At 40.4% G+C, this 144179-nt stretch overlaps 1 protein-coding gene and 1 pseudogene across 1 annotated transcript; both read left to right on the forward strand.

Annotated features, from left to right (window-relative positions):
* The first annotated feature begins 17789 nt into the window (after positions 1-17789).
* On the forward strand, positions 17790-79003 carry PTCHD1 (patched domain containing 1). The gene is made up of 3 exons (XM_003819570.4): positions 17790-18231; positions 61605-62265; positions 74522-79003. The coding sequence occupies exons 1-3, from the start codon at positions 17881-17883 to the stop codon at positions 76174-76176; spliced, it is 2667 nt and encodes an 888-aa protein (XP_003819618.1). The 5' UTR covers positions 17790-17880; the 3' UTR covers positions 76177-79003.
* Positions 18763-34379, forward strand: LOC112438330 (protein Hikeshi-like; annotated as a pseudogene).
* Positions 79004-144179: the final 65176 nt, after the last annotated feature.

The raw sequence follows: 144179 nt of genomic DNA on the forward strand, positions 1-144179 counted from the left end.
AAGAGTGTAATTGGATTGTTGGCAACTCAATGGATAAATGCATGAGGGGATGGATACCCCGTTTTTCATGATGTGCTTATTTCACATAGCGTGCCTGTATCAAAACATCTCCTGTACTCCATAAATATATATACCTACTATGTACCCACAAATTTTTCTTTTAATTTTTAAAAAACCACTAAGTAGGGCAAAGTATTTCTTTATGTTAAATCCCCACATGTCAACTTCACCAGAAATTTCGATTCCCCAATCTCACTAGCAACTGTGGCTGAGAATCACTTCTGAATGAATCACTTTTTTTTTTTTTGAGATGGAGTTTCACTCTTGTTACCAGGTTGGAGTGCAATGGCGCGATCTCAGCTCACCGCAAACTCTGCCTCCTGGGTTCAAGTGATTCTCCTGCTTCAGCCTCCCGAGTAGCTGGGATTACAGACATGCGCCACCACGCCCGGCTAATTTTGTATTCTTAGTAGAGACGGGGTTTCTCAATGTTGATCAGGCTGGTCTCGAACTCCCGACCTCAGGTGATCCCACCCGCCTCAGCCTCCGAAAGTGCTGGGATTACAGGCATGAGCCACCGCGCCCGGCCTGAATGAATCACTTCTAAATGAATTCTACTGAGAGGACAGTAGAAACCACTCGTGTTCTTGGTTACCTCCTAGGTATTTACCTGACTAACTGTTCCATTCCTACCAGTATCCCAGGCTAGGATGGGTTGACTTCTATTCCTAGACTGAGATGTAAGGATGAGGGTCTAGATTGGCATGGGGTGGGCAATTTCCCTTTCTCTTTTAGTTCTGAGATAACAAGCATGGCGTTTCTGGAAAACAAGTCTACCAAGACACTAAAGGGAAAGGCAGAAACCATGTAGAAAATACAGAAGTCTGAAATCAAGCTTGTCTTCAGAGAACAGATTTCTTATCCCAGGGTGACTCCAGTCTGGCTTAACACTGGCCTGGCACTCATAACTGGGCACTCAAGCACCTGTTATTTTCTTCCTCTCTAACTGGCATGTGAGACTTGGCAACTCTAAACCCTATCCAGAGGGAGTTCACGGTTGGCACAGCTGCTAGGCCTGGCAGGAATCTCAGGCCCTTCCAATGTCAGCTTCCTGAATTCTCTCCAGGTGTGGGCAGGGTGAGAAGAAAAGAGGCCAATGGTAAAATCCGAGAAAAAGCTAACATATGAGAGGCAGGGAGAGGATATGGATCCATGGAAGGGATAGAGAAAGAATGATAGTGGAGAAGAGCTACCCCAAAGAATCATGAAATGAGCACCGTGTGTGGGCCCAGCTGAGTGGCCTTCTCTTTGGCTCCCCCTTGAGGGCAGCTCCTGGTACTGCACCTAGCCCCGGACTCCCAGCCTAGGCCACAAGTAACCCTGGCACCCCTACGAGACAAACATACACAAACACACATACGCGCACACACATTCCTGCCTGGTCCTCCAAACACTCATTTCCAACCTCCTTCTCCCTTCTCTGAGAAGCTGAAAAAGCTAATCTTCTCCCAATGTCTCTTGAGTGTAGGAGTGGCCATGTGCTACCAGTCTGACCACTCAGATATAAAAGGAAATTTACTGGAGTGGTACTGGAGAAAATATTACGTTTCCTTATTAAAGGAATAGACACAACTTTCCCCTTCCCTCATGTCTTAAATACAGACCTGATGTGTCTAGAACTGTAACAGTTATATTTTGAACAGAGGCAATGATCGTGGTGGGAAGGCCACAGGGATGGCAGGGATGCCAGCCCTGACATTTTTGAGCCATTGAACCAATACCACCAGACATTGGGCTATGCAGGAAAAAGCAATCCTTTTTTGTTAAAGCAATTCTTAGTTAGGTTTCATTACTTGCAGACAAAATCATTCCTAACTCATATACCAGAATAGTCCTTTCATACCAATATCTCTTCATCAACTCAAAGTAGCCAACTACCCGCTTCCCATACCCATCTTCTATGAGATACCTCTCCATAGCAACCCCTTAACACACACATATACTGCTGACTCAGGTGACACCATTTAGACAGCAATACTAACTATCAGATTCAATGTCAAGCCCTTCTCTTCTGGCTAATTATATCTTGCTCTGACCATACTAGACCCCAAGCTTGTCTCATAACCAGAACTCCCTACAGAGAGTATCCACAATGCACAGGCACCACGCAGCAAGGTCTGTGAAGTTTCTGACATCAACTTTCACAGTGTATCTCAAGTCCCACTCCTCCATGAAGTCCCCCTTCATCACCCCGACATGAGGTGACCTCCCCCATCTTTGAATGCCACTTATGCCTGCACCCCTCTGTCAGAGATGAACACTTATGGCACTGGCATACATTGGTCTTAGTTATCTTCCACCTCTAGGCAGCCTCCATGTTCCCTCTCAGTCTGAGTTACATACCCCTAATACCAACTCTTATAATGCCCTGTGCTTCCCTCTACTAAAGTCTTTACCAAACTTTTGTCACCTTCTGTCAACTTCTCTACATCCTCCAGTAAACTATAACCTTCTTGAGATAAGGATGGATGATGGCTTACTTAGCATGTATATCAGTCCTGAAGTTGGGCCTGGAACGTATTAGTTGCTTTAAAAATATATTTGTTAAATGAATGAAGAATATTAACTCCCCACCAAGATATCAAGCTCCTTGAGAACAGGAATCTGGACTTGTGCCTCCTTGCATCCCCTAAGTGATGCACACAGTGGGCTTATAATAAATATTTAGTCAGTGATTTGTATAAAGAGGAAACCATGTTTTACTTCAATAACTTTCACTCGACACCTAAGGAACATGATTTTGTTTGTATATACCATATAAAAACATCTAATCATTAAATATGTATTTATAAACATATACAACACGTAGTCAAGAGTGTCAAATGGAAGCTTGGCCTGACAATTTTCTCCCACCAAATTGCTCGATGGTTTGACTTGACCCTACAATTGGTCCTGCATCACACAGACATAGCCTCTATTATTTTCTTATTAGATCGTTGCAACAAAAATCAGCAGTAATTAAAAGGAGTCACTTCTGAAGAAGCTGTTAAATAAAGGAGAGCAAGATGGAGGTGGTCATTACCACAGGTAAGAGCAAGGTGCCTTTTGAGGATAGCGTAATACTGATATATATATCCTGTGACATTACTCGCAAAAAGTCTACAGTCTACCAGGACACTGCTGGTGATTTTCTCAAGAAAGAGAGAGCCTTGCAAAGTGCAATCCATCACTTACAGCAAAGGCTGATCACTCAGACATGATGATGCTAACTAACCTAGGTGTTTAGGATACTTAAAAGGATGACTTGGGTCTCCTTTTTTCCAGGTGGGAAACAATAGCCAAGTGATTCTCCCAAATCCAGATACAAAGTCACGTTAGGGTAAGGATGGGATGGAGATGGCCATAGTGCTGGTGGGGCAAAAGGATGTGGCAGTTAAGCTGGGAAACTAGGGCACAGTTTTCAAATAAAGGAGAAGGGAAGATTCTGAGAGGGCATCTGTTAAGTTAAGAAAATGAAAATTCTTGCGAGGTGGGGAAAATACCTCCTGTAGCACAGAGCAGTTTTATACAAAGCAAAAGAAAATACCTGTGGGTCTTCTGGCACAAAACTTCAAGTTGGACTGGAAAATACGTGAACACCCGAAGTACGAATATTATCATATTATAATCTTCAAGCCTAGAAGAGACCTAAAGCACCCTCAAAAAACTGTGACAGTTTTGCCAAAGTTTGAGTTTCTCTCAGACCCCAAATATTAAAGCAACTTTTAGTCCCATTCCTCTGAAATGTGGAGAAGAGGTATCAGAGGGCATTAATTAAAAAAATAGAATTATATGTTCCTGGCATACACTTGACAGCAGATTTATACAAAACTGATTAGTCTTTCTACTTTGCCCTTATCTCCACCCCAAAACATCCAATCAAAAGTGACTTTTGCCAGAGATCACGGAGACTGCTGGGCCTCTGTGAAGGTGTTATTGATCTCTTACCCGATGTTATGGGTTGAATTACATTAAAAATTTATATTTATAAATTTATGTCCCCCCCAAAAATTTCTATATTGAACTCCTTACCCCCAGTACCTCAGAATATGACTTTATTTGGAAATATGACCTTATTTGGTTCATCACAGATGTAATTAGTTAACATGAGGTCATACTGCAGTAGGGTGGGCCCCTAATCCAATATGACTGGTGTCCTCAAAAAAAAAAGGGTAAATTTGGACATAGACAGGCACACAGGGAGAACCTCATGTGAACATCAAGGCAGAGATCAGGATAATGAATCTACAAGCCAGGGAAAGCCAAAGCTCGCCAACAAACCACAAGAAGATAAGCAAGTAGCATGGAACAGATTCTTCCTCTCAGTCCTCAGAAAGAACCAACCCTACCCACACCTTGATCTCGGACTTCCAGCCTCCAGTACTGTGAGATGATCAATTTCCTTTTTTTTTTTTTTAAGCCACCTAGTTTTTGTTATTTTGTTATGGCAGTCCTAGGAAACTAGCACAACAGATTAACAACCAAGATCTCCAGTGTTTGTATTGCCACGGGCTCTCTACCACAGGTAATTTTACCACCGCTGAAGAATTACCACTGCCCTGGTTTCCAGAGTTATCTTCTTTAAGTTACCTTCTCATAACATCATGTTGGAAATTTCAAGTATGTATAATCAAATTTATTTTAACAAAAGCTGCTTTTTGCTTATAGCCCCTTCTTATGTATGTACTTCTGTTCCATGGTTGGGAAAATCTGTGTTTACTAATTTCTAAGATGAGATTGATACGAAGCCATCTGTTAAATGGGAAATATTCCTGTATGTATGAGATAGTCAACAAATATGGTTCCAATTAATGATTTTTAATTAGTATTTAAATATTTACTTGGACTGTGCCCATATGATGTCAAAATAACTGATTTGCATGTGAATATTCCATTCAAATAGCTGTTTGTCTACATAACACTAAATAATGTGGCTGATTGTTGTTCTATTAAAAGACTGACTGGATTGACCAGTGGTTTTTGGCATCATAAAGCATAGCCTAGATTCCATTATGAATACCAGGAGACCAAGCCAGAGAAATAAAAAGGTTTTTCTTTTCTTGAAACTCCCAAGGACTATTAATAATGAAATATTACAGTGGAGGAGATGTTTCACTTAGGAAGTATCACTTAATAATATTAGTTAATAGTCCTTCCTGTGGGATTTTGTCACTACCTTATTTCATCTTTATTGTTCCATAGGGAAGTTCATTTCCGTGGCTTAGGTGATACTAACTGCTTTATAGAGACGAAAGTGTTATCTCTCCAGATAAGGCAAACTAAACAGTATGCCTACCAGACTGATAATAAATAGGGAGGCAAAGAGGTAGGGAAAGGGTCATGAACACGTTTGTTCTCATTTTCCTCTTTTTCCCACTCCCTACTTTTTCTCATCATGCACTGCCCACAGTGATGGGGACTGGATGGATAGATGTAGGGTGAAACCAAAAGAAGTAAATTTGGAAGAGTAGTTGGAACTGCAGAAAGAGGATGACATGAATTGGACAAGCTTCCAAGGGGGTCCAAACCAGACCCATGATTGTAACTCAGACATTGGCCTTCTGCCTACATCAAAGCCATAACAGTGGGCGTGTTATGTCTTTGTGGTCTTCTCACAACTTTCTCTGAGTCTTCCACTTCCTTTTTGCCTCCACCTCCTTTCTTTCCCCTTCTGACTATGAGTGGTCCCTAGAATCCAACTTTACTCCTTCATTAGAGATTCTATAGATGTGAGGTGCCACAGCAAGATGTGGACACGTGAATCTGAAATTCAGGATCCCTAAACAAATAGCTTCTCATATCTATCTAAGTAATACACTGGTCTAATCCAATACATTTTCTAGACAATCTCACTAATTCTTATTAGGATAGTATGGGGATTTTCAAGTAACATTTTAAGATATTTTTAAATGTTTTTTACAAGAAAGAGAATTTAAAGATATATCAAGAATGAGATTGCAAAGGTTTGTGAAATTAACATCTAGTAATAAGTAGAGAAAAATTTAGAATATATAATGATATAACAGCAAAAACATAACTAGTGGGAATGTATGATGGTTCAGGTACTTTTGAAAACAGTTTGGCAGTTTCTTAAGATGTTAAGCATGGAGTTATGAAATGACCCAGCAATTCCACTCCTAGGTATATATCCAAAAGAAATGTGGACTTATGTCCACATAAAATGTTATTCACAAATGTTCATACCAGCATCATTTCTAATAGGACGAAAAATACGTCATTAAAATGGTCTCATATTTATAGTGCCCTGGCAAGGGGGCAATGAAACAATGAGTGTCTAATACTATAAAATGTTGGTCCTATTTTCTTCAATGTGATTGCTAACTGTGTAAATTAAAGCAAGCAAGCGTGTGTATGTGTGTGTGTGTGTGTGTGTGTGTGTGTGTGTGTGTGTTTCCTAACAGAAGTATAAGCTGCCATCAGGTAATAATAGGGGCCTTGTGTATGGAGTGCATGGTGTTTGGTCACCTTCAGGGATGGATTCTAGCAGGTCATCAGAATGAAAATCCCCAATCCCCAGCTCAGCATTATAAAGATAAAAAGAATTGAGATGAACCAAAGACAAGAGGTTTTCCAGAGACTCTCACCCACGAAAGCCAATCATTTCCTCCCCCTCCTCCTTCTTCTTCTTCCAGATTTACCTCCTTTCCTTCTTCAGATGAAGTTGTCTCACGCAAGCAACTGGTCCTAAAATCTAACTCAATTCTTTGAGAAGGAAGGACATTAATTAACCCACATGAATCTCTACACTGTGGATTTGATCTAATGGATTGTAGCCCTCTACCTTGTGGACTCTCCAGACCATTTTCCAGGATGCTGGTCCCCATTGTCCAGCTCTCATTCCCAAAATATCATAATCACCCTCTATTCGTCATAGTCTAGAGCTTAACACAGTCCACCTTTTTTCTTTCCTCACTCTGATAAGAAATTCTGTTCTTCAGTGGAATTTGGTAAAAATAAAAAATAAACTAATACTTCTGGGGTTGGATATGGTTTGGCATGGCTATTTGGAATGACATTATGTCATCAGAAATCACGATGCAGTATCTTAGCTCCATTCTTCAATAATCCAAGTCCTGCCAATTCTATCTCCCTAAAAACATATCAACTCTTCCCTTTCTCTCCATCCCACTGGCCTCTACCTTGCTTCAGGCCCTAATCCTTTCTTGTCATAGCTATTATCATGACCTCCTAATTGGTCTCTTAGCCTCTAGTCTTGTTTTCCCTTATCCACCTCCTATGTGGCCACCAGATTTGTAAAACATAAACAAACATAAACCCGGCCATAAACACTCTTTAAAGCCCTGAAATGGCTCCCTGTCATCTCCAGAATAAAAACCCAGCTCTTTATTTGAACTTATAAGTTCCTTTTTAACCTAGTTCCTGTATACTTTTCCAAACTATTGCCTATCCATCCTAAGCTATTCATATTTCTGAAAACAAGCTAAGCCCTTTATCCCATCCTTATAATTTCGAATGTTATTCCCGCTGCCTGGAATATTCCTTCTCTCCATAGGTGGGTTAGCTAACTCTTTTACTTAACAGCTTTACTGAAATATAGTTTACATACCAGCACATTTATTAGGCTTAACTAACTGCTAACCTTTGAGACTCCATTTGGATGTCATCTCCTGTGTTTGGTTGGGTTCCACTAAAGACAGATCCTGAAATAAATATGTGGAAGCAAGAGGTTTATTTCAGAGAAGATTCCCAGAAAGCAGAGTAACGGAATGGAGAAAGGAGACAGAGAAGAGAGAAAAGTTTATAAAGGGTGTGTTAATGAGCATGAGTGTGTTATTGCTGTGGACAATGAGGGCTCCACTCCACTGGAATTCTTGGAGAGCCTGTGAGAAACACATCTCTGAGTTGTCCCACTGCAAGGCAAAGAAGCCTGGGTATTTATCCTATCCCTCATTAATTTAAGGTCATTTCTAGAGGTGTTAGCTCTCTGGCATTTCTAGTGTGTCTCATGGCCAGGAAACAGTTCAGACAGAGAGAGGCAGGAAGACTTCGGTGTAAATGGAAACTACCTAGAATGAACTTTTGGGGGTGGGGGGAGGGGATAAGGATGGAGCACCAGATGGCATCTGTGCACATCTTCTTTAAAACTTTTCCAACCCCGCCGCCCCACCCTGCCCGACTCTGCTTTTCAGGCTAGGTTAGAGGAACCTTCTCACTGATCGCATAGCACGACAAAGTCCTTGCCACACTACACAACTTTCTTGTTTCACTTGTTGGCCACACTCCACTGCACTGTGGACACCTTGAAGGCAAGGTCTTTACATCTCTTCATGCTCCGCATTTAGCAAAGCGTCCTGGACCTAGAAGGCCCAATAATGTATGTGTTTGTTTCAAAGCATTTTACATTTATCATCAACTTTTGCATCTGAAACCCTGCTTAGGAGGGAGATAGCATAATCATCATCTTCATTATTCTCATTTTAAGGATAGCAATCTTAACTGCAGTGATGTAACAGAGCAGATGAAGGACCTTATCTGTTGATGACTAGGCCAGTACCCAAACTACTTTAGTTCCTGTTGCTTAGCACACTGCAGGAGGTAATGGCATTCACCTGAGGCTAAACCTTTCAATCCATGGCAGAACAGAGCTTTCCATGTCCAGAATAATCCCCTTTACAATATTCAGAAGATGCCTGAAGGTGGAAGCAGGGCAGCCCTAGAAATGCCAAGTTCTGTGCTTTGTCTAAAAATGGAAGCTTTGATTTTTTTTTTTGGTCTTCCCTCACTTAGCCTCTCCTTGGAGCTGCCTCCTGATTTAACTTTTCTACAATTCTAATATTTGTGAATATGTAAATCAGATTTTACTATTAATTAATTCACCAACATAATGCCATTTATGAGAAGGAAGTGATCAGCCACGGGGAACAGAATGCCTTGTAGCTCTGTCATTTTTAAAAGTCAAAGCAAGAAGTACACAGTTCTAATAACAGAAAGGATGAAGTGCTTTGTTCTTAGGTTATGCTCTGGAGTACGAGTTTTAAAAGGATTAAATATATAAACATCAAAGAAAGACTGCCCCGAAGCTAAGAGTTGTATGAGGAAACCCCCTGCTTTCCTATGTCCCCTATGTTCAAACGTAAGACAATGGATCTGGTGATTAGAATGGTCTCTGTTCACTTTACACAGTAAAGGAAGAGAATTAAAGAAGCTTTCCCTTAGCAATATCACGACTACTGGTGAACAACTAAAAAATGGAAACATTTTAACATGCATAAGGTCAGAGTCTATTCAGTTCCTTTTTCTGTTATGTATTTTGGAACCACTTGACAGTTTTCCGTTTTAACATTTTGAGGGATTTTTCTTGGTAGAATTCAGACAAGGACTGCAGAAGTTTTGCCATCTGCAAAAAGAGTGGGTTGAATTAGATTAGCAAACACTTTGGGTTCCATACAATATTTTTGTTGGTCCACAAAACTCCTCTGAAGAATACCAACATTAGAAATGAATCCAAACACTGAAAACCCGATTAATGGATAGGCCACAATATTGCCATTTTACAGTACTATTAAATGAATAGCAAATGCAGAAATAACATTAAATTGTTTATAATATTCATGGCATATTATGTTTTCTGATTAGAACGATTTTAAATCTAGTCAAGGCATTTTAGAAATGGAATCAAGTAATTTTTTCCTTAACAGCAGAATGAGTGAATGGAAAAACATGGATTTTGATATCAGATAGTCCTGCACTCTATTTATACTTCCATTATGGTGTAACCCTGCACAAGACATTTAATCTCCTTAATCCTCAATTTCCTCTCTTTAAAATGGGTTTGACAATGCTTAATAGCCCACAGAGTGATTTTGCAAATTATATAGGCTAGATACTTGAAAGTGCCTAGGGCTAACCTTGGCACATGAAATGCATAAAAATATTCTTTTCCCATTTTCTATCATTCCTGTAAATTTTCAGCATGATTACTCCTTAACTGCAAGAGATTATATTTTAGAGTCATTTCTAACATTTCTCTTTAAATGTCTCCCTCCTCATACAAACATCACAAGGGTATAAAAGTAATGGACACAATTTGAAATATGATCATATTGGATTAGTGGCCCACCAATTTAAATTTATTTTCATCTTAATTGGCCTGGCTTAGAAAAAGATGATCAACTCCTGTATTATATTACTTTATAGAATCTCTTTAGCTCTAAAATGTTTCTAAAACCAATTTACAAGTGATGGAAGTTGGAAAGGGTAGGGGTAGCTAGGTTATATCAGATCTGTCCCTGGTGCTGAAAGTGAGCAATGTACCTAAACTCTCCTCATATAGATGCAGTAGAGGGGAAACTAACGCGACTTAATGAAAATCCTGAATTGTGCCTTGTTTGCTATTAAGAAAGTGACATTACTCAGACATCTCCAGAATACAGTGATCATCCTCTTTGACCAAGTTAAAACTTTAGGACCACCCCAAGGGAAGAAAGAGAAAGTAGACACCAGCCCAGCCCACTGATGGATGCAGGCTGATGCATGCTGAAACACAATTACGTGCCCATCCACTTGAGTTATAGATTAGTCTTTAAATGCATATACACTTTGCTGCTTTCAATGTCCCAAGCGCCTCTAAGTGTTCCTTGTAAAATGTGTCTGAACCAGTATCCCATTCAGCACAGTTTAGCAAAAAGATACTCATTTATAGTTAGCAACATTCCTTTGCATATTAAAATATGCACATCCAATTTAAAGGGTTTCTCTTAAATAAGCACTCCCCATCCATCTTATTTACAGCTCGAATTTCTCATGTGGACTAACAAATATTTCACTATGTGAAATCAGAATTGTGAACTACTTTTTAAAAAATAACTGATCATTGGTTCTAACAAAATGATTTTAAAAATCATTTGTCTGAATGTGGCAGCATCCTTATCTTCCTTGAGTGATTTGTGTATTTTACTCTAATAAGCCACTAACATGCATTTACTCAAGCCTGCTCTGTGCTCAATCCTAGCACCAAAGTTCTGAAGGTGAAATCAAAAGGTAAGGTTCTTGGCCTGTAGGAAATTAAAACATTGCTAAGAGAATAGGAAAAATATATAATATATATAGATATATATATGAAACATCAGACAACAAAGAAGCTCAAAACAGCAAGCAAGATGCTAACTCTAGGGCTAAAGGTATTCTAAGACCAGGGACCAGCCAGATATCATTTATGATTTCTATGAATCCCACACACTGATGGGACAGGACTTCTCTGAAATTTACCTTATATAAGTTCATATTTTAATCCTCTGTACTTTCATTCAACCATATTAGACTACAGATTTCTTGAGAGCAGGGAATTCTTTGCTCAATTTCTCCTAGTTGCCAACCACAGTAGGAACTTGCTCACTGAAATAATTCAAATAAAATTGCTCAGAGTTAATAGAGTTAAATTAATCAATGTTAGTTGTGGCAATCAGAGGTTTATTGGATGCGTGAGCTGGGATTTTGAGAGAACCTTGAAGGAAGGGAGGATTTTGAAAGGTAGAGAGAAGGTATGGCCATGCTTCCTGTTAGGAGAAAAAAGCAAAGCAAAGGTTTAGAGCTGGCCATCTCAACTCACCAGTGGCATTGTGAGCACAGACATCCAGAGAGTGTGTGCCAAAGTGTTTTCCCCTAAATCAGAACATGAAATACCTCTCTTTTGGCCCTGAGTCCTGTGTTTATTCAGGAAGATAATTTTGCATGACTTTTTTCCTTACATCATCACGGATCATTCTTCTAAAAGACTCATGATGCTTTTAAGAGCCTGCTGAGTTGGCAGAACATCCTGGAAGACATAACAATTAGCCCACTTTTCAGCAGGGATCATCTACACACAGCAGTGTGTCTCTTTATCTTAAGCAAACAATTAAGGCTTGCCACACGTTTTCTCTTTTCGATTTCAAGTTTAAACTATCTTTAGAAATCTCTTTGGGTACCATTTCAAGGAGTACAGTGTTGCTGTGTGTAAAACAGCTTCTTGGTCAAAACATGGCTGAGACCCAGTAGATACTTGATGGAGACATCCCTACTCAAGGGAGCTCTGATGTTTGCCAGAGGAGCTTCCCTGCTTTGAAAGGACAATTCTTGTTATACTTTTACCTTCTCTGCATGCGATTCCATTCTCCAAGAAATCTTACGTAGATCTTTTAGGATAGCAGAAACACCCACCACTTGGCAATATGTCAGAACTATTGAGATTGGGATGGTATAAAATAATAAGCACACTACACTAAGTGCCAGCTTCAATTGCAGCCTCCCAAATATCCTTTGTATTATATCACTTGCTATGCATAGTGATTTCATGATTGACATAGAACTGTTTAGATTTAAGATATATGCATGAAAATATTTTGTTGTTTCTCAGGCAGAAAATGGTGATGTGATTAAAAGCTAATGCTTGAAACATTTGCTAGACAAGAGCAGGCCTTTTTTTTTTATAACCTTATCAAACCAAATAATCTTTTCTTTGGAATCCCTACTCCCCATTATGATCAATCTCTCTGGCATATCTGAGCAGGACTGAGCCAAGAAAATGATTCCAAATGTAGCAAAGGATAGAAATCCCTGTAAAGTAGGACTAAGTCAGTATTTCATCAAAGAATTTAATCCCTGTGAAGGAATGCCCTTGTCCCTTCCAATTTAAAAATTATTAGAAAGGCATTTGTTAGGAGCTGTCTACTTAACATGTAGTGGCAGATATTTGATCCTAAGAAAATAGAGATACAGCCAGAGATTTATGTACAGGATGTTCATCTCAGTGTTACTTATAGTAGTAAAATTTCTAAAAACTAAATGACCAACAACATGGCATAAGTTAAATTAAGGTTCAGCCGTATGATGGAATTCTATGCAGCCATAAAATCTTTTATAGCAATAATAATTGAAATGAGAAACTGTTCATGGGAAATATTTAATGGGAAAAAATGGTTATCAAACAGAATTTTTACTATGATCCTCAATTTTAGAAAATAAAGTAAACATTGTATATACATTGTCAGTGTCCTCTTGCCAAACACCACCAGGACCACACCAAGTAGTTGGCCAAACTGGGTTTCCTTCGTGTTGCAGTGAGGAACACACACCATGGAGAACTAAGAGGTGTCTCAAGAAGGGGGTGTTAGAAAGCACTTATAGGATTTGGGCTTGTGTTAAGTAATTTGGGGGAAGGTTGTGGGTTGTGTATATGGGGGGCTTACACCAGATTGGGTGCCATTAGGAAGCAGGGGTAGTTTTATGTCTGAGTGTCTTAATCTTTTTTCTAGAGGGAGAAAAGACTAGAATGAGGCTAAAGGCTAAAGCTGTAATTTTTTTTTTTTTTTTGAGACAGAATTTTGCTGTTGTTGCCCAGGCTGGAGTGCGGTGGCGCAATCTCGGCTCACTGCAACCTCTGCCTTCTGGTTTCAAGCGATTCTCCTGCCTCAGCCTCGCGAGTAGCTGGGATTATAGGCACTGGCCACCATGCCTGGCTAATTTTTGTATTTTTAGTAGAAACGGGGTTTCACCGTGTTGGCCAGGTTGTTCTCGAACTCCTGACCTCATGACCCGCCTGCCTCAGCCTCCCAAAGTGCTGGGATTACAGGCATGAGCCACCGCGCCCAGCCGTAATTCGTTTTTAAAAGACCACAACTGTCCTCATATTAGCCAGGATAACATGCTTCGTCATTTTTTGTGGTTTGGACAGGGTTCATGTTTTGTCTGTTTTCACATATGATTATGGAGTGGTCCTAATTTTATCTTAAACCATCACAGTTACAGAATGCTCTTATCTGACATTAGTGTTTCAGGAAATGGTTTATGTTCGGTGGGAGAACACCAAACTTAGTTGTGAGTGCCAGGCTAGCTTCTGAATACCAGGGAATGCTTTTCTTTTCACACTTATGTATAGAATAAGATTATAACAAATATCATTTATTATATGTCTGTGATATTTCAGGCACTGTTTTAAGTGTGTTAATCTATTTAATCCTCATAGCAATTCTATGGGGTTGGTACTATTGTTATTCCCATTTTCCAGAAGAGAAAAATTGTGCCATAAAGAAGTAAAGTTACCCACTGCATTTTAGCTAATAAATAGTGGAGCAAGGATTCAACTCAGTGGCTACAGAACCAAAAGCCTCAACTTCTACATTATATTGCCTATGTGTACAATAAATGATCGACAAAGATTGAAAGGTAGTGTGAGTACACCGATACAGGTGTTTTTGTTTCCTTCTTTTTCTTGTTCCTACTTTCCAAATTGTCTAAAATTAATATGTATTAATTTTAAATCAGAAAAGGTAATAATTTGTTAACGTACTGGTGAAAGCTCTGATCACAAAGTCATTGGCCCAAATGCAAACCCAGGTCGTTGGTGGAGGCAATGCTCCCCAGAACTTCTACAAAAAGAGAAGAAAAATCGGGGGGAGGCAACACCCTTCCTGCACTCTTCCGTGTGGGCTCTCTTTCTCTCTCTCTCGCCCCTCTCTCTCTCCCCTCTCTCCCCTCTCTCTCTCCCCTCTCTTTCGCCTCTCTCTTCCCCCTCTCTCTCCTCTCTCTTTCCTCTCTCCTCACTCTCACTCTCTCTGCTGCTCCAATTCAATTTAGACAACACTAACGGGATTGCCTGCAGTAAAAGGTGGCCCAAGGTCCACACTTAGTTGGTTCTGTCTCCAAATTGAAACATACAGGTTAGAAGCTCCTCCAAATATACATAAGGACAGTTAGGAATACAGTTGGGAGGACTAGAAACAAATGCCTTGGTCCCAAAGGAAAGGCCTTTTCTGTGTGGGAGGACAACACTCTCGCCCTGGCCAGCTGAGCAATGCAGTTTCTCCCGCTCTAAGATTCAGCCCAGGCACTGAGGGAGGGCACTCTGTTCTTCAGCCCTTGTGAGGGCTGACATTAAAAGGCCGGAAATTCTAGGGACGAGGGCGAACCGAGGTTGGAAGGGAGCCAATCGGAGGGTCAAAGACTTCAGAATGAAAACAGCTTCGCCAAAATGTTAAAGGCGCCTAAGCAGACCTGTCGGCTGGTTTTCCTTCTCTTACTTTTATCCCTGCGCTGGCATCGGGGCACATGAAACAGCTCTGTTCATTCCCTGTGCAGCGACCGATTTTAGGCCTCCTGAGAAGTGCCCACCCACTAGCTGCCGCTGGCTCAGTCGCAAAGAGCTGGGTTCGCAGTATTTCCCACCGCCACCCCCCCTCCCCGCCCTTCCATCTTTCCGTCTGCCCGGGCTGAGAGCCACGCAGGGCATCCACCCTGTCATTTAGCACCTCGGCTACGCAATGGTGGGTGGTTTCCCAAAGCGCGTGCCCTCGCAGCCACTCGCGCTCGCCTCGCCGCTTGCAGGGGCACAAGTCAATGAGGCTTTTCCCTCCGCGATCATGGTGAATCAGCAAAGCGCTGCAGAGCAGCGGCACCTCCACGAGCAGAAATTAAGATGCTGGGGGAATGGCACGAGTGGAGTGTGGCAGGGGAATTTCTAGCCCCTTCCAATGTGTCCCTCCCAGGGACGGCGGTACTGGGGGAGGGGAGTCAGCTGGAAGCTGCTGGACTTAGGCGTCGCGGGGAGCCTCTGGAAACAGAGCAGTGTAGGGAATAACGAAGATGAGCACAGAAAGTGGACGAGAAATGGGTGGAAGGATCTAGGGAGCACAAGCAGAGCAGGGCAGGTGCGCCCCCGGGGTGGGCAGCGCAGCAGGAGCAGGTGTTGCTGAGGAAAGGTAGGAAGGAAGTCCGGTATGGGGGAAGGGAGGAGATCATCAAATAAGGAGGATTTCCCAAACCGCGACTTGCTGTTTCCAACGTGCAAGTTCCCAAGTTGAGTTTGAGAAGTGAAGGGCCACTAGGTGTAGGGGAGTCTGGAATGGGAACGTTAGGGAAATGCCTCCCCGAGGCGCATTCTCCTACCCATTCTCCTCTTTCTTCCCCCACCACTCCCCTTCCTCCTCCTGTCCCTATTCGTCTTCCTTCAGCTTTGATTAATATGCATGTCTATGCTCCGTAGTGCGGGCCACCGCCTCCCGTTCGACCCCTGGCACTGGGAGGCTGAGCTGTAGCGACCAAAGGCTTGGGATGGGGAGGCTGAGCGCTCAGAGCGCGCAGCCTGAGGACCCCTCGCCGCGCCCTGTATCCCACCCCCCTGGCTGGAGAGAGCGCCTCAGTGACCCAGACTCCGAGATCCCGCTCGGTCTGCGTTGCAGTGGACAGACCCAGGAGCTTGGAGCGCGAAATGAAACGCGCTAAATTGTACCTGTGCGTGGCCGTTCCCGCCGCCGCCGCAGGTCTATCCCGGGGCCGAAGCCGGCGCCCGCCTTCTCGGGGAATTCTCCGGAGGGGGAGTGCGAGGGGAACCACGGTGACTGCCTGCTAGCTCACGGCTGGCGCGCACACGCACACGCCCAACTTTGCCAAGCCGTCGGCGCCCCGCGGGCTCCCCCGCGCCCCCTGCGGCTCAACACGCTCGGAGACCTGTATCTCTCCTGCTCTGAGATAAGGTTCCCTCCACTCTCACACCTTCGCATGTAGGGGAGGAGAGGGCGGAGTGAGGCAGAGAAGGGGGTTAATGCTACTGACTCCCTGGCCAGCCTTTCTCAAACACTCTACGCCCGCAGGGGCGCCCGCGCCAGCCACGCCGCACCAGGTCCCCCAGACCTGCTGGTGACGACAGAGAGAGGAGGAGGAAGAGAAGGCAGGGCGAAGAACCGGGAGCCGGGGAGCCCCGGAGCTCGGGAGCCCGGGAGCCCAGGCGACGGACAGTTCCATCGACTGACCGTCATTATCAGCACTTTTATTACTAAAGGACTGGGTGGGAGGTTGGGGGGTGTGCAACAGAGCTGGCCAGCCCCAATCCACTCTGGAGCGACCCTAAATTAGAGCCAGAGAGAAAGATTCTCCACGGATACCTTTTGAGTGGACGTGCTCCAGACACACACCCGGACCCCGTGGTCCCGCCGAAGCTGCAGTGTTGGGGGTATTTTAAACGGTTCTTATTTGGAAGGAGGCGTGATTTCCACGTTCGAGCGTCTTCGCTCCCCACCCCCTCTCGGCACCAGCCAGTGCGCGCCACCACCTGAGCCTGGCGAGAGCCGGGACGCACGCAGTCTTCAGCCTGCTCCTTTCAGCCTCTGGAGAGACTCGGCTCTGAGCGGGTCCGCCCGACACCCGCCCCCTCCCCCCCTCCTGAGAACTCTTTACTTTTTGTTTGGAAAATCGGGGCCATTTCTTTATTTATCTCTGGGTCTTCCCGGAGGAGGGCAGAGAAGGGGAGAGCGAGCTCGGCGGGCCGGACCGGGGGAGGGGAGCGAAGGGAGGGGAGGGGACTGGGTGTAGCCTGGAATTCTCCGTCCTCGTGTTCCTGGGCGGGCGCGCAGAGTCTCCTGGCGATAGCGCCGTCGCCGCTCCCCGCGCCACCCCGTCGTTGGCCTTGGGGGTCGGGTGAGTGGGGTCATGACGAGCCGCGGGGGCTGCCCCGGGCCCCGCCCGCGCTGAGAGGGGACGCGGCCGCGCGGCGCGGAGCCCCCCGGGCGGGGAGGCCGCGGGGGGTGGGGAGGGCGCACGCGGTAGGGCGGAGTGGGGGCGGCGCAGAGGCCGCCAAGCTGGGGGGCTCTCCGGGAGGGCGCGGCCGCGGGCAGGAGGGCGTGTCTCCGGCTCGAGGGGACCCTCCCGAGGCGCGGCGCGGGACTCCCCGATGGTGGTGCCGCGGCTCCGGGAGAGCTCAGGGTCTCGCCGCCGCCGCCGCCGTCGCCGCCGCAGCGGGCGCCGCTGCCGCCGCCGCCGCCGCCGCCGCCGCCCGAACCCGCGCCGAGCGTGCGCCTCGCCCTCCTCCCGCGCCCGCTCTGCTCTAGGATGCTGCGGCAGGTTCTGCACAGGGGCTTGAGGACGTGTTTCTCCCGGCTCGGCCACTTCATTGCCAGTCACCCTGTCTTCTTCGCCTCGGCGCCGGTGCTCATCTCCATCCTGCTCGGCGCCAGCTTCAGCCGCTACCAGGTCGAGGAGAGCGTGGAGCACCTGCTGGCGCCCCAGCACAGCCTGGCCAAGATCGAGCGCAACCTGGTTAACAGCCTCTTCCCGGTCAACCGCTCCAAGCACCGTCTCTACTCGGACCTGCAGACCCCCGGGCGCTACGGCCGGGTCATCGTCACCTCCTTCCAGAAAGCCAACATGCTGGACCAGCATCACACCGACCTGATCTTAAAGGTGAGAGGGGACGGGTGCGGGCAGACTCCGCCAGCGCCGCGGCCGCGGTCGGGCTGGCTCTGCGCTGGGGTCCCGGCTGAGAGCGCCACCTCTCCTAGCCCAGGCAGCTGCCGCAGGGACTCTCCTGCACCGCGCGCCCCAGGGCGGCCGACTGGAGCCTCCCAGCCTCCTGAACAAGGAGCGTCGGGGTCCGGGTCCGGCCCTGCCCACGTCGCCTCTACCGCCACCCCGCAGCTGCTGCAACAGTTGGGGCGGCGGCGGCCACAGTGCTGTGGTCGGTGCGCTTGTTTTGGTCGCAGTGGGCTTGGGGGTGGGGAGGCTTTGGGGTAACTGGGCCAGGAAGAAGCAGAACGAGAGAAGACATTCTGGAAAGTCCTAGTACTTGAGAACAAAATACTGTGCTTGGAGGGGATTCCGAGATACCCCTCCCTGTCCTCAGTTTTGTTTCTCCCTTTTTCTGGCCCCCCGCAGTGTTTGGGGAACGGTTGTTGGTGTGGGATGTTGGGAAAGGACAAAAGAATGTGAGGCGGGATGGTGATGAAGATGCCTCCCACCCACCCAGAAAGAAGTGTGGTCTCTGGCGAGGACAGGGGGCTGCCCTGCTGCTCTCTTCTCCGGAGCGAGGTAGCCATCTCTATCTTCTAGGGTATGAAATTATGTTTGTAATTCGCAGTTACTTCGTCTTTCACAGTAGCTCCTCAAGAAACGCCAAAACTTTGGGAAAAGAGGGAACCGATCAATCCACTTTTATTTGGGTGCATCTGAGCATGGGGGTGAGGGGCAGAGCCCGAAGGGTGAGAACAGAAGCCAGGCTGTGTGGCCCCGAGAAGAGCACAGGAAACCGAGCAGCTGGTTAGAGGGTGACACTCGCAGAAACCGGTTGTGCCATCAGCTTGAGGTGGGAATTTGATGTGGAAAGTGAGGTTAATGGTGGTAACTTTCAGGAACTTCCTAAGAGAAGCAGAGGAGTGAGGACTAGAGATGGAAAAGTGGAGCCCTCAGGAGAGAAAAGTAAAAATAGGTGAGAATGTTCCATCTGAATCCCTGATGGGGACTGTGGGGCTTGTTTACTTAAGGTTCTCCTTTGGGGAGGGCAGACAAGAACCAGTCCCAGCTGGGACTCTGGTGCAGAGGGATGGAAGGTGATGGTTTTGTGTGAGTATCTAGTCCAGATCTGGTACTAGAGGCTGGTTAGATTTCTAGTCTACTTATCCCAAGGGGAGTCTGCCGGGAAACCTGGGGAACTCTTTCCTCTTCTTTTCCTCTACAGGTAACAGTTTATCCCTAGAGACAAGCTAATTTTCATTATTTTCCTATGTCCGTTTGTTGACATGTTATCAATTAGCAATTAGTAATGAGGGGAATCTGACTAGGGGCTCAATGGAATTAGGATCTTCCCACATGGAGTGGCTCATGATATTTTTAATGGCACACAAATCACACATTTACTCATCAAAGAACCTTAATAACATTAATCCCGAGATGTTTGTTTTTCTCATGATTAGACTTCCAGCATCAAAGTGGTTTTCTTTTTTCTCTCAATACTTTAGTGACTATATTTTGGGACACAGATAAATACTGCTCCAAAAGCTTTCCCAAGAAAACACGTAGTAGATTCATCATGGGCATAAGGAAACTGTAATTTAACCCGTTCTGACAGTTGGAAATGCCCCGTCTTTTGATTGATGATCTACTAAATGATATTTCTCTTTTTGTGTTTTTTCAAGGTGACGTTTCCATTGCCTTTTCCCCCCCCTCACAAACCATCACACCACTGTGACAGGGAGTCACCAGTTACAGTCACTGTCAAGGTTAATGAGACATCAACAAGCATTATCAGATCTCTTTTCAACTGGATTACTTCTTCCCTATTTGATTTTGATCAGTTCAGGACAGAAAACAGTGCTATAGGAGAAGGTTGAGACTGCAGAGACGGAGGCCTGGTTTGCCTCCATATCTAAAGGGCAACTTTAAAGGACAATGGTCAAATCAGTGGATTGTTTTAAGAACAGGGATGGTTTTTCATCTTCTAGGTGTCTGAGTAAAATCAAAACCAAGCCTAACAGTGGTCCGAACTTATTTCTAGCTGATGACTCTCTGGTCAAATGAGTTCATACAGCTTATAAAAATCCGGACTTACGGAACCAAGGAATTAACTGTCTTCAATTTTAAATTATATGTTTAATTTTTTCTTTCTGCATCCAGCCCCTACTTTTGGTAGATATGGAGCCAGGGGACAGGAAGATGGACCTTCATTAGTCATGGTAATGTAAAGTGTGGGAGTGAGGACTTTTTTTTTTTTTTTTTTCATTTAGAGACATGACCACTTGTCCTTTAGGAAAGGTGTCAGGAGTGAAAGAATCACTGTTATTGTTGTTACTAGTGTTATTCTGATACTTCGTTACTGGCATCAAGGATAGCATTGACAGTTAACACTACACAACACCGAACAGTCCCTGCCGGTTTTATGGCGTCACATTTGAAATGAAGTGAAGTGGACAGAGCATAAGCAGGTCTGAGGCTTTTTCAGACCCCAGTACAGAACTGAGGAGGTGACTTGTAGGGCTGTGTAAGGTGTTGCTTCAAGCATGAAGAGTAGACCCATTCTCTCCTCTTAATGTTTTGGGATTGTACCTGTGCAGTGAAGGAGATCCTTCTTGGGATATTGGTCCCACTATTTGCTGACAAAAAAAAATAGACTGGGAGGGAGTGATGACAGAAAACGAAAAGCCAGGTTGACGTTTTTAAATGTAATTGAGAGTATTACAGAAAAATATCTGTAATTCAAAAATCCAGCTGATCTGGTTTGGAGGAGCTTTCTCGAATATGCGCAAGTGATATGATTACCATACTCTGAACACTGTAGCGTAGAAGTTGACCCCACACTGTGAGGCATGACTCCCCCCAGCGTTGGTTTCCCCTGAAGGCTACAGGGCAACGATGCATTATTAGGCAAAAGTGGGTAGGACCTGGTGGTGCTGATAAGGGCTCATGCAGTAATTTCTGAACCTCTTTAAATAAATGCTGCTCTTCAAACATCTTCCTTTTCCTAGAAAATTAAATTTAGCTGATTGTATCTTTTAACTGAAGATCCATGATGTTCATCTCAAAGCAAATTTCAAAGGAGGGCCTCACAAGCTTTTATAGATACGTTTCGTTGCGATCACCTAAAATGAAGTGTAAGTAGGTCCCTTTGATGATTGATCCAGGCTGTTAACAAAACAATTCTTGATTTATTCCGGGATCATCTATTTAAAGTGAAGAATCAGTACAGCCCAGTACTTATGATAATGACATCATCTTTATAGGACTTTATAGGTTATAAATATACAGTATGTTTAAATACAGTAAATTGCGAAAAATGCTATATCCCATTTTACATATGAGAAAACTACTTCTTAGAAGTTAACTGACTTGTCCATGGGAAAAAATACAAGGCTAGAACCAGGACTGGACTGGACCCAGGGTTTTGGACTCCAAGCCCAGTGTGCTTTTCATTGTAATTTACTTTCATATGATACGCTACTGGAATGATTTAAAATGTACATTTTTGTTATCCAAATGAAGTACAGTTGACCAAAGTTTTATATCCCATCCCATCCAGTTGTTCTAATAGTGGTAATTGGATCATAAGAATATTTTTCTTGACTGATTCTGTCTAGTGTCAATTAAAATCCACATACAGAAACTCCAAATACCCAAAGTAAAGCATAAGATATTTATAATTAACAATATACAAGGATAGAAAGAAGATTTTTTTGGAAAAAAAAATCTCTGGATGATTGAATGTAGCTGCTTCCTGATTGAGTGCTGCTCACTGGCAGGGTCCAGGTTGACTGAACTTTAGTGCCTTACACAGTCCCTGGCACATAATAGCTACTCAATAAATACTTGTTGAATAGACCCTCCCTAGTCTACTCAGACATTTATGTGATGAGTTAAAGAAAATTCCATAAAAACGAATTTGAAATGTATTTACATAGTGAAATTTTTATTTTTACAACTTTACAGACAGTTACTAGGATTCTTTGTTTGCAAGATATCATTCTTCCCTCCTTGATAACCCCCGTAGTCATATCAAAGCGTATTTCAGTTTCAAAATTGGGTAGGGGAATTGCCTTTGTACAAAGTCCTCTTCTTCAGGGGAAACTCAGAATGTTTTATTCCAAACCACGGGACGGACGCATCCTCACATAGCAAACATTCTTCCATTTACTAGGAGATCTCATTTCGGTCAAATATCAAGTTTCTGTTTTACTTAAAGCTTTTATGTTTAAATACATTAAATAGAATTAAGTTGCAAACAAGGTTAATAAAATCTAACCTTAAGTTATTTACTTCAGGCTTTCCAAGAAGGGCAGCATAACTGCTAGCTCAGGGTCACAAAGACTGGGTAGCTAGATCAAGATCATAGTTTTTCCAAATGCTGTCTCAACACTTTCAATCACTATGGGAATCACCATCATTTCTTCCTCTACAATCTAAGGATCAGCAAATTTCAGCCTAGTTTTTAACGTAGACTGAGTTTTTACAGTTTTAAAAGATTATAAACACAACAAAACAAAAACCAAGAAAGCTATATAGCAGAAATTGTGGCTCGCGAAGCCCGAGAGATTTGCTCTCTGTACTTTCAAAGTTCCTATGTTGTATTCTAAAATGTCATTACTAGAGCACTTTCAAGAAGTTAATAGTGTTAATCTGTAAGGCAGTAGTTCTCAACCGGGGCTGACTGTGCACCCACCCAGGGGACATCTGGCAATGGCTGGAGACATTTTTGGTTGTCACAACTTGGGGAAGAGGCATGTGCTACTGGCATCTAGTGGGTAGAGGCACAGCGTAGCCCACACAACAACAAAATTACCCAGCCCCAAATGTTAACAGTGCCAAGGTAGAGAAACTCTCTGCTTTGCATGTTTCTTTTGTTTTTTAAAGATTCTTTTTTTGCTACTTTGATTATGTAAAATGAAAAACTGCCAAAGAGAAGTTCATAGAACTCTGGGGACAAATATTATGACCTCCGAGGTGATGCTCTCTTGGGCAGTTGAGCAGAGACCAGATTTTCCAGTGTAATCGTCCCCAAAATGCAGTTATCTTGCTCTCTTCGATGGCTCTGTCCCTTCAGGTCTAAATCCCACCTGCTGTAGAGGAGCCCAAGAAACTGAATGCAGTATAACTGCTTGAATGACGAAGGGGCTAAGTTGACACTGGCCTTTGAGACTTGACCATTACTAGAGTGCCCATTATTGGCATGCCTTAAGCATCAGTCAGCAGCAGTCGCCCACTTAGGTCGGGCTTCTTCTGACAGTGTGTAAGACCCCACTGTGAGCAGCGGCCTGAGGAGGCAGGAGGCAGTGCTTTGTTGCCTATTCCAGCCTCTCTGCTTTTCCAAGTATAAAATGACAAGAGAAGAGCTTGTATCAAAGAAACACGGAATCAAAGAACCTTCGGTTTAGAAGGCACCTTAAAGGTCATCTCCACAGAGGCTGATGCTAGAATCTTCTCTTAGCATCTCAGGGTGCTTTGTTTGGTGACAGGTGCTATGAAGCCTTGGGCAGTCCAGTCTCTTCTGGTGAGTTATCCAAGTGGCAGATACTCTTAGAAAAGATTGAGCCTGGGCCTGAAAGGGCAGCATTTGTGTATTTGCTGGGTCAGTCAATTGACTTTTACTCTTTATTTTTGTACTAGGGGAAAATTAAGGAGAGACTGAGATCGGTTTTCATTCTCCTTTCATTTCGTAGGTAGTGTATCCGAATAATCTAAGCACAGTCTCAATCCTAGGGTTGTCTGACTTTTAAGTACATTTGATTTGTGCGATTAGTATGTCAAATGCCCACTTGTCTCATTTAGATTTGGGGAGCAGTCTTTTAATTCTCCATTTAGGTACACATTTGAGACAAACTTTGATTAAACTGAAACTTAGATATAAAGCCTTAGTGGGAGAGGAAGCCCACCTTTGTAATGACTCATGGCATCTTGATAGATGCCATATTAGAGTTAGGAAAGGATGATTCTATTTTAAATGACCACAAAAACTGAGCCTCTCAGGATTCACCAGACCTATAAAGCTCTGAACTGATGACTCCTTAAAAATACGAGAAGGAGAAGTAAGCTAACAGAAGTTATTTGTTTTCTACCTGAGTGTTTCCAGTCCCTTGGCACAAAAGCCAGGGAAATGTGAGATGCTGGTGAGCTGATCAACTTTGACTTTGTGGGATGTGCCATCTGGTACCTGATTTCGGGGCTCAGTGTGAGCCCCAAGTGATACTTGAGATAGGCTTAAAGCAGACCTTTGAAGTCACCTGCTTGATAGCACATCACAGCAAGCAGGCCTGTCTGCAGCACTGCCTGTGTCTCCGCCACATACCCGGAAGGCCACAGAACTACCGAGGAATCCTGCCAGACTGATTTAATGACCAGCAGGGGAGGTGAGTAATCGCTAACCTTTAAAAGACAAGAAAAGGAAAAAAAGGAAATCAACACCAGTTGTTATTTCTTACGGGAAGCCCTGAATAATATGTTCTGCTTACAACTTCTGAATTCATATTTTGAACAAAAGGAGGCAGTGAGGAAATAGAAAAAGCTATTTTTATCTTCTTGCTCTCTAAGAAATCCTCTTGAGAATATTGTTTCTGCTATTTTGAAAGATCCCCATTGTTAGGTCTTCCACTTTGGGTTTAATTCGTAGGCTTCAAGTACAGTTAAGATGATTTATGTAAGTGCAGTCGGTTATCTTGGGAGGTGATATCAGAAAAGGCTGATAGGGGAGTGGGGAAGTAAAACAGTGAGTAGCAGGAAGCCAATCAAGAGAGTATTATTAAGCAAGTGTCTACTGTGGGCAACTGGGGCTCAGTCTCACTAGGGAACTCTGGGAGACACTGTAGAATGTGTTGGAGAAATCTCAGTTGTGGATAAAGAAGCTGAATATTTTCTCCCCAACTCCAGCCATCATCAGTTGATTCAACTACATTTAGAAGCATGAAATTTCCGGCATTTTCATATGCTGTGTTTCTCCATATATATATATATATATTTTTTTTTTTTTTTAAAGAATTGGGTACAGAGCTACAGGTGTTTGTGGCAAGCAACCTTAGCATGGAGAGGTTAGTGTGAGCTGAGACTATATGGGTGGGACCCTGAGAGCATCTGCCCTAAGGGTCTTACATTCATCTAGAGTTATACATCGAGAGATTTAGTGCCCCGTTTCTAGGGAATGGATATTCATCCCTTTACTCAACAAGCTGGCTATGACCCTGTCTCCATGAAGCTTACAGTTAAGAATCATCCAGCATACCTATTTAGTTATTCTCAAGTTTGACAAGTGCCAGTGGATGCTGGTAAAGATGACTCCAAACAGGGCCTAGACACCAACAGGATGTGTGGTTTTAGATGCCAAACCTCTACATTTGAGAGGCACATATTCATTCCCACCTTTATGAATACAGAAGTCTGCAGGCCCCCATCTTCACACATCTACTTTTGTTGTTCTCCCTAAAAGTGCCCTCCCTCCTCTCTTTAAGGACCAGTTCACATGCCTTCTACTTTATGAGGCTTTCTCAGATTCATGGCTTCTTCTCTCCCTTAAATCTATTGGGCTTTCATTCTTATACACATTCTTTAATGCAGACCTGTAGACTTTTATGTAATTTGCTATATTGTCATGTGATCGTTTCTCTTAAGAGAGATAATGAACTCTTCAGGGGCAGGAACAATGTCTGACACTGCCAAATCTCTCCTAGAGCCTAGCATAATGTGGAGTTTGCAGCAGGTGCTTAATAAATTGTTACTGGTTTATAGCTTGTAAGATGGAAAATGTGCTCTGCCTCCCTATTGATTTATTTTGGTCAAATATAATTTTGCCTGGTAGCATGACCATGTGATTTCTTGTGCTCTGTATTCATTTTTCATCCTTGACAAATCTTGGTTTCAAACTTGTTGATAAGCAATAAGCATCCATTCTGTTTCCAGATCTGCTGCCATTTATATGAGGAGAAATTCTTGGAAAACCAAATATCTGATGACCTTCTCTGGTCCAAGTACAGTTTGGGAGGGTATAAACTTGACCTCAGTCCCCATTCAGTGGTGCATTTCCATGTGGGAGGGTGGATCCCTGTGCAGTTCCCAGTGAGCACCCTGGAAACCAGGTCCGCACACTACACATTCCCTTATTTACTTAATGAAAAGTCTCAAAACATTGGCCACACCCATATTCAAATGTAAATAGGAAACACACTTGAAAGAAAACATCAAGGACAAGTGGTTTTCCTGACCATAGCACCAGTGTTCAGGAGATCACCATTCTGATGTTGCTTAGTCCCACTCTTCTTAAAAGTTAGCCCAGAGTAACAGAAAGTATTGTTCTAAAAGGCAAACTTAAAAGAAAATGATACTGGTACAAAATCAGCATATTTCTGTGGGTTTAATGGAAACACTAAAACTGCTAATTTTTCAGCGTGGAAGATAAAGATTCCTTGACCCATTCCTCCATGAGGCTCTCCTGCTGTCACTAATACCATGGCTTTGTCAATTCTTTCTAATTGTCTCAAGAAAAAATAATGCATCTCTGCTATAGAGCTGTCATTATAAATGCTCAAGAACATTTTGTGATATTTATACCTTAATTGTATGAGGTTTGAGTTGTTGGATTTTGTTTTTGTTCTTGTGGTATAGGCAAGTAGTCCTACTGAGTAAAGATTGTTTGATTGCTCTCAGACTTTCTAACATGCACACACGTCACCTAGGCATCTTGCTAAAATACAGACTGATTCAAAGGGTCTGGGGTGGGACCTGCAAGTCTGCATCTCTAACAAGATCTGAGGTGATGCTGATGCTACAGATCAGCAGAACACACTTGGAGTACCAAGGCTCAAATTTAACTGTTGTAAACAGAAAACTGGATTTAGAATCAGGAAAGCCAAGTTCAAGTTCCAGTTCTCCTAACTATGTATCTTTGGGCAAGTCACCTAACCTCCCTGAGAAACACGCTCCTTATTTGCACTGGGTGTAATAGCATCTCTTTCACCCACTTAAGGTAAAGATAGAATGAGATAAAGTATGTGAAGGCACTGTGTAACCATAGCCTTCTGTAAAGTGTGTTATCATTATTACTATTTACTTTGAAAATGACTGCTATTTCCTCACATGTGCCAGCTCTTTCAAAGCCATTATTGCCTGTTGAGTAATACACATGTAGCCACTTTTTTCTTTGATCCAACAGGCAATAATGGGTGCACAATCTACATTCAATACTCATATTGCCAATTTGTTGGTCTTTAATGACTCCATCTGAGTCATTACAGACAATTGGATTCAACCTACTGCTGAGCATGCAGCTCCTCTTCCTGCACAAAGTTCTTAGGCAGGCAGAGCTGCGGATGGGGATGGGTGCATTGCATTCCAGCACACCAACGTGGTTCCTCTGGGCTCAGAACCTACTCTTCACGCCTGATGGGGCTTTGCACACAAAAAAAGCCTTCACTTCCTGCCCGGGGAAGTGCCTTTTGAATTAAAGGTTCTGAGAGGCTGCGGGCTCTGGTTTCAGGGCTCTCCTCACCACATCTCACAGCACAGCATGCCAAAGAGGGATTCTCCAGTGATTTAGGTGAGAACGTTAATCATTCTCTTCTCTTACTGAATTTACATGACTACAGTGTTTCCCTGGGAAATCTCGTCCACATAAGTAGATCTGCAAGCACTTCAGAGGGAAGAGTGTCATCAGAATTGCCAGAGATCAGGAGCACCAGGCAAAGTGATAATTGTAAAGTCCTTTGAAACTGGAATGTTGTGAAATTTTGCAGACTGTGAATTTTGATCATTTAGTTCAGTGTGCTTCCCCACCTACCCCTTTAGAAAATTGCTTTTTATAGGATCCCAAAAGAAATCCACAATTATTCAGGCTCCACATCAAATCCACCAAAGAAGATTCCTCTGCCTATCTGGTTCTCTATGCCTAATCTCTTCAAACAAAATTAACCTCTGTGTAAGTGAGGGTTAGCAGTAATTCTCAAACTTTGTACTTCTGAATTCCCTGGGAATTTCAGCATGCAGATTCTGATTCAGTAGGTCTGAGGCAGTAGCCCTGACATTCTGCACTTCCAGCAAGCACCCAGGGATGTTGATGCTACTGGTCTGCAGACCACATTTTGAGTAGAGCAGTAGATTAGTGGATCTAAGGAACCTTGCTGAACCTTTGTATATCCTGACTACTCAGTTCTATTTAATTGCCTCTGTAAGCTAAAGTAGTGGCTCTCCAACTTGAGCAGATAGGCATTGGAGAACTTGTTCAAAACAGATTGTGGTCTCCACCCCAGGGAGCTTCTGAGTCAGTAGGTCTGGGGTGGAGCCTGAGAATTTGCATTTCTGACAGGTTCACAAGGTGATGCTGTTCTTGCTGGTCCAGGGACCACACTTTCAGAACCACTGCTATAAAGTATCCTAGAAATTAGCTACCAGGACTACTTCCAAAAATGCAGTCTCTCTCTGTGGAATCTGGCCAATAAGATACAAGCAGGATGAAAAAGTTGTTTGCTCAGCACTTAATTCTGAATGATGCTATAATAGCTCTTCTACAAAGGGTATTAAATAAATCTGAATATCTGAAGTTTGCACTGTAAGGCAAGCATGTTGAACAGAGGGCCGTACTCTACTGCCTGTCTCCTGGTGTTGGAATTCAGGAGAAAAGGGCTAAGTAGAAGAAAGGACACCCTGAGATGGAGGAAGAGAGATACACCTCCCCCACAATACACACACACCATGGATGTTGTTGCTACCATCTCCACATATGGGATTGCCAAAGCTTTCGTTCTTCCAAAGACTTCCCATACAGGGTCATCTGCCATTTGCCTTTTCCGGAACTTCCTTTAAAGCAAATCAGATGGTACAGCAGGCACAAATAGTAGCTACATGCTGCATTTCTGAGACAGGGTCCCAGTACTGTGGTTCTGTTAAAGAACAAGTTACTCAAAACCCTTGTTAAAGAATGGTAAGGCAGAGTTTATTCAGCAGGAGCCACTGAGATAGTATAGGGACTACTGCAGTGGGGTTTTGCAGTAGGGGAGAGATCCGACCCACTCGGAATATAACAGGGAAGAGTGGGAATTTATAGCCAAGGAGCAGGATGGGGTCAGTGGATACAACATTATTAAGAGGAAACATCAGGGGGAAGGGGCAGATTCTAGCTAAACCAATCCAACAGGATTCTTGCTGAAAGCTGGCCAGGATGATCAGATATCATCTGAGAGATGGTCAGAGATGAATAATTTAGTCAGATATCTAGAATGATCAGATACAAAGGGTGGGGGATTATGGTTAAATTAGAAGAAGTCTTCCTAAAATTGGATGATGTAAAGACAGAAAAGGAAATCTCAATGCCAAGGGTTAGTTGGTGAGAAGGTTCAGAGGAGCCTGACTAGAGTTTGGTAAAGGAGAGTCGTCAGTTGTCAAAAGTGAGGTGTCCACAGGGAGAACCCTGGCAACTAATGTTCAGTGTCAATTACTGTTTGATGTCAAGTGCTGTCAGAGAGAGGTGACAGTTGCAACCAAAATTCAGTGGGTACCAGTTTAGGCAGAGTGGAAAAAGCATTGCTTTAGAACCCAAAGTTTTGTGTTTGAGGCTGTGAACTATTAATGTGTCCTTGATCAAGTCAGTCACTTAACCTCTCTGGGAGGTCTCAATTTCTTCATCTATAAAATGGGATCAACAATATTGTCATTGTGAAATCCACCCAGTGTTCTCTATTAACAAATGCTTACTCTCCAGGAGAATGGACTTGCCAGAGCACGATTCTGAAACTTTATCCTAGGTTCTTTCCCATTTCAGCCCCCTTCAGCCTTTCTGCCTTACCTAAGAGTTGGTGGGGGGAGAGTCAACAGGGGTCAGGGATTCAAAGAAATCAATTTGAAGCACTACAGCCAGGGAAGGGAATAGAAGACAGGAAAAAACTATACCACTAGAGAAATACTTGTGAAGGTCACAGGTCTACTAAAAGACTGAGATTTCATTGGAAGATTATATAGCAATTTCCCCTTACCACACTTTACTACCACATCAGCAGAGCTCCAGTTTAATAATAGTGGATTACAGCTGAAAGAGCAAAAAGAAACAGACCCTCTCTGAGGAGAAGTATGTGGGAAAATCCAACGTAAACAAGAGAGACAAAAACAAGGACAGTAGAGGAAATTAAAGCTTCTGGTACCTATAGCTACAACAAACATTAAATACATTCTGACCCCTAGATTAACATAAATCTTCCCTGTAAAGTCCTGTTATCTTAGTTCCTATTAACTGATAGAACATGTCTAGCCTTGAAGAAAAAATTACAAGGCAAGCCAAAATAAAATATATATAGTCTGAAGAGACAAAGGAAACATCAAAATCAGACTCGGATATGGGAATTTAAATTCAATACCAGACAGGGAATTGAAAGTAACTATGAAGGCCAGGCGATGTGGCTCATGCCTATAATCCTGGCACTCTGGGAAGCCGAGGTGGAAGGATACCTTGAGGCCAGGAGTTCATAACCAGCCTGGGCAACATAGCAAGACCCCGTCTCTACAAAAAAATTTAAAAAATATTAACAGGGCATGGTGGTACATGCCTGTAGTCCTAGATTCTTGGGAAGCTGAGACAGGAGGGTCATTTGAGCCCAGCAGTTCGAGGCTGCAGTGAGCTTTGATCACACCACTACATTCCAGCCTGGGTAACAGAGTGAGATCCTGTCTCAAAAAAAATAAAGTAACAATGATTAATATGTTAAGGGCTTTAGTGGAAAAAGTAGACATCAAGACCACATGGGTAATGTAAGCAGAGAAGTGGAAACTCAGGATGAATCAAAAGGAAATGCTAGAGATAAACACTGGAACAGAAATGAAGAAAGGCTTTGATGAACTCATCAGTAGACTTAACTGCCAAGGAAAGAATCAGTGAGCTTGAATATAGGGCAACAGAAACATCACAAACTGAAACACAAAGAGTTAAAAGAGAAAAAAAAAAAAAAACCCAAACGGAACATATAAAAATTGTGAGACAGGGTTATCAAAATATATGACATACACATAATTGGAATACCAGAAGGAGAAGAATGAAGCAGAAGACGTTTGAAGTAACAATGGCCAAAAGCTTTCTAAAATTAAAGACACCAAACCACAGATCCAGGTAGCTCAAAGAACACCAAGACAGATAAGTACTCATAAAACCACACTTAGGTGTATCATAATCAAACTACAGAAAACCAAAGACAAAGAGGAAATCTTGAAAGAAGCCAGGGTCGGGGGGACACCTTATATATAGAGGAACAAGGAAAAGAATTACATTAGAGTTATCAGAGAAAAAACTGCAAGAAGAGAATGAAGATAAATAGTTAAAGGGTTAAAATGAAAAAAAAAATCAACCTAAAATGCAATAGCCAGCAAAATTATGCTTCAAAGTGAAGGAGATATAAAGACTTTCTCAGACAGAAACTGAATGAATTCATCGCCAGCAGTGTTGTCCCGCAAAAAGTGTTATAAGAAGTTGTTCAAGAAAAAGGAAAATTATATAGGTCAGAAACTCAGATCTATATAAAGAAGAGTATTAGAGAAGGAATAAATGAAGCTGAACTAAAATATTTTTATTTTTCTTACTCTTAATTGATCTGAGACATAACTTCATTTAAATCAATAATAGTAACAATATATTGGATGATTATAACATGGATAAGTGAAATGAATGGCAGCCATGTCACAAGGCATGTGAGGGAGGAATTGTGAATACCCTGTTATAACTGCACAACATATAAAGCAGTATTGTTTAAAGGTGAACTTAAATTAGGTATAAATGTATATTGTAAGTGCTAGGGAAACCATTAAAAAATTTTTTAAAGAAGTAAAATTGATACACTAACAGAGGAGATAAAATGCTCAATTAAAACCAGAGAAGGCAGAAAAAGAGGAGGTAAAAAAAACAGGAACAAATGCAAAAACAACAACAACAACAACAACAAAAACAGAACAGTTACCACCATGGTAGATATTAATCTAATTATATCAATAATCACTTTAAGTGTGAATGGTATAAATACACAAAGTAAAAGATGATGACTATCAAAGTGGATTATGGGGAAAAAAAAGACCTAACTCTGTATTGTCTATAAGAAACCCACTTTAAATATAAAGAGTCATACAGTTAAAAGTAAAGGGATGGGAAAAGATATACCCTGCTAATTCTGCTAACCAAGAGAAAGCTAGAGTAGCTATGTTCATTTCAGACGAAGCTAACATCAGAACAAGAACAATTATCAGGAATAAAGAGGTGTATTACCTAATTATACAGGGATCAATTCTCCAAGAAGATACAACAATCCTAAATATGTATGTACTTAACAACAGAGCATCAAAATACATAAGGCAAGAACTGACAGAACTGAAAGGAGAAATAGACAAATCCACTATTATAGTTGGAGACTACAACATTCCTCTGTCAGTAATGGATTAAACAAAAACAGGCAGAAAATAAGTAAGGATATAGATAATCAGGACAGAGTAAGGGACAGCATGTCTACTACTCTGGGAAAATACATAATCCAACTCTAATAAGGGTACCTCTTACAGAAGTGTAGGGGTTAAATAGGAGAAGCAAGACACTGGAGATAGGGAGATGCCTTCTGTACACCCAAGGAGCTGTTAAAGTCTGCAGGCAGAAGGCTTGGAATACAATAGCTGCAGAAAGAGAAGAAAGGACATAGATCAGACCACCATTTTCCAAAATGTGTTCTAGGAAAGCTCCCTTTAGTGCTGTTAAAAAAAAAAAAAAAGAGCTCTGTGGCCAAATAACTTTGGCAAACAATAGATGTGGTACCACCATATCAGATCTTCATACTGCATGCACGTTATCATAGTAAAAGCTCTAAAAAGTTCCTCTGTAAAGAAACCTATTTAACTCTGTCCAGTTTGGCATTTCTCAAATCTATTTGAGATGAATATTTTTTACTTTTTTGGTGGCCCCATCAACATCCCAAGAATCTAATGTGCTTCAGAACATACACTGAAAATACCAGCCCAAAGATTGGGAGATAGAATTAATAAGACTTCAAGATAATTGGATCTGGGAGTCATCAAAGGGAAAAGGGTGACGTTGGCTTAGAAGTTTCCCAGCTGGGTGAGTAGAAAGAGGATGATGCTGTGTTAACCATTACAGGAAACAGGTGGAAGAACAAATTTGGAGAAAAGGATTCAGCTGTTGTATATATGCCAGTTGCAATACTCCCAAACCATTTATTTGCAAATCTTCAGGAGGCAGATGGAAATTAAGATCCAGAGTTTGAAGAAGAGGTAAAGTGTTGATGTGAACTGGAGATTGGTCAGTGTAAAGCTGACAAGTCAAACCATGGAGGTGGAATTCATTGCCCGTGAAGAATATATTCTGTTATGACAAGATCAGAAGTGCCAAAGACAGTCTTGAGGAACATCAAATTTACAAATAGGCAAAGGTAGAGAAGTCAGAAGAACACTGAGAAAAGTTAGGTCGAAAGATAGGAGGAGAGGAAAGAGTTGAGTCATGTAATTCATTATGGGAGAAAGAAAGGGTTTCAGTCAAACTACAAATATTTACTGAGTAACTTTGTTTGCCAGGCATATAGTAGAGGACGCAGCAGTGAAGAAACCATGCTCAGGCCTTACCAGAGCCTACTGGATTCCCATGAAAATGGAATCCATATTTTCATGGGAATCCAGTAGGCTCTGTCTACTTTTCCTATCCTGATTCAAATGGGATGCCAGTATGACAACTCCTATGATTTGTCAAGAATGGGAAACCAAGTGCCATCTTCAAAATTTCAGGTCTTAAATCTGGAGGAGGAAGCCAACATCCTTTTGGAGCCATGAATACTGTCCAAACTCCATCTGTTGCTCAGATTGGAATTTCGGTGAAATCACTGGACAGTATGGCTCAGCAGACTCCTGTAGGTAATGCTGCTCTATCCTCAGTTGACTCATTCACTCTGTTCACACAAAAGATGTTGGACAACTTACACAATTTTGCTTCATCATTTGCTGTCTCTCAGGCCCAGATGACACCAAGCCTATATGAAATGTTCATTCTGCAAAATATGTTTCTGAAATGGTACAAAAACTTTCAAAGATGACTAGCACAGAACCCTGTCTTTTGGAAAACATAATTTGAATAAAATAGTTTTTAATGGATTCTGAAATTTGTCATGTTTTGAAGATAACTGACTCCATTTAAAAGTATGAAGTCAAAGAATCATGAAACCTAGGTTTAAAAACTTCTTAGTGACTGAAGCTTAATTAAAATCTTTATTAAAAATTAAAAACATTGAAAACGGAAAAAAAATGCTTAACCATCTCAAGATATTTTAGGTACTCCCTTGACTTTGTATTGTTGACTTAACTGTGTGCCTCTGCTCAGAGTTGAAGGAAATGAAGATTTAAAAAGTAGCCATTGAATTTATCTTCTTAGAACTCATTGTTGAGTTTTGGTTCAGCGCTAGGATAGAATCTAGACTGTAGTGGTTTGAGAAGTGAGTGGGAGGTGAGGAAATAAAGTTAGCAAGCACAAATCACTCTTTGAGGTATAGTTGGAGACATCAAATGTAAAGGGTTTATTAAAGAAGGGGAGATGTGGCAGAAGGTGGAAAGGACATGGGGTTAACGAGGCCTTTTTTAAAATATGGAAGAGACATGAAAATATTGTAAAACCCATGGGAAAGAATTAGTAGAGTTTGAGGACATGGGAGAAGAAGGAATGAACTGTACTAGAAAGAAGGAAAGGAAAGATAAAACCCAGTGAAAGCAATTGACCTTAAAAAGAGAGAGAGCCATGGGCCTTGATTTTCACAGGAGGGCAAGAAGGGAAGTAGGTTTAGGTATTTATATGGTGGCAGCGAGTTGGTAATTCCCATCTGGCTGGGGTTTGCTCTGGAAGATAGAAAACAAGGTCAGCAGCTGAAAATGAGTCTTGTCAAGTGCTAAAGAAAGAACATTCTAATATCTGTGAGCTTGGCGACCAACTGACAAGGGAATGAGAAGAGGCTAGGTCCTAATGTGGAAGCAATCTCTTTTACAGAATTTGAGTATGAAAGCAAAGGGACAGTCTCTCCTTCCCTTTTATCTCAAGATGAGCAAAAGTATAGAGACGAAATTTAAGTGGAAGTTTGTTGAGAGAGTTCACATAGGGTATATTTAAATTTCAGAAGAAGAATATGGATTATAAAGTAAGAAAGAATTATTAACTCCGAGAATTATTTCGCATTTGAATAGCTCATCAGAGGAGACTGGAATGACCTAGAATGGTTTAAATAGAGGTTGGGATGGTGTGACCTCCGAGGATCACACAGCCTTTAAATTTCATCACGTATCTCAATGGTTCTCAACCCTGGCTACATATTAGAATCACCGTAGTAACTCAAATATACTGTACCCAAGCCTTAAACCCATGGATTCTCATTTCAGTGGTCTAAAAACAGTGGCCTACTCCAAATACAGTCCACAGATTGGCAGCATCAGTAGCACTGGCAATCGCCTGGGACCCTATTAGAACTGCAGACTCTCAGGCTTCACCCAGACCTAGTAAATCAGAATCTGCATTTTAACAAGATCCTTAGTTGATTTCTACACATCTTAAAAGTCTGGGAAGCGTTAGACTAAAGCATAGTCTAAAGTCGGGCCCAAACTTAGGTACTTATTTGAAGCTCCCCTAGGAAACTCTAATGCACGGTTAGAGTTAGGAACTGCTGCTAGATAGAAAAAGAGATCATTTTACAACTGTATTAAGCGCATGTGATAAAATCTCATTGTATTCTATATACACACAAAAAAGAATGCATGTAAAAACTGGTGAAATCCAAATAAGGCCTGTCACACTGACCAAAGTCAGTTTTGTGGTTTTGCTAATTTACTATGGTAATGAAACATATTAGGGGAAGCTGAGTAAGGGATACATGGGAACTCTAAACTAATTTGCAACTTCTCATGAGTCTTAAATAAAAGGTTTTTTTGAAAAAATTTAAGCTAGGCCGGGCACAGTGGCTCATGCCTGTAATCCCAGCGCTTTGGGCGGCCGAGGCAGGCGTATCACCTGAGGTTGGGAGTTCGAGACCAGCCTGACCAACATGGAGAAACCCCGTCTCTACTAAAGAAAATGCAAAATTAGCCGGGTGTGGTGGTGCATGCCTATAATCCCAGCTACGCGGGAGGCTGAGGCAGGAGAATCGCTTGAACTCAGGAGGCGGAGGTTGCGGTGAGCGGAGATCGCGCCACTGCACTCCAGCCTGGGCAACAACAGCAAAACTCTGTCTCAAAAAAACAAAAACAAAAACAAAAAAAAAGTAAGCTAAGAGATCCTATCTAAGATGAAGAGCAGCTGCTTTCCATCATCATCTGAGATGTACACGGGCTCCATCATTTATTCATAGCAGAGCCATTCAAGGATTTAAAGCAGAGGAAAGACAGATTTGGATTTGCGTTTTAGAAAAATAAGTCTGGTGGCATATGAAGGGTAGATGGAAAGCAAAAAAAGCTAAGTTAGGAAGCTGTTTCTGCCATCCACATAGATTATAAGGGCTAGAAACCAAATCAGGAGCAATGGAAATGGAGTAGCAGAGGATGGATTTGAGAGATTTGGGAGGCAAAATCAACAAGATTTTATGAATGATGCAAGGGTTCTCAATCTTGGCTGTGTGTTATAATCTTCTGGGACGCTTTTTAAAATACAGATATCTAAACCCTCACCAAGAGATTCTGATTTAATGGTATGAGGGTGGGCGCAGGTATCTGAGTTTGTAAAGTTCCTCAGGTGGTTCAAATGGTCAGCGCTTACAGGGGCTAGATCAGAGACACAGGCCGAGGAAGCGGGAAGTGCAGAGCAAGCCTCATAGGTTTTTAATCAAGTATTCCAGGAACCAGCATGGATGAGGAGGAGGTAGCAAAGATACAGCCTGGAAAAATTAGAGCGGTAGCCCTTCCTTTTCCATTTGTTTTATGTTGAGAAAAATCACAAAACTTTGAGTTAACATGTGTAAAGCCATAATCCTTGCACCTTATCTATCTTCCCATGGCCTGTCTAGACAAACAGATTAAAAAAAAAAAAAAGTTCAGTTGTTTGTGCCATCTAAACATAACCTCAGCTTATTTTACACAGAGAGAGAGAGAGAGAAACACACAACTTTCTTGTCAATCCCAAAATTTGAAATACACAAATATATATATGTATATATATAGAAATCCTCCAGAAGCTAGGCTAGAATGGCTTGGGAACAAGGTGAAATTCTTTTTTTTTTTTTTTTTTTTTTTTTTGAGACGGAGTCTCGCTCTGTCTCCCAGGCTGGAGTGCAGTGGCGCCATCTCAGCTCACTGCAACCTCCGCCTCCCAGGTTCAAACTATTCTCCTGCCTCAGCCTCCCGAGTAGCTGGGATTACAGGCGCCTGCCACCACGCCCAGCTGATTTTTGTATTTTTAGTAGAGATGCGGTTTCACCATCTTGGCCAGGATGGTCTCGATCTCTTGACCTCGTGATCACCCCGCCTTGGCCTCCCAAAGTGCTGGGATTATAGGGGTAAGCCACCACACCCGGCCAAAATTCTTATTTTTTTTAACTGCTGCTAGCCATTCTGCGTATTTCGGAAAGCCCCTCCCAAGTTGTCTCCTAAAGTCCACCCAGACATTGTTCCCATCTTTCTCCAGAGAAATCCTTCATTTTGTGTAGGTCTGCTTTTATTCATGTAAGGCTTTTTTGGGGGGAGGGGGTGGGGAGAAGCCAGCCAATTGCTGTGACAGGTATGGAGTGTGGTTGCTCCTACTCCCCGCCTACCGGGGCAGCAGGGCAGCAGGCACAGCAAAGCTTCCTCAGCACTCAGTGCTAATAGACCCCGAGATTCCACGGAAAGTGTCCTGTGAGTGCGCACCCTACCCTCAGATTCACACGTTGAAAGCAGCCAATGACTGACAGATTGTCTTTTAAAGGGTGACCTGCCAAAGCCACCAGTCTCTGCCTGATAAAAACAATCAGAGGTTTCCCTACTGAGAGTTGCTTGCCGCCTATTGGGGTCTCTGTTTATAAAATTGTGTGCAAAGCACCATGAAAATGTTTCCACCTCAAAATGGTCTGCTCTTTAGCATTTCACTTTTCCCTTTTAGGACATTTTTGCTCCTTTTCAACTGAAAAAAGTTACAAAGCTCTCTCATAGCCATTATAATAATGCATAAGCACCTAATAATATAAGCACATCACAGATTTTAACAATTATTTTAAGTGGTTAGTGTGAGATAGAAAACATTAAGGTGGCATGTCAGGGCTACTGCTATGTTCCAGGTTCTTCTATTACATTATGTCTCAGCTTTCTATGAGCTATGTTATTTACAAGGTAAAAGAATAACACCTAAGTTCATCCATTTCTTAAGTGAACCCAAACGTAGTTTGAGATCTGTAGGCCGGTTTAAATTGATTCTGGTAAACCTACTTCAGCCTGGAAAAGGAGAGAAGAAATGATAGACTGAGAATTTTTAAATATTTTATTCTCATTCCAATGTGCTAGCCATTTTACAAATGCATATATTAATATCTGCCTGTGTATTCCCTTGAGAGCTGGGCTGGAAAAGCGTTGCTATACTTTCTGGTTTGGTTTTGTTTTTAAACTGCCACAGTATCTTTGCTTTTACAAACATAAAAGTATATATACTTATTTTAACAATGATCCTTTCCCACATGTTCTGTTTCCTCTTGTTTGTTTGCTTTTTTGTTTGCTTGTTTTGCTTTTTTTCTCGAGTCTTTCAGAATTAGCTAGTACTTTTGCTTAATCACTTCTCAGTATTTAACAAGGTTTCAGGACATGCAAGGGGAAGCTGTTTAATGCACGCTGGTGATGCCAAGGAGATTGTACAAGAGTATGTTGGCTTGTCCAGAATGTTTCTATCTTGAGTATTGCGTGCCTACTCTCCACATGCACTGTGCTGGGAGCGGGGATATAACAAATAACAAGATTGAGTTCCTTTCTTCAAAGAGCTGAAAGAAGATGCCATTATAATATTTCAAGTGATAAAACAGATGTGTAAACACCCTGGGGACCAGGGAGGATCTAAAATGCATGTCTAGAGCAGGCTTCCTGGAGGAGGTTATGCCTAAGCTAAGCCCATCACTTCTCACAAGTCCAAACTCCTGCAAGGGAGGGCAGGGGACTACAACTTGGCTGCTCACTCTGCAGCCCTTTCAAAAACAGCCCCAGTTTCTTATTAGTGCTGATTCGCACCAGCTTTTTCCCCAGAATAGAGGACAGGGCTCTAAAGAGTGCCCGGTAAATTCCTTCCAGCCTCATATCAAACAAGTCACTGCAGAATATCACATCCAGTAAACCTTGCCATTGTACCTCCAACAAAAAGAGAAGGGCTGCTTCTCAAAAAGAATACCACCCTCACAGCATGAGAGAGGCAGTTGCTCTATGACAACGCCACTAGACAGCAAGGACAAATATGGGATTTCCAGGCATTAAATTAAAACCATCATGCACTTCACAAATAGCAACTTTTGGGTGAAGGTGCCAGCTACATTTTCTGATTGAGATGGGGAAATGTTTCTCAATGCACAGAGGAGTGCTGAAGAGTGCTGAACACCTGTGATGGGCTTTTCTGCCAGGCATTTCATCTATGTTGTCTCATTCGGGAGCCAACAACACTACAAGATAGTAATCCCATTTTGATGATGGGGAAGCTGATGCTCCAGAAGGGTGACTTGCCCAAGGTCATCAGGAAGTGACTAACTTAGTTTGATATGAATACAAGTCTGTATGACTGAGGTGTCAGACTCTTTCTACCATACCAGGCTGCCTCTGGGGCTCTTCTTTCTTGCAGTGTTTACAGTTTAGCTTACTGGTCTTGAAGTTAGATATTCTCCCACAGAACAGTAAGGAATAGACAAAACAGCCTAATATCCAAGGGTCAAAAGGCTTGATCAGATACTTTGGAAAAGAAGATAGCCACAGGGCTAATGAGCATGTGGAAAAGTGCCTAGTTTCAGACATGATGGAAATGTGAATTAAAATCAAAATGAGATACCAGTACACACCCATCAGAATGGTAAAAAAGTAAAAAGACCGGCAGTACTGAGTGTTGCTGAGGATATGGGGTAACTGGAACTCTCATACATTGCTGGTGAGACTGTAAAATGTTATGATCACTTTGGGAAACAAACTAAATATATGCCTACTCTGTGATCCCAAAATTCCACCCATGAGTCTATATACCCAGAGATGTGCTGGGGCTGGCTCCTACTGACTCCTGAAATCTGACTGGCCACATCTTTTCCAAACTCCCACTCCTTTGGTAGAAGAAAAATGGCCATGGTGGGGTATTTACCAACACAAACCACAGCTTTTTTATTATTATTATTGTTATACTGTAAGTTGTAGGGTACATATGCACAACGTGCAGGCTAGTTACATAGGTATACACGTGCCATGCTGACTTTGCAACACCCATCAACCCGTCATTTACATTAGGTATTTCTCCCAGTGCTATCCCTCCCCTACCCCCCACCCCACGACAGGCCCTGGTGTGTGATGTTCCCACCCTGTGTCCAAGTGTTCTCATTGTTAAATTCCCACCTATGAGTGAGAACATGCAGTGTCTGGTTTTCTCTCCTTGTGATAGTTTGCTGAGAATAATGGTTTCCAGCTTCATCCATGTCCCTACAAAGGACATGGACTCATCTTTTCTGTGGCTCCATAGTATTCCATGGTGTATATGTGCCACATTTTCTTAATCCAGTCTATCATTGATGGACATTTGGGTTGGTTCCAAGTCTTTGCTGTTGTGAATAGTGCTGCAATAAATATACGGGTGCATGTGTCTTTATAGTAGCATGATTTATAATCTTTTGGGTATATACCCAGTAATGAGATCGCTGGATCAAAAGGTATTTCTACCTCTAGATCCCTGAGGAATTACCACACTGTCTTCCACAATGGTTGAACTAGTTTATACTCCCACCAACAGTGTAAAAGCATTCCCATTTCTCCACATCCTCTCCAGCACCTGTTGTTTTCTGACTTTTTAATGATTGCCATTCTAACTGATGTGAGATGGTATCTCATTGTGGTTTTGATTTGCATTTGTCTGATGACCAGTGATGATGAGCATTTTTCCATGTGTCTGTTGGCTTCTTTTGAGAGGTGTCTGTTCAAATACTTTGCCCACTTTTTGATGAGGTTGTTTGTTTTTTTCTTGTAAATTTGTTTGAGTTCATTTAAGATTCTGGATATTAGCCCTTTGTCAGATGGGTAAATTGCAAAAATTTTCTCCCATTCTGTAGGTTGCCTGTTCATTCTGATGGTAGTTTCTTTTGCTGTGCAGAAGCTCTTTAGTTTAATTAGATCCCATTTGTCTATTTTGGCTTTTGTTGCCATTGCTTTTGGTGTTTAAGTCATGAAGACCTTGCCCATGCCTATGTCCTGCATGGTATTACCTAAGTTTTCTTCAAGGGTTTTTATGGTTTTAGGTCTAACATTTAAGTCTTTAATCCAACTTGAATTAATTTTTGTATAAGGTGTAAGGAAGGGATCCAGTTTCAGCTTTCTACATATGACTAGCCAGTTATCCCAGCACCATTTATAAAATAGGGAATCCTTTCCCCATTTCTTGTTCTTGTCCGGCTTGTCAAAGATAAGATGGTTGTAGATGCATGGTGTTATTTCTGAGGCATCTGTTCTGTTCCATTGGTCTATATCTCTGTTTTGGTACCAGTACCATGCTGTTTTGGCTACTGTAGCCTTGTAATATAGTTTGAAGTCAGTTAGCGTGATGCCTCCAGCTTTGTTCTTTTGGCTTAGGATTGACTTGGCAATGCAGGCTCTTTTTTGGTTCCATATGAACTTTAAAGTAGTTTTTTCCAATTCTGTGAAGAAAGTCATTGGTAGCATGATGGGGATGGCATTGAATCTATAAATTACCTTGGGCAGTATGGCCATTTTCATGATATTGATTCTTCATGAGGATGAAATGTTCTTCCATTTGTTTGTGTCCTCTTTTATTTCATTGAGCAGTGGTTTGTAGTTCTCCTTGATGAGGTCCTTCACATCCCTTGTAAGTTGGATTCCTAGGTGTTTTATTCTCTTTGTAGCAATTGTGAATGGGAGTTCACTCATGATTTGGCTCTCTCTTTGTCTCTTATTAGTGTATGGGAATGCTTGTGATTTTTGTACATTGATTTTGTATCCTGAGACTTTGCTGAAGTTGCTTATCAGCTTAAGGAGATTTTGGGCTGAGATGATGGGATTTTATAAATATACAACCATGTCATCTGCAAGCAGGGACAATTTGACTTTCTCTTTTCCTAATTGAATACCCTTTATTTCTTTCTCTGGCCTGATTGCCCTGGCCAGAACTTCCAACACTATGTTGAATAGGAGTGGTGAGAGAGGGCATCCCTGTCTTGTGCCACTTTTCAAAGGGAATGCTTCTAGTTTTTGCCCATTCAGTATGATATTGGCTGTGGGTTTATCATAAATAGCTCTTATTATTTTGAGGTACTTTCCATCAATACCTACTTTATTGAGAGTTTTTAGCATGAAGGGCTGTTGACTTTTGGTGAAGGCCTTTTCTGCATCTATTGAGATAATCATGTGATTTTTGTCGATGGTTCTGTTATGTGATGCATTACGTTTATTGATTTGCGTATGTTGAACCAGCCTTGCATCCCAGGGATGAAGCCCACTTGATCATGGTGGATAAGCTTTTTGATGTGCTGCTAGATTTGGTTTACTAGTATTTTATTGAGGATTTTTGCATCGATGTTCATCAGGGATATTTACCTAAATTCTCTTTTTTTGTTGTGTCTCTGCCAGGATTTGGTATCAGGATGATGCTGGCCTCATAAAATGAGTTAAGGAGGATTCCCTCTTTTTCATTGACTGGAATAGTTTCAGAAGGAATGGTACCAGCTCTTCTATATACCTCTGGTAGAATTTGGCTGTGAATCCCTCTGTTCCTGGACTTTTTTTGGTTGGTAGGCTATTAATTATTGCCTCAGTTTCAGAGCCTGTTATTGGTCTATTCAGGGATTCGACTTCTTCCTGGTTTAGTCTTGGGAGGGTGTATGTGTCCAAGAATTTATCCATTTCTTCTAGATTTTCTAGTTTATTTGTGTAGAGATGTTTATAATATTCTCTGATGGTAGTTTGTATTTCTGTGGGATCGGTGGTGATATCCCCTTTATCATTTTTTAATGTGTCTATTTGATTCTTCTCTCTTTTCTTCTTTATTAGTCTTGCTAGTGGTCTATTTTGTTGATCTTTTCAAAAAACCAGCTCCTGGATTCATTGATTTTTTGAAGGGTTTTTTGTGTCTCTATTTCCTTCAGTTGTGCTCTGATCTTAGTTATTTCTTGCCTTCTGCTAGCTTTTGAATGTGTTTGCTCTTGCTACTCCAGTTCTTTTAATTGTGATGTTAGGGTGTCGACTTTACATCTTTCCTGCTTTCTCTTGTGGGCATTTAGTGCTATAAATTGCCCTCTACACCCTACTTTAAATGTGTCCCAGACATTCTAGTATGTTGTGTCTTTGTTCTCATTGGTTTCAAAGAGCATCTTTATTTCTGCCTTCATTTCGTTATTTACCCAGTAGTCGTTCAAGAGCAAGTTGTTCAGTTTCCCTGTAGTTATGTGGTTTTGAGTGAGTTTCTTAATCCTGAGTTCTAATTTGATTGCACTGTGGTCTGAGAGACAGTTTGTTGTGATTTCTGTTCTTTTACATTTGCTGAGGAGTGCTTTACTTCCAACTATGTGGTCAGTTTTGGAATAAATGTGGTGTGGTGCTGAGAAGAATGTATATTCTGTTGATTTGGTGTGGAGAGTTCTGTAGTTGTCTGTTAGGTCTGCTTGGTGCAGAGCTGAGTTCAATTCCTGGGTTTCCATGTTAACCTTCTTTCTCATTGATCCGTCTAATATGGACAGTGGGCTGTTGAAGTCTCCCATTATTATTGTGTGGGAGTCTAAATCTCTTTGTAGGTCTCTAAGCACTTGCCTTATGAATCTGCGTGCTCCTGTATTGGGTGCATATATATTTAGGATAGTTAGTTCATCTTGTTGAATTGATCCTTTTACCATTATGTAATGGCCTTCTTTGTCTCTTTTGATCTTTGTTGGTTTAAAGTCTGTTTTATCAGAGACTAGGATTGCAAGCCCTGCCTTTTTTTGTTTTCCATTTGCTTGGTAGATCTTCCTCCATCCCTTTATTTTGAGCCTATGTGTGTCTCTGCATGTGAGATGGGTCTCCTGAATACAGCACACTGATGGGCCTTGAATCTTTATCCGATTTGCCAGTCTGTGTCTTTTAATTGGGGCATTTAGCCCATTTACATTTAATGTTAATATTGTTATGTGTGAATTTGATCCTGTCATTATGATGTTAGCTGGTTATTTTGCCCATTAGTTGATGCAGTTTCTTCCTAGCATTGATGGTCTTTACAATTTGGCATGTTTTTGCAGTGGCTGGTACCGTTTGTTCCTTTCCATGTTTAGTGCTTCCTTCAGGCGCTCTTGTAAGGCAGGCCTGGGGGTAACAAAATCTCTCAGCATTTGTTTGTCTGTAAAGGATTTTATTTCTCCTTCCCTTATGAAGCTTAGTTTGGCTGGAGATGAAATTCTGGGTTGGAAATTCTCTTCTTTCAGAATGTTGAATATTGGCCCCCACTCTCTTCTGGCTTGTAGAGTTTCTGCGGAGAGATCCGCTGATAGTCTGATAGGCTTCCCTTTGTGGGTAACCCGACCTTTCTCTCTGGCTGCCCTTAACATTTTTTCCTTCATTTCAACCTTGGAGAATCTGACAATTATGTGTCTTGGGGTTGCTCTTCTTGAGGAGTATCTTTGTGGTGTTCTCTGTATTTCCTGAATTTGAATGTTGTCCTGCCTTTCTAGGTTAGGGAAGTTCTCCTGGATAATATCCTGAAGAGTGTTTTCCAACTTGGTTCCATTCTCCCCATCACTTTCAGATACACCAATCAAACGTAGATTTGGTCTTTTCACATAGTCCCATATTTCTTGAAGGCTTTGTTCGTTTCCTTTTACTCTTTTTTCTCTAAACATCTCTTCTTGCTTTATTTCATTAATTTGATCTTCAATCACTGATACCCTTTCTTCCATTTGATCAAGTTGGCTATTGAAGCTTGTACATGCGTCACATAGTTCTTGTGCCATGGTTTTCAGCTCCATCAGGTCATTTAAGGTCTTCTCTATACTGTTTATTCTAGTTAACCATTCATCTAATCTTTTTTCAAGGTTTTTAGCTTCCTTGCAATGGGTTCGAACATCCTCCTTTAGCTCGGAGAAGTTTGTAATTACCGACCTTCTGAAGTCTACGTCTGTCAGCTCGTCAAAGTTGTTCTCCGTCCAGCTTTGTTCCGTTGTGGGCGAGGAGCTGTGATCCTTTGGAGGAGAAGAGGCACTCTGGTTTTTAGAATTTTCAGCTTTTCTACTGTGGTTTCTCCCCATCTTTGTGGTTTTATCTACCTTTGGTCTTTGATGTTGGTGACCTCCTGGTGTGCCATTTGCTACGACTGTTGGAAAAGCGCAGTATTTGGACGGGAGTGTCCCGATTTTCCAGGTGCAGTCTTTCATTGCTTCCCTTGGGTAGGAAAGGGAAATCCCCTGACCCCGTGCGCTTCCTGGGTGAGGCGATGCCCCGCCCTGCTTCGGCTCACCCTCTGTGGGCCGCACCCACTGTCCAACCAGTCCCAGTGAGATGTACCAGGTACCTCAGTTGGAAATGCAGAAATCATCTGTCTTCTGCGTCGATCACGCTGTGTGCTGCAGACCAGAGCTGTTCCTATTCAGCCATCTTGGAATAGAAGTCAAGCTATTTTTATTATAGAACTGACTGTTCAACATTTACCAACATACCGCTATGTACACCTGAGAGAAGTGAGTGCATATGTCTACCAAAGGCTATGTAAAACAAAGTTTATAGCAGTTTTAATTAAAGAACAACCAAACTGGAAACAACCCAAAGGTCCACCAACAGGAGAATGGAAAAGTAAATTGTGGTATTTTCACACAATGGAATACTACACAGCAAAAATACATAAAAATAACAGAGTATTGATAAGCACAACAAGATGGATAAATCTCACAGGCCAATTAAGTAGAAGATGGCAGACACAGAAGAGCGCATTCTACATGATTCCATTTTTAGGAAGCTGAAGAATAAGCAAGACTAGCTGAAGTTGATAGAGTCAGAATAGCTTTCCTCTGGGGATAGTGGGGGTATTGACTGGGAAAGGACATGAGAGGGCCCTCTGGGTACTGTAAATATGCTATGTCTTGATCTGAGCAATGTTTATGTGTATCTATCTATAAAAATTCATTAAATATGCACTTAACATTTATACATTGTACTGTATATAAATCATACCTTAATTATGAAGAGTGTAGACACACACACACACACACACACACACACACACACACACCCTATTCAGTGACCCTGTCAGTAAGGTGGAAGAGTTAGACTACCATCCCAGCAGTACAGAACATCCAACAATGGTGAGTACCAAGAAGAAGAAAGGCAGCCTGAATCTTGGCAGACAAATCAGCCCAGTTTTACTGACATCCAACTCACTGCCATCGTGGGGACTTTCAGCACCTGTACTGGCAGCAATGCCGATGCATGGAGAATATGTCTCCATCAGCACATACTCCCCAGGCACATCACTGCCTGGGAAGGAATCCAGTGAACACATCAGCTGTCTCTCCCACACACCTACTGCCATAACAGCAGAAATCCAGAAATGTAAAGATAGGGACTTTCATCCAACTTGGGCAATATTCCAGCATTTGCTGTCAACAGAGAACACTGAAGCCTGAGACCTTACCTGTTGAGATGATCCGGAAGGTTGCAAAGAGGCTTCTAACTATGTCTCTAAGCTTTTATTCCAAATAAAGTAAAAGCCAAACAAATGCCTGCTTCCTTTATCATCAGCCAGAAGAAAAATAAGAGATCATGCCATCTCACAGCTCTCCATTCCTGGCAGGATGCAGGTCTAAGCACTTCTTGAAGAGTTACGGTACATTCTCATCAGCAGTATACCCTAGACCCAACATGTAATTAGCTTTAAGCCTTAATGAAAAGATTGGACTGTGTCCCAAATGAGGGTGAAGTGCAGTTGACAGCATCAGGCCATCTACACTCGTGAACTTGTTTGGGCCACTTGGAGAAATATTTATTGCATACCTACTGTGTTCATCATCATAAAAATGTGCCTACCATCAAAAGATTGAGTATGAAGAGAAGCTCACAAGATCCTAGCTTTATTCCCTAAGGGTTTAGTGTTGTGTATTCAAATATGGCTGTGTGAAAATAATACAAGACATTGGGGAGTTGGTTTTAGAATGGCTTAGTGTTTTGAGGACACTAGGAAACTCGAATTCCAGAGGCTATAAGAATTATTGGACATTTTCTTAGTTTGTGTTTCAGAAGCCAATCCTGAAACAAGAAATCAAGTAAAGGCAGCTTACTTGGGAGGTGTAGGGCAAACAGAAGGGAGCAGAGGGGAGAGAAAGAAAGAGGAAGGAGCCTAAAGGGGCATATAATTAAGCAGGCCACTTCTGTGGGCAACTAGAGCACAGTCACACTGGGGGAAGCTCTGGGAACCAGCTTAAAACACACTCACCCCAAAGTGATCCCACCCATGGGGAGGGAGCTGGGTATTTATAGGCCAAGTCCCATCTGTCATTGGTTGAGGGATGCTCCTAAGGAGTGTTAATTCCCCAGCACTTCTGCCCTGCCAAGCAGATGGTGAAGTGGGCTCTGTGACAAAGAAGTGTGGGTGCTGGCATTTGAAGTCGGGCAGGTGTGCTCTCAAGAGATAAGGGCTAGAGGATATGAGCAGGGTGCCAACTGCATCTGCTGCAGAGGAACTTAAAGCAATTGGCCAGGAACTTCTCTGCTTGTATAGTCTATGACTGCACTTTAGAAGTGTACATACAGAAAATTGAAAAGCCACACGTCAGCTAAATCTACATATCTATAAATCTACAGTTGATAGATGGCACATTAAGACCCAAACCTGGGAAATGCAGCCCAAATGTTTTATCAGTACCATGGAGCTGAAAGTTGTCATCCTGTTCTATTACCTGGCTTATTGCCTTGGCTAAGCTGTCCAGATCTATAAAAAAGTAAAGGCATAAACCTTCTGTCTCCTTCAAGCTAGTATGACCCCCACGGTTCAGACCTTCATTTCATCAGTGAACTAGTTGTTACATTGGTGTCTTATTTTGTCTCCCTGGTTACACTCTTCATCCTTTCCAATGTAGCTACCACACTGCAGGCAGAGTGAACTTCCCAAGACACACTTCTGATCATTTCATCTGCTGATAAAATCTTTGATTGGCTCGCAGTTGCCCACAGGACAAAGTCTGTCTTCCAAGTTCAACTAACAAGGCCTTGTGTGATTGGGACTTTGCCTGCCCCTCTGGCTTTCCTCTCCGTTTTCCTACCAGCCTGAATTACTTCCATTTCCCCTGACATCCTGTTTGTGCCTCTGAAACTTTGCCCATGCCTTAGCTTCCACCTGAAATACTCTCTCAACCAGTTCCACGCCCTGAGCCAAACCTCTGCCCTTAATTAACTCTTCCTCATTCTTGGGTCCTAATTTAGAAGTCAGTTCATCTAGAAATCGTCCTTGATGTCTGCAAGGCCAGTGTGGGTGCCCTTCCCTTAATACTCTGCACTTCTTTTGTCTTTGAACTCCACAAAGATTTTGTAATTGTCTTGTTGCTTGTCTTTATCTCCCACAGTTTGAATTTTCTGTGAGGGCAGAACCATGTTTGTCTTGCTCACATGGCTTCAGGTAAGATTTACTAATAGTAACTAATAAATTTCAATGAATGAATAAGATCCTCCGTCGTCTGACCCCTGTCTCCTTTCCAGCTCTTATTCTATTGCACACTCACCACTGCTACACACATGCTCCTGGTACACACACACACACACACACACACACACACACCCCTGCATCCCCCTCACATATGCATATATCCTGGACACCAACATACTAGACTCCCTATACCCCTTTAGCTATTCCTATCATAGCACTGTAACACTCACTGGACTTTGTGGTTCGCTTGCGCTAATCAATTCTGAGAATCTGCCTGAAGTCCCTCCACTAAACTCTACGTTACTTGAAGATAAAGTTAAGTCTTAATGTTCTTTATCTCTCCAGGGCTTACGTAATGCCCAGTATGGTGTAGTCCCTTAATATATGTTGAGTAAATGCATCATTGCTATAATTGGTGATGAAGTGCAGAAGACTTTATCAGCATGACTTCTGATTCTCAACAAAGCAAAAAACCCCTGGCCTCCCACCTGCCCAGTGTCTGAGACCCATCACAGACTTCACATCTGCAAGCCTTGAAAATTTTCATTAGCCAAATTAGCAAACCATTGTCACCATTAAAGCAAGATAGAATCACCAGAGTGACATCTTTGGACATGAAAGCAATCTTTGCTCCGGGCTGTGCATATCACTTCCAAAAGCCACATGCCAGTGAGACAGCTTAGTAGAAGCTATCTGTCAATTTCAGTAGTGCTGGCGTGCTCAGGGAAGGTAGATGAAATGTTCTGAGGGTCCTATGGATGCACGCCACCTCGAAAGTAGCAAGCAAAACCAGGCTGCAGGATAACTGAATCTTGCAAAAACATCCGAGTCTAGACGTGGAAGGAAGTTGCAATAGTGGGAGCATAGGTGTGGTTGGAAGTGATTACAGACAAGAGGAGTTTTTCCAAATTATTTTCCTGGAGACCTTTATGATGACAGGATAGTGTCACATGCAATATTCTAGGTTCCATCAGCAGCAGTGGGCTACAAACCAAAGGACTGTCACCTCAGGTCAGCTGTGAGGCATAAGCAGATGAAGTTACATCAGTGCTTGCGTCGTCTGAGACATCCAGAGATAGGAAGGGTATACAACCTAGTTTGCCTGTGTGATAGTCCCATTTTATGCCTATTGTTCCTGTGAAATTAACACTGCCCTCTTGCACTCCCAAAAGTGTTCCAGTTTGGATGATAAATTATATGGTCACACTACCCATCAACAGCATTAACAGGAGGAGCAGAATCTTCAGATAGACATGGATGGTGGGTACATAGAAATTCTTATAATAGTCTCCAGACTTCTGTATTTAAAAAAAAAAAAAAAAACTTTTCAAAATAAAAAGAAATATGAAAAACAAATACACTTGAAAAATTCAAACTACCCTGTGATTAAGCATAGCACATAATTATTTCAGACCTCAGTCGCCTACCTAAATTGTTTCTCTGCTCTTATTTTTTTAGATTATAGTTTAACCATATCCATTTGTCTAATGAGATCAGCCATTTATCTGCAGCATGTAAGCAACAGGACCAAATTCAATGTCATCTGTTTATTTAAGATGTAAATGATATGCATGTAGCACAGTAGCCTTTGGGTACAAATGAAGTATCATTCAATGTCACCATAGAAATATAAATCAGCAAGAAGGAACAAATACTAAAGGTTTCATCAGCACATCTTTGTTCTGCTCCTTTTATGTGCCAGGCACTACTCTAGGTACTTGGGATAGGATTGAGCGAAACAAAATCCCTGTCCTCGTGAAGCATATATTTTCTAGTGTAAAACTCCCTGTAGGGAGAGATGATACCCAAGTCCTATAAGACCCCCAACTTCAATCTGATATTTTCAGTAAATCCACACACCGCAAGCCCCTTTATACAAATATGTTCTGTAAAGTTTTGTTTTGTTTTTTTCTTTTTCGTCGTGTGTTTCTGAGGTCAAGGGGTTATATAAGAAACATACATGGCCGGGTGCGGTGGCTCACGCCTGTAATCCCAGCACTTTGGGAGACCAGAATGGGTGAATCACCTGATGTCAGGAGTTCGAGACCATCCTGGCCAACATGGTGAAACCCCATCTCTACTAAAAATACAAAGAATTACCCAGACGTGGTGGTGAGCAACTGTAATTCCAGCTACTCGGGAGGCTGAGGCAGGAGAATCGCTTGAACCCAGGAGGCAGAGGTTGCAGTGAGTCGAGATCATGCCATTGCACTGCAGCCTGGGCAACAAAAGCAAAAATACTCCGTCTCAAAAAAGAAAAAAAAGACACATACATGATGCAAAAGATGCTATTTTGACTGATGAAAGTCTTCTCCCTTTTCACATCTGTTTTCTTCATCTCCAGCTGTTTGCGCATGCTTGTCATTGGTGATGGGCTTGTGGCTTCTTTCTGAGGTTTCTGTTGTAAATATCTGGCATTCACTGGGTTTTACTGTTTAGTACTGGTCGGAGTCTTGTTGCTTTTCTAGACTGCTTTGTCATGTTTGACCCCCGACTTTGCTACCTCATCACCATCTCCTGCTGTGAGTTGACCACGTTTAAGCCTAATACCAGAAAGCAAATTTATCAATATCCAAATGTCCAAAGCACAGAGTTTAGGGGATAAAGTCTTTACTTTTCCAGAAGAACTCTCATTAGGGGACAATTTTCTGAGCCCAGGATTTAAATCTGGGGTGATCCACTTACTAAATTTGTGGCCATGGACAAGTTATTTAAGCTCCTAGAGGCTCAGCTTCCTCACCCGCAGATGGAGGGGTAATATCTACCTCCCTGATTTGCTGTGAGGGTTAAATAAGATGATAGATTGTAGCATTCTTTGCACAATGTGCGGCACTTAGCAAGCACTTAGTACCTTTTAGTTTCCTTCTTTTACCCCCACCATCTTTTCCTGCCTAGACGGGATTCCTTTAATTGATGTGCACAGTGATCTAACTAGAGAGCTAACCGGCAGATGATGGGACAGTTTTCAAACTTGGAGCTTATACTGGGATTAAGGAGTGCCAACTTTAAACACATACTACCCAGCTGTTCTCTTCAAATATTTGTACTGATCCATGCTTCTAACCCCATTTACCCCTTAGTCTTTCAGCAAAGATGACAGCAAAATTCGGTCACCTTTACATTTCATTGAATATACTTTTCAAGAAAAATGGAGGAAGTTTCACTATTTAAAGGAAAAGAAAGTTGAAGTAGACAAGACACAACAGAAGATAGAAATGGGGTTTTCTGTTTGTTCATTTTGTCTTTGCTATCAGACATTTACTGGGTACCACCTGTGTGTCAGAGACTGTACAGAGCAATTTACATTCAATTTCTGATTTATCCTTCAACAGTCCTAATGAGATGGGTACTATTATTGGCCCCATTTTACAGATGAATAAGCTGAGGCAAGGGATAGCCATTACATAATAGCTTAGTGTCCAGGATCACACATCTCCTTAGTGCCAAAGCTGGGATTTGAGCCTAGGCAGTCTGACTCCATCATGCCAAACCATGCCACCAACATCAGCACCCCCCAGAAGGGTCGAGGCCTTTGCAATCCGAGTCATAGAAACTATCATAGTTTGACCTTTTGCCCTGTGAGACCTCTTTTCAGATCAGGAAAGGGAGGGCAGTGGCTGAAATGCTCCTGTGATTTTTAAGGGCAGTAGCTTTGTATGAGAACCTTGAGAACAGAGAAGAATTATTGTCAGGAAGAAATGCACTGTCCTATAATACGTTCTTTTATGAATTACAAGTACTCATCCTTGGTAAGGCTTATGGTCCATCATTAAGGAGAGCTGTTACCATATCATTAGGTGGAACTTTCTTCTTATTTTTTCTTTCATCAGCCATAATTTCCATTGTTCTCAAGTTCAGTGCCCATTAGAAACATAGCAAATCCTTTCAAGGAAAAAATATTGCCAAAGAGCTCATCTGATGAAGACATTTATATATTTTTTGATTTCACAGTATTATTATTCAGTTTCAAATATCTTGGGGATGTGGGTTATATGGCATTTTGATTTTTTCATAAGTTAAAACTACGAAAATTGTGAATTCCAGTCGCATATAGGGACTCATGCCCACAATGTGTGCAGCCCTGTTTTTGCTTGTGGAAAAGGGAATGAGAAGATTTCTGAGATCCTTCCTAGCCCAAAACTGTTGTCTTTTTTCTAAAATCCTGCCCTGATACCACCAAACTGTCTCTTGGAAACCAAACAAAATTGTCTGATAGCCCCCTCAGGAAGCTCAGGTTCTGACAGGACTCTTGGGGAGGAGGAGAGGCAGGAGGGGAAAGAACAAACACTGACGAAAGCTCAGTTAGGTGACTCACATAAAATTGCCGCTATTCAACTACTTTTTAACCTATAGAAATGGCAATTTCATATGGTTTAACCTAATACTAAATGCCAGGCCAGACACCTTTTATAGGTAATCATAATGACTTTATGAGGTAAGGATTATTCCCATAATTCAGATAACAAAACTGAATTAAAAACCTAAATTCACTATCTTAGTTGGACCTCCCCCAGAAGCTAACCTGGAGTCAAGCACTTCATGAGAGTAGAATATGTGGAAGATAATCCCAGGAAGCACTGAGAAGAGAGCAGCATCATGAGGCAGGGAAGAAAAGCCGTCGGCTATGGAGGCATTGTCAAGCAAGCCAGCTACTCTGTGGGCAACTGGAGTTTAATCCTGCTGGGGAACTCTGGGAAACAGTGAGGAACACATGTTGTAGGGTTATCCCATTTAGGAGGACATGTGAGCTGGGCTGTTCATACACAGACTGTCTTTAGTCATAGGTCCAGCCTGCTTAGAATTGAGATAGTATGTTAGTGCCCCAGTATTTCCACATCAGGCTGGAAATAGGTATGATATGTGCACTGAAGTGGTAAGGATGAGGGGATATGCGCAGGGCCCAGCTGTGTTATGAACAGAGGCAGGATTTGAACTTGTGGCATTCTAACCTCATAACCCATGTCCCTCCCACAAAAGCACAAGATATTGTCAAGTCGGGAAGGATTAGGGGCTCCAGGACTCAATTGTAGATTACGTTTGGACAGCTGTAAGACCCCTCACCAGAGGAGCTAGGATCCATGCTTCCTGCTGTATAATAATACAATTGTATTTGTGTAGCTCTCAAAAGTTGACAAAATGCATGCACACTCATCATCTCATTTGGCTTTCATCATGCCCATGATGAGACAAACTAAAGTCCCTTTACTCATGAGATTATTATATTCATGTGTTTACTTCACAATTGTTATGTGTTCCAGGCACTGTTCTAGTTAATGGAAATGTAGAGGTGGACCAAACAGAAACACATTCTGGCATGACAGAATTCATATTTCACTGGGGGCAGCAGAATAAAAACAGAGAGGATGATGATGTCATGTCATGATGGTACCATGAAAAAATTAAAACAAGAAACGATGATGGTGATGGGCAAACATAATAGTTTTTTTTTTTTTTAATTAGGGGTGAGCTCAGGAAAGATGATTGCATTTAAGCAGGGAAGTAAAGGCAGTGAGAACAGAAGTTTTGTTAAGTGTCTGGAAGAAGAATGTCCCAGGCAGAATCAAGAGCAAGACGAGCACTGCAATGTGAGAATAGCGAGATGGGAGTCCAGAGAGGTCAGCAAGGAGAATGTTTCATGTCAGGGGCCAAAGTCAACGCTCTGAGCATGATGAGGAACTCTAGGGGAATTTAAAGCAGGGAAGTGACGTGTTTTCATAGGTTCATTGTTTTGTTTATCTCTAAGTCATGTGGTCAGCAAGACCCAGAACCAGGACTAAAATTGAAGCCTTCTGACTCCTGATACAGTGCTCCTCCCATTCAGGTCCATGGTTGGTCATTCTCTAGACCTGAATGTCCTTGGCATCCTGTTTTTCCTGTTCCTTGCATGGTTATTTGTGGTCTGCTAATCAAATCTTGTAACAGCTGTTGCCTGTTCCCAAGCCCAAACGTTTGGTTCCTTGGGACTTCCCTTTGCCATTTGTCCAGCCAATCAGCTTTAACATTCTCCTGTTTCTGTGAGCATCGGGTCCTCTTAGAGCTATCCAACAAAACTCTTCACCCACAAGCTAGCTCAACTACAGCTTAAGCTTGACCATGAAACTCAAGTGAGGATTTAGGGAATTTAAAAATAGCCACTCTATCAGCCACTCTAAACACTCTAATCAGAAAGTTCAACTTTACAGACTGCCAAGTATCTTCATAATATGAAGGATTTTTTCACAAATCAAGACCAAGTGAAATTTTCTCCCAGACTACGGGAATAAAGAGATTGTTGAACCTGTGGTTCACTGTACTGACTGTCTTATCCATACCAGTGTGGAATCAGGCAGAAGTTGCAGTGAGATACTGCAATTGCATTTTCCTTCACCATCACTATTTTTTGTTTCTAAAATCTCAGATTTCTCTGCTTCAAATCTAAAGCTGCCTTGTTTTTTCAGCCAAGCCTGCAAAGACAAACTCAGCTTGTTTGGAGAGTTACAATAAGGGCTGTCTTGGCTGCTTTTCAGTGTCAGTACCCGCAAGAAGAGTGTTTACCACCTTGTAGAGTAAGGAGCAAAACAGAACTATTCAACTCTCCCAGACCTGCACTAGCATTGCATTACTGACAGAGGTAACCATTTGTCTTTTGTCACTGGAGCAGGTGAGCATGGCACCAGGCACACATGTGCAGAGGAAGTGTGTGGATAGATAGTCACTTGTTTGGCTATATCCACAGCTTAAATTTGGTGTCCTCTGGAAATGTAATATTTCAAAGGCAGGATGATATTTCTGTTCACTTATTAAGGGATGACTAACTTGCTTTTGGCTGCACTACAAATGAATCACGGTAACAATCCCTAACTTGCGACTTCTGGTGTTCTGATGTAATGCATTTCTATTAAAAGAAGAGGAAAGAGAGTGGGTGAGAGTGAGATCATGCAAAGACAGAACATAACACCAAGGGAGCTAGCGTAATTTATGAACTGCTGCAGCCAGATCCATCCACTTCAAGGTGTTTTCTTGCGTCCTGAGTGAGGATACCTTGCCAGTTAGCACCTACCCATTTACAGTTGCAGAATATAGACCCAGATCAAGACATGTAGTTTGGAGGGATTCAGTGAAGGGAATATTTTATTTAGGGGTGAAAACCAGATATTCCTTGAAAGCATTTTTAAGCACTTTTGATTGTGTCACTTGGAAGGTAATATTTGGGGACGGATGATATAGGTTAAGAAGTCAAATCATAATCTTCCTTTTTACATTTTTTTAATGTATGCAGCTTATTTGGGAGTAGAAGAAGTGGGAAGGAGGTGGAAACGTGAGACAAGGAAGGGAAGACAGCCTATAAAGGGGGCGTCATCAGGCTAACTCCCACTGGAGGTGACTGGAGCTCCATCCTGCTGCGACATGGGGAACCCATACGAACGCCGAGTCTTCCCTCACAGATGAGATTGCTTGGGGACTGTTTGAGGCTGACCCCAGAGCATGTTCATTGCCCTGCATGGGCAGAGTGGCCTTCCTCCTTCCCTCCTCCCTTTTCAGCAAGAAACAAATACAAAAAAAAAAAAAAAACAAACCCAAAACCCTGCAAGGTATTGTATAAGATCCTCTAAACCCACAGGTATTTTTCCTGTGTTATGTTAATCACCACTCAGGAGCAGATACATCCTTCCTCCCTTCTGTACTGTCCTCTGCAAAGTGTCCCTGCTGTCTTCTGAGGAAGATCTAAGTGTGCCAAGGAGAGGCAGAGAGGAAATTAGACTCTGGCCTGTCGTGACCAAGCAGCCCACACTGGCTTTGTCCCAGGATCTGGCAGAAGGGGATTATAAGAGCCAACGCCTCCCCAGAATGGGAAATCACTCAGAGAGGGAAATCTTTTTTTTTTTTTTTCCCAGTAAACCTATATTCCTTACCGTTTTCCTTCTGGGTTTCATCTATCAGATCGGATTGCCCTGAAAAAGAACTTCAGTGTGTCAGAAAAGCATACCTCAAGTAGCTGTAATAATGTTCAATTTGATATTAAGTTAACTTTCTCTCACCTGGTGTCTGATTATGTAGTTTGTGGATATCACTCATCTTAGAATTATGTAGTGTTAAAACTGGAAGGGTCTGTCCTTAAATATTAGCTAGACCCACACCCTTTTTTACTGATAAATATGAGAACTGAAGTTTCAGACTTAAAGAAGCAGAGTGGGATTCCTGAAGTTTCTGACACTCTTAAGGTAGGTAGTGGAAGCGACACTGGAAGCCAAAACTTTTTATTATTGGATTCCATTGTGCCCCAGGACCGTTTTTCTTAGGAAGCCTGTCTTTGAAAAGTTTTATTTAGCAACACCAGAGGCTGGATGGAGATTAAGAAAAATCGTTAAACTCTAAACCCATCCCCTTCGTTACCTGTTAATACTGCCATGTAATGTTGCTGCTGTCTGAACATGAGTTTAGCTGTTTGGATTATTTCTGGTCTCTCTTATTGGACCCCAGATCTCCAATTGTGGCCATCCCATAGCTCAGTCATATCCACTGCCAGTCACTTGAAGCAGGTGGGCTGACAATTCTTTATCCACCCCCAAGTTGTCTTCATGCTCACTGCTGAATTTGTTGGTCTATGCTAAGTGTCCTGCTGTGGAGTAAGACTTGAGAATCAGGTCTGCCCTTATTTACTGGCTCATCTTAGGTAAGTGATTGAAAGTCTCTAGGCCTCAGTTGCACCAGCTATAAAATGAGGATAATAGTATCACCATTGCCACAGAGTCTGTTTTAAATACATTTTTCAACTGTATAGAAAGCACTTAGAAAACTAATTACTATTATCATTATCATTCTTAACCTGAAGAATGATGAGAGCAAAGAAGCTAATAATTTACGTGATGTGTTCAGAGCCTTAAAACTAATCTCAATCTAACATTCAGTTTTGGCCTCTTTGGCAGCAAATACAATAATAATAAAAAATATTGTTATTGAAATTGACACTGGTTCGGGCTTTACTAGTACAAAGCACTTGGCGTTGTTTACTGTTAGGATTTTCCCTTTGTTGTGGACACTGCATCTCGTGATTTTTTCCACGCGCGAGTGCAAGCACGCTAAATTCAGGAAAATTATCCTATTATTGACAGCATAGTAGATTTGATGAGTACCTGTTGAATGTGTGTTGAATGAATAATCTAGAATCTATACATAGTTATAGAAACATGGATTATATGTTATTTCACACGACAGACTTAGACCACATTAAGGGTCAGGACAATTAGTTTGTGTCATTTTTTCCTTCGTTTTCTTTTCTGAGAAGAGCGTCTCTTACCTAGTTCAATAACAAGCTTATATGGATTGCAGTTGTCCATTTTGTGGATTATCTGAAGCATAGCTTCAAACCCTGGCTTTCTTTTCCTTCTGTGAATATATCTGGTACTACAGTTTAGAACATCCACTAATGTTTCTACTGCCTTGAGTGGGGTTCTTTTAGGAAAGTAAATCAGGACACTCTAAAACTCGGTATAGGTAGATGTTCAGGTAGCATGCGCAGTATATCTGCCCACGGCTATGTGGATTTCCATGAGTGGATTGTGTCTGTGCTTATGTGTATTCATAAGCACCAAAGATCAGAACTGAGCCACTGCAGAAGTCATAGAAGGGAGTCTCAACTCCTTATTATAACTCTTATTATCCTCTCACCTCTTATTCCACAGTAGAATCCTACAGATTCCCCCTGCTAGGTGGGTGGCCTCAGCCAACACCCTCTCTCTGGCTGCTTTGTCACTCTGAAGAACTCTGCCACTCAGAAGCAAGAGTGACATGTTCTACCCACCACTCTATCGGAAAGTCAAGGCAGTTGCATCTTACAGCAGCTCTGGAACTGAGTTAAGAAACCTTCCCTCTCAAACTTCATTAAGGTTCTCATTTTCCAAGATTCCCTCCTGTGGTCTTGTAGTACACGGGTTAACATGGTGTCTGTTTTCTTCGATGTATGGTCCTGGGGTCATAGCAGTAGATCTGCACAGTTGGAAGATCACTAAAGAGTTTACAACTCCCCACCCAGCAGGGCATGGTCGTCATAGAGAATGGATGGAAAATATCCCCTTGCTATAATTGGGTTCAGCCCTGTGGCTTAACACCATCTTATTTGGCAATCTTTTTCTCTTGACATATTTAGTAATCACTTTAAGGGAGATTTATTACACTGCTCATGGGAACAAACAATGCACTAAATATTACACTTAGGCATGCTTTCAATACCACTCCTTTTCTAGCCTATTCTGAATCTTTTCCCAAAGTCTTTCTTCGGTGCTTATCAAAACTCTCTCTTGTCTTTAAATTCCTCTAAGTTCTTCTTTCTTCCAAAATAACCTTTTATAATTTGAAATATTTTGTAACTAGGAGTTCTTTTAATCGAAAATCACTGGGCCATGCTTAGAGAAGAATTGATAAAAACACACTTTCACAGCTTAAAATCATTGAAGACATTTTGTTCACCATTAATCCCAAAGCATCAAAACAAACATTTAGCATAGGATTAGGCTGTGAAAATAGCCTCCTAGGGGTGTGTGTGTGTGTGTGTGTGTGTGTGTGTGTGTGTGTGTGTTTACATATTTATATAAAGGAATTCAAATTATTTCAGCCAAACATAATACAATGAAATGTTTTCTGATCCTGTGGGTTGGTACCCATGAAGAGATGTGGGGCAAGGGGCCACTGAGAATTAGGATTCTCCACTCATGCTCTGTGCTAATGAAAGCACTTTGACAGCTAGTGCCCCTCAGACATTGTTTTAAAAGCATAATATCCCACTCATCCAGGCACATGCGCAGCAAAATGTCTTAACAGATAGTCTATTTAGAACAGATTTGAGAGAAAATATATCAGGATCATGGAGAAGGTAATGAGTTGTAGTGGCACAGCTACAGTATAACAACTCTGTGCATGTTAAATTCTAGCTTCTTTACAGATGAAATGTCCTTCATTCATCAGATATGTCATAATGGCTATCTATACCCTTGAGAGAGTCCACTCAGTGCTAAGCACAGTCGTAGATGTACTAGTTTACTTAACACTCAACTACATGTCTGTCACTGGCCTCATTTTGCACACGGGCCACATTTTATACAGAGAAAGCAAAGCCACCATGAGGATAAGCTACTGGTGAGTCAAAACAGTTAAACTAAGGACCCGTGTAGCTACCACTGAAACAGTAACATGATATGCCATTTTCAAAAAGACAGTGATGAGCCCCGCCATTCCTCCTACCTACATGGCCTCCCTGAGCCCCAGTTTTCTTATCTGTAAAGTGACTTGTTGAGAGAATTTAAGGTGTGAAGCCCTGACACGTGGTAGTAGCTCATTTAACTCCCTTACTCCCACCACACCCCTCGACTACCTTGTTTTCTTATCTTAGACAGTAGATTACACATACTCGTACATATCTGAAATAGAGCATTTGTGACTTTTAGGAGTGGGGCAGTAAAAGCATAAATTCAGAAATTAGTTGCTAACAAGAACCTTAGGTACTCAGATGGCTAGAGGTGTATGGTGAGGGGCCAAGAGCACAGGTTCTGGAGCCAGACTGCCTGGTATAGCCCAGCTCTGCCTCTTACTGTGTGTGTGACATTGGGCAAGTGACTTGGCTTCTCTGTATTGCCTCATCTGTAAAATGAAGCTAGTACTTGTACCTACTTTGTAATTTGCTGCAAGGATTAAATGAGTTTATCTGTATAAGGAGCCTAGAATTGTGCCTGGCATGTAGTAGGGGCAGTTAAATTAGTGCGTGTATTCTCATGCATATTTTGATGACAAGCATTCAGTACCTGGGCACAGCAAATTCGGTATAGAGCAAGGTGTGTAGAATAAATCCCATTGTTCTCCTTTAGCATGATTCCCATATATCCCAGCCAGGCTCTTACAGTTATAGCTCCCTTCCCATACATGTAGGCAAGGAAAGCCAGAGAAAACAAGGACCCTCAAGGTAAACCTCTTGTCTTATATGGTAGAGAGAGACTTAATGGGATGAAGAGATCATTTAGTTGCCCTGCAAATCGGCATCAAAGGACGAGCCAGCAGAGGATCTCTGCATTTGGAATTGCACCTTAGTTCACTTTCTATGTTACATTTTCAACAGGGAAACTGAACAGGGGACCTATATAAGACTTCCCAACAGTATAGACCAATTGGGTCACAAATAAAGAACACGTGGAAAGAATACTGGTACTTTAATGCAGCATTTCTCAAACGTCAGCTGCATCAGAATTCTTAAGAGGGCTTGTGAAAACCCAGATTCCTGGGCTCCACCCCAGAAATTCTGATTGACCAGGTCTGGGATGGTGCCTAAGAATTTTCATTTCTGACAAGCTCCCAGGTTATGCTGCTGCTGTTGTTCTAGGGGCCACATTGCGAGAACCACTGGTCAAATGTGTGTTTCACATTCCTACTACCTATTTCTGATCTAGGTTTATAACATTTGATTTGAACTGTTTAGCTTAGAGACGAAATGTCCACACTCTCCAAAAAATAAAAATAGAAATATTTGATTAATAAATGCTGTCATTTTTTTTCCCCACAGTTGCATGCTGCTGTCACCAAGATCCAGGTTCCAAGGCCTGGTTTTAATTACACGTTTGCCCATATATGTATCCTGAATAATGATAAGACTTGCATCGTGGATGACATAGTGCACGTCCTGGAAGAGCTAAAGAATGCTCGGGCCACCAATCGGACCAATTTTGCTATCACATACCCAATCACTCACTTAAAGGACGGGAGGGCTGTGTACAATGGGCACCAGCTTGGGGGCGTCACTGTGCACAGCAAAGACCGGGTGAAATCTGCAGAGGCCATCCAGCTCACCTACTACCTGCAGTCAATCAACAGTCTCAATGACATGGTGGCTGAGAGGTGGGAGTCCAGCTTCTGCGACACTGTCAGACTGTTTCAGAAATCCAACAGCAAAGTCAAAATGTACCCTTACACGTCCTCCTCACTGAGGGAAGATTTCCAGAAGACCAGCCGCGTATCAGAACGTTACCTGGTCACCAGCCTGATTCTGGTGGTTACCATGGCCATCCTGTGCTGCTCTATGCAGGACTGCGTCCGCAGCAAACCCTGGCTAGGCCTGCTCGGATTGGTGACCATAAGCCTGGCCACTCTCACTGCAGCCGGGATCATCAATCTTACTGGTGGGAAATATAATTCCACCTTCCTGGGAGTCCCTTTCGTCATGCTAGGTAATTACTACTCTTCTTTCTTCTGTTTCCGCCTGCTGGTGGTGTTGACTAGGTTCCTAAAAGGCCAGGAGTAGCCTTCTAACAACTTTGTTTCATTTAACAGTATCTTCATTTTGCCCGAAAGTCCTGGGACCCACTCTATAAAGTGCTGGTAATCGGCAAAAAACAACCTAATCTGGTAAATGTGCCAGAAGTTCAAAGTCCTGGGTTCTAGCGCTGACTCTCCATTGAGCAGCCATGTGGTGTCTAGCAGGTATTAATCTTCTCTGTGTCCCAGAGTCTTAGGTTGGGCTTCCCCATAAGCAGGGCCCTGAGAAAAAGATTTGGATACAAGTAGTGTATTTGGGAGGTGAGCCCAGGAAGCACCAGTATGGGAGTGAGGAAGTGGAAGTTGAAGGCACTTCAGTTGAAGGCAGGCAGTTGAAGGTATGTTAATGAGCCCAAGGTGTATGACATTCTGCCGGTTGCTGTGGGCACCTGTGGTTCAGCCCCACTGGGGACCTTTGGGAGACCTTGTGAAACACACCTCAGAGAGGTCCTCCCCTGGGGTGAGGAATTTGGGCTATTTTCCCACAGACCCTTTGTGATTCATTGAGGGCTGCTCCCCAGGCCAGTTAACTGCCAGCACTTCCCAGGGAAGTGCTCCTGCAGCACACTCCTGCAGCCAGAGAAATCCTTCAGGTGACTTTGTAGTTACAAGCCTTCAGCAAGCTCAAGAATGGGGAATGGGAGGGCATGTTGGGTGGGCACTGAGAGTGTCTGCTACTCTCAGTTTCCCCACCTTATGAATAGAGTGGATGTGAGCATCACACAAAAGGACATGATAAATGTATAAGAACTTTGAAAGTGACATGTGAGATACCAGTAGGAAGTAACTTTTTTTCCTATTCTTACTATGAACTCAGGAGAATATTTTAAAGCGATGCTGATGGTGACAGCGTGCTTCCAGTGTGTCCACTCAGGGGGCTGCTGGAACTCCCTGATAGAGATTAATGGTCAAAACAAAGCCATAGTGGCCATACCATCGGTTGCCCTGTCCATCTGTTATCGAAAATGGCATGCCCAGCAAGCCTGATGGCAGGGTTCTTGCGGGCCAAGGATTCAAGAGGTTCACTTTCCCCCTTTTCTGTGGCAGCTTCTCATCAATTCCTTTAACAAAATTAAAATGTCATTTGGAATCAGATACTCACATGACAAATGAAGTGGCATTTTTTTGTTAACTAAGAAATAACCACTGTTGAGGTCATTAGTGTGCCTTATGCCCTGTTTTAGAGTAGTAGAAGAGAATTTCCTCAGGACATCTCCGCTGTGTTGTCGGCACATGATAAGCAGGGCTGGTGGTGCTGCAAAGCCACAGAATTACATTCTGCCCTCGATTCTCTGTGGCCTGAGGAATTGAAACCTAGTCAATAAACATATACTAGTAGCTTTTGTGAAGAGCTGGGCACCGTAAGGAGACTGAGCAGCCTGATAATTTGATAATGTACTTGTCACTGCTGAAAACAACAGAGAAGAAGGCTGCTGTACCTCCTCCTGAATTCGGTCTATTAAGAAAGCAGCATAACTTGCCGCTTTAAAATCACCCCAAGACCGTGTGGGTTGACTGTGGAATACAGAGTGGTTCCCTGAAGAGTGAGTAGGACTGAGTATTAGTAGCTTCCACAGAGGCTTGTATCAAGGTTGAAATTAAGATGTTTTGCTCATGATTAGTCACAATCGGGAATGTTTTGGGGGTTACGGGAAGGGTTTTCGTTTCGTTTCCTTTTTTAGCTTTTCATTTTCTTGCCGCTTTTGTGGGAGGAAGAGAAATAGGAATAAGAAAAGAGTGGGGAACTGAAGGGAGATCGTAAGGTTCTCAAGGTGAGGCAAAAGGACGCCGGAGCTAGGAAAAGGACAATCAGTGCTGATTTTATGACATTCCAGGTTGTTACCAGTGAGCTCAAAGCATGTTAGAATATTTAAAACTTGTGAAAAGTTAATTTACTAAGTAAAATAAAATTATAATATTTAAAGTTTCTTCAAATTAATTTTAAGTAAAGTAAAATAGCAGTATTCAAAACTTCGTTTCACTAAAAAATGAAATTGTAATATTCAAAACTTCTTAAAATTAGTTTTATAAAGTAAACTACAATATTTTAAATTTCTTAAAACTTACTTTTTTGTACTTTTTAAAGAGGTTTTAAATATTGTAAGGCAAAGTCAACACAAAACAGACCATGGCAGATAGTATTGGTGCAGGGAAGGATGTAAGAGATGGTAGGATGGAAAGATGCTGTTAGCAGGGAAATGTCTTTAAAAAACAAATCCAGAAATAGTAATGCCACAGATCCACAAAGACTGAGTATCACTGAACTTTACATCACAGTTCAATTCAGAAAAAATCTAGCATTTGCAGCGAAAGAGACCACGCACCACAGGTGCCCAATAAGCCCTTGTTTGCAATTTGTGAGGAATGTTACGTGCATTGATTTGATGGCAGTTTTCCCTGCTGACAATCAGTGTGCAACCTTTCTGTACATTCTCAGCCCAAAGAGTTCTCAAATTACTTAGTCATAACATGAAAGGAAGCTACATGTTTTAGTAGCTAAGGCCCATTTACAATAAACACTTTGCACGATGTAATGGGTGCTTAATATGCTCATAAAGCTAACAGTGCCTGGATTTAGGATGGTCGCCCTCCTGTATTTCTCAGATAAACTCTTCATTTTTAAGAGTTTAAAAAATGAAATATAAGCAAGAACAGCTTCATAAATGTTGCATTCAAGGCCATCGTTTAATTCTGGGGTTTTGGATGAGCAGTCCTAAAATGCCAGTAAATATTTCAAATGACCAAGAAGAAATGCAGTGCTAAGAGTTTTGGCACTACAGTAAACTGTCCAGTGTTTAAATTTTCCTGTGTATAACTTAAAATGGCTATGCTTAACCTAAGCAGATTTAAGCAAAACTTGATTTAGTATGTTATATAAATACAATATCAAATCAAAAAGTATATAGCCTCATTTAAAAGGTAAAGTATCTTAGAAAAAGTCTCAAACATGGACATTTCCTTGGCTGTCAATAGGTCTATACTGTGATAAACATTATAGATTTAAAATTCAACAAACAGAACATTGTCAGTGTGATTCTGGTCACATAGGCCAAATCCAGCCGAATGCCAAAATGACACTGGATTTAGAATGGAAAATTTTAAGATCACATGTGTCAAGCAGTATTAACCTGACAAAATTCCAGAAGAGGAAAGAATTTGGATAAACTCTTAAGAGTTCACCATAATGGGATGTGACTGTGTGTTTCTAGCCAAGATGATATGTGACAGTTCTGGCAATAAGAATATATCCTACACAGATGAATCATTTTGGCAATGATGTAAGCTTAGATACATCATGATTTAGAATGTTTTTAATCAGTGTTGTGCATACTAGACAATCCCACTTCTGCCAAAACCTCTGTCCAGATGAGTCATATCAGTTTATTTAGAGCTGAAATCCTAAAAGGTCTACAGCGTTATAAATGTTCATCGACATTTTTTAGTTACTCTAATTTGGAGAAGAGTTTATTTGGTCTATACCCTTATCGTGCATAAAATAATAACCCTTTCCAAATATATTGATATCAAGTAGTGAGTTACTTGAATTGCTACTTGTGAATATATGATGCTAAATATTTTAATCTGTGATGGAATTTCCTTTAAAGGATGAAGATTTACACCATTATTCTCCAGTTGGGTATGATTTTTAAAATTAGCATAGGTTTTCTGTGTGCAAGCTCTCCTTACAGGCTTAATGTTTCAACAGCTTTGCTGATCAGATACAAATCAGGAAAGGGATAGAATGTTAGAGGATGTAGAAGGGAACCAAAAGAAAGTTTTCTCCCTTCTGCATCTGGAAGGTGTGTTGCTTCATGTACATCCTGTACAGCTAAAAAGGAGAATTGAAGTTGTAGTGAAAGAGTTCGGATATTAGTTTCTACATGTAATCTAGTTTATAAAGGTTGCTTTGCGTTTATCAAGATACAAGAGCCCCAGAGATTTATGAGATAAAAAATACTCTTTAAGCCCTTTTTCAAATGTTTGGGATTTTGAGGTCAGATGTCAGATCCAGGGTGTTCCCTTCCTTTTGAATTATCCAACCAGGCCACTCAGATTCAAGGATGTGAAAGGAAGAAAGAATTAGTGGATTATCTCTAATTTGCGGATTAGTGCTAGGAAAAGAATAATAACAGCGAAGTTTGGCTTCTTTTAGCTGTGCATTTTAAGATTATTCATATGTAGCAGAAACCAGAAGATTGGGTTGCATTCTTCAAGAATTTGCTCTCATATGATGCCACTTGAAATATAATGCAGTATATGGAGCTCATAAAAAGGGAAGGGCAAAAATTCTCATGCAAAAAATTTAGTTCCAACTGAAAAACTGAAATTCTTATTTTTTCTCTAAACTTAAGCAAACCTGAAAGAATTTGCTTTCCTGATGAGTATTCTGATACATTTCAAAAGTCATGAGAAAATGGGGGAAAAATCAGTCAGATAATAATAAAATGTAAACCATATGAAATTGCAAATATCCAACCATTTTTGGCCTACAAACTTGGTACCATTATCTGGTCATTTTTGAACTACAAAAATGGTAATTTTGTGTGGTTCAGCCTAATACATTATTGTAGAAATCCATTATTTGCAACAATATGACAATTTTGCCTGATGGAGTAGAAGTATATTAGAATGCTATGGAAATACTTTCCTTAGATATAAATGAGTAATAGGTTCAGCATGTTCTAGAGAAAAAAACTGATTTATGAGGGTTGTGTTGTTCACATTTTTGTGTACATCTATTTTTTTAAAAGAGATAATTTATTTTACAGTATTTCCAAAGTTTGTCTCTCGAATATCTTTTTTTGTAATGGCCCATGGTCATTATGGGACTAATTTACAAGGAGATTATGTAATTTAGGCTTGTAATTCGTACTTGCCCTTTTATTCTTATGCTCCACCAATCATATTAGGGTGAGAGTAGGTGGAAATAAATAGGTTTAGGGGAATGGAACAAAACAAGTTTTATTGTTCTATTTTTAACCATAAAGTAAGACAGGAACAGGACTTGGGGGCACAAGTCCAGGAAAGCAGAACTCAGTCAGAGGAATACAAAGGGGCTTTGTCTTTGACCCAGGATTCCCAGATATCCCCTGGGTGGTCTGTCTACCCGGTCGTGCCCAGGGAATGAGGGAGTGACAAACCCTGTAAAGGTTGGGCAGCAAGAGGCAACATCAGGACACTGAACTAAACATAGACCCTGAGGAGAAATACCTAGTGTCTACATTTGGACTAAACTCTCAGAAAGTCACAGCTGGGCAGTCTTGACCAGATGGATATACAGAAGCTCACAACCAAAACAGGTTCACAGTTATTGTCAAGGAAACCCTGCATTTCTCCAAGGTTACTTTATTACTCAAGGACCAAAATATAGACAGATGGAGCCCAACAGAGGGATTCTATAGCCCCTTCTCTACACTGATTGGTGTAGCAACACTAACATTATTTTGCCTCATCAGTAAAATAAATTTCACATCAGCCTACTATTCATCTTGTGTGTATGTGTGTCTTTATGGCCTATGTGCATAATATATATTATATATCACATTAGCTGTATTGTATATCATATGCAATATGATATGTGGTAAGCTCATGTTATGTATTTATATGTATACAATGTGTTTATAACATATATTATGTAATATATATTGCTTGAATATTTAAATAGAAGCTATTCTCTGTGTATACTATCTGGTATATAGGAGTCCAACATTTTGTATGTAAATATATAAAATATATTTGAATAGGATATGCCATATATACATATGTTTATATATTACATTTGTATTCTATACGAAAAGAAATTAAGCAACGACCATAGCATATATTATGGGCCACATTTATACACACTGGTCTTATATAATGTACATACACACAATATCTAAATACTTTAAACAAGGAAGAGCTATAAACAAATTCATTTCTAGGGCTCTCTTTTACAGCTATCTAGTGAAGAAAAATCATTTCTAAGACTAAAACCCAATGCTCTGATTAGAATTTTCAAAATGTGACAAGTCTCTACTACAAAGAATAAGATGTGTGTGTTCCCCCTGATGTAAGCATCTGTCTTTACTTAAACAGAGTACACCTTTATTCTTACTCTTAACTCTGAGACAAAACAGGCTGCAATAAACCAAACAATTCAGCTTGTAAAGTAAATGTTTATAACTGGCAAAGTGTAAATGTAACCCAATTAATAAACTTCTCCCTGAAAATAGATGTTACTCAACCCAGACATATATACACTTTACATTTCTTCTCAAAAACACAAAAATCATGAATTTATGTGGATGACATTGAAAAACAGGCATCTTATAAACATGAGCTACTTAGTGAAGCTTTTCTAAGAATAAAATAGGCTTTAAGCAGATTTTGCTTATGGATTATAATCTATGAATTTTTGAGACGAATGTAGTAATTTAATTTCCGTATATGAAATTTGGCACTGCCCAGGCATGCTATAAACAGCTTCATTGACTCATGATATTAAATGTTTTCACACTGAAACTGAAAGATCATCCATCAATCAGCAAGCCATCCCATTTCCTCCTTCTTAGCCATTCCTTACTTTGAGGAACTCAGGATGAGGAAATCCTGCTAGTGTGGAGAGGTTTAAAATGTGAGTAGCACCCAGCGGCGTCTCTCAGCTGCTGTGTTGTGGCTATGGATACTGGGACAGGTGGGAAAATCTGGGCCTGAAGAAAAATCTGACTTACAAAATCCAGAAGTATTATACAAAGTAGATCAATTTGCCTGTGATTATTCATTGAAAACCAAACAACAACAAAAAAATCACCCAGACTGTCTCCAATAGCAAAAGCACTAAATACATTTAAAAATATTATTCACTTTATGAGAAACTTTCCAGAAGTATATCTACTGGGTAAAGAAAGGTTAACTCTCAACTATTTGTTAGTAGATTCTGTCTTACTGGATTATAAACAACCCTGAAGGCTTTGGTCAGGCCCCAGAAAGTTCTGGGTGACAGAATTAATCTCTGAGGGTGCTTGATAGTCACCCTCAGTGATGGGAGGATTAGCCCGTTGATTTTTTTTTCCACCATTAGTGTTATTTATCATTTGTGCTTCTTTTTCTCTTCATTTGCTCCAAAGTCTGAGAGTTAACAAGACATTCAGATATAAAAATTCTTTTGAGAATAAGAAAAATTATTAGCCTAAATTCTTTAGTATTTTATTTTATTAGATGACAACCCCAAAGTTTACTGCAAATAAAATTAATAAAAGCAGTTTTCTTTTTAAAATCACACTCCCGGCCCAAATTTTGCCTCAACATTAGTGAAGAGCCCTGCTGGCCTGACAAAAACCTCGAGCTGCCTCAGAGTATTCACTCATGAATAATTAGAACTTGGCGCTCTCTTCAATCTCTCCCTCTCTCTTTCTCTTTATGTGTGTGTGCATGTGTTTTTACATACTGATATGCATTTGTTCTTATGCATGTAACAATACAGACATGCAGGGTAACAAAAATAGAAACAAACATCTTGAATATGCTTTTAAAGGACAAGAGAATGCTTTAAAAGCATTTTTATCTTCAAAATCTGATAAAATCAGTATGTGTTTAACAGTTCCCGTTGGCAACTCCTCAGTCTTGCACTGTGACTGTAAAAGAAGGAATCCCCTGGGATGTTGTATCATCCAGGGTAATCCTTGGAATGTGAGGATGTCAGGATGTTGAGGTTCCTGATATCCTCACTATGATATATAGTCTTTTTACCCCAAGGTCTCAGGCTGTGACCTGGCCCTCAAATGATGAGTCATGACTCCCAATAACACCACAGGGTCCCTAGTGACCAAAATCAAAATCTGTATTTAGGTAGCTCTTTCCTGGCCCCACCCCATGAGTTCTGTCACCAGGGAGTCCTTGTGAACAGACTTGGGACTTTGGAGATGGGAAATTGTTATTTGCCAAAGTGATGCTTTGTGCCAATGACATAGGCCCACTGGTCAGATTTAACAGAGAAGCTTATAGAACTCCTACTTTGTAGAGAAGTTTTTAAAACTAGAGTGCAAAGCAAACAGCAGTACTTTTGCTTTTAAAACACCTTTTTAAAAAGTAGGAAACAATAGTCAGACCTCTGAAAAGTATCTTCAGTCCACATGCAATATCTGTTTGCCTATGTCTGTAAGATTTGGCGTCAGAGTTCCGCTTGCTGAACTACAGCCCCAAAATTAGGAGAGTGGGTTGGGCGTGGTGGCTCATGCCTGTAATCCCAGCACTTTGGGAGGCCGAGGCAGGCAGATCAGCTGAGGTCAAGAGTTCAAGACCAGCCTGGCCAATACGGTGAAACCCCATCTCTACTAAAACTACAAAAATTACCCGGGCGTGGTGGCATGTGCCTGTAATCCCAACTACCCAGGAGGCTGAGGCAGGGGAATCGCTGGAACCCGGGAGGCCGAGGCTGCAGCGAGCAGAGATTGTGCCACTGCACTCCAGCCTGGGAGACAGAGTGAGACTCCGTCTCGAAAAAAAAAAAAGCAATGAATGATGATGATGCTAAAGGAGGGAGCCATCCACTGAAAGAGGAAAGTGGAGAGGAACAGAACCTACCAAAATCTATCTTCTCTGCCTCTCCTTGACTCCAGGTGGCCCAGTTTCTGGAGTGCTAGTAAAAGATAAGGTCAGACCTGACTGAAGGAAAAACTGAAGAAATTCGTCTCTGTGAAATTCTCCTACCTGCCATTTCCTCTTTCTTCCATTCCCACTTCCATTCTCCGTCCGATTCCCCAGACCTAAGGGAAGCTGCTTCAGTAGACCACTGTCCCAGAGGAGTTTGCATTTAAAAGGATACCCTTGAAAGTTCCAAGGGGAACTCGGATATAATTCCGGCATTCTGGAGGGCAGGATGGTCCTCGTGTCCTAGGGCTTTTGGAATGTGTCTCCCCTTGAATCCAGGCCAGAACACAAGAGTCCTCACCGATGGCCTTTCCTATAGGATAACAGGCCGACCTCTTCAGCAAAAATACCCAGCTATGAGCCAGGACAGCTGCCAGCCAGGCACTCCAGGCTGTTAATCCTTAAGAGGTGACCACAGCTATGTTAGCACTTGTCCCTCCCTTGACTGACAAACCTTCAGGAAGGAGGCCCAGTTATGGTATCAGCAATTGTCCCAGAAATCCAAAGGGCTCTTGTAAGATGCTGTAGGACTCCAGTGTGGGGATTCGGGTGTAGGAATCTGCTCGAGAGGTGTGGCTTGAGAAAGGAATCTGACCTATCAGGAATGGTGGTCGGGGCCTTTGGAGGCAAAGCCAGGGACAACTAGCAACAAATGCTGAGTGATCGGTTAGAACAAATTCTTTCACAGGGCCTCTTCTGATTTCTGTGAGTGGCTGCATGTACACACCTGTAGCAAGAAGGAAGAACTAAGGAAAGGCATCGTTTCCAAAAGCCCCTAAGAATAAAATTAGAATTCTCTTTGGAGCTGCCCCCAAACCAAGAACATATGCAAAAAGAGCCAGGACTCAATATAAAAGATCAAACTATAGAAGGACAAGGCATTTAAAATGCAGCAACAGAACTCAAGAGAGAAGCTAACAGCCTACTTCCACCTTTCCTTGATTTTGATTATTTTCATTCTTGGCCCTGGAGCCTCAGTCTTGTCACCTAATATCTCTGTTAATTCAAATTCCTTTTCTCAATTAGCTTCTAAGATTATTCAACAGCAAGGTATGAAATTGATTCTTATTGTATTTTCCAAGAATCAGGGTCAGATAATGTCATTATAAAACATCACACTGATTTTTAAAAGAACTGCAAAACAGATTTAAGTTCTATTATATGACTAATTCTAATTCTGCTATATGCTTTATTTTCTTGCCATATTTAATAACTCAGTACTAAAACCCTGTTTAAATTTTTTGTGTGTTTCTGGCAAGTAAATATCATTAAAAAATTATTTGCCATTTATAGTGATCCCCTGAAGTGTGCTTTGCCCACCAAAGCTTACTTGCTCTACATGGCCCCAGGAAAAAAAAAAAAAAAAAGTCAATATTATTTCTTCAGGGACAGTGCCTCAGAAGTATTCTCTTTTTACCCTCATTGTCAAGAGAATGGTTACTTAATTAAAGGTCAGTGGGTCCATCTTGAAAATATACTAGAAACAGATTTAATCATGTTCCCTCTCCAGACTAGATGTTAATACCTAAGCATAATTAACAACAGGATGCCAGTCAATGAGTGTACTTTTTACTTCATGTCTGGGGAGTTTAGGTGCCTTCAATTTAATAGGGGCCTCGGTGCTAGTTAACAAATTGACAGTCTTGACCTGACTTCTAAAAGTGGCTGTAAAACGATGCCTAGTCAATTAAGATAAATGCCACATTCCTCTGAGGAAATAGGCCTAAATCATTACTTTGAAATGGGCATTTCAGGTATGAGGCCAGGACTTCACAATAAGGATATAAATACTAGCTTGGGCATGAGGGAAGATGTGCACCTAGCTATTGTACACACAAGATAACAGTGACTCACTTTATTGAGCATTATGCTTGGCTGGAGATTTTAAATTCCTTTTTAAAAACAAGACTATTGTACCACAGGGTAAAGATTTTATTATCCTCAATAATGGGATTGAATATGCCAAGGCATGGAAGCAGGAAATTAGATCTGCTGATCCCCATTGCCAAGACAGGAGTTATCGAAATCCACAACGGGTCACTTTGGTGAGCCTTCCAATGTTGCAGTGGCCTGGAAACACAGGGACTCGAAGTAGGGAAATGTCTGGCTCCAACTAGGAGAGGTGGTAGAAGTCATGCTAGATCAGGTTCCAGGCAGCAGAATGGAGTTTAGAACATGGGCATTTACTGAACCTCTGCTATTTCAGTATTGCTGAAATACTAAACCAGGAGGCGAAGGCACTAAGCAGTTACGCAGCGGGGTTACTGATCTGGCTCTTTCCCACAGATGCCACTATCAAATAGTGCGGAGAAGCTAGCAGACTCGCTGCTGACGTATTATATCACTGCTTGATAAGTCATGTATGAATAACCAAAATTGGTCAAACAGATCCCTGAAGACAAATTGCAAGTCATAAACCTTCAACCTGAATCCTAATTTTTATCAATAACCAGGAGAGTTCATATTTATCTTATTTTTTCTATATTTTCTTCACTGAAACTTCTTCACTCCTACTTATTTTGCTTCCCTCTTTCTAAGATTTATTGCTTCCTGCCCTGATATTTGGGGAGGGAAAACAGAGGGGGCTGTGATTTAGTTTCCTGTCAAGACTCAAATGAAATACACTGCCTCTTTATCACTAAAACCCTCCAGTTGGCCAATTTTAAATGAGGTGACAGGACATTATCTCAGAACCCTCTGCCCACTATCTTCCTCTGCACTGACCCCTAGCCAGACTTGTGGGGACGAAAAGCAAAATGATGAGTGTCCAGACATCTTCTCTGGAGCGTTCCACCAACCAAACTGCACCAATAACTCTAAGCTATTAATGGGAAAAATCCCCAAGAGACATATGCACAAGTCTAATCAGCTTTTATTCTTTTTAGAGTCAGGGTCTTGCCCTGTTGCCCAGGCTGGAGTGCAGTGGCACAATCATGGCTCACTGCAGCCTCCAACTCCCAGGCTCAAGAGATCCACCTGCCTTAGCCTCCCAAGTAGCTGGGACTACAGATATGAGCCACTATTCCTGGCTAAGTTGTTTCATTTTCTTTCTTTCTTTTTCTTTCTTTCTTTTTTTTTTTTTTTTTTTTTTTTTTTTTGAGAGATGAGGTCTCACTACATTGCCCAGGCTGGTATCAAACTCCTGGTCTTAAGTCATCTTCCTTCCTCAGTCTCCCAAGTTGCTAGGATTACAGGCATGAGCCACCATGACTGGCTCTACTCAGCTTTCGATAGGCAAAAGTTCATCTAAGTGCTGTTTGTTTGGTGGAACACTCCAAAGAAGAGAACTTTCTTAAGCCAGAGGGAATATGAAGATCTTTGCTTCTCTAGCTGCCCTTTCATTATCCATTAACATTTACGATTCATAAAAACATGGGTCTATCTCCGCATAGGAGAAATCATTGGCATTTACATACCCGTCACCACTAGGGTTGATTACGTTTCCTTTGACCCAGTATTCCCTCATAATCAAGTTGATTTGCCTCTTAAGAGGTTAGTTCTTTAAACTTCTGCTCTGGTCTTTTTCTGCCCCCTCAGGTCATGGATTATATGGGACTTTTGAAATGTTATCCTCCTGGAGGAAAACTAGAGAAGACCAACACGTTAAAGAGAGAACTGCAGCAGTCTATGCAGACTCCATGCTCTCCTTTTCTCTCACCACTGCCATGTACCTGGTCACCTTTGGCATAGGGGCCAGCCCTTTCACGAACATTGAGGCAGCCAGGATTTTCTGCTGCAATTCCTGTATTGCAATCTTCTTCAACTACCTCTATGTACTCTCGTTTTATGGTTCCAGCCTAGTGTTCACTGGCTACATAGAAAACAATTACCAGCATAGCATCTTCTGTAGAAAAGTCCCAAAGCCTGAGGCATTGCAGGAGAAGCCGGCATGGTACAGGTTTCTCCTGACGGCCAGATTCAGTGAGGACACAGCTGAAGGCGAGGAAGCGAACACTTACGAGAGTCACCTATTGGTATGTTTCCTCAAACGCTATTACTGTGACTGGATAACCAACACCTATGTCAAGCCTTTTGTAGTTCTCTTTTACCTTATTTATATTTCCTTTGCCTTAATGGGCTATCTGCAGGTCAGTGAAGGGTCAGACCTTAGTAACATCGTAGCAACCGCGACACAAACCATTGAGTACACTACTGCCCAGCAAAAGTACTTCAGCAACTACAGTCCTGTGATTGGGTTTTACATATATGAGTCTATAGAATACTGGAACACTAGTGTCCAAGAAGATGTTCTAGAATACACCAAGGGGTTTGTGCGGATATCCTGGTTTGAGAGCTATTTAAATTACCTTCGGAAACTCAACGTATCCACTGGCTTGCCTAAGAAAAATTTCACAGACATGTTGAGGAATTCCTTTCTGAAAGCCCCTCAATTTTCCCATTTTCAAGAGGACATCATCTTCTCTAAAAAATACAACGATGAGGTCGATGTAGTGGCCTCCAGAATGTTTCTGGTGGCCAAGACCATGGAAACAAACAGAGAAGAACTCTATGATCTCTTGGAAACCCTGAGGAGACTTTCTGTCACCTCCAAGGTGAAGTTCATCGTCTTCAATCCGTCCTTTGTGTACATGGATCGATATGCCTCCTCTCTGGGAGCCCCCCTGCACAACTCCTGCATCAGTGCTTTGTTCCTGCTCTTCTTCTCGGCATTCCTGGTGGCAGATTCACTGATTAACGTCTGGATCACTCTCACAGTTGTGTCCGTGGAGTTTGGAGTGATAGGTTTCATGACATTATGGAAAGTAGAACTGGACTGCATTTCTGTGCTATGCTTAATTTATGGAATTAATTACACAATTGACAATTGTGCTCCCATGTTATCCACATTTGTTCTGGGCAAGGATTTCACAAGAACTAAATGGGTAAAAAATGCCCTGGAAGTGCATGGGGTAGCTATTTTACAGAGTTACCTCTGCTATATTGTTGGTCTGATTCCTCTTGCAGCTGTGCCTTCAAATCTGACCTGTACACTGTTCAGGTGCTTGTTTTTAATAGCATTTGTCACCTTCTTTCACTGCTTTGCCATTTTACCTGTGATACTGACTTTCCTGCCACCCTCTAAGAAAAAAAGGAAAGAGAAGAAAAATCCTGAGAACCGGGAGGAAATTGAGTGTGTAGAAATGGTAGATATCGATAGTACCCGTGTGGTTGACCAAATTACAACAGTGTGATGATGTCTGCTTGGCATATTTTCACCTGAGGTCTTATCAAGACCAAAGAGATTATGTTAATGAAACAATTAAATTCAAAGTTGTTCCCTTTTTTAAAGATAGGAAACAGGCATTGCCAAAAAAAAAAAAAAAAAAAAGGAAAGGACAGTGGGGAGAAATGGGCATGGCATATTTTCAGTCTTTAAAACAAAAGAGTTGTTATGAGAATTCACACACACATAGACACACACACACACACAAACACACACACACACCCTGGGAGACCTATAGTCTCTTAAACTAAGATCAAGTAGAAGAAAGCTTATTAACAAGCAGGATCCTGCCTTATCCAAACTGCAGATGTTGCTGGCATTGTGACAAAACCCACTGACTGAAAGGTCAACTGCCAAGGCAGAAACAGCTTTAAGCATTGTTCAAACAATACGGCTTCCAGAACTTCTGTAGAGCAGTAGCTCCAGTCATGGTCTGTGGTTTGAGGTTTTAGCTGTCTCACCTAGCTCCCTAACACTGAAGGAGATACTTGTGAAAGTTTTGACCAGCAAAAGCAAGCCAGAGCCTTGGAAACTGATATGTGGTAGAGTGGCCATCACTCATGGACTAAAATTGATTCACCGCTAAATTCACCCAGGTGAAGCAGTTTCGTTGTCTAGAATGAAATTATCATATTCCAGCATTGGTATGCTTTTAACATTTGTATAGTTTGGTTTGCTTAAAACACCTTAAAACCAATGACAGCTCCAGCACTGCAGAATTGGTGTGATTCTACTTTGGAAGAGCTTGTCACTTGTCACCAAATGGGTCTGCTTTATTAGTTACAGCTCTTGGCAGGAGGATCCAGGGACCCAAAACCACAGGGCCAAACCCAAATACCTGGCATGATGGAGCAAAAGCAGGTGTCTACTTGGACCCAGATATAGTGTCTCCATTTTAACAACAACAACAAAATAGCCAGCTGGTACAGCTGTTTGCGTTGGCCCTACATGCATTTTTTGCAGGCATACCCAGAAACATCTGCCCACACAAAACTGCGGGGAAAAAAATGAACACTGAAATAGTTATTTGCTGTTGCTTCCAACTTGTAGTGCCAGTCTGCCTTCGCTGTGAAACACACCTGCTCAGAGACAGAGAGGGGAAGAAGATCTTTGGTAAGTCTAAGTCCTGACACTGAGAAGCTTTGTAAAAGTGCAGGGAGATAAAGGGCCAAAAGGGAGATAGATGGAAAACACTGGAAGAAGTATTCACTAATACAAATCTATCAATGATGGCAGTCCAATTCTCTTGCTAAAGTGGCTGCACCTCACCTTGCTGGTCCCCCCCACACCTTTTTTGATGTCATTCTACGTCATCATAGCAAGGCCCTTCTGTAAATTAACAAGCCTAGATATTTATACTCTTGACTTCCAGTTTCTACAGAAGAATGGTTCATAGATCTAAACAGAAATGGTTTAGATCTAAAAAGGCTGTATATGTTGCCCAGGCCCCTGCATTTCTTTAAATTTGTAAAAATGAAGCTAAAACCTGGTTACATTTGAAGCAAATATCTACAGTATTTTTCCCTTTTAGAGATGTAGCTTCCTTAGACATCTGTAGTGGTAAGCATTTCCCAAAAGCATCTTACCTTTCTGAACCTTAGCAGACATACTGTGCAGCTTACCTATCTTCTGCAGAGGAGGAAACTGAGACCTAGGAGAATAAAGTGACTCACTCAGGTCACACCACTAAAGGGTTTTCATCATTTCAGCATAGTATCTAAGACAGGGCAGGCCAATTTTCAGTATTCTCATAAGATGGCTATTACTCCTCTCAAAATGCATTTCCAAAGTAGGAACATAGGACTTCGTTGGCCACAGGGCAGACATTTTTTTAGTGTCTGGAATTAAAATGTTTGAGGTTTAGGTTTGCCATTGTCTTTCCAAAAGGCCAAATAATTCAGATGTAACCACACCAAGTGCAAACCTGTGCTTTCTATTTCACGTACTGTTGTCCATACAGTTCTAAATACATGTGCAGGGGATTATAGCTAATGCATTACACAGTCGTTCAGTCTTCTCTGCAGACACACTAAGTGATAATACCAACGTGTTATACACTCAACTAGAAGATAATAAGCTTTAATCTGAGGACAAGTACAGTCCTGACAAAAGGGCAAGTTTGCATAATAGATCTTCGATCAATTCTCTCTCCAAGGGACCCGCAACTAGGCTATTATTCATAAAACACAACTGAAGAGGGGATTGGTTTTACTGTTAAATCATGTGTTGCTAAATCATTTTCTGAACAGTGTGTTCTAAATCAGTCATTGATTTAGTGTCAGCCACGTGGAGCACCTCGGCTTAAAGCAACTCCACAAAACCTGACACAACACACACACCAATTAAATGGATTTTGTTGAGAATTTAATCATTCAATTTGGTCAACCAGAATGACTTCCTGTGGAACTTCGTTTTATGACAGATAATAGTTTTCCAACTTGATTGAGTCTCTCTATACCCTGGGATATTGTATTTTTTAATGAAGGGCATTTTGAAACTTGTCAACTTCTCTTTTCAGCACTTGAAATGAAGGCTTATGGAATTCTGACTGTGAAATGAATTTTTCTATTGGGAGATTATGCATGCCAAGATTTATTATTTATTGTTAGATAATTATTATTTATTTGTTAATACTGATTATTGATTATTGCTCTGCTGCATTGGTTTAGCCCCGCTATGGAGAAGACACTTTAGAAGTAACTCAGAAACACATCCCCATAAAATCTAAGTCTTTACTTCATCAAGTTTTACTTTTTGAATTGCTATAAAGAGGGAAAAATTGATCCCTGCAAACACTTGAAGAAGCTGTGTTTTTTTCTTTCAATTAATTCCAACCAAGACACTAACGTCCACTTTACCAAAGAAACTTACTTGGTTGGTTTTTAGTTGGTGTTTGGTGTTTGTTTACCAAAGAAAATATTCCACTCATCAAAAATATTGCTCCTGGTCAACTAAAAAACTGTGATACTGGGACTTTTTTGGCCATTCATAAGGAAAATTTTTAAAAGTCAGGGTAAGGGTGATAATCTCTCATTTAGTGGAAGAAGGAGATGTCAACTCACAAGGAATGTGGTGTTTGCAAGAAAGAAAATGATACTTGAAATAGGGCATTATTGTTTAGCCTACAGCAACATTTCAACAAGCAGTATCAGGGCTCCTCAGGTTAAAAGAAGTACAGTTTGTTCCAGAGAAAAAGGAAGACAAACCCTCATGAAATGTTTCTCCATTGTTCCAGCTCATAAGTTTTACTTTGTTTTGGGTTTTGGAGTTTTTAGTTTCTTTGACGTTTGTTTTCCTTTAATTTGGTTTGTGGTTTGTGTTTGCTTGTGTTTGCTTCTGCCTTTCCTACCTTCTGCCTTTTACTCCCTCAGTTTTCAGTCAGAAGTGTGATAATCAGATGCCATCCTCCATGGCCACGCTTATGTATGCAATATACTGCTCCAAATGAGGCCCTCGGTAACCCTTATGACCCTTTCATTCTAATCATCACCCAATCGTGAGTGGCATTATGGGACCATGACACCACTTTTCTCCAGTGTCAATGACAGAGCTCAGCTGTGTCCATCACAAGAAAAGGTGCAATGGGCAGCTGTCTTGGGGGTGTGGCAAGAGGCAGAACCTCTTCGACACAAATGTTATCTTCCTCATAATGGCTTTATTCTTTTGGATCCTATTAAAGTACCCCTGTAGCTTATAGTAGTGTTTGACCTCTGTGACTCTGTTTTCTCATCTGTAAAATGGGGATAATATCAGTAAATGTCTTTAAATTCAGCAAATACTTATCGAGTGCCAAATATTGCCCAGCTACTGTTCGAGAGGCTGGGGACACAACAGTCAACAAATCAGATTTTTTAAAATCTGCTCTTGTAGAGCCTACCTTTGAGTGACATTGCAGGTATATTGTGGGGACTGAATGAGATGAGAGATGACATTTGGAAAGCACTCTTGGAAAGGTCTGGCAAAGAAAAGAGACTCAAGACATTATTTGTAATTCATCAATCTCGCACAGTAGCATTAGGGCTCGGGATGTAAAGCTACTGAGAAGTAGATTTGAGGCTGAGATTAGGGCTACAAATACAATGAGTTGCCACAGAAGGTAGTTAATTACAAGTCATTTTAGGACATCAAAATGAAGCTGATCACCACATAGTGGGGCTATTGTAAAGGGGCTGCAAGTCCTGGATGTTGGCATCATACTATGATCTTTGAAAAAAACGGATACAGGCACTTGCTTTTGGGGATGGGGAAGGGACACCACTGATTACCGAATAACTGTGGCTGGCTTGTCTGAGGGAATGTAAACATTCCCTTTAGGTAATTTGCTTTTAATTTTGTGTAAAAAGCACCAGGTATTTAGAGACATAAAGTTCCTGTTTTTTAAAAGAATAGTAAAGCTGCAATACAAAGAAAAATATTAAGTTAGTGGATTTGCTGGCAAAGAACTAAGAATGGCTGCAGCCAACACATTGCAGAGTTCCTCCCTGTGGTGGTTACAACTGTTATTTCTGTTTCATGCCAGTCCAGGAGAAAGCAAAGAGGAAAGTGGATGAGCTATAATCCGTTCACCTGAATAGGCAGTGCCAGGATGTCCCCCCCAGCTTGCCTCTCACCCGCCCCGCTGCTGCCCAGCTGATTTGTTTGAAGTCCTCTTTGATATCTATGAGAGCACCGTGGAAGGAAGAGGAAGGGAGGCGACCGGAGAGCTATGGCCTCTGTGCAGATTTTTGAGTTAGATTAAAATTAGTACCACCTGATTAGGAGCCTACCTGGTGAGGAAAGAAGCCTTCTTTTCAAAGTACAAAAAAAGCGATGTGTACCAAGGAGAAAACCAGCAGAGAAACCTTGGTGGAAGAAGTGATGTTCCTGTGGAATGTGCCAGCAGCTTCTCCTTCCAGAATGCTGACACCAGATGAATCTTTGGTTAGAATTAAGCCTACCCCTTTGTTTTTCACATGAGAAAACTGAACCCTGGAGTAATGAAATTATATTCACAGAGATAGGAGACTATAATTGAAATCTAGTTTTTAGCCTCAATTCTTTCTCCATTTTGCCACTTTACTGCCAAATTCTATTCATCTAAATTATTGGGGTCTTAACCTGGGGGCCAAATGAGTTCATGGGAGGGGTCTCTTGAGTTTCCTACAATTAAGTTACATGCAAAAATGTGTGTATATGTTCAACATCTGCATTTTCCTAAACTGAGGGCTCAGATATCAAAAGAGGTCTATGACCGAAAAAGGGTGAAGAACCACTGTCCTAAATTAATACAGACCTCATTGGGAGTGTGATCCTGGTGTCCTCATTTTGGCTAATGAGCAATCAAGAACTTTTGAACTATCTTTTCTCTAAGGATCCAAAAATGCTTCAAAATATTGGTTTCTCCATCCCAAACCAAGTGCCTACTTCTATTCATTTATTCTTCATTCATTCTTTCATTCATTCATTTCTTTATTCTGCAAATGTATTTTCAGTGCCAATTCATGTTCTAGCAGCAGCTAAATATGCCCTCCACAGCAGGACCAGGAAAGGAGCCCTCTGTACTGTGCTCTTGTTGGCAAGAGGAACACCAGGTTGCTACCACATTCTCACTGTTGCAACAAATTATATATAGCCTCAAATTTTCAGTAACCATCCCACACACACATACACACATAAAGGCAGCAGCCAACAAAGCCAACATATAGAAGTGTGCCCTGTCCCGAGGCGGGCGGATCACGAGGTCAGGAGATCGAGACCATCCTGGCTAACACGGTGAAACCCCGTCTCTACTAAAAATACAAAAAATTAGCCGGGCGTTGTAGCGGGCGCCTGTAGTCCCAGCTACTCGGGAGGCTGAGGCAGGAGAATGGCGTGAACCCGGGAGGCGGAGCTTGCAGTGAGCCGAGATCGCGCCACTGCACTCCAGCCTGGGCGACAGAGCGAGACTCCGTCTCAAAAAAAAAAAAAAAAAAAAAAAAAAAAAAAAAAAGAAGTGTGCCCTGTCAAAGAACCAGGGAAGAGCAGCCTATTTCCAGGTTATATATAGTGATATGCTGTTTGCAACTGCATACCACATCCTTAGAAGGCCTGCTCCCAAATGAGCCCTACTCTGAGATGTCTACACCAGGCATGCTTTCACACACGTGCAGTACCCTACTCTCAAACAAGTATGGAGAGAATAAGTCTCATTCATCTCGTTAATATTTTTAGTGGGCAAAGAAGCAACCGTGGCCATGGACAGATGGGTGCATTTAAGGACAGGTGTGGCCGGGCACAGTGGCTCAAGCCTGTAATCCCAGCACTTTGGGAGGCAGAGGCGGGCAGATCATGAGGTTAAGAGATTGAGACCATCCTGGCCAGCATGGTGAAACCCCGCCTCTACTAAAAAATACAAAAAAATTAGCTGGGCGTGGTGGCACGTGCCTGTAGTCCCAGCTACTCAGGAGGCAGGAGAATCCCTTGAACCCGGGAGGTAGAAGTTGCAGTGAGCCGAGATTTCACCACTGCCCTCCAGACTGGCAACAGAGTGAGACTTCGTCTCAAAAAAATAAAGGACAAGTGTGTTTTATACACAAATATGCAGATGCCCAGTTCTCTTGACTCCAAGTCAGAAGCTAGATAAAATAGAGGTTGCTGGAGGAAGTTGGAAAATAAATGACTATACTGTACTTGTTGGCTCTGCTGCTGCTGATATAACTTCAGGCACAACGGAAGCCACCTCGGTTGGCCTATGGGAAGGGCTGGGTGAATCACTGCTTGGCCTTGCATGAAGCACAAAGGACACACCAATGGCTGATCAGTGGCCCTTCCATCATCTTCTGCCCAGCCATGATAAGGAAAGCCTTCTATTGAGATGGAGGAATATTAGCTCAACTTTGTAGCATCTGATGTAAAGTTTGAGGGGTTTGTTTGTTTTTTTTTGTTTTTTGTTTTTTTTTTTTTGAGATGGAGTCTCACTCTGTCACCCAGGCTGGAGTGCAGTGGCGCCATCTCAGCTCACTGCAAGCTCCACTTCCCAGGTTCACGCCATTCTCCTGCCACAGCCTCCTGAGTAGCTGGGACTACAGGTGCCCGCCATCGCGCCTGGCTAGTGTGTGTGTGTGTGTGTGTGTGTGTGTGTGTGTGTGTGTGTGTGTGTGTGTAGTAGAGACGGGGTTTCACCGTGTTACCCATGATAGTCTCGATCTCCTGACCTCATGATCCACCCACCTCGGCCTCCCAAAGTGCTGGGATTACAGGCGTGAGCCACCGCGCCCGGCAAGGGCTTTGTTCATTAGGATCAACAAAGTGCTTTGTCTAATTCCTCCAAAATGGCAAAGACCCAGCCCATTTCCATTACTCATTCCAGGCTCATGCTCAGGAAAACTAATAACGTTCTCTTTGACAAAACAATTTCCTTAATTTTCTAGGATGAATCTTGAACATGTTTAGCTCAGCCTTTCAGATATTTATTCTTTAAATTACCATCCTGTCAAAATTGCCTTTACCCACTGATCCAGAATCACCAAGGCAGTTGCCATGATGCCTCCCAGGACTGTGGGTGACTGGGCAAACTGGTAATGACCCGTTGGCTCTGCTTCACACACACACATACACATTGACACACATAAATGTACACATGCATATATGTGTGTACAACACAACTATAAAACATAGAAACATATACCTGTACATATGCACATGCTTACATACACACATATCACAGATGTGCATGCACACATACACATGCACACCCCCTTTTACAATATGCCTGACACATTTGAGGCACATTAAAATGCCTTGGCAGGCCCAGCCCTATAGTTCTGTAAGGTTTGGCAGGCCAAAGGCTTCGGATGTCTGCAGGATACCATTGAAAAAATGTTATCTTCCCCTTCTATATGTTTCTTATGCACGAGCACAGCTAAGAGCAGCCAAATAGTAAGCTTTAAAGAAAAGAAACCTGGAAAAGTGAATGTGCCTTGCAATTTAAGAATTGCTAACAGTTTCACAGTGGGAAAATTGCATTTGTTGGAATTTTCCAAGTCATAAGCAAGAAGAATAGCATAGACCCAAAACCACAGAGATCTCTTCCAAGGTATGGAATTGTGGACATTTATTTAGAATATTTGCTTGGTGATCCAGAGAAGGGGGAAAGAAGTGGTGAGGAAGAATATATGGGGTGATCCCTCCAAATTGCCAACTCCTCGTCTTAGGAAGAAGTGGGCAGTTTCCATTGATCCCTAGCATCAGTTTGATGGGAAAACCGGTGCATTTCATCAACCTCAAGGAAAGGAAGTGCCATGCATGGAGGCCTGGTGAGAGGCAACATCCATTTAGAAGAACAGTCACACAAGCAACAGAAGAACTATCCAAGACTAGAAGCTTAGAAGCTTATACCAAACTCTCTGTCTCTCTGTCTCTCTCTCTCACACACACATACACAGAGTAGATGGGAGGGGACATTAAGAGGAACCCTAGTGCAGTTCCCCCAAAAAACCTTGGCATAGAGTATAACAGGGAAAAAGTAATTACTGGGAAGCTGAAAACAATCAAATATGTGAGGAATGACTGAATATGAGCTGAGGATAATGTAAATTGTTCTGGATTGTCTATAAGATAAAGATACAGAGCCTGAATCTATGTTTTTCTGAATAAAGAGACCCCATATTTTCTTTTGAATTATTGACCTATAATTCCTCTTCAGCAGCTTTGAATACACTCAAGTTCTCTTCCTATTGTTTATGATCCCATAATACAACCATCCACTATTTGTTGTGGTTTACAATCCAGCTTAGAACCCTTGAGCAAAATTATTGAGTTATTGAATGCTAGGCCCAAACAAAAGAAATTTCAGCTTGGTTTTAGTAATTTCTTGATCAAACTTCTCTCATTCCTCTAAATGTGCAAAGGTTTCAAACTTGTAAAAAGTATGTCTACATAGCCAATGCTCTTAGTATTTTTAACAGCAAAGATAATCTCTGCCAATAATCATTAATGACAAAATAGTGATAACTGTTCAATGTTCCTTTAACAGTCCAATTGTAGTAGGTAAGAAAACAAAAAAGAAGAGAAGCTACGTTGAATATTTAGTAATGTTGGAAAAGATCCTCACCCTAGACATAAAATAGTTTAAACATTTAAACATGGCCCCTCTCTTACTGTCATTGCTAGTGAAAGAAGTTCCTGAAATTGCATATTACATTGTAAAGTTTTGGGCTAAATCACAATACATTTTTAAGTTGCTTCCATGGCAATAGATCATAAGACCACAGCTTGTCAAAGTAACCACTAATTCAGTATTCAGAAACCTTATCATCTGTTCCTCCAAAAAGACCCCATAGTTAATGTTGTGTTTCCCAGTATTTTAGTTGGGTTTCTTCACACTTAGGCAAGTGGGTGATTCTGGTCATAATAAACTATTTTCAAACTAGGAAAAAGTATCCAAATGCTAGAGCACATAATGAGTTCAGCTTGGTCAGTTTTGAGACAGATAAGCATAAAACCCTACCAGAAAAAAATAATAGTCAAACCTAAAGCTTTACAAAATGTGAGTCACATCACTTTTCTCCAGGAAAGGCAGGGTGGAATTTAATCAAAAATGTATCCAGAACAATTTCCCACAAAGAGCTGTAATACTTTGCAGCAAGGGGCATTAATAAACTCTAATTTTTACCTAAAATCAAGAGACACACAGATCTTCTTTGGTACCCTCTACATCATCATAGCAAGGCCCTTCTGAACATTAACAAGCCTAGATGTTTCTACTGCTTATTTGCATTATCTACAGGGGAATGGTTCGTGGATATAAACAGAAATGTTTTATCTGAAGAGGCTGTGTATGCCACCCCAGACCCCTGCATTTCTTAATATCTATAAAAATATGACTAAACTTGTTACATTTGAGGCAAATGTGTACAGTATTTTTCCCTTTTAAAGATAGTTTAAAAAATCAAGGTAATAAAAAATGGCCAACCCTTTCAGGAAAAAAAAAATCCGGTATTTTGTACTACTTGAGTTTCTCTAATGCCTAAAATATGCATTTAAATCATCCCACACCTACACAGAAACAAAATCAGCAGGGAAAACCATCCCACTGATGATTGGCAATTCCACCGTTCCTCTCCATCTGACCAGCTTTCACCAGAGGGCGATCTTTCATGCTTGCACATCGAGTTTATACAATGTAGAAGCCCCCAAGTCACCTGGGAAATGGCTCATGCCAAATACATGGAGTCCTTAGTTGACTATCTTTTCATATTAAAATCCCATCTTCCAATGAAGCATCCTGTTTTCAATACTGATATCAAATTTCGAATGCAAAGGAGATTTCAAATGTATTGCTTTCACCTTTTCTTTTTTATTCATTTATTTTTAATTGACATAAAAATTGTATATATTTATGGGATACAATGTGATGTTTTGATATATGTATGCATTGTGGAATGATTAAATCAAGCTAATTAACATATCTATCATCTCACATATTTCTTTTTTTGCTTTCACTTTTTCGGGTTTATTTCTAATCCTCTACAAAGCACACAACAAAGAGTCAAATGTCGGTGGGCCAGGGGAATATCTCCAGTTTGATATTTTTTGGGGGGGGACAGAGTCTCACTCTGTCACCCAGGCTGGAGTGAAATGGCGTGATCTTGGCTCACTGCAACCTCTGTCTCCTGAGTTCAAGCGATTCTCCTGCCTCAGCCTCCCAAGCAGCTGGATTTACAGATGTGCACCACGCCCAGCTAATTTTGTATTGTTAGTAGAGACGGGGTTTCACCATGTTGACCAGGCTGGTTTTGAACTCCTGACCTCAAGTGATCCACCCGCCTCGGTCTCCCAAAGTGCTGGGATTACAGGTGTGAGCCACCGCGCCTGGCCTTTCCTTTCTTTTTTATGTCCAGGTATTTCATTTCTCTTTAAGAGTAATTAGTATGGGTTCGTTTGTGTTGTTTATGTTTTGTTTTGTTTATACCAGATGAGCAATCAAAAAAAAGTGTATATGACTCAATATCCTACAGGCAGAGGTTTGGGTTTTTTTGTGTTTGCTTGCTTGTGTATTTGTTTAGCAGCAGATGTCTTTTTATAAAACCTTGTATATGGTGCCTTCTTTGGCTTAACAGTCGCAATGTTACACCTCTGTCTCTGAAGTAAGAAAAGAAAAACCAGTTCCTGGCCTTAGTTTAATATATAATCACAAATGGGGAAATAAAATTGTAGTGGGAAGCACCCTATATGCCTGCCTGCCTGGGCTTACAAGAAGTCAGCAGAAGCCTAAGAAAAAATATAAGCTTGGCCTCTTCTTTCTGTAGAATTCTGGTTTTCCCTGGGTATTTAGGGTTGGGAAGAGGAAATGTTGGGTGTATTAGTTATAGGTCATCACCTGTATGGAGAGAAAGGGGAAAAACTTAGGAAGAAAGTAACAAAGCAGTATATATACATGGGGTGTCAAAACAATTGTCGGGAGTTCCTAGGTGAGTGTTCTTTTTTAGTTCATTTCACAGGACTAAATAAATGGATGAGTGATTATCACTGTCACAAAAGAAAGTTTGAATCAAAAATTATACGTTACAGGTACCAAATTACAATATCATAATGTAAAGAACTGGGATTATTTCAGATTTTGTTTCAATAGTGCTGAGCTGGAACCCAGCAGCTGGGAACAGTTAAAGGAGAAGTAGCACTCACTCCTGTCTGCTTAAGTCCTTATTTAGCCCATTTCCATGGAAACTGAAATCAGATCTCTCTCTCTCTCTCTCTCTCTCTCTCTCTCTCTCTAACACACACACACACACACACACGCACACACAAACACACACACACACGCTGGTGGGGAATGTCTAGAGTTTGTGTGTGTGTGTGTGTGTAAACATACACAGGATAATTTCTGCGTGAACATTCTCTCATCAGAGGTAACTCTCCAACAAATGGAAGAAGGGTCAGCAATCCAGGCTGACTTCCTTTTTTAGAAGCCAAACCTGTAATGCAGATGAAAAAATCGGGTTAGAAAAGTAAATATATCACACCAGGCCTTTGCTACCAATTCCTTGGGGCATTACATTTCATAACTGCATATTCAATTAATTTAGCTAACTTGGAAATATTTTATGGTGAGCAGACAGCCACTGAAACTAAATTTAATCCCTTGGATTTTTGCCCACTTTGCTTTACTCTGAAGCATTGACATTTCCCTATATAGCCCGGAAAATAAAGGCTAAGGGAAAAGAGAAAGTGAATGAATTTATTTTAATTTTTCAACATATACTTTGTTAAGTTTCTATCCTAATGGAAAAATGATAGGTGCATATTCCAGATTTCTGGGGACATTTTATAATAAATGATTCCATCTTAGTCCACATCTCCCTTGAAGACAGGCCAACACTCAAGTTGCTGCCTATAAAAGGGTACTGATAAAACCTCCCCATAAGGGTGGAAGAAGAATGAATACTGTTCCTTTCAATGAGGTCACCAGGCAACCTGGATGACTTCTATACATGGAAAGTTTTCGATAGGCGAAAATATTTTACTTCCCATTTCTGTCCTTTTTTTCTATGAGAAAAGATAAAAATAGGATTTCTTTTTAAAGAATTTTCACTTTAAAATGGACTGTAGATGATGATTTTGGACCTTAAATTAGGTTATTTTACCATACCCCTTTGCAAAATTGGTGAGTGTTGCAGCTCATAAAATATTTAGCTTTTGCTGGAATCTAAAATGTGATGAAAAGCTGTATGTTTCAGCTGGCATAGATCAACAGGACAATAGGCTTCATCTTAAACATAAGTGGCTTCTTTTATTTTATTTTAGACACAGAATTTCATTCTGTTGCCCAGGCTGGGGTGCAGTGGTGCAGTCATGTAGCCTCGAACTCTTGGGCTTCAGCTTAAGCAATCATCTTGCCTCAGCCTCCTGAGTGACTAGGACTATGGGCACACACCCCCATGCCTGGCTAATTTCTTTTTTAATTTCTTGTAGAGATGGGAGTGTCCCTATGTTTCCCAGGCTAGCCTCAAGTTCCTGGCCTCAAGATGATCCTCCTGCCTCAGCCTCCCAAAGTTCTGGAATTACAGGTGTGAGCCACCGCACACAGCCCATAGGAGATATTTAAAAAAAAAAAAAACCTCAATATAGCATATTCTCATTTGTGCCTCATACTTGAATAGGCAGACTTGTGAAAGAATGAGGGTGTTGATAGTCTATATTCAAAACCAGGGTGGGGGAAGCAACTGTTCTATTTTATAAAATTTAAATACTTTTAGAATTAGAAAATTGACGAAGGGCTAAAGTCTATTCAAAACCACCATGGGGAGCAATGATTTTACTTTATAAAATGGAAGAGTCATTTCTTAGAATAAGAAATAATCAACAGTAAAGAGTGAGAGGTGAGAAAACTAACATTTCTTATACTAAGGCATGGCTCAAGATGCCAGACCCTGCCCTCTTGGAGGCAAGTGCTATCTCCCCCGAGGTGTTACACTGAGATGACATTTCATCATCTACATGAAAATCTTCATTTCTGCAGAGAGCATCACTGACTCACAGAAAATAAACACAACAACAGAAACAAAAAACCTTGAGTCACAGTACCTAAACCAAGTTCAAAAACATCCATTGGGAGAGACCCCCAAAAGAATGTATAATAAGTACCCATCACTATAGCTTGAACAGGAATACAGATGTTGAATCTGTAAGAATAGAGTCCTAGAAGCCATCAAATAAAGGATCCCAGGCTTTCATATTTGTCTGCATTTATATGAATTAAAAAATGTATGGTTGTTAGAAAAAGGGGCCCACTTAATTTTTCGCTTGACCTTGCATCATAGAAGAATTATAGAATGACCAAAAAAAAAACCCCCAAAACCAGGAAGTAGTACTAAATATGTTTAACAGACCTTGGCAATTGATGTTCCATGGCTAAAAGGTAAATTTTAGAATGATCTAGTACTACTAAATAATTTCTGTATATATACACACTGAGTCCAAAGCTTAAACTTGAAATAACTATAGTTGTGAGATTTGTATCCCAGCATTTCTTTTGTAGGTGTGAAAAGAAAATCTGGAAATTCAGCAATGTCATTAAATACAAATTCACAGTAGGACTTTACTTTCAATTCTTCTAGGGTCTGGGCATTTCCTTTCCATTACTAAAGAAATTGGAAATCTTAGCAAGTGAAAATATTTTTATCATTGTATTAATTTGAATGTTTTTTCTCTCTCTAAAAGTGTTCTCCCTCCTCCCTTATTCTTTTACTGTTTCAGAATACTCAAAAAACAATCCATAGACTTCAGCTAGTATGGCTCAAATGTTTCCCAAACTTTTGCGATTTTAAGGACTCCTGGGTTCCGCTAAAGGGTGGCTGATGCGGCTTCCAGATTAACTCTTTCCTAAAAGTTACAGAATTATGTATCAACAGCTAAAGGACACAATTACAAGCTGAAATACTGTCACATACTGTGTAATGTCATACAATCTTGCAGTGTTTAATAAACAGACACCTCTATCATTTCATATTTATACAGATTTTTAAATTAAGCACACAACTAAAAACAACTATGTATGTATCCCTATTGCATTACTTGGATCATGGCAAAGGGAAAACACAACAAACACTACTGCAAAACGTTTGGCCATCACACAGCATTAAAAATAAAGCGGATGCCGAGTTGAACATTTACTAGTGTGTGATGTGCTAGCCAAGAATCTTCTAATTCAGGTGTTATAACTCAAGCATTTTTCAGAATTTGGTTCATAAATGTCTTACAATCTGTTATTGACATAATGATGAGGGAGATGAGTGTCTCAGAATGGGTCTCCCCCAGAATCAGACTAGGAGACAATATGTGCATGCAAGTGGTTTGTTTAGGAGGTAATCCCAGGAGTACCAGCAGGGGAGAGGCAAAGTGATACAGGGGCTGGGAAGAAGACAACAGGGGATGTATTAATGAACAGGTTACCTCTATGGGCAGCTGGAGCCCAATCCCATTGGAGACTTCTGGGAGATGGTTATGGAACATACTTCAGAGTTCTATCTGGGTAATCTGGGGTATTTAACTTCCACTTCCATCAAATATTGGATAAAGGTTCCTTATTAACTCACCATTATTAACTCCTCATTAACTTGCCAGCACTTACAGCCTGCCCCATCTGTGACCTGAAGAAGAGGCCTCAAGGAGAGAGCTACAGGTGTCTGCAGTAGATGCTCTTGGGATATAGTAAAATGGTAAGTGTTAAAGGATATGGACAGAGTACCAGCAGTCTGGTACAATGAGGCATATTTTTTATACATGTATGCATATATATATATATGCAGACACTGAACAGATTCTTTAGCTCTCTGAGACACCACGAGGTTGGGTCTGCAGGGATCTAAGCCAAGACTAAAGGCAGGTAAGCTAAGGTCTAGGTAAGGTCTCCAGCAGAATAAGACCACCAGGGGAAAAGTAAAAGCTGGTTAACAATACTGAAAAACTAAGGCCATAGGCATAGTAGATGCAGATAAACATCATAGCTCACGAGGTACTCTGGAAGCTACGTCATTCTAAGGTATGAACAGGATTAAGAAAACAGATGACTGGAGAAAAACTGGGGTATAGTGTCAGCACCAAGAAGAGCTCTGATTCTAGTTTATCTTCGTTTGTACCAGAGGCTTCATATCCAATTGTGTGCTGATAAACTTTAACAACTGGCTGCCAGGGGAAGAGGGGTGGCATGGCCTATTCCAACCTACTCATGGTTTAATAATTGGCTTGCAAAACTCCTGAAAATGTAACAATGGGTTCTCACAAATTGGAATGAGCCAGCTTCAGCATGCCATTGCCTGTATCTCTCCACCCAACATCCAGCCACTTTTTAAGGGCTATTGACTACAACTAAAACATATCCAGTTCCTGGTGTTGAAAGTTGTGCCTGTAACTACCTCAATACATGTGTGGGTGGGTAACACCATTGATTTGGGTCTTGGGGATATTTAGTGGAGGCTGAACTCTTGAAAACCTCTGAGTCTCCCTCATTCTTGTCTTCCTCGGAGCCTTCGACATTCCTTGAGTCTGGAATTAGGATTTTGGAAGAAGTGCTTCTAGGTCAGATTCTGGCAGTCCTTTACCACCTGCAGATCAGCATCTATAATGTGTCTTATCCATTCCATATCTATTCCAATGGCTTATGCGCTAACATTTGCTCCATGTATTTATAGATAAAATCAAATTATACTCATATCCAAAAGCAAAAGAACCTAGAACTGTCATAAGTACTTCAGTTAATGAACACATCACAGAACAGTCATATACTCAACTCTCTTCCAGATACCATAGTTAATGCAGATTACGGCTGCCCAAGCCATGAACGAAATGTTACACGTGAAATCAACAGAAACGCATGTTCAGTTCATACATTGGGCTTCCTCTCCACCCAGAGTTCAGGGAACCCTGTATCTCCCCCATTAAATCTTAACAAACAGACGTAATTGTCAACCATAGCTACAAGAAGCCACCCCTCGTCTGCAAGCAAGCTACTCACCATTACTCGGCATTTACCATGACCTTCATATTTTTAAATATTAAGTGCTACACTTCTATAATCTCCCTGATAGCCACATGAGTTCTACTCTGGATTCATGCTGAATTGTGTTCCATTCTCCTGATTGTTTCTTCTGTGTTCAGAAAGAATGGTAGATCCATTTTCAAAGTAAAATATCCCCCTTTCCCTGTCTTCCTCTGGTCATACATAAAGAAGTTAGTAAGACATCGCTCATGTACTCTTTGAATTTCTTTTCACTTCCATGAAACTTCCTCACAACTTGCTGGCCCTCTTCACTGCGAAGGTGGCAAATTTGAGTTGGGTTCTTCTGCGTCTATGTTTTATGAAAAGAAGTCCTTAATTATGTCAATTGTAGAATTAGAGTAAAAATGAGTATAAGTTTCCAATTATTTGGACACGCTACTCTGGAAGTTCTTGTATTCAGAAGGCATCTCAAGGAAAGTCTGGAGAAGAAGAAACTATTTGTGGCTTAAAACTTGTTCTCTTTATAGGGCTTCTCTTTGTGGTAGCTACCCCTTGGCTCGGATCAAGGCTATGATTTTAAACTCCTTTGTTCAATTTTGCACTGTCATCTGAAGACTAGAAGCAGAAAGTAGCAATTTGAATAACAACAGTCTTTCAATGTAGTTCTAATATTTCTTCAAGAGATATCCAAATAGAAGCATTTCTTTAATATTCCCTGACAGGTTTTCCTTTGAAGAAGTTGTAATCTACACAATATTTTATTTTCTACTATAGCACATCCCATCCTTCTGTCCACAGCAGCCAGATGGTACTTCTTATTAGCTGAAGAAATAATCAGACAAGAAAAACTGGCCATTGAACAATTAGGAATACTACTTGATATATTTTTCCCAGGTATACATTCTTGGTTCTCACTAACAAGAATGTGCCAGCTTTCAACAACAAATGCTGGCAAGGATGTAGAGAAAAGGGAAGAGGGAATCCTTGTATGCTGTTGGTGGTAATGTAAATCACTACAGCCACTATGGAGAACAGTTTAGAGGTTCCTCAAAAAACTAAAAATTGAGCTACCATATGATCCAGCAATCCCACTCCTGGGTATATACCCAAAAGAGAGGAAATCAGTATATCAAAGAGATATATGCACTCCTATGTCTGTTGCAGCACTGTTTACACTAATTAAGATTTGCAAAAAAAGAAGATTTGCATGCATGTGCATCAACAGATCAATGGATAAAGAAGATGTGGTACATACACACAAATGGAGTACTATTCGGCCATAAAAAAGAATGAGATCCAGTCATTTGCAACAACATGGATGGAACTGGAGATCATTATTCTAAGTGAAATAAGCCAGGCACAGAAAGACAAACATCGTATGTTCTCACTTATCTGTGGGATCTAAAAATCAAAACAATTGAACTCATGGACATAGAGAATAGAAGGATGGTTACCAGAGGCAGAGATGGGTAGTGGGAGGGTGGCAGGGGGGGTGGGGGAGGTGGGGTGGTTAATGGATACAAAATAAGAATATTTTAAAAGAATGAATAAGACCTACTATTGGACAGCACAACAAGGTAACTATAGTCAATAATAATTTAATTAAGTATTTTTAAATACCTTAAAGAGAATAATTGGATTGTTTGTAACTCAAAAAATAAATGTTTGAGGGGATAGACACCCCATTTTCCAAAATGTGCTCATTTCACATTGCATGCCTGTATGAAAACATCTCATGTACCCCATAAATATATACACCTACTATGTACCATAAAAATTAAAATCTTTTTTAAGTACCAGCTTTAACATTTCCCAGCATCATAAGTCCCAACACAATATTTCTAATCGCTCAGTTTCATCTCATAATGGAAGAGTGCCAGGGACAATGATAGGATTTAAGATGGCAGCCTGCCACTTCGAAATTACCACGAGAGGCCGGGTGCTGTGGCTCACGCCTGTAATCCCAGCACTTTGGGAGGCCGAAGCGGGCGGATCACGAGGTCAGGATTTGGAGACCAGTCTGACCAACGTGGTGAAACCCCGTCTCTACTAAAAATACAAAAATTAGCCGGGCATGGTGGCGCACGCCTGTAATCCCAGCTACTCAGGAGGCTGAGGCAGGAGAAGCGCTTGAACCCAGGAGGTGGAGGTTGCTGTGAGCTGAGATGGTGCCACTACACTCCAGCCTCGGGAACAGAGCGAGACTCCATCTCAAAGAAAAAAGAAAGAAAGAAAGAAATTACCATGAGATTAGAGTACCTGAACCGGCAAGAGGTAGATGAGATAGGAGATGGGGGTGAGAAGGGGAAGAATGGAGTGCCTAATCTGTATCTGAGTAGACTTCATTTATTTAACACAGTATTTTTTTCATAAGGTGCTTGGCTGTTTGAAACTGTCATTTCTAGCTATCCTAGAACTTGTCAATGGTAGGGAGTATACCTCTTTCTTTAAAAATCATATTATAAAAAGATGCCTAAAGGTACTTTTTTTCTGTTGTAACCCTAATTTATATTATCATTCCAGAAAGTTTTTCTTAATTTCAAACTAATTTTTGATAAATTAGATTTAGGTTTAAATTGTTCTGCTCGCCAATCTTTGACTAATGATTGCCAAAGTCCTTCTATTTGAAAGAATCCCTTGGTCGAATGGTATCACAACATATCTCACTGTGAAAGAGAGGATGAAGGAACAAGGTTATTTCCTCAACTGGCAAAAAAAGATTGTTGATTTGATTATAACTTTTATATGCTGAATTGATCTGTGTGAAAAATGGTATTTCTGGCACTGTGATCCTCGATAAGGAACAAACTTGAGTATTAACTGTGGCACACAAATCATGATGTTCTGTTACTATCGATTATCAATTATTCATTTCCTTGTAACCATTTTCCCTTCAAATATTCCAACCGCTTACATAAAAGTCACCTAAATTTTCCTCAAGTCACCTGCCAAGGACAACAGAGGATATTCAGAACATATGAGACAGGTGAGGAAAGTGGTGGGAAATCAGTTGGGATTTAAATATTTCCCCTGCCCATACTGACCTCTAATTCACTACCAAAATAAGTTGCTTTAGGTGATGAAAAGTGGGAAGTAATTCTATAAAGACAAAGACATTTTAATATCTCATAGAAAAGGATATTTGTAAATGGTTGCAACTACTTGGAAATGACTCAAGTTTTAGCTCATTTAATTGCAGTAATGTTATCTTTTATGTATGTCATCATTTTTGGTACATTTGTATGTAACTATTGGGTATAACATAAGAAATCAAAATCAGTAAATTAGAGACTAGGCATGGTGGCTCATGCCTGTAATTCTAGTACTTTGGGAGACTGAAGCAGGCAGATTACATGAGCTCAGGAGTTCGAGACCAGCTTGGGCAACATGGTGAAACCCTGTCTCTACTAAAAATACAAAAATTAGCCAGGCATAGTGGTGCATGCCTGTAATCCTAGCTACTCGGGAGGCTGAGACATGAGAATTGCTTGAACCTGGGAGGCGGTGGTTGCAGTGAGCTGACATCATGCCATTGCACTCTAGCCTGGGCAACAGAGCGAGACTCTGTCTCCAAAATAAATAAATAAATTAGAACAAACAAATCATTAAGACTTTTATTTAAATCTTGTATTAATGCTTTCTCTGTTTTGTTTCATAAATGGTTTCTCTTACAGACAAGAAAATTTGTTAAAACTTCAAATCACACAGGATTTTGATGGATGCCGTATGTATTAAAAGTCTTTAAATTGTTGCTTACTTCTAACCGGATGATTCTGTGAAAGAGATCACATTCATTGCAGCTTTAACTGGATGGCCTACTATAGAGTCTGTTATAGAAACAGATATTAAGTAGATTATTTTTAAAGGCAAGTATACTCAGATCAACTGTTGACCCTACATAGGATGGGCATGAATTGTAATGGGACCCATGATGGGGCCAAGAAATTATGAAGAGTAACATGGGACCCCCTTCCTCAAGAGAAATACCTCTCAATCATCTTACTGGCAAGTATGTACCATCAGCTTCCTTTATGAATGAACAATGTGTTATTTGTTCTTGATTACGTAAAGTGAAAGTTCCTTGACATGTACTTATTCTGGAATAATAAGTATATGATATAAGTAACACTGAAAGATACAGAGTTCAAAGCAGCTTAGAAAGAAACTGAAGAGGGCAAGGGAGTGTCAAAACATTTTGGAGGCAACTGCAGCAATAATAAAGGCTTAATTTGTGCTGCCTGCCCTTCCTGTGCTCTATGGCACTGTTTCCAGTGTCCTGCAAAAGGCCATAACCCATAATCCCAAAGATCCACTCTTCAATAAAAGGCCCAAAGACTCAAGATCTGATGAACTGTGAAAATATGACCTCTTTATGACACTAGCAAATTTACCAAGAAGTGAGTGGAAGAAGTATACATGCTTTCTCAGTAGTATAACATTGCTTTTATTCAATTGGATATGACAGTCATTAAGTACCTGCTCAATATCATGCAGCTATGGCAGAAACTCATCTTACTGAGGGACTTGTAACTAGACTGAAAAAGAAGATAGGCATATCAATACTAGCATCCAAGAGACTCCTATATGTCTGCAATGCCTTCTACCTATCTCTGAATTCCACGACCTCCAAAAGGTCTCATCTGCTAATTTGAAAACATGATGAAAACTGTCTTCATTTAACCACCCCACTCAAATGCCATTTCTATTCACTGTGTTTTTAGGGTCAATTAGGTTGTAAGTAACAGAAAAGCCAACTCAAAATAGCTTAAACGATAAAATGCCAATGTAATTTGAAAGTTAAGGGTTAGGGCAGACAGGTTTTAGGGTAGATTTGATTCAGTAGTTCAACAATGAAACAGAAGGCCCAGATTCGTTCCTCCATGAGTCAACTTTATCCTCAGGATGTTTCCCCTTTCTAGTCTGAAACTAGCCACAGTTCCAGTGGCTCCTAGACATACATACTCTTCAAGGGAGGGAGAGAATCAATCTAGCTTTAAGATCCTAGAAGCTTCTTACCCAGGAGTTGCTAGTATTACTATGATATCACAAATCCATCCCTGAACCAATATGTATGGTCAAGGAATGGGATTACCCTCAGAATCTCAGGCCTAAGAAAGAGATCTCACTTCCAGACCCATGGGTGGGATCAGTTTTCCCAAAAGCAATTGAAGGAATGGAACCAAAACCTCAAGGTTGAAGAAAAGCTGCACAGAAATACACTTGTGATTACTAGGCTGGAGAAAGAAGACCTCAGAGGAGAAATTTTTCCCTACAAGGGGAAGCCACCGGCCACACTCCATCCTTTCTCATTGCTGTTATGGCACCATAAGGCTGGGTGTTGTGCATTCTGAAAGAGAAGGAATACGTGAGGGCATGACACTTACGGGCCTGAAGTCAGAAATCTTTCTTTCCTTTTCAACAAAATGAGCCACTTTTTAAGCTGAACAATTTTAGCCAATGGAGATCCACAGGCTAGACAGTGTCATTTGTCAGGAGCTGTAGCCACAACAGGGCTAAGATCAACACATCCATCACACCAGACAATTCTACACGCTGGTTATTTGCGGAACATGAGCACACAAGAAAAGAGCTGCCCAATAGAATGGCTGTCAAAGGACTCAAGAACTGTTTACACCATAGCCAAGGATAGAGGAGAAGACCCTTGAAACATAACTCCCAAAATGCAAGACTTACCTGAGAACAATCACTTCCATTTGTGGCCATCACGAATTCTCTACCTCCTTGCCATCCCCACCTCTTCCTGCTCCTTGGACTTCACCTCTCAGCAGCAAGATCACAAGAGCACCCAGATGAACAGAGCAGGCATCATTCTTCTATCTCTTCTTCTATCTATCATCCTTCTATCTATCTAGTCCTCTCTAATCAGGCACGGCACTGCTTTAGACACTTTAATTCTTGTACTTATTTTTAAAGCAAAAACTGGGGGATCTATAGGTGGCCCATTTTACCAAAAGATTAGGTGACTGAGGAGCAAGTTATAAGAATATCTCATTGGCAAGAAGGGCGAAGCCCCTCTTGTGGTTTCTGCCACTTACTGTCATTTCTCCAGTGTCCACAGGCCTTGCTTCTGAGACACTTCCCACTGAAAGGAGTTAAGTCAGCTGGTCCTGAGTATGCAAGCCATAATTTATGCCCGTATTTCTATGTCCTAGCCCTAGAAAAATGACTCAAATGGGCTGTCCTAGAGTACTGAGTGGGTCACCAACAATATCTCTCTACATGGAGGCCAGTATGTTACAAAGCCATAAGATTCCTTCTTTTAGGGGATTTTTTTCTATGGTTTTTTTTGTGTGTGCATCACTCCATATCCTCACTTGCCTTTCACATTTCATAAATGGAAGAATTTGTGGTCAGAATAGTTATTTGCCATCAGCAAAGTTTAATAAAACTCAGTTAATTTCTAGGAAATAATAGGCTTCATTAAATGCTGAAGTCCGCCAGACCCTTCACCTCTTCAATAGACGTATGCTTGGCAGCTGATGGGTTGGTTTTGTTTTGCTGGATTGTGACAGGCTGCCCTGAGATTACGTATTCCACCAAAGGAGTGAAAGCTAATTCAAGAATGATCTGTACCATGATAGTTCAATACGCTAGGTATATACTTAGTTCCATTCAGAATTATTTATCATTTCTGAGAAAAGATTTTATATTATGAACTATAATTCTACAGTTTTCAATTAAGTGTGGATTTAAAGAGAAAAAGAAGTACAGTCATATATATGGGTGCAATTAGCCTTAAAATCATAAAATTCATCTGGCCAATATTGAAGACAGTGACTCTCAGACTTATGAAGTTTTGGCCTCCTTTTATTTGTTTAGTTTCCAATGGTTCCATATTCTGCCCCAGGATGTCATAGTTTTAAAAACTACATTAAAAGTTATTTTGTTTTGAGGGGCTTATTTTTTAGAATTCCATGACAGCCTTCAAGGGTACTGAAAGATAGCCCAGGGTTGTGAAAAAATATAAAGTGAAGAATAAGTGATTCAGGGCTTCAAAAATTAAACAGTACAAATTGTAACTTAGCCAACATTTTTGTTGTTGTTCATTTGTTGTTATTGTTTTCTTAGAGCAGAATCTCCTTCTGTCGCCCAGGCTGGAGTGCAGTGGTGTAATCATAGCTCACTGTAACCCCAAACTACTGGGCTCAAATGACCCTCCTGCCTCAGTCTCCTGAGTAGCTGGGACTACAAGCATGTGCCACCATGCCCAGCTAATTTTTTTTTTTTTTCTAGAGACAGGGGTTTCACTATGTTGCCCACGCTGGCTTCAAACTCCTGGTCTCAAATGATCCTCCTGTCTCGGCCTCCCAAAACACTGGCATTACAGGCATGAGAAACTGTGCCTAGACTTAAGCCAACCTTTTAAAATTTCTATGCCTAAAAGTAGAGTTTACCTCTTTTTTAAAGCAGTTTGTTACAAGTCATTCAGAATTTGACAAGACTCTAGTGAGCTGGGCTTCTCAAACTCTGGCATAAGAATTACCTGGAGGGTTTCTTAAAACAAATATAGTGGGCCTCAGCTCCAGAGATTCTAAATAAATAGTTCTAGGGTGCAGCCTCAGAATGTGTATCTCTATCTACCTCCTAGTTGATGCTGATGCTGCCAGGGCCCAGATCACAGACTGTAGGGGTTTTTTCACAAATCTGAGGTCTATGTTATGTAGAAAGATAAACATTTAAACTCCTTACTGTTTCTTCATGCAGTATAAGGACCAAAAAATCAACCTCAATATTTGATCTTATTGTCATGAAAGCTACAGGGATGCTTCTGGAGACAATATCCACATCCACTGAGGATTTGGAAACAATAACAAAATTAAAATCACGTTTCAGAATCAGCCACTTAGGTTAATTCCACAGCCCCAGGGAGCAACTGAACATTCAATTCTGGTTGATTTGACTACCCATTTTGCTGCCTCCAATTCACAAATACCTATTCTTTAATTTAGGGCAGGAAATTCTGTGTACACAAGAATATTACTTGGGAATGTAGATGGTCTCTAGAAATAAGTAAACCTAGACAATAATGCAAGCAATGTGAATCCAGGCTGAAGAGTGAAAAAAATCAACAAGCTAGGTGATTCAATCTCCAAGATGCTAAATACACAGGTTGATTAATTTTTTAGTTCACCAAAGTTTTGCTGAATTAACTAATTAGCAGGGTTGGGAGATGATGGGAAAGAAAATATTAGCTTGATTAAAATAAGCAGTCGTTATTTTTATTGAAAAGTTAGGGAGGAAGAAAATAAATATTTGTCAGCACCTCCAAGTACAAGCCTTATGTTTATTCCCTAGCAGTTCAGCACAGAAGTTAGTATATCTATTATTATCTCTATTTGCGTATTAAAAACTAAGGTTATTTTAATTGATAACTTAGGGAGGAAGGAAATAAATATTTGTCAGCACCTCGAAACACCAGCATTGTGATTATTCCTTAGCAGTTCGGCCCCAAAGTTAGTATATTTATTATTATCTCTATTTGTATATTAAAAACTAAAGCTCAGAAAGTGTAAGTGACATCCCCAATATCACCACGCAACAAAGCTGCAGATATGGGTTTCAATAAAATCATGCTCTTTCCTCTACACATGCTTCTCCTGCTGATGTAGCTTCTCTTACTATTTAATACTAATAACTAACATTTACTGAATGCTATCTGAGCATTTGATATATAGACTCTTCAATGCTTACAACCCTATAAGATAGGCACTGGTAACAAACTATAGAAATGATCCCTGAGGAACTCAAACAACTCAACCACAATCTCATTAAAAAGTGGGCCAACCCAGGTGCATTGGCTGACGCCTGTAATCACAGCACTTTAGGAAGCAGAGGTGGGAGAATCACTTGAGGTCAGTAGTTCGAGACTAGCCTGGCCAACATGGTGAAACCCCATCTCTACTAAAAATACAAAATAAATTATATGGGCGTGGTAGTGCATGCCTGTAATCCCAGCTACTTGGGAGGCTGGCAGGAGAATTACTTGAACTCGGGAGGAAGAGGTTGCAGTGAGCCAAGATTGCACCACTGCACTCCAGCCTCGGCGACAGAGTGAGACTCTGCCTCAAAAAAAAAAGTGTACCAAGTTCAAAAGTAGACATTTTTTTCAAAAGAAGACATACAAATAGCCAGCAAGCATATGGGAAAAAAAAATGCTCATCCACACTAATCTTCACAGAAACTTGAATCAAAATCACAATGAGATATCATCTTATACCAGTCAGAATGGCTATTACTTAAAAAAGACAAAAATTACAAATATTGGGAAGGATGCAAAGAAAAGGGAATGCTTACACACCGTTGAGGAGAATGTAAATTAGTACAACCTCTATAGAATAAAGTTTGGCAATTTCTCAGAAAACTAAAAATAGAACTACCATTTGATATAGCACTTCCACTACTGGCTATCTACAAAAAGGAAAATAAATTATTATATCAAAAAGATACCTGTACTCATATGTTTGTTGCTGCACTATTCACAATAGAAAAGATATGGAATCAATCTAAGTGTCCACCAAAAGACAAATGGATAAAGAAAATATGGTATGTATACACAATGGAATACTATTCAGCCATAAAAAGAATAGAATCATGTCACTTGGAGCAACATGGATAAAGCTGGAGGCCATTATCTTAAGTGAAACAACCCATGTTCTCACTTATAAGTGGGAGCTAAATAATGTGTACACATGGACAAAAAGTATGAAACGATAGACAGTGGAGACTGAGAATTATGGGGGAGGTTGGGGGGATGAATGATGAGAAATTACTTAATGAGTACAATGTACATTATTCCAGTGATTAATACACTAAAAACCCTGACTTCACCACTGTACAATATAACCATGTAACAAAATCACACTTATATACCTTGTAAATTTGTACAAAAAAAGATAGGCACTAATATTATCCTCAATTAACAGATGAGAAAACTGAAGTTCTGAGAAGTTGAGTAATTTGCCCAAAGTCACACAGCTAATGAGTGGTAGGGCTAGGATTTGATTCTATGCAGTTAAAATTCAAGCCCATGCTCTCAACTATTGTGATATCACCACACTGGACAACAGAAAAGATGCAGCTTGGCAATTATTTAACAAACAACCACTTATCAATAATACACCCATCAACTAAAGATTTGAGAATTAAGAGGACTCTGAGTACGGCAATAATAGAATATAGAGGAGGTTAATCTTGAAAGAGTTTTTGAAGAGTTAAGAAAAGGTAAGTTTTCAACCAGGTGTAAGAGAGTTGAAGAACATGATGGGGTGGGATAAGGCCCAAAGGCAGACACGGGAGTTTGTTCCATTTTGAGGAATATTAAGAAGGTAAGGAAACATGGTTAAATAGGCAAGAAAAATCTAGGAGATTTTTGTTCTTGTCTTCATCAGAAAGGTATAAAGTGAACTGAAATACTGTATTGCAGCCTCTGAGGAGGAAATATTTTAAGACTACTAATATAGTTTGGATGTTGTCCCCCATAAATCTCATGTTGAATTGTAATCCTCAAAGTTAGAGGTGGGGCCTAGTGGGAGATGTTTGGGTCATGGGGGTAGATTCCTCATGGCTTGGTGCTGTCCTCAGGATAGCGAGTGAGTTCTCTCAGTTATCCGATTGTTTAAAATTATGTGGAACCTCCTCGCTACTCTCTCTCTTGCTCCTGCTTTCACCATGTGATATGGCTGCTCCTGCTTCTCCTTCTACCATGAGTTAAAGCTTCCTGAGGCCTCACCAGAAGTCAAGCAGACGCTGCTGCCATGCTTGTACAGCCTGCAGAACCATGAGCCAATGAAACATCTTTTCTTTATCAATCGCCCAGACTCAGGTATTCCTTTCCAGTAATGCAAGAACAGCCTAATACAACTACCAACTCTCCTGAAAAAACAAAATATTTTGCAGACATTCTACTGAGATGTAGCCTACTCAATTTCTATAGCGCAAAGTGACCTTTCAATACAAACAATAGTTTATTTGCAAAGTCACCAATTCAACTTGTCTTTCTGGAGACTTTCTTTCTCTCTTCTCCTTGGGAGATACTTCAGTGAGCCTGCATATGTTAAGAACATGCTATGTTCTGCATATAAATCAACAGAAGCAAACTCACACTAAATATTCAAAGCTGAAAAACAATTTGTCAGAAAGAGCATCAATCAGATGTCACTGTCTATCTTTCGGATCTGTACTTTGATTGTAAAGAGCAGTGATTTCCGTAAGTCATTTTTCTCCATTGTTTGTCATTGGTTACCAGTTTACACTGCATTCCTAAAATTTCATTTGAGTTATCATGGGACAATAATCTTTTTGCTTGTAATATTTGCATCCCCTCACCTGGAATGTCCAGCTTCAGGAAGTGAGAGATGTGATGACCACAATCCCAAATGGTTGGATCAGAATATCAAATTCAATAAGGCAGAATAAAGCATAAAAACATTATGCAATACATACTGGAATAAAGGCAGGATGGGTAGATCAGACCGAACACTTAGGGGAGATACTTTCGTTTAAGGACAAACCATTAACACCAGAATTCAGCCCTACCACCAGTCTCACTTACAGTCCTTCCTCCCTGCTAATTAACTCACCTTGTTTTGTCCTGCAGGACATAATTTGTCCTGCCCTAAAGCTAGCTTTTGCCCTTAGGAAAGCACATATAGCCTTTCGGCTGTTTGGTTATTATGGCCTTGTAATACATTTTGAAGTCAGGTAATGTGATGTTTCTACTTTGTTCTTTTTCCTTAGGATTGCTTTGGCTATTTATTTCATAAAAATTTTATAATTTTTCTAATTCTGTGAAAAATGACATTGGTATTTTGGTAGGGATTGCATTGGATCTGCAGATTGCTTTGCACAGTATGGTGCTTTTAATGATATTAAATCCTCCAATCCATTAGCATAGGTGTTTTCCATTTGTTTCTGTCCTCCACAATTTATTTCATTAGTGTTTTATGGCTTTCCTTGCAAAGCTCTTTCACCCCTTGGTGAAATTTATTCCTCGGTATTTTTTTCATATTTATTGTAGTAGGGATTGTCTTCTTCATTTCTTTCTCAGCTACCTAGTTATTGGTGTAGAGAAATGCTACCAATTTTTGTATGTTGATTTTGTATCTTACACCTTTATTGAATTTATGTATCAAATCTAGTAGTATACTTGGGTAGCAGGGGGTTTTGTTGTTGTTGTTGTTGTTTTTTAATTTTAGCACCTTGAATATGTCATCCATCTTCTTCTGGCCAATAAGGTTTCTGCTAGAAAACTCCCTGTTAGTCTGATGGGGATTCCTTTATGGGTGACTAGATACTTTTCTCTTGCTCATTTTAGGGTCCTCACTTTTGCTTTGACTTTAGACAGTTTGGCAATATGTGGCGTAGAAAAGACTTTTATGCCTCATGTCTAGGGATCTTTGGGCCCCAGAATATCTGAATGTCTAGGTCTCTAGCTAAACCTGGAAATTTTTCATTTACTATTTCATTAAGTAGATCTTCTAAACCTTTCTTTCTCTCTTTGCCCTTGGGGACACCAATAATTCGAATATTTGGTCACTTTATGTTATCCCAAATGTCATAAAAGTTTTGCTTATTCTTTTTTATACATTTTTATTTTTGTCTAACTGGATTATTTCAAAGGACCTGTCTTCAATTTCTGAGATTCCTTCTTTTCCTTGATCTAGTCTATTGTTGAAGTTTTCATGTGTATTTTCTGTTTCATTTGATGCATTCTTTAGCTCCAAAATTTCTGTTTGGTTATTTTTTTAAATATATATCTCTTTGGTAAATTTTTCTTTCATATTCTGAATTGTACTTCTGATTGTTCTGTATTGGTATTCAGAATTCTCTTGTATGTCACTGAGCTTCTTTAAAATCAGTTTTTAAAATACTTATTTTTTTATATGTTAAGTTTTACGGTACATGTGCACAACGTGCAGCTTTGTTACATATGTATACATGTGCCATGTTGGTGTGCTACACCCATTAACTCATCATTTAGCATTAGGTATATCTCCTAATGCTATCCCTCCTCCCTCCCCCAACACCACAACAGTCCCAGGTGTCTGATATTCCCCTTCCTGTGTCGATGTGTTCTCATTGTTCAATTCCCACCTATGAGTGAGAACATGAGGTGTTTGGTTTTTTGTCCTTGCGATAGTTTGCAGCGAATGATGGTTTCCAGCTTCATCCATGTCCCTACAAAGGACAGGAACTCATCATTTTTTATGGCTGCATAGTATTCCATGGTGTATATGTGCCACATTTTCTTAATCCAGTCTATCATTGTTGGACATTTGGGTTGGTTCCAAGTCTTTGCTGTTGTGAATAGTGCCGCAATAAACATACGTGTGCATGTGTCTCTATAGCAGCATGATTTATAATCCTTTGGGTATATACCCAGTAATGGGATGGCAGGGTCAAATGGTATATCTACTTCTAGATCCCTGAGGAATCACCACACTGACTTCCACAATGGTTGAACTAGTTTAAAGTCCCACCAACAGTGTAAAAGCGTTCCTATTTCTCCACATCCTCTCCAGCACCTGTTGTTTCCTGACTTTTTAATGATTGCCATTCTAACTGGTGTGAGATGGTATCTCATTGTGGTTTTGATTTGCATTTCTCTGATGGCCAGTGATGATGAGCATTTTTTCATGTGTTTTTTGGCACATAAATGTCTTCTTTTGAGAAGTGTCTGTTCATGTCCTTCGCCCACTTTTTGTTGGGGTTGTTTTTGTCTTGTAAATTTGTTTGAGTTCTTTGTAGATTCTGGATATTAGCCCTTTGTCAGATGAGGAGGTTGCAGAAATTTTCTCCCGTTCTGTAGGTTGCCTGTTCACTCTGACGGTGGTTTCTTTTCCTGTGCAGAAGCTCTTTAGTTTAATTAGATCCCATTTGTCAATTTTGGCTTTTGTTGCCATTGCTTTTGGTGTTTTAGACAAGAAGACCTTGCCCATGCCTATATCCGGAATGGTAATGCCTAGGTTTTCTTCTAGGGTTTTTATGGGTTTAGGTCTAACATTTAAGTCTTTCATCCATCTTGAATTAATTTTTGTATAAGGTGTAATGAAGGGATCCAGTTTCAGCTTTCTACATATGACCAGCCAGTTTTCCCAGCTCCATTTATTAAATAGGGAATCCTTTCCCCATTGCTTGTTTTTGTCACGTTGTCAAAGATCAGATAGTTGTAGATATGCTGTATTATTTCTCAGGGTTGTCTTCTGTTCCATTGGTGTAGATCTCTGTTTTGGTACCAGTACCATGCTGTTTTGGTTACTGTAGCCTTGTGGTATAGTTTGAAGTCAGGTAGCGTGATGCCTCCAGCTTTGCTCTTTTGGCTTAGGATTGACTTGGCAAGGCGGGCTCTTTTTTGGTTCCATATGAACTTTAAAGTAGTTTTTATCCAATTCTGTGAAGAAAGTCATTGGTAGCTTGATGGGGATGGCATTGAATCTATAAATTACCTTGGGCAGTATGGCCATTTTCACGATATTGATTCTTCCCACCCATGAGCATAGAATGTTCTTCCATTTGTTTGTATCCTCTTTTATTTCATTGAGCAGTGGTTTGTAGTTCTCCTTGAAGAGTCCTTCACATCCCTTGTAAGTTGGATTCCTAGGTATTTTATTCTCCTTGAAGCAATTGTGAATGGGAGTTCACTCATGATTTGGCTCTCTGTTTGTCTGTTATGGCTGTATAAGAATGCTTGTGATTTTTGTACATTGATTTTGTATCCTGAGACTTTGCTGAAGTTGCTTATCAGCTTAAGGAGATTTTGGGCTGAGACAATGGAGTTTTCTAAATATACAATCATGTCATCTGTAAACAGGGACAATGTGACTTCCTTTTTTCCTAATTGAATACCCTTTATTTCCTTCTCCTGCCTGATTGCCCTGGCCAGAACTTCCAACACTATGTTGAATAGGAGTGGTGAGAGAGGGCATCCCTGTCTTGTGCCATTTTCAAAGGGAATGCTTCCAGTTTTTGCCCATTCAGTATGATATTGGCTGTGGGTTTGTCATAGATAACTCTTATTATTTTGAGATATGTCCCATCAATACCTAATTTATTGAGAGTTTTTAGCATGAAGGTTGTTGAATTTTGTCAAAGGCCTTTTCTGCATCTATTGAGATAATCATGTGGATTTTGTCTTTCGTTCTGTTTATATGCTGGATTACGTTTATTGATTTGCATATGTTGAACCAACCTTGCATCCCAGGGATGAAGCCCACTTGTTCATGGTGGATAAGCTCTTTGATGTGTTGCTGGATTCTTTTTCCCAGTATTTTATTGAGGATTTTGCATCAATGTTCATCAAGGATATTGGTCTAAAATTCTCTATTTCTGTTGTCTCTCTGCCAGGCTTTGGTATTAGGATGATGCTGGCCTCATAAAATGAGTTAGGGAGGATTCCCTCTTTTTCTATTGATTGGAATAGTTTCAGAAGGAATGGTACCAGCTCCTCCTTGTACCTATGGTAGAATTCAGCTGTGAATCCATCTGTTCCTGGACTTTTTTTGGTTGCTAAGCTATTACTTATTGCCTCAATTTCAGAGCCTCCCATTGGTCTATTCAGAGATTCAACTTCTTCCTGGTTTAGTCTTGGGAGAGTGTATGTGTCGAAGAATTTATCCATTTCTTCTAGATTTTCTAGTTTATTTGTGTAGAGGTGTTTATAGTATTCTCTGATGGTAGTTTCTATTTCTGTGGGATCGGTGGTGATATCCCCTTTGTCATTTTTTATTGCGTCTATTTGATTCTTCTCTCTTTTCTTCTTTATTAGTCTTGCTAGCGGTCTATCAATTTTGTTGATCTTGTCAAAAAACCAGCTCCTGGATTCAGTGATTTTTTGAAGGGGTTTTTATGTCTCTATTTCCTTCAGTTGTGCTCTGATCTTAGTTATTTCTTGCCTTCTGCTAGCTTTTGAATGTGTTTGCTCTTGCTTCACTAGTTCTTTTAATTGTGATGTTAGGGTGTCAATTTTAGATCTTTCCTGCTTTCTCTTGTGGGTATTTAGTGCTATAAATTTCCCTCTAAACAGTGCTTTGAATGTGTACCAGAGATTCTGGAATGTTGTGTCTTTGTTGTCGTTGGTTTCAAAGAACATCTTTATTTCTGCCTTCATTTCATTATGTACCCAGTAGTCAATCAGGAGCAGGTTGTTCAGTTTCCATGTAGTTCAGTGGTTTTGAGTGAGTTTCTTAATCCTGAGTTCTAGTTTGATTGCACTGTGGTCTCATAGACAGTTTGTTAAAATTTCTATTCTTTTACATTTGCTGAGGAGTGCTTTACTTCTAACTATGTGGTCAATTTTGGAATAGGTATGGTGTGGTGCTGAAAAGAATGTATATACTGTTGATTTGGGGTGGAGAGTTCTGTAGATGTCTATTAGGTCTGCTTGGTGCAGAGCTGAGTTCAATTCCTGGATATCCTTGTTAACTTTCTGTCTCGTTGATCTGTCTAATGTTGACAGAGGGGTGTTAAAAGTCTCCCATTATTATTGTGTTGGAGTCTAAGTCTCTTTGTAGGTCACTAAGGACTTGCTTTATGAATCTGCGTGCTCCTGTATTGGGTGCATATATATTTAGGATAGTTAGTTCTTCTTGTTGAATTGATCCCGTTACCATTATGTAATGGACTTCTTTGTCTCTTTTGATCTTTGTTGGTTTAAACTCTGTTTTATCCAAGATGAGGATTGCAACCCATGCCTTTATTTGTTTTCCATTTGCTTGGTAGATCTTCCTCCATCCCTTTATTTTGAGCCTATGTGTGTCTCTGCACGTGAAATGGGTTTCCTGAATACAGCACACTGATGGGTCTTGACTCTTTATCCAATTTGAGAGTCTGTGCCTTTTAATTGGAGCATTTAGCCCATTTACATTTAAGGTTAGTATTGTTATGTGTGAATTTGATCCTGTCATTATGATGTTAGCTGGTTATTTTGCTCATTAGTTGATGCTATTTCTTCCTAGGTTTGATGGTCTTTACAATTTGGCATGTTTTTGCAGTGGCTGGTACCGGTTTTTCCTTTCCACGTTTAGTTCTTCCTTCAGGAGCTCTTTTAGGGCAGGCCTGGTGGTGACAAAATCTCTCAGCATTTGCTTGTCTGTAAAGGATTTTATTTCTCCTTCACTCATGAAGCTTAGTTTGGCTGGAGATGAAATTCTGGGTTGAAAATTCTTCTCTTTACGAATGTTAAATATTGGTCCCCACTCTCTTCTGGCTTGTAGAGTTTCTGCCGAGAGATCCGATGATAGTCTGATGGGCTTCCCTTTGTGGGTAACCTGACCTTTCTCTCTGGCTGCCCATAACATTTTTTCCTTCATTTCAACTTTGGTGAATCTGACAATTATGTGTCTTAGAGCTGCTCTTCTCGAGGAGTATCTTTGTGGCATTCTCTGTATATCCTGAATTTGAATGTTGGCCTGCCTTGCTAGATTGGGGAAGTTCTCCTGGATAATGTCCTGCAGAGTGTTTTCCAACTTGGTTCCATTCTCCCCGTCACTTTCAGGTACACCAATTAGACGTTGATTTGGTCTTTTCACATAGTCCCATACTTCTTGGAGGCTTTGTTCATTTCTTTTTATTCTTTTTTCTCTAAACGTCCCTTCACGCTTCATTTCATTCATTTCATCTTCCATCGCTGATACCCTTTCTTCCATTTGATTGCATTGGTTAATGAGGCTTGTGCATTCATCACATAGTTCTTGGGCCATGGTTTTCAGTTCCATCAGGTCCTTTAAGGACTTCTCTGCATTGGTTATTCTAGTTAGCCATTTGTCTAATTTTTTTTCAAAGTTTTTAACTTCTTTGCCATTAGTTCGAACTTCCTCCTTTAGCTTGGAGTAGTTTGATCTTCTGAAGCCTTCCTCTCTCATCTCGTCAAAGTCATTCTCCGTCCACCTTTGTTCTGTTGCTGGTGAGGAGATGCGTTGCTTTGGAGGATGAGAGGTGCTCTGATTTTTAGAGTTTCCGTTTTTTCTGCTCTGTTTTTTCCCAATGTTTGTGGTTTTATCTACCTTTGGTCTTTGATGATGGTGACGTACACATGGGTTTTTGGTGTGGATGTCCTTTCTGTTAGTTTTCCTTCTAACAGTCAGGACCCTCATCTGCAGGTCTGTTGGAGTTTACTGGAGGTCCCCTCCAGACCCTGTTTGCCTGGGTATCAGCAGCAGTGGCTGCAGAACAACAGATATTGGTGAACCACAAATGCTGCTGCCTGATCATTCCTCTGGAACTTTTGTCTCAGAAGGGTGCCCAGCTGTGTGAGGTGTCAGTCTGCCCCTACTGGGGGATGCCTCCCATTTAGGCTACTCGGGAGTCAGGGACCCACTTGAGGAGGCAGTCTGCCCGTTCTCAGATCTCAAGCTGCGTGCTGGGAGAACCACTACTCTCTTCAAAGCTGTCAGACAGGGACATTTAAGTCTGTCTTAATTTAAGGTTATTGCTGTCTTTTGTTTGTATGTGCCCTGCCCCCAGAGGTGGAGTCTACAGAGGCAGGCAGGCCTCCTTGAGCTGTGGTGGGCTCCAGCCAGTTCGAGCTTCCCAGCCACTTTGTTTACCTACTCAAGCCTGAGCAATGGCGGGCACCCATCCCCCAGCCTCGCTGCCGCCTAGCAGTTTGATCTCAGACTGCTGTGCTAGCAATGAGCGAGGCTCCGTTGGCGTAGGACCTCCAAGCCAGGTGCGGGATATCATCTCCTCATGTGCCATTTGTTAAGCCCGTTGGAAGAGCGCAGTATTAGGTTGGGAGTGACCCGATTTACCAGGTGCTGTCTGTCACCCCTTTATTTGACTGGGAAAGGGAATTCCCTGACCCCTTGTGCTTCCCGGGTGAGGCGATGCCTCGCCCTACTTCGGCTAACACACGGTGCACTGCACCCACTGTCCTGCACCCACTGTCAGGCACTCCCCAGTGAGATGAACCCGGTACCTCCATTGGAAATGCAGAAGTCACCCGTCTGCTGCATCGCTCACACTGGGAGCTGTAGACTGGAGCTGTTCCTATTCGGCCATCTTGGCTCCACCTCCCTTAAAATTCTTTATCTGGGGATTTTATGAATTTCTTTTTGATTGAGATCTGTTGCTGGAGAATTATTGTCTTCCTTGGGAAGTGTCATATTTCCTTGCTTTTTCATGTTTTCTGTGTACTTAGATTTATATCTGTGCATCTGTTGTAATAGTCACTACTTCCTGTTTTTTTAGATTGCTTTCATAGAGGAAGACTTTTTTTCTGAAGATCTATATATGTTGTTGGTTAGGTAGGGCATTTTGGCTTTTATTTTGGGTGCATGCAGTAGTGTGATTTCTGTATGATTTATTCAGCTGTAAACGGTGTCAATGGTATCTGTGATTTCTTCAGTGGCTTAGTGTGTTCTTATTAGTGGAGGCTATGGTGAAGTTTTACTGGGGAGTAGGATGCCAGGAGGGCCAGTGTTTGGGCACCAGCGGTGGCAGCAGTAGGCCGAGTGTGCCTGTCTTTGGCCTCCAACATGACTTACACTGGTACCAATGTTAGGCGGCCTAGATGATTCAATTCTTCGGCTTTCAGATGGCTTGTTTCAATCTGGTAGTGGCAGTGGTAAGCCTGGCATGTGGATAGGTTCCCAGGTCCTTGGGCAGCGAATATGATATGGGTGATGGCAGTAGCAAAGGTGGAGCAACCTACTGAAACCCAAGCAGTCCATGCTAGTCCTGGTGGTGGCTATGACAGGTTGGGTGTCCATAACATATTGGTTATGGCCATTGGTGGTGTGTGTAGGTGGGCGCCAGCTGTGGTAGTATTGGTAGGTTGTGTCAGCCTGACCTCAGATTCCAGGAGGAGTGTTAGGTACCAATGATGGTGGACTGGGCTGAACAATTTCCAGGCTCCTACACATTAAGCTCAATAACTCAGGGGAGGGGGATGGGAAGACACGAACAGGGCTGGCAGAGCTGGCCGCCTGGTAGTGTGTTCAGGTGCTGTCTCTGATAGGCAAGGGTGAGGTGACCCCAGGCCACTGGCAAAATGCTCAGGTGTGGGCAGTGGTGGCTGTGCTGCAGGCCTGCCACCATGTAGGATGAGGCCACTTTCAGTGGTTTCAATGTAGGGAGGTAGCTGTGTGATGTGCAGTTTTCTCACACTTCATTCCCATAGTAGCCTGCAGCAGCACTGGGATTTGTCCTCAAAGTGCAGTAAAATGCCTGGTCTCCACTCTCCCTTCTTGGCCAGGCAGCAGCAGCAGCAGCAGCGGTTTCAACTCTAACCCCATGGCAACACAGAGAACTTTGGAGGTTAGGCTTTAAAAATCTACATAAATAATTTTAAGTTTGACTTTTTTTTTTTAACTAAGCATTACAACATAGCATTTTACCATCATGGTGATTTTAAAATATATCCATAAATTCTTTTATACTCTTCCATTGAAAGGGTAGAACCTAACCACCCTTATTCCTATATTTAGTGACTTGCTTCCAAAGAATAGAATATGGCAATACTAGAATATATGACTTCCGAGACTAGTTCATAAAAAGCATATTGGCTTTTTGGCTTATTCTTTCACACCAATGGCTCTGGAGGAAATCAGCTGCCATGACATGAGAACACTCAAGCAGCTAAGTGGAAGTCTCCTGACAACAACCAGCACTAACTTGCTAGGCATGCAAGTGAGCTATGTTGGAAGTATGTACTTCAACCCCATTCAGGCTTTTAGATGACTATAACATAGGCCAACATCTTTACTTCAACTTCAAGAGAGACCCTGAGCCTGAACCACCCAGCTAAGTTGCTCTCAGGTTTCTAGCCCACAGAAATTGGGTTCAGTAATAAATGTGCATTGTTTTAGGCTACTACACTTTGGGGTCATTTGTTATATAGCAGTAGATAACGAGCACAACTATGTTATAAATTTCTCACAAACATTATTTTAATGGCTATACTTTATATATATTTTTAAATATGCATGGAAGTGTAACAGGAAATTTAACAGGAAGTAATCTATGTTGACAGGTGTAATGTCAACAAAATGAAAAAGTTAGAGAAAGTCTCACTTTTTCCTAATACCTTTTATGTTTTATTCAATTCAAAGGAATGAAGAGGTACTTTTCTAAAACGCAGGCTGAGATAGTCAAAAATTTCTTCTTTCTCATGCTATACTTAACATATAAAGAAAACTACATTCTTCATATCTGCATAGAAGAAAACTTAAATAATTTATCTCTTAAAACATTTCCTTTATGTTATAATCAGAGAAATATTCTCTTCTTCCTGTTCTCCTTTCAAGAGCTGAGGGTATGTGTCGCTTTTGTGATAATTGCACTGTAATTTCAACATGCAAATGATCCTAAAGAAGAAAAAGTATGGATCACATAAATACACTATTTCTGGAATTGCCGTAGATGAATATTGGCCACACGAACTATTGGGATAAAACATTATCCATTCACACAATCACTAAATATTTTTGAACAATTATTTATGTAATAAGCACAGGGATATCGTTAACATGGTAGACGTGTTGTTGCCATCACAAAGCTTACAATTCAGCATAACATGCAAATAAGCAAACAGGTTATCAAAACAGAGTGCTCAAACTATAAAAATCCTAGAAGAAAACCTAGGAAAAACTCTTCTACACATTGACTTAGACATTCAAAATCACTAATCGTCAGAGAAATGGAAATCAAAACCACAATGAGATACCATCTCACACCAGTCACAATGGCTATTATGAAAAAATAAAAAAAGCTGGGCATGGGGCTCACGCCTGTAATCCCAGCACTTTGGGAGGCCGAGGCGGGCAGATCATTTGAGGTCAGGAGTTCGAGACCAGCCTGGCCAACATGGTGAAATCCTGTCCCTATTAAAAATACCAAAATTAGCCAGGTGTAAAGGCATCCACCTGTTGTCCCAGCTACTCAGGAGGCTGAGGCAGGAGAATTGTTGAACCCAGGAGGCAAAGGTTGCAGTGAGCCAAGATCGCACCACTGCACTCCAGTCTGGGTGACAGAATAAGACTCCGTCTCAGAAAAAAACAAAAAGAAGAAAAGTAAAAAAATAACAGATGTTGGCAAGGTTTAGGAGAAAAGGGAGCACTTATACACTGTTGGTGGGAATGCAAATTAGTTCAGCCCCTGTGGAAAGTAGTTTGGAGATTTCTTAAAGAACAACAACAACAAAAAAGGAATTACCATTTGACACAGCAGTCCCACTGCTTGGTATATACCCAGAGAAAAATAAATCATTCTACCAAAAAGACACCTGCACTCATATGTTTATTACAATAGTATTCACAATAGCAAAGACATGGAAGCAACCCAGGTGCCCATCAATGGTGAACTGGATAAAGAAAATGTGGTACATATACAACATGATATACTATACAACCATAAAAAAAAGAATAAAATCACGTCTTTTGCAGCAACATGGATGCAACTGGAGGCCATTACTCAAAGTAAATTAATGCAGGAAAAGAAATCCAAATACTGCATGTTCTCATTATAAGTGAGTGGGAGCTAAGCATTGGGTACACATGGACACAAAGATGGGAGTTATAAGCACTGAAAATTCCAGACTGGGGGAGGGAGGGGATAAGGGTTGAAAAACTACCTGTCAGGTATTATGTTTCCTCAGGGGCTTAGTGTGCTCTTATTAGTGGAGGCTATAGTGAAGTTTTGCTGGGGAGTAGGATGCCAGGTAGGCCAGTCTTCAGGCACCAGTGGTGGCAGCAATAGGCTGCTGTGCCAAACCTCAACATCAGACAACATACCCATGTAACAAACCTGCACATGTACCCCTTGAATCTAAAATAAAAATTTAAAGTATTTTTTATAAAACAAAATATGGAGTGTTGAGTATTACAATGTGGAAGGAGTAGAACGCTATGAGGGCACACAAAAGATGAACGTTATCCAGGTTTAGCAATAAGGTAAGGCTTTCGAAGTGGAATGACCTATAAACAGAGGTTAAATATAGTGGTATGCTAGTAAAATGGCTTTCCAGAAAAAGGAACTAAAGTCTTTATTTGCAATGTTTGCCAATTTCCATAGCGTAAATGTTCACACAATAGACAATTTTAAGCTACTAATATGAAAATACTGATCATGAAATTTGGAAGACAAGTATAGAATCAGCTCTCACAAGCTAGTACAAGCTAGCTCCAGTGAACCACTGGAAATGCCTCATGAATTGTGATACACTCTCTTTCTTATCCCTCCACCCTAGCCTTTGTTTAGGTCTGTATGATGCCTCATCCATGTTACTGCAATAAACTCGAATTGACCCACCATGGCTGACTCACTCCTGGGTCTTCTCCTAGCTCCCTCCCAGTTACATGCCCATCACACCTCTTCTGTGCATAAAACTTTGAGTGATGTACCATTGCCTATAAAATCAAAACTTTATAGTCTGTCTGGCCTGCCTATTCAACCTCAACTTACACCACCTCCTTCCATGCCTGCTATACACTAGCCATGCGAAATGGTCATCACTGACCTGTTAGTCCTAGAATACACCATCTACCCACACCTCAAGACTAATAAGATTTGGGACTCAAGGAGGAGCAAGATGGTTGAACAGAAGGCTTCAATGATCGTCCTCCCTACAGGAACACCAAATAGAACAACTATCCACACCTTTGTAAGAAAAAAAGCACCTTCATAAGAACCAAAAATCAGGTAAGCAATCAAGGTACCTGGCTTTAATTTCATAAAACAGAAACAGGCACTGAAGAGGGTAGGAAAGGCAGTCTTGAATTGCCACCACTCGATGCCACCACTCCCCCATCCCCTAGCAGTGGCATTGTGGTATTAAGAGAGAATCTGTGCACTTGCAGGAGGGAGAGCACATGATTGTGGGACTTTGCATTGAAACTCAGGGCTGCTCTGTCACCATGGAAAGCAACGCAGGGCAGAATTCAGCCAGCATCCACAGAGGGAGCATGTATGCGAGGCCTAGCCAGAGGGGAAATATCCATCCCAGTGGTCAAAACCTGAGTTCTGGCAAGCCTCAGTTCAGTGCTCCAACTAAAATGCTCTGGGGTACTAAATAAAGTTGAGAAGCAATCCAAGCCACAAAGGACTGCAATTCTTGGCCAAGTCCTGCTGCAGTGCTGGGCTTGCAGCCAGTGGACTTGAGACATCAGCCAGGGCAGCCAAGGGAGTGCTTGTGTCACCCTTCCCTCAACCCCAGGCAGCACAGCTCACAGCTCTGGGAATAAAGAGGACTTTGTCTTGAACCTTGGACACCAGCTCAGCCACAGTAAGATAAGATATTGGGAAGAGTTCCAATACACCCATTCTAGGCCCTAGCTCCTGGATGATATTTCTACACACACCCATGGCCAGAAGGAAAACCACTGCCTTGAAGGAAGGGACGCAGTCCTGGCAGGATTAATCGCCTGCTGACTAAAGAGCCATTGTAGTATTCACCATGGGCCTGGGATAAGACTCAGACATGCTGGCTTCAGGGATAACCCAGCACTTTCATAGCTGTGGTGGCTAAGCAAAGAAACTTCTTCTGCTTGAGAAAATGAGAGGGAAAAGTAAAGGGGCCTTTGCTTTGCAGGTTGGGTACCAGCTCAGTTGCCGTGGGGTAGAGTACCAAGTGGACTCTGGGGGTCCCTGATTCCAGGCCTTGACTCTTAGACAACATTTCTGCATTTGCCCTGGGCCAGAGGGAAACCCACTGTCCTGAAGGGAGAGTCCCAGGCCTGACAGCATTCACCAAAAGCTGACTAAAAAGCACTTGGGCCTTGAGTAAACATTAGCAGTAGCTACACAGTACTTGCAGTGGCCCTGGGGCAGTGGTAACCATAGGAAGAGATTATTCTACTTGTGCAAAGAGGAGAGAAGAGTGAGAAGGACTTTGTCTTGTGGCTTAAGTGCCAGCTCAGATACAGAAGAACAGAGCCATAGATAGATTCCTGACATTTCTGATTCCAGGCCCTGGCTCCCAGATGGCATCTGTGGGCCTGTCTGGGCCTAGGGAGAACTTGCAACACTGAATGGAAGGACACGAGCCTGGCTGGCTTTGCCACTTGCTGACTGTAGAACCTTAGGATGTTGAGGAAACATAGGCAGTAGCCAGGCAGTGGTTACTGTAGATCTTAGACAAGATCCAGTACCGAGCTAGCTTCAGATATGGCCTCAGTACAGTCCCAGTGGTGGTGACCACAGGAGTGCGTCTATCACCACTGTCCCAACTCCAGGCAGCTCAGCACAGAGAAAGAGACTGTTTGGGACTAACTCTGCCTGGTAATCCAGAGATTTCTTCTAGATCTTATCCAAGCCGATCAAGGCAGTACCTCTCCAAGTCTATACAAGCCATAGCATTACTGGGCTTGGGGTGCCCCCTAATGCAGATACAGGTGTAGAGACCAAAAACTTAGATTACAACACTGATATAGTTTGGATATTTCTCCCTGCCTAAATCTCATGTTGAAATGTAATCCCCAGTGTTGGAGTTGAGGCTTGATGGGAGGTGTTTGGATCATGGGGCCAGATCCCTCATGAATGGCTTGGGCCATCTCCTTGGTGATAAGTGAGCTCTCACTCTGACTTCACTTGAGATCTGATTGTTAAAAAGTGTGTGGCACCTCCCCCCAACTCTCTCTCCCTTGCTCCTGCTTTAACCATTTGATGTACCTATTCCTCCTTCACCTTCTACCATAATTGAAAGCTCCCTAAGTCTTCACAAGAAGCTGAGCAGATGCCAGCACCATGTTTCCTGTAAAGCCTGCTGAACCATGAGCCAATTAAACCTTTTTGCTGGCCAGGCATAGTGGCTCATGCCTTTAATCCCAGCACTTTGGAAGGCCAAGGTGGGAGGATCACTTGAGCCCAGGAATTCGAGACCAGCCTGGGCAACATAATAAGCACCTGTCTCTAAATAAATAAATAAATAAATAAATAAATAAAAATGAACCTGTTTATAAATTACTCAGACTCGGGTATTTCTTTATAGCAATGCAATGACTAATACAAGGAATTGCTACCAAGGAGTTGGCCATTGCTATAAAGATATCTAAAATGTGGAAGCAACTTTGGAACTGGGTAATAGGCAGAGGCTGGAAACTTTGGAGGGCTCAGAAAAAGACAGGAAGATGAGGGAAAGTTTGCAACTTCCTAAAGCCCGGTTAAATGGTTCTGACCAAAATGCTGATAGTGATATGGACTGTGAAATCCAGGCAAACAAGGTGTCAGATAGAAGAACTAATTGGGAACTGGAAAAAAAGTCACACGTTGTGCCTTAGAAAAGAATTTGTGTGCATTCTGTTCATGCCCTTGGGATATGTGGATGTTTGAGCTTGAGAGTGGTGGACCTAGGGTATGTGGCAGAAGAAATTTCCAAGCAACAGTGTTCATAAAGTAGGGTGGCTGCTCCTAATAGCCTATGCTCAGACAAAGAAAGGACTTAAAATTGGAATTTATATTTAAAAGGGAAGCAGAGAATAAAAGTTTGAAAATTTGGGTGCCTAGCTGTGTGGCAAACAAAGAAGAAGCTTTCTGGGGAGAGAGATTCAAGCAGGCTTCAGAGCAACCACTTGCTAGAAAATTTTGCATAGCTAAAAAGGAGTTAAGTACTCTTATCTAAAACAATGGGGAAAAGGCCAGGAAGGCATTTCCAAGACTTTGTGGCAACCTCCCCCACCACAGCCCCAGGGGCCTGGAAAGGAAGAATGGCTTCTTGGGGCAGGCCCAAGGCCCTGCTACCTTTGTTCAGCCTTGGGAGTCTGCTACTTGCATCCCGCCATTCTAACTCCAGCCTTGGCTCAAAGGGGGCCAGGTACAGTTCAGGCTGCCACTTTGGAGAATGTAAGCCATAAGCCTTGCTGATTTCCACATGGTGTTTAGCCTGTAGGCATGCAGAATGCAAGAATGAAGAACACTTGGCACCCTCCACCTAGATTTCAGAGGATAAATGGAAAAGCCTGGGTGCCCAGACAGAGGACTACAAGCGCAGAGCCTTTTCAGAGAACCTCTACTAGGGAAATGCCAAGGGGAAATATGAGATTGGAGCCCCCATACAGAGTCCCTACTGGGGCATTGCCTAGTGGTGCTGTAAGAAGGGGGCCACCATCCTTCAGATCCCAGAATGGTAGATCCACTGGGAGCTTGCACCCTGCACTGGGAAAAGCCACAGTCACTCAATGTGTGAGAGCAGCCATGGGGGCTGTATCTAGCAAAGCCACAGGAGTGGAGCTGTCCAAGGCCTTGGGAACCTACTCCTTGCACCAGTGTGCCCTGGATGTTGGACATGGAGTCAAAGAAGATTATTTTGGAGCTTTAAGAGTTAATGACTACCCTGTTGGGTTTAAAACTTTCATAGAGCCTGTAGCCCCTTTCTTTTGGCCTCTTTCTCCCTTTTGGAATGGGAATGTTTACCCAATGCCTATGCCCCCTCATTGTATCTTGGAAATAAATAACTACTTTTGATTTTACAGGTGGAAGGGACTTGCCTTATCTCAGATGAGACTTTGGACTTGGGACTTTTGAGTTCATGCTGGAATGACTTAAGACTTTGGGGGACTATTGGGAAGGCGTGATTGTATTTTGCCATGTGAGGATATGAGATTTGGCAGGGGCAGGGGCAGAATGATATAGTTTGGATGTTTCTCTCTGCCCAAATCTCATGTTGAAATGTAATCTCCACTGTTGAAGGTGGGGGCTTGGTGGGAGGTGTTTGGGTCATGGGGCCAGATCCCTCTGTCTCACGTGTCTGTGTGAAGAGACCAAACAGGCTTTATGTGAGCAACAAAGCTGTTTATTTCACCTGGGTGCAGGCAGGCTGAGTCCGAAAAAGGAGTCAGCAAAGGGTGGTGGATTATCATTAGTTCTTATAGGTTTTGGGATAGGCGGTGGAATTAGGAGCAAAGTTTTGGGGGCAGGGGGTGGATCTCACAAAGTACATTCTCAAGGGTGGGGAGAATTACAAAGAACCTTCTTAAGGGTGAGGGTGATTACAAAGTACATTGATCAGTTAGGGTGGGGCAGAAACAAATCACAATGGTGGATTGTCATCAGTTAAGGCTATTTTCACTTCTTTTCTGGATCTTCAGTTGCTTCAGGCCATTTGGATGTGTACTTGCAGGTCACAGGGGATATGATGGCTTAGCTTGGGCTCAGAGGCCTGACACCCTCATGAATGGCTTGGGCCATCTCCTTGGTGATAAGTAAGCTCTCGATCCGAGTTCACATGAGATCTGATCATTTAAAAGTGTGTAGCGGCCAAGTGCGGTGGCTCATGCCTGTAATCCCAGCACTTTGAGAAGCCAAGGCAGGCGGATCACGAGGTCAGAAGATTGAGACCATCCTAGCTAACACGGTGAAACCCTGTCTCTACTAAAAATACAAAAAAAAAAAAATTAGCCACGCGTGGTGGCACATGCCTGTAATCCCAGCTACTGGGGAGGCTGAGGCAGGAGAATGGCATGAACCCAGGAGGCAGAGCTTGCAGTGAGCCAAGATCACGCCACTGCACTCCAGCCTGGGCAACAGAGCAAGACTCCGTCTCAAAAAAAAAAAAAAGGTGTGTAGCACCTCCCCCCAACTCTCTCTCACTTGCTCTTGATTTGGCCATGTGATGTATCTATTCCTCCTTCACCTTCCACCATGATTGTGACCTCCTTGGGGCTTCACCAGAAGCCAAGAAGATTCTTGTAAAGCCTAAAGAACAATAAGCCAATTAAACTTCTTTTATTTACAAATTATCCAGTCTCAGGTATTTCTTTATAGCAATGCAAGAATCGCCTAATACAAACAACAAAGTCCTTTCAAATACCTGGAAAGCCAAGAAGGATGGATACAAACAAGCCCAAACAACAAGCACTACAATAAATAATGTAATTCTTCAATACCCAGATACCAATGAACTTCTACAAGCATCAAAACCATCCAGGAAAGCATGACTTTGCCAAATGAACTAAATAAAGTACCAGGGACCAATTCTGGAAAGACAGAAACATGTGACTCTTCAGACAGCGTATTCAAATAGCTGTTTTGAGGAAGCTCAATTAAATACAAGGTAACACAAAGAAGGAATTGAGAATCATATGAGATAAATGTTTAAACGCATTGAAATAATATTAACAAAGAATTAAGCAGAAAATCTACTTAAATGCAATCTGAATGTGCATTTGACATACTGAAGAATGCATCAGAGTCTTTCACCAGCAGAATTAATCAAGCACAAGAAAGAATTAGTGAGCTTGAAGACAGGCTATTTGAAAATACATAATCAGATGCAAAAAAGAAAAAAGAATAAAAAGGAATGAAACATACCTACCAGATCAAGAAAATAGTCTTGAAAGGGAAAATCTAAGAGTTATTGGCCTTAAACAAGAGGTGCAGAGAGAGATAGGGACAGAAGGTTTATTCAAAGGGATAATAACAGAGAAATTCTGAAACCTACAGAAAAATATCAGTATTCAAATATAAGAAGGTTATAGAACACAAAGCAGATTTAACACAAAGAGGACTGCATGAAGGTATTTAATACTCAAATTACCAAAGGTCAAGAATAAAGAAAGAATCCAAACAGAAGCAAAAGAAAAGAAACAAATAACATACAATGGAGCTCCAATGCGTCTGACAGCAGACAAAGTACTGAGGGAAAAATTTTTTTACCCTAGAATAGTATATCCAGCAAAAATATCCTTCAAACATGAAGGAGAAATAAAGACTTTCCCAAACAAAAGCTGGGGGATGGCATCAACAACAGACCTATCCTACAAGAAGTGCTAAAGAAAGTTCTTCAATCTCAAAGAAAAGCACAATAATGAGCAATAAGAAATCAGCTGAAGGTGCAAAATTCACTGGTAATTTCAAGTACACAGAAAACACAGGATAGAATAACACTGTAACTGTGGTGTGTAAACTACTTATAACTTAAGTAGAAAGAATAAAAGATGAACCGATCAAAAATAATACAAGAACTTTTCAAGACATAGCACAATGAGATATAAATAGAAGCAAAAAAATTTAAAAGCAGAGAGATGAAGTTAAAGTATAGAGTTTTTAACATTGTTTTTGCTTGTTTGTTTGTTAGATTATTTTTTAATGCAATCAGTGTTAAGTTGTCATCACTTTAAAATAATGGGTTATAACATATTATTTGCAAGCTTCATGATAACCTCAAATCAAAAAAAATGCAACCGATACACACACAAAAAAAGCAAGACTTTAAAACACACCGCCAGAGAAAATCACCTTCACTAAAAGGAAGATAGGAAAGAAGAAAAGAAAGAAGAGAAAACCAAACAATAACCAGAAGGCAAATAGCAAAATGGCAGGAGTAAGTCCTTACTTAACAATAAATTCATTGAATTAACTATCCAATCAAAAGACATACAGTGGTTGAATGGGTTAAACAAACAAACAAAAAAAAAAAACACAAGACCCAGTGACTGGTTGCCGATCAGAAACACACTTAACTTATAAAGAAACACATCAACTGAAAATAAAGAGTTGAGAAAAGATTTTCCATGCAAATGAAAACCAAAAACAGAGCAAAAAAATAGATTTCAAGACAAAAACTATAAAAATAGATTAAAAATGTCATTATATAATGATAAAGGGGTCAATTCAGCAAGATGATGTAAAAATTGCAAATATATAAGCATCCAATACTGGAGAACCCAGACACATAAAGCAAATCTTATTAGAGCTAAAGAAAGAGATAGACCCCAATACAATAATAGCCACAGATTTCCACACCCCACTTTCAGCATTACACAGATCATCCAGACAGAAAATCAAGAAAGAAACATCGTACTTAAACTTAACTGTAGACCAAATGGACCAAATAGGTATTTACAGAACATTTTATCCAATGGCTGCAGAATGTACATTCTTCTCCTCAGCACGTGGATTATTCTCAAAAATAGACCACAGGTTAGGCCAAAAAACAAGTCTTAAATCATTTTTAAAAACTGAGATCATATCAAGTATCTTCTCTGCCACAATGGAATAAAAGTAGAAATCACTAACAAGAGTAATTTTAGAAACTATACCAAAGCGTGGAAATTAAACAATAAACTCCTGAATGACCAGTGGGTCAATGAAGAAATTAAAGAGAAAATTGAAAAAATTTTTTGAAACAAATGATAATGAAATCACAACATAGCAAAACCTATGGGATACAGAAAAAGCAGTACTAATAGGGAAGTTTATAGCTATAAGTGACTACATCAAAAAGAGGAAAAACTCACCATGAACAAGCTAACCATGCATCTTAAAGAACTAGAAAAGGAAGAGCAAACCAAACTCAACATTAGTAGAAGAAAATAAATAATAAAGATCCGAGCTGAAATAAAATTAAAATGAAAAAATGATAAAAAAAAAATCAATGAAACAAAAAGTTGTTTTTTTCAGTGTGGAGATTCCTTAAGGAAAAAATAGTAGAACTACCATTTGATCCAGCAATCCCATTACTGGGTATCTACCCAAAGGAAAAGAAGTCATTACATGAAAAAGATATTTGCACATGCATGTTTATAGCAGGACAATTCGCAATTGCAAAAATGTGGAACCAACCCAAATGCCCATCAATCAATGAGTGGATAAAGAAACTGTGGTATAATATATATGATGGAATACTACTCAGCCTTAAAAAGGAATGAATTAATGGCATTCACAGCAACCAGGATGGGATTGGAGACTATTATTCTAAGTGAAGTAACTAAGGAATGGAAAACCAAATATTGTATGTTCTCACTCATAAGTAGGGCTAAGCTATGAGGATGCCAAGGCATAAGAATGCTACAGTGGACTTCGGGGACTTGGGTGGAAAGGGTAGGAAGGCGGACAGGGATAAAAGACCACAAATTGGGTTAAGTATATACTACTCAGGAGATGGGTGAACCAAAATCTCATAAATCACCACTAAAACTTACTCATGTAACCAAATACCCCCAGTTCCCCAAAAACCTATGGAAATAAAAACTAAAAAAAAACAAAACAAAACATTTTTTTAGAAGTTGGTTTTTTAAAATGTTAAAACAATTTAACAAACCTTTAGCAAGATGAACTAACAAAAAAAGAGAGAATTTCTAAATAAAATCAGAGATGAAAAAGGAGACATTAAAATTGATACCACAGAAATTCAAAGGATCATTAGTGGCTACTTTGAGCAACTATATGCCAATAAATTGGGAAAGCTAGCAGTAATGGATAAATTCCTAAACACATACAACCTATCAAGATTGAACCATGAAAAAATCCAAAACCTGAACACATGAATAACAAGTAATGAGATAGAAGCCATAATTGAAAGTATCGCTTCTAAGCCTTTTGGCTAAGACCAAGTATAGAAGCCATAATAAAAAGTCTCCCAGCAAAAAAAAGACAAGAACCCAATGGCTTCACTGCAGAATTTTGCTGAATATTTAAATAGGAACTAATACCAATCCTATTCAAACTATTCTGAAACATAGAGGAGTGGGGAATACTTCCAAACTCATCCTATGAGGCCAATATGACCCTGATACCAAAACCAGACAAAGACACATCCAAAGAAGAAAACTACAGGCCAATATCCCTGATGAACATTGATACAAGAATCCTCAACAAAATACTAGCAAATCGAATTCAACAACACATTAAAAAAATCATTCATCATGACCAAGTGAGATTTATCTCAGGGATGCAAGGATGGTTCAACATACAACAAATCAGTGAGACACATCATATAAACAGATTAAAAGACAAAAACCATATGATCATTTCAAATGATGCTGAAAAAACATTTGATGAAATTCAACATCCTTTCATGATAAAAACCTTCAAAAATACTAGATTTACAAGGAATATTCCCCAACACAATAAAAACCATATATGACAGACTCACAGCTAGTGTCATACTGAATGGGGAAATACTGAAAGCCTTTCCTTAGATCTAGAACATGATGAGGATTCCACTTTCACTACTCTTATTCAACATAGTACTGGAAGTCCTAGCTAGAGCAATCATACAAGATAAATAAATAAAGGGCATTCCAACAAGAAAGGAAGAAGTCAAATTATCCTTGTTTGAAAATGATATGATATACTTGGAAAAACCTAAAGATTCCACTAAAAACTACTAGAACTGAAAATCAAATTCAGTAAAGTTGCAGGATACAAAATCAACATGAAAAAATCAGTAGCGTTTCTATATTCCAAAAGCAAACAATCTGAAACAGAAATTAAAAAGTAATCCCATTTAAAATAGCTATGAATAAAATATAATATTTAAAAATTTACTTAAGCAGACAATGAAAGACGTCTACAATGAAGAGTATATAAGACTGATCAAATAAATTGAAGAGAACACCAAAAAATGGAAAGATATTCCAAGTTCATGGATTGGAAGAATCAGTATTGTTAAAATGTTTATACTACCTAAGACAATCTACAGATTCTCTGCAATCCCTATTAAAATAACAATGACATTCTTCACAGAAATAGAAAAAGCAATCCTAAAATTTATATGGAACCATAAAAGAACCAGAATAGCTTTGGCTATTCTGGTGAGGATATGGAGAAAAGGAAACCTTCATACACTATTGGTGGGAACATAAATTAGTATGGCCACTATGGAGAATAGTTTGGAGGTTCCTCAAAAAACTAAAAATAGGGCTACCATATGATCCAACAATCCCACTGCTAGGTATTTTCCTTCCAAAAGAAAGGAAATCAGTATATTGAAGAGATATCTTGATGCCCATGTTTTACTGCAGCACTGTTCACAATGGCCAAGATTTGGAAGCAACCTGAGTATCCATCAACAGATGAATGGATAAGGAAAATTTGGTACATATACACAATGGGGTACTACTGAGCCATAAAAAAGAATGAGATCCTGTGATTTGCAACAACATGAATGGAACTGGAGGTCACTATGTTAGGTGAGATAAACCAGGCACAGAAAGGCAAATTTCACCTGTTCTGACACATTTATGGGAGTTAAAAATTAAAACAATTGAACTCGTTAAGACAGAGAATAGAATGATTGTTACCAGAGGCTGAGAAGAGTGGTGCAAGGGGGATGGTTAATGGGTACCAAAATAAAGTTAAATAGACTGAAATCTAGTATTTGATAGCACAGCAGGGTGAGTACAGTCAATAATGATTTATTGTCCATTTTAAAATAACTTTAAAAACCTGGATCGTTTGTAACACAAAGAAAGGATAAATACTTGAGATGATGAATACCCCATTTACCGGATGTGATTATTATGCATTTTATGCCTGTATCAAAATATATCATGTACCCCATAAGTATGTACACCCACTATGTATCCGTAATAATTATAAGAAATGAATAATGACATAGGCAATATTCATTGAATACTAATTAAATGCCAGGGAAGCTTTCAAGCACTGAAAATACAAATATGAATAAGAGACAATCTCTGATCTCCACAATAGTGGAATGGGCAGACAGACATGTAAATACCTTATTATAATGGTTTGTGATGAACACATCTACCTACAAGGATGGATACAACGCATAATCAGGAACAGACAATAGCACTGAGTCCTATAATAGAGCCTGAAATGTGGTAGCTGTGAAATAAGTATTTGTTAAATACATGAATTAGTGACATAATGCAGAATCCGGGAACACTTCATACAAGAACTACCATTTGAGTAAGGCAGTGCTCACAAGAATTATTTTAAGCACTCAGAGAAGAGAGAGCTCACTGCTTATTGGAGAGAAAACCAACAAAATAATTTTAAAAGACGATGTATAAAGACAATGAATTCTGAAAGACACATCTAGAGACCTACAGAGCCTCCAGGTCTTCAAACCTTTGCAGACTTATGCAATGAGCTATGGTTTGCCAACACTCACTGACCATGAGAATCATCTAAGGAGTGTTTAAAAATGAAATATATTCCTGTGACACAGCCTGATCTCTTAAAGGTACCTCGGCAGGAACCACTAGTTTCAAAAATCTTCCCACATATCTGATATTCATCCCTGATTGAGAACCACTGCATAGACCCTACCCCTCCACAAAAAAGGCTGTATTGGGATTATCTATTGAGCAGAGAAGGGAAGAGATAGAGAGAAACTCAGCAAGGCCAACCTTTGGTGACATCCTTTCTCTAATGGCAGCTATTAACAAGTCTTCCCGGCAGCAGAAGCTTACCTTTGAGAGCTCTGCCCACCAATACTTCAGGTAATATTCGCTATCATTCCAGCTGCCTTTATTGAAGTTGATGTGGGTTATATATTTATTTTGGTCCCCTATATGCACAAAACAAGGTATTGTTCAGAAGTCCATGAGAAGAATGTCTCACATATCTGTTCTTGTCATAATGTTACCGTCTAACAAGGTACAAACAAAGAAATGGAAAAGTCGGGAGGCAGTGGGGAAGGAAGAATTGAATTACTTCCCTCACTGCTAAAAAAGAAGCCACAGTTGAGGTGTGTGTACACCACCCTAATCTGATCTGAACAAAGATATAAATGTCCTTTATAAAGCCTTGAGCCGAGGGATCCTCAAATGACTGGGTAAATTTCTGGTACTTCACAGAAAACAGTTTATCCTTAATTTTCAATTTTATTTAAAATGCAAGCCTTCAGTGTCTTTTCACGGTTCAAAGTAATACAGTTCACTGGAAAAAAAATTAAACCACACAAAAATGAAACAAAAAATAAAACAAAGTCCTATACACCCCTAAGAGAAACCATTCTGCTATTTATCTTGTGTTAGTCTGGAAAACTTTGATATACATGTAAGCTAAAATGCTATTACCGCATACATACTATTCTGTAGCCTTTTAAAAATCACTTACTAGCTTGTGGTATTATTTCTATGTCAATGCCTATAAATATAGCCTGTCCTTTAAAATAAACACCTCTTTTTCCATTGTATGGATGGATATTTGGGTTCATGACAGTTTTGCTCTTATAAACAACACTGAAACAAAACACCCTTTGGATACTAATGTGATTATCTCCTTTCACTAAGTGAATTCTTGGGACAAAAAAATGGTGAGTATATTTTAATAAAGCTTGCCTTCTAGAAAAGTTAGTCAATTTAGACTACCTCCACACTGTAGGAAATTGCCTGTTACCTCATATCTTCATCCATTCTTGGGCATTAGCAATCTTTTGAATCTTTGACAGTATGGTAGCTAGAAAAAAATGTACCACCTTATTGTCATTTTAATTTGTACTTCTCTAATTTTTGTGAAGTTAAGCAGCATTTTTCTCTTGTTTACCGACATTTATATGAATTTCTCCTTTTGGAAATCACCAACTTGAGCCCTTTGCCCATTTTAAAATTTATGTTTTTGTCTGTTCTATTAATTTGTAAAAGTATATTTGCATAAGAATATGATCCTAACATTGTGGCATCTTTGTTATACGCTTTTTAATCTTGTTTTTACTGTTGATGTGCCAATTTTATTATTTCTATGTGATCAAATTGATCCATTTTTTTTCTTTAATGGAGTAGGACTTTAGGGCCAAACCAAGGAAATCTCTCATACCCTCCCAATATTCAAACTGATTTTTCTATTTTTCCTACAGTAATCACATGGTGTCATTTTTCACATCTAAATTTTAAATCCATCTGGAACTTATTTTTGTTAATGGCATGAGGAAGAAGCCAACCTTGTGAGCCACCCTCCTCTTATTTTCAGACAGCTTCATGTGTTTAGCTATATATATCTTGTAGGTAAATGTTCAGCCTCAGTGAATTTAGTTTCAGATGCTGCTTTTTTTTTTTTTCTTGTTTTAAGCTCACATCCTTTGAGTTATGGGAAGACAGGAATAAATTTAGTAGATTTACTCATTACACACTGCATTCCACAGAGGTAAATGGTCCTATATAATCCATTTGTACCAGGTATTGCTCAGTAGAAAGAACACTTACGTAGTCTACTCCACTGCTTTTCAAACTATTCTAAGAATATACCAGACCCCTAATACAAAGTAATGAAAAAGAAATTATATTGATACTGGAATCAACTGCAGTGTTAAATTAGCTTAAAATCAGACATTCTATCTTTAAAAAAAAGAAAAAAAACTTACAATTTTCCTTTACTTACCTGACCAAAGAAGGCTTCCCATTCTCAAATATGAGATATCTTAAAGCAAGATTTGATCAAAGCAAGTGTCAAAGATCAAGTGATATTATGATAATTTATAAGTACCTATAATAAATTTAGTGCATCAACTAGTGTATTCAGGAAATAATTCCTGGAAATATATAAAGATGAAAATAATCACAGCACTTATTTTTGAACAGCATAAAATATATGCATATATATTATATATAGAATGTCTACGGCCATACCATCCTGAACGCACCTGATCTCGTCTGATCTCGGAAGGTGGATTTTTTTAATGTTGAATTTTGAATAAAAAGTTTACTGAAAAGTTCATTCCTATAATTAATAATAAAGTGTATTGTAATTGAAAATTGCTAAGAGAGTAGATTTTAAATGTTCTCATTACCAAACTGATAAGTATGTGAGGCGATTGATATGTTAATTAGCTTTATTTAATCATTCCACAATGTATACCTAAGTAAAAACATCACATTGTACACCATAAAGATATATAATTTGTTGTTTTTTCAATCAAAAGTAAAAATAATAAATAGTTTCACCTTTAGAAGTCTGAAACATACTATTTCAAAGTCCACTGTTTTGGTTATCTATTGCTGCATAAGAAATTACCACTAAAATTCATTAGCTTAAAACAGTACCCTTTAAAAAAATACATCTCAAAATTTTGAGGGTCACAAATTCAAGCAGGACTCAGCTAGGTGATTCTTCTGCTCCATGTGGTGTCAACTGAAGTCATCTGGTGGGATTCAGTTGGCAAATAGGCTGGTCTGGAGGGTCTAAGAAGACTTCACTCACATATCTGTCACCTTGGCAGGGATGCTTTAAAGTCTGTGTTCAGCTAGAACTGTCAACCAGGGTGCCTACATGCAGTCCTTCTAGCATGGTGGTCTCAGGGTAGTTGCATTTCATATGTCTTCAGTCTTTTTATGGACTTCATACATATTCAATCTTTATAAAAAGATTTATAGGTCTGTTAAGATTTTCTATTTCTTCTTAAGGAAGTTGAGGTAGTTTTTGAATTTCTGGGAATTTGTCCATTTTATCTAAGTAATTTCATTCATTTGCATATGAATGTTCATAGTATTCTCTTATAATCTTCTTTCTCTCTATGAGTTCTGCAGTAATGCTCCCACTTTAATTTCGGGAATTTATCAATTTGAGTCTTCTCTCTTTTCTTCTTGATCAGTCTACCTAAAGATTTCTCAATTTTGTTAATATATTCAAAGAATCATCTTTCGACTGCACTGATTCAGTATTTTAAATTCTACATATCTCCATTCTAATCTTTCTTCCTTCCTTCCTTTTTCTATCTTTTGGTTTAGCTTGGTGTTCTTTGCAGTTCCTCAGGGAGCACAGATATATTCTCAATGTGGAAAGTTTCTTCTTCTTTTTTTTTTTTTTTTTTTTTTTTTTTGAGACAGAGTCTTGCTGTGTTGCCCAGGCAGGAATGCAGTGGCATGATCTCCGCTCACCGCAATCTCCAAATCCCAGATTCAAGCAATTCTCCTGCCTTGGCCTCCCAAGTAGCTGGGACTACAGGCGCTCGCCACCATGCCTGGCTAATTTTTATATTTTTAGTAGAGACGGGGTTTCACGATGTTGGCCAGGCTGATCTTGAGCTCCTAACCTCCTGATCCGCCCGCCTCAGCCTCCCAAAGTGCTGGGATTACAGGCGTGAGCCACAGCACCCAACCTTTTCTTTTTCAATATAGTCATTTAAAGCTATAAGTTTCCATCTGACGATTGCTTTTGAAATATTCTATAAGTTTTAGTATATCGTGTTTTAATTTGCATTAATCTCAAAGTACCATATAATTTAACTTGTAATTTCTTATTTCACTCATTTGTTGTTTGAGTGTGTTGTTCAATTTCCACGTTTGTGAATTTTCCAGTTTTCTTCCTGCCATTTCATTTCTATTGTGATCATAGAAGATATACAGCAGTGTGAAAAATTGACTAATACACTAACTTAAAAATGTACTACAAATCTATAGTAACCAAAATATCATGGTACTGAAATTAAAACAGACATATAGAATAATGGAACAAAATAGAGATCCCAGAAATAAATTCACACACTTACCCACAAAACAATTTTTGACAAAAATGGCAAGAACACAGTTTGGGGAAAGGACTATGTCCTCGACATGTCTTCAATAAATGGTACTGGGAAAACTGGATAGCTATATGCAGAAGAACAAAGCTAGACCTGCATTTCTCACCATAAACAAAAATCAACTCCAAATGGTTTGAAGACTTAAATGTAAGCCTTAAATCAATAAAACTAATAGAAGAAAGCATAAGGGAAGCACTTCATGACATTAATATGGACAAGGATTTTTTAAAATAAGAACACAAAGTACAGGTGACAAAAGTAAAAACAGACAAATTGGATTACAACAAACTCACAAAGCTCTGCACAGCAAAGGAAACAATAAAGTGAAGACAAAATCTACAGAACGGGAAAAATATTTTCAAACTGTGCATCTGAAAAGGGGTTAATATCTAGCATATACAAGGAACATGAACAACTCAATAGTAAAAAAGAAACTAATTAAAAATGGTCAAAAAGACCTGAATAAATATTTCTCCAAAGAAGACATACAAATGACCAACAATAAAATGAAAAATGCTCAATATCACTAATCATCAGGTAAATGCAAGTGTAAACTACAATGAGATGTTACCTCATCACAATTAGAATGGCTAATACAAAGAAAAGAATAAATAACAAACACTGGCATGGATGTAAAGGAAGGGAACACTCACATACTGTTGATGGGAATGTAAATTAGTATAGACATTATGGAAAATACTACGGAGATTTCTCAAAAACATTAAAAATAGAACTACCATATGATCTAGCAGTCTCACTATTGAATATATATCCAAAGAAAAAGAAATCAGTATGCTGAAGAGATATCTGCACTCCTATGTTTATTGCTGCACTATTCATAATAGCCAAGATGAAATCAAGCTAAGCGTCCATCAATGGATGAATGGATAAATAAAATGTGGTATACATACACAATGCAATACTATTATTTAATAGTATTTTAAAATAATACAATCCTGCCATTTGCAGCAACATGAATGAACCTAGAGGTTATTATGTTAAGTGAAATAAGCCAAGAACAGAAAGACAAATACTGCATGATCTCACTCATATGTGGAATCTAAATAAAGTTGAACTCATAGAACTAGAGAGTACAGTAGTGGTTACCAGAGGCTGGAGATGGGAGAGTGGAGAGCAAAATAGGTAGGGATAAATCAAGGGTTACAAAGTTACAGTTAGATAGGAGAAATACGTTTAGGTGTTCTATTGCACAGTAGGATGACTATGATTAACAACATTGTATTGTATATTTCAAAATAGCTAGAAGAAACTATTTTGAATATTCCCTCCACAAAGATATGATAAATGTATGAGATGATGGATGCGCTAAATACTCTGATTTGATTGTCACGCCACATATACATGTATTGAAACATTACACTGTACCTCATAAATATGTACAATTATGTCTCCATTAAAACAGAAATAAAAAAAGAAAAACAAAATAAAATATATAATATCCTTACTTGTCACTTATACCACTTTCTATATAAAAGCCTATTATTCCATCTAGTACTAGTCCAGTCACCCCAGGTGTCCTGGTTAGTATTTGCATAGAATGCCTTTTCCCATTCTTTTACTTTCAATTTATTTTTGTCTTTGGATCTAAAGTGTCTATTATATCCAGCATATAGTTAAATCATATTTATAATCCATTGTGCCAATCTCTGCCTTTTGATTGGAGACTTTAATACATTCACATTGAAAATAATTACTGATTTAAAAAGAGAACTTACTTTTGCCATTTTACTATTTGATTTTTATATGTGTTATAACTATTTTGCTGCTCAATTCCTAACCAATTACCCTCTTTCGTTTGATTAATAGTTTCAGTACACTCTTTATCTGTCTTCATTTCTCTTGATTCTCTATTCATTTCCTCTCTATATATCTTTAAGGGGTTGTTTTAGTGGTTACTCTGGGAATTACAACTAACTTCTTCACTTTAAAATGCTCAAACTTGAATTAATATCAACATAGTTTCAATAGCATCTTAAAAATCCTCTTTTATTCCTCTCTCCCATTTGGTATTATCACAAATTATATTGTTATACATTGTGTGCCCATCATGCACTCATATTTCAAATAATCTAGGAAAAAAAGGAGTTATAAACCTAAAATCTAAGATGACCGGCTTTTATGTTTACCTGTTCAACTACCATTACCATTATTTTTTATTCCTTTTTATGGCCTTGAGTTCGTTTCATTTCAACCTGAATGAATTCCTTTAGCATACCCCTTAAGGGAGGCCTACTAGTGACAAACTCCCTCCATCTTTGTTTATCAAAAACAATTTAATTTCTCCTTTATTTTAGAAGGATAGTTTTGCAGATACACAATTCTTGATTTTTTTTTTTTCTTCCAGCACTTTAAATATGTCATCCCACTCTCTTTTGGCCTCCACAATTCTAATAAGAAATCAGCTTTTTCCCTGTCTTTTGCATTTTATATTGATATATCATAGTTGCATGTATTTTGTGGGTACATGTGATATTTTGATACATGTATACAATGTGTAATAATAAAATCAGAGTAAATAGGATACCCATCACCTCAAACATTTATCTTTTCCTTCTGTTGGGAATATTACACTTCTTCTTATCCAGCTATTCTGAAATTTATGACAAATTATTGTTAAATGTAATTTCCCTGCTGTACTATTGAATACTAGAACTCATCCCTTCTATCTAATTGTATTTATGTACCACTAAACAACTTATCCTTTGCATATGAAAAGTTGCTTCTTTTGCTACTTTCAAGATTCTCACGTTGTGTTTCAAGAGTTTTATGACAGTGTGTCTTGGTGTAAATATATTCTTTTAAAATTTTTTCTTTTAATTTTTGCTAATACATACTACGTGTATATATTGGGGTACATAAGATATTTTGGTACAGCAATGCAATGCATAATAATCACATAATGGAAAATGGAGTATCCATCACCTCAAGCATTAACCCTTTGTGTTACAAACAATTCAATTATATACTATTTTAGTACTTTTTCAAAGTACAATTAAATTATTATTGATTTTAGTTCCTCTGTGGTGCTATCAAATACTAGGCCTTATTCATTCTTTCTAACTTTTTCTGTACCCATTAATTAACCATACATCCCTGAGATTCCCACTACCCTTCCCAGCCTCTGGTAATTAACATTCTATTGTCTATCTCCATTAGCTCAATTGTTTTGACTTTTAGATCCCACAAATAAGTCAGAACACGTAAGAATTGTCTTTCTGTGCCTGGCTTATTTCACTTAACATGATGACCTCCAGTTCCATTCATAATGTTGCAAATGAAAAAATCTCATTATTTTTTATGGCAGGATAGTATACCATTGTGTATATGCACCACATTTTCTTTATCCAGTCATCTGTTGCTTGACACTTAGGCAACCTAAGCAACACTTAGGTTTCTTCCAAATGTTAGCAGTTAAAAACAGTGCCGCAACAAACATAGGAGTACAGATATCTCTTTGGTATACTGATGTTCTTCTCTTGGGTATATACCAGCAACGGGATCCCTGGGTCACCTGATAGGTCCATATTTAGTTTTATGAAGAACCTCAAAACTGTTTTCCATAGTGTTTGTGCTAATTGTAGATTCCAACAAACACTGTATGAGGGTTCCCTTTCTCCACATCCTCATCAGCATTTGTTATAGCCTCTTTTGAATATATGCCATTTTTAACTGGGGTTAGATGATATCCCATTGTAATTTTTATTTGCATTTCTCTGATGAACAATGACATTGAGCACCATTTCAGATGCCTGTTTGTCACTTGTATGTCTCCTTTTGAGAAATATCTATTCAAATCTTTTGCCCATGGTTTAATCAGATTATTAGATTTTTTCCTATACAGTTGTTTCAATTCTTCATATATTCTGGTTATTAATCCCTTATCAGATGGGTAGTTTGCAAATATTTTCTCCCATTCTGTGAGGTGTATCTTCACTTTGGTTATTGTTTCCTTTACTGTGAAAGAAGCTTTTTAACTTGGTGAGCTCTCGTTTCTCCATTTTGTCATTCATTGCCTGTGTTGGTGGGGTATTACTCAAAAATATTTTGCATAGCCGAATAAGCTGGAGATAAATCCTACTTAGTCATAATGAATAATTTTTTTGTTGTTATACTTTAAGTTTTAGGGTACATGTGCACAACGTGCAGCTTTGTTACATATGTATACATGTGCCATGTTAGTGTGCTGCACCCATTAACTCACCATTTACATTAGGTATATCTCCTAATGCTATCCCTCCCCACTCCCCCCACCCTACAACAGGCCCCAGTGTGTGATGTTCCCCTTCCTGTGTCCATGTGTTCTCATTGTTCAATTCCCACCTATGAGTGAGAACATGCGGAGTTTGGTTTTTTGTCCTTGAAATAGTTTGCTGAGAATAATGGTTTCCAGCTTCATCCATGTCCCCACAAAGGACATGAACTCATCCTTTTTATGGCTGCATAGTATTCCATGGTGTATATGTGCCATATTTTCTTAATCCAGTCTATCATTGTTGGACATTTGGGTTGGTTCCAAGTCTCTGCTATTGTGAATTGTGCCGCAATAAACATACGTGTGCATGTGTCTCTATAGCAGCATGATTTAAAGTCCTTTGGGTATATACCCAGTAATGGGATGGCTGGGTCAAATGGTATGTCTAGTTCTAGATCCCTGAGGAATCGCCACACTGACTTCCACAATAGTTGAACTAGTTTACAGTCCCACCAACAGTGTAAAAGTGTTCCTATTTCTCCACAACCTCTCCAGCACCTGTTGTTTCCTGACTTTTTAATGATCACCATTCGAACTGGTGTGAGATGGTATCTCATTGATACCATCTCATTAAGGTTTTGATTTGCATTTCTCTGATGGCCAATGATGATGAGCATTTTTTCATGTGTCTTTTGGCTGCATAAATGTCTTCTTTTGAGAAGTGTCTGTTCATCTCCTTCACCCACTTATTGATGGGGTTGTTTTTTTCTTGTAAATTAGTTTGAGTTCATTGTAGATTCTGGATATTAGCCCTTTGTCAGATGAGTAGATTGCAAAAATTTTCTCCCATTCTGTAGGTCGCCTCTTCACTCTGACGGTAGTTTCTTTTGCTGTGCAGAAGCTCTTTAGTTTAATTAGATCTCATTTGTCAATTTTGGCTTTTATTGCCATTGCTTTTGGTGTTTTAGACATGAAGTCCTTGCCCATGCCTATGTCCTGAATGGTATTGCCTAGGTTTTCTTCTAGGGTTTTTATGGTTTTAGGTCTAACATGTAAGTCTTCAATCCATCTTGAATTAATTTTTGTATAAGGTATAAGGAAGGGATCCAGTTTCAGCTTTCTACATATGGCTACCCAGTTTTCCCAGCACCATTTATTAAATAGGGAATCCTTTCCCCAGCACTTGTTTTTGTCAGGTTTGTCAAAGATCACATAGTTGTACATATATGGCATTATGTCTGAGGGCTCTGTTCTGTTCCATTGGTCTATATCTCTGTTTTGGTACCAGTACCATGCCGTTTTGGTTACTGTAGCCTTGTAGCATACCTTGAAGTCAGAAAGCGTGATGCCTCCAGCTTTGTTCTTTTGGCTGAAGATTGACTTGGCAATGCGGGCTCTTTTTTGGTTCCATATGAACTTTAAAGTAGTTTTTTCCAATTCTGTGAAGAAAGTCATTGGTAGCTTGATGGAGATGGCATTGAATCTATAAATTACCTTGGGCAGTATGGCCATTTTCACGATATTGATTCTTCCAATCCATGAGCATGTAATGTCCTTCCATTTGTTTCTGTCCTCTTTTATTTCATTCAGCAGTGGTTTGTAGTTCTCCTTGAAGAGGTACTTTACATTCCTTGTAAGTTTGATTCCTAGGTATTTTATTCTCTTTTAAGCAATTGTGAATGGGAGTTCACTCATGATTTGGCTCTCTATTGGTCTGTTATTGGTGTATAACAATGCTTGTGATTTTTACACATTGATTTTGTATCCTGAGACTTTGCTGAAGTTGCTTATCAGCTTAAGGAGATTTTGGGCAGAGACAATGGGGTTTTCTAGATATACAATCATGTCATCTGCAAACAGCGACAATTTGACTTCCTCTTTTCCTAATTGAATACCCTTTATTTCCTTCTCCTGCCTGATTGTCCCGGCAAGAACTTCCAACACTATGTTGAATAGGAGTGGTGAGAGAGGGCATCACTGTCATGGGCCAGTTTTCAAAGGGAATGCTTCCAGTTTTTGCCCACTCAGTATGATATTGGCTGTGGGTTTGTCATAGATACCTCTTATTATTTTGAGATACGTCCCATCAATACCTAATTTATTGAGAGTTTTTAGCATGAAGGATTGTTGAATTTTGTCAAAGGCCTTTTCTGCATCTGTTGAGATAATCATGTGGTTTTTGTCATTGTTTCTTTTATATAATGCATTATGGTTATTGATTTGCATATGTTGAACCAGCCTTGCATCCCAGGGATGAAGCCCACTTGATCATGGTGAATAAGCTTTTTGATGTGATGCTGGATTCAGTTTGCCAGTATTTTATTGGGGATTTTTTCATCAATGTTCATCAGGGATATTTATTTAAAATTAACTTTTTTTGTTGTGTCTCTGCCAGGCATCGGTATTAGGATGATGTGGCCTCATAAAATGAGTTAGGGAGGATTCCCTCTTTTTCTATTGATTGGAATAGTTTCAGAAGGAATGGTACCAGCTCCTCCTTGTACCTCTGGTAGAATTCGGCTGTGAATCCATCTGGTCCTGGACTTTTTTTGATTGGTAAGCTATTAATTATTGCCTGAATTTCAGAGCCTGTTATTGGTCTATTCAGAGATTCAACTTCTTCCTGGTTTAGTCTTCGGAGGGTGTATGTGTGCAGGAATTTGTCCATTTCTTCAAGATTTTCTAGTTTATTTGTGTAGAGGTGTTTATAGTATTCTCTGATGGCAGTTTGTATTTCTGTGGGATTGGTGGTGATATCCCCTTTATCATTTCTTAGTACGTCTATTTGATTCTTCTCTCTTTTCTTATTTGTCTTGCTAGCGGTCTATCAATTTTGTTTTTTTTTTTTTCAAAAAGCAGCTCCTAGATTCATTGATTTTTTGAAGGGTTTTTTGTGTCTCTATCTCCTTCAGTTCTGCTCTGATCTTAGTTATTTCTTGCCGTCTGCTAGCTTTTGAATGTGTTTGGTCTTGCTTTATTTCTGCCTTCATTTCATTACATACCCAGTAGTCATTCAGGAGCAGGTTGTTCAGTTTCCATGTAGTTGAGCGGTTCTGAGGGAGTTTCTTAATCCTGAGTTCTAGTTTGATTGCACTGTGGTCTGAGAGACAGTTTGTTATAATTTCTGTTCTTTTACATTTGCTGAGGAGTGCTTTGCTTCCAACTATGTGGTCAATTTTGGAATAGGTGTGGTGTGCTGCTGAAAAGAATGTATATACTGTTGATTTGGGGTGGAGAGTTCTGTAGATGTCTCTTAGGTCTGCTTGGTGCAGAGCCAAGTTCAATTCCTGGATATCCTTGTTAACTTTCTGTCTCGTTGATCTGTCTAATGTTGACACTGGGGTGTTAAAGTCTCCCATTATTATTGTGTGGGAATCTAAGTCTCTTTGTAGGTCTCTAGGGACTTGCTTTATGAATCTGGGTGCTCCTATATTGGGTGCATATATATTTAGGATAGTTAGCTCTTCTTGTTGAATTGATCCCTTTACCATTATGTAATGGCCTTCTTTATCTCTTTTGATCTTTGTTGGTTTAAACTCTGTTTTATCAGAGACTAGGATTGCAACCCATGCCTTTACTTGTTTTCCATTTGCTTGGTAGATCTTCCTCCATCCCTTTATTTTGAGCTTATGTGTGCCTCTGCACGTGAAATGGGTTTCCTGAATACAGCACACTGATGGGTCTTGACACTTTATCCAATTTGCCAGTCTCTGTCTTTTAATTGGAGCATTTAGCCCATTTACATTTAAGGTTAATATTGTTATGTGTGAATTTGATCCTGTCATTATGATGTTAGCTGGTTATTTTGCTCGTTAGTGGATGCAGTTTCTTCCTAGCCTCGATGGTCTTTACAATTTGGCATGTTTTTGCATTGGCCGGTACCAGTTGTTCCTTTCCATGTTTAGTGCTTCCTTCAGGAGCTCTTTTATGGCAGGGTTGGTGGTGACAAAATCTCTCAGCATTTGCTTGTCTGTAAAGGATTTTCTTTCTCCTTCACTTATGAAGCTTAGTTTGGCTGGATATGAAATTCTGGGTGGAAAATTCTTTTTATTAAGAATGTTGAATATTGGCCCCCAGTATCTTCCGGCTTATAGAATTTCTGCCGAGAGATCAGCTGTTAGTCTGATGGGCTTCCCTTTCTGGGTAACCCCACCTTTCTCTCTGGCTGCCCTTAACATTTTTTCCATCATTTAGACTTTGGTGAATCTGACAATTATGTGTCCAATCTTTTTTCAAGGTTTTTAACTTCTTTGCCATTAGTTAGAACTTCATCCTTTAGCTCAGAGTAGTTTGATCATCTGAAGCCTTCTGTCAACTCGTCAAAGTCATTCTCTGTCCAGCTTTGTTCCATTGCTGGTGAGGAGCTGTGTTCCTTTCGAGGAGGAGAGGCGCTCTGATTTTTATAATTTTCCATTTTTCTACTCTGTTTTTTCCCCATCTTTGTGGTTTTATCTACCTTTGGTCTTTGATGATGGTGACGTACAGATGGGGTTTTGGTGTGGATGTCCTTTCTATTTGTTAGTTTTCCTTCTAACAGTCGGGACCCTCACCTGCAGGTATGTTGGACTTTGCTGGATGTCCACTCCAGACCCTGTTTGCCCGGGTATCAGCAGTGGAGGCTGCAGAACAGCGGATATTGGTGAACAGCAAATGTTGCTGCCTGATCGTTCCTCTGGAAGTTTTGTCTCAGAGGAGTACCCGGCCGTGTGAGGTGTCAGTCTGCCCCTACTGGGGGGTGCCTCCCAGTGAGGCTACTCGGGAGTCAGGGACCCACTTGAGGAGGCAGTCTGTCCATTCTCAGATCTCAAGCTGCGTGCTGGGAGAACAACTACTCTCTCAAAGCTGTCAGACAGGGAGGTTTAACTCTGCAGAGGTTTCTGCTGCCCTTTGTTTGGCTATGCCCTGCCCCCAGAGGTGGAGTCTACACAGGCAGGCAGGCCTCCTTGAGCTATCATGGGCTCCAGCCAGTTCAAATATCCCGGCCGCTTTATTTACCTACTTGAGCCTCAGGAATGGCGGGCGCCCCTCCACCAGCCTCGCTGTGGCCTTGCAGTTTGATCTCAGACTGCTGTGCTAGCAATGAGCAAGGCTCCGCGGGCGTAGGATCCTCTGAGCCAGGCGTGGGTTACAATCTCCTGGTGTGCCGTTTGCTAAGACCGTTGGAAAAGTGCAGTATTAGGGTGGGAGTGACCTGATTTTCCAGGTGCCGTCTGTCACCCCTTTCCTTGGCTAGGCAAGGAAATTCCCTGACCCCTTGCGCTTCCTGGGTAAGGCGATGCCTCGCCCTGCTTCGGCATATGCTCAGTGCGCTGCACGCACTATCCTGCACCCACTGTCCGACAATCCCCAGTGAGATGAACCCGGTACCTCAGTTGGAAATGCAGAAATCATACGTCTTCTGCATCGCTCACGCTGGGAGCTGTAGACTGAAGCTGATCCTATTTGGCCATCTTGGCTCCACCCGAATAATATTTTTAATGTACCGTTGAATTTGGTTTGCTAGTATTTTGTTGAGAATTTTTGCATCAATATTCATCAAAGATATTGGCCTATAGTGATCTTTTCTTTATGATGTGGCTTTGCCGGGTTTTCATATCAGGGTAATATTGGCCTCATAGAATGAGTTTGAAGGTATTCCTGACTCCTCTGTTTTTCAAAACAGTTTGAGTAGCATTGGTGTTAGCTCTTCTTTAGACATTTGGTAGAATACAGCACTGAAGCCATTGTGTCCTGGGCTTTTCTTTACTGGGAGACTTTTTATTTTGGTTTCAATCTCATTACTGGTTGTTGCTCTGTTCATATATCAGATTTCTTCATGGTTAAATCTGGGTAGGGGCTGGGCATGGTGGCTCACGCCTGTAATCCAAGCACTTTGGGAGGTGGAGGCAGGCGAATCACGAGGTCAGGAGATCGACACAATCCTAGCTAACACAGTGAAACCCCGTCTATACTAAAAATATAAAAAGTTAGCCAGGCGTGGTGGCGGGCGCCTGTAGTCCCAGCTAATCAAGAGGCTGAGGCAGGAGAATGGCATGAACCCAGGAGGCAGAGCTTGCAGTGAACCAAGATCATGCCACTGCACTCCAGCCTGGGCGTCAGAGCTAGACCCTGTCTCCAAAAAAAAAAAAAAAAAAAAAATCTGGGTAGGTTGTATGTATCTACAAGTTTTTCCATTTCTTCTAGATTTCCCGATTTACTGGCATAAAGTGTTTCATAGTGGCCACTAAAGATCCTTGGAATTTCTGTGATATCAGTTTTAAGGTCTGCTTTTTCATCTCTGATTTTATTTAGTGGGGTCTTCTCTCCTTTTTTTCTTAGTTTGTCTAGAGGTTCATCAATTTTGTTTATCTTTTGAAAAACTACCTTTTGTTTTGTTGCTCTTTTGTATTTTTTATTTCAATTTTATTTATTTCTGCTCGGATCTTTATTATTTCTTTTCTACTATTAATTTTCAGTTTGGTTTCCTCTTGCTTTTCTAGTTCAAGATGCATCCTTAGATTGTTTGTTTGAAGTTTTTTCTCTTTTTTGACGTAGGCATTTATAGCTATAAAATTCCCTCTTAGTCTCTCAGTACTGCTTTCACTGTATCCCATAGGTTTTGGTATGCTGTGTTTCCATTCTAGTTTGTTTCAAAAAGTTTTTCAATTTCCTTCTTAATTTCTTCATTGACTGGTCATTCAGGAGCATGTTGTTTAATTTCTGTATGTTTGTTTAGTTTCCAAAATTCCTCTTGTTATATTCCTACTTTTATTCCATTGTGGTCAGAGAAAATGCTTGATATTATTTCAATTTTTTTAATGTTTTAAGACTTGTTTTGTGATATAGCATATAGTCTATTCTTAAGAATGATCCATGTGGTAAGGGGAATAAGGTGTATTCTGCAGCCATTAAATGAAATGTTCTGTAAATATCTATTAGGTCCATTTGTTCTATAATGCAGATTAAGTCTGAAGTTTCTTTGTTGAATTTATGTCTGGGACATCTCTCGAATCCTGAAAGTGGTGTGTTGAAGTCTCCAGCTATTATACTATTGGGGTCTACTTCTCACTTAAGCTGTAATAATATTTGCTGTATATATCTGGGTGCTGCAGTGTTGGGTGCATGTACCCTTACAATCATTATATCCTCTTGCTGAATTTACCTCTTTACCATTATATAATGACCTTCTTTGTCTGAACTTACAGTTTTTGGCTTAAAATCTATTTGTCTGATGTAAGAATGGTGACTCCTGCTCCTTTTTGGTTTCCATTGGGATGGAGTTGCTTTTTCCATCCCTTTACTTTCACTTATCCTTATAAGTGAAGTCAGTTTCTTGTAGGCAGCAGATCATTGGGTCTTGTTTTTTCATACATTCAGCCATTCTGTGTCTTTTGTTTTAGTCCTTTGTCATTTGATGTTATTATTGATAAGTGAGGACTAGCTCTTGCCATTTTGTTATTTGTTTTCTGATTATTTTGCCATCTTCTCTTCCTTCTTTCTTTCCTTCCTGCCTCCCCTTTAACGAAGGTAATTTTCTCAGGTGGTATGTTTTAATTTCTTGATTATTATTTTTTGTATATCTGTGGCATGTTTTTTGATTTAAGGTTACCATGAGGCTTGCCAATACTATATTATAAACCATTATTTTAAACTGATGACAACTTAACACTTATTTGTAGGTCTCTTTGAATTATCCTGTTTCAAGGTCGTTAAGCTTCTTGGATGTATAGATTCATGTGCTTCATCAAATTTGTTGAGTTTCTGTCCTTTATTTTTTTTAAATATTCTTTTTTTGTCTTTTTACTCTCTACTATTCCTCTTTCTCTGTGACTCCCAGGAAGTCTATATTTGTTTGTTTTGTTCCTCACAGGTCTCTTAGACTCTGTTCAATTTTTCATTATTTTCTATTTCTGCTTCTCAAACTGGATTATGTCAATTGACGCATCTTCAAGTTCACTGGATCTTTCTTTTGCCTGATCAAATCTGCTGTTGAATCCCCCTAATGAATCTTCATTTCATTTATTTTACTTTTCATCTTCATTATTTCTGTTTGGCTCCTTTTTATGATTTCCTTCTCTTCATTGAAATATCCTACTTGGTGAGATATTTAGTTCTTTGTCCATGGTTTCCTTTGGCTCTTTGAGCATGTTTTATGCAGTT

The sequence above is a fragment of the Pan paniscus genome, chromosome X, assembly GCF_029289425.2.
Source record: "Pan paniscus chromosome X, NHGRI_mPanPan1-v2.0_pri, whole genome shotgun sequence".
Taxonomy (NCBI): Eukaryota; Metazoa; Chordata; class Mammalia; order Primates; family Hominidae; genus Pan; species Pan paniscus.

Excerpts from the sequence above, each read along its gene's own strand:
- PTCHD1 (XM_003819570.4), top strand. The coding sequence starts at position 17,881 with ATGCTGCGGCAGGTTCTGCACAGGGGCTTGAGGACGTGTTTCTCCCGG. Across the intron at positions 18,232-61,604 it reads ACACCGACCTGATCTTAAAG|TTGCATGCTGCTGTCACCAA; the intron begins GTGAGAGGGGAC and ends TTTTCCCCACAG. Across the intron at positions 62,266-74,521 it reads AGTCCCTTTCGTCATGCTAG|GTCATGGATTATATGGGACT; the intron begins GTAATTACTACT and ends CTGCCCCCTCAG.